At 43.6% G+C, this 125,611-nt stretch overlaps 1 protein-coding gene and 1 non-coding gene across 2 annotated transcripts; both read right to left on the reverse strand.

Annotated features, from left to right (window-relative positions):
• Nucleotides 1–33,105: 33,105 nt before the first annotated feature.
• Nucleotides 33,106–109,292, reverse strand: TMEM182 (transmembrane protein 182). The gene is made up of 5 exons (XM_008153409.3): nucleotides 109,026–109,292; nucleotides 108,709–108,808; nucleotides 107,046–107,144; nucleotides 64,700–64,837; nucleotides 33,106–35,350 (listed from the first exon to the last, which is right to left on the reverse strand). The coding sequence occupies exons 1-5, from the start codon at nucleotides 109,155–109,157 to the stop codon at nucleotides 35,130–35,132; spliced, it is 690 nt and encodes a 229-aa protein (XP_008151631.1). The 5' UTR covers nucleotides 109,158–109,292; the 3' UTR covers nucleotides 33,106–35,129.
• On the reverse strand, nucleotides 106,276–106,402 carry LOC114227046 (small nucleolar RNA SNORA25). The gene has a single exon (XR_003613132.2). It is a non-coding gene; the product is annotated as a small nucleolar RNA SNORA25 (small nucleolar RNA).
• Nucleotides 109,293–125,611: the final 16,319 nt, after the last annotated feature.

A 125,611-nucleotide genomic window follows, 5' to 3' on the forward strand; every position in this document is an offset into this window, starting at 1 on the left:
CCTACCCTACTCTCAGGATACATCATGTACAAAACTGAATAAAAATGGTGACAGGAAAACTCTTGTCATTTTCTGATCTCAAGGAGAAAGCTTGCACATTTCACCCTAAATATTGTGTTGCTGTAGGCTTTTTAAAGATCTTTTTCAAGTTAAGAAAGTTTTATTCTTTTGCCAGTTTGCTGAATTTTTCTAAAATTATGAATGCACATCAAATTTTATTTTTAAACTAGATGCACGAAATTCATGCAAGAGTAGGCCTTCCTTCCCCCTGCTGCCAGCACTGGCTTCCCTCTGGCACCCGGTACCAGGGCTTCCCTCTGGCCCTGTCTTTGTCCTGAAGGACATCCAGAATGACGATTGGTCTAATTAGCATATTAGACCATAAATAAGACATCCAGAATGACGTTTGGTCTAATTAGCATATTAGACCATCTATGCAAATGGTCATGTGATTTTTCTCCTTTATCCTGTTCATCTGATACATTACATTGATGAATTTTCAGATGTTAAGTCAACTTCACAGTCCTGGAATATACCTAACTTGTCATAATGAATTATCTTTTTTATAATTTGCAGGGTTAGATTTGATTTAGAAGTTTTATATCTATGTTCATGAATATGAAGGACCTGAATTTTCATTTCTCATAGTGTCCTTACCAAGTTTTGATAACTAGGTTACACTGGCATCTTAAAATTAGTTCTGAAATATTCTCTTTTCTCCCTATTATATGTAAAAACTTATAAAATATTGGTAATATTTATTCTTTAGATGTTTAGTAAAACCCATTCTTAGGCCATTTGGATCTAGAGTTTTATTTGTGGAAAGGTCTGCAATTATTTTTCACTTTTTTTAAAAGTAAAAGGATTATTACGTTTTTATAGTTCTGCTTTAGTCATTTTGGTAATTTGTATTTTCCTACAAATGTAATCATTTCATAAAATTTTTCAAATTTGGCTTTTTAGATTCTGCTATGATATTTTAAGAACCATAAGGTTTTTACTGATATTTTGAGAACTGTAAGATTTTAACAGTGCATTTCTGTTATTATTACTGTCTCCCCAGTTTGTTCTAAATCTGTTTCAAAGTTATAAACCCTTTTAAATTAATTATTAATACTATTTCAATTCATTATCCTATTTTTGTTTTTGCTTATTATTTTCAGATTTTTCTTTCTTCAATTTGAGCTTAATTTGTTATTCTCTTTTAAATCTTTGATTTGAACATTTAGTCATTTATTTTATCTCCTTCTCTAACATAGGTGTGTGTTGCTATAAATTTTTTATGCATGGCTTTCCTTGTATTCCATGAGTTTGATATATATGGTAATTTTGTTACTCATTACCTAACATTAATTGTGATTCCTTTGCTTTGATACATAGATTATTCAGACTGTTTTGTTTCATTTTGTTTTGTTTTTACTTCCAAACTTATGAGGGAGGACTTTGGGGTGTTTTGTTGTTGTCATTATTACTTTCTAGGTTATTTGAATTATGGACAATGCATTAAATTCCTGAGACTTGCAGTGAAAAACTCTATTACCTCCCTCCTATGATCCTCTTTGCAGTAGAGTTGACACTCTTGTAACACTGATTCAGTTGTAAGCCATAAACCTGAGTTGTCCAAACAGATGTAAGTGGAAGTGACAAGAGATAGTTCTGAGCTCTCCCTTTCATCTGTCAAAAGACAGGGCCCCAGGCAGAGGCAGCTCTGCCAGCCTGAGTCACAGGAAGCCCTGGAGAAGAGTCAGAGGCCTTCTCAATGGTATCCCGGGTTGTTTGTGACTACGGTATCATCTAGATTGGTAAGCAGAGGCGAGGATAGCCCTCTATGACCTCTCACTAATGGAATCCATGCCTCTGTAATGCCTTACCTTGAGAATTTAAGGACTTGTTTCCACAGAAATGAGATGTAACAAATGCAATAGAAGGTCACTTCGGAGATTAGGTTACAAAAAGACCTTGGCTTCTCTTGTGGACCCTTCTCCCACCCCTGGTTCTCTCTGTCTCTGTGTCTCCCTTTCTATCATTAGCAGTTGTGGTTATCATGACAACACCCAGGCAGTCTACGCAGAGATCCACACGGCAAGACACCGAGGCCTGCGAGCAGCTGCAGGTATGAGCTTGGAAGCCGATCTGAGCCAGGCACAGAAGTGAGTTAGGAAGTGGATTCTTTAGCTTTAGTTGAGACGAGATGATTGCAGCTCCAGAAGATAGCTTGATTGCAGCCTCCTGAGATTCCCTGAGCCAGAAACATCACGCTTACCCACTCCTAGAGGCCTGACCCTCAGAAAATATAAAATAATAAATGTTACTAAGCTTTGGGGTGATAGGCTATGTAGCAATAGGTAAATAACACATATTTTGGTACCTGGAAATGGGGTGCTTCCATAAAAAATACTTTAAATGTGGGAGTAGTGTTTGAACCAGACAGTTGGCAAAAGCTGGAAGGATTTCTAGGAACATGTTAAAAAGCATAAATTTCCTTGAGCAGACTGTTAGTAGCACTCTAGATTTTGAGGACACTCTGAGTGAGGACTTACAAGGAAATGACAAGCATATTTTTGGAAACTGGAGGAAGGGGTTTCCTGGTTACATAGTGATGGAAAGGTTTGCAACATTATCACCTGCAGTAATGTGAAAGTACCATGTATGTCAAATGAACTGAGGAGATTTCCAAGCAAGTTGTTGATATCAAATTCTTTGTGTTGCTTATAGTGAAATGCAAAAGGAGAGATAAATTGTGAGAAGGACTGTTAATCACAAAGAATCCAGGAATTTCTGGGTTTGAAAACCCTTACACCCTCAAGATGACATATGATGCAACAATTAAGAAATGGCTTCCAAACAATGGTCAAACCCAGGGCACTGTCAACAAATGATGGTCTAAAGATGAAGCTGTAGGTGGGATCATAAAACCTTTCTTAAGACCTCAGGAAGATCAGGTTGGTGTCCACAGTACTGTTTATTCCACAAAAAAGCCCTTTAAAAAGAGTAAGCGTGCACCTCACAGATCCTCTCAACTGAACAGGACCTCTAAGAAAGCTTACGCAGCGATGGGCAACCTTTTGAGCTCGGTGTGTCAAACTTCGCCAAAAAACTGAGCATAACTCGGGTAGTGTGTCACTTTGAGGAAAAAACATTATTTCACAAATGTTTCATCCTCAGGAGCAGCAAATGTTTCATCCTCGGCATGCGGCCGCCTCAGTGGCCGCGTGTCATCAGAAATGGCTACACGTGTCAGTGCTGACACGCATGTCATAGGTTCGCCATCACTGGCTTAAGGTTTCATTTCAAAGGGATATGGAGGTGTGACTTTTGTTTAATATGGTGAACCACAGTGAAATTCTAAAGTGGTCCACAAAGTTTTTTGAGAGAATTATGTTAGGATTTGGCTGAAAGAGTCAGAGACAGGACAAAATGAAAAGAGGCATTTGGAACCCTCCCCCCTCTACTGGCAGGAAGCTAAGAAAACCACTCAGATGCAAACAAAGTGCTACAGTTCAAAAAAGAAAGATAATTTGAGGATGGGATAAAGATTCATGGATGATTTTTCCCATATCTTGAGACCTAATCGAAGAACTTCCAATATTTTCCAAACTAAATTTCAAATTTGCTATGGACCAGTGACTTCTTTATGGCCATAATTTTCTCTATTTTTAAACAAGAATGTCTATAGCAATTACCCTATGTCTGTCTCACCATTGTACATTGGGTATGTTGGAGAAGAGATAACTTTTCTCGGTTTCACAGATTCATAGATAGAGAGGAGCTCTACTTGAGAAGTTATACTTCATTCATATCTGGACCTGATCCAAATAATGACATTCTGAATTTTGAGCCAATGTATTAATGGAAGGGGACTTTTGTGGGTCTTGAGAAGATGTAGATGTATTGTTGTTATTGTTGTTTTTTAGGTTAGAGGGTCAAGAATCACTTGGGGCCAGAGGGAAGGTTGCATTAGGCAACCTATATGATGGGTACAGAACCTATATATGCTCTCTATCCTGGCCTCCACATAGTTAGAAAAAATATAATTTCAAAACTTTAGATGCAAAGATTACAATACACAATATTCCATTCTGGTAGGACATATACTACTTGTCCTAAAGTTTTCAACTTTAAAAATAATTTAATAGCTCTACCTTATATATTATTGTAGTTTTGCTGAGCCTATGACTTATTTCTGTTTTATATGGCATTCATAATAAAAGGAGAGACAAAGTCATAAGTGTAGAATCTGGTCAAAAATAATCTATACTTATGCTATTCAAAGAGTGGTCTGAAGATAGCCTGGTCTGCTAGTTGTTCTAGTTCATGAGGACAAGAAGTTGAAAGCAAGTATTAGAAAACCTATACAGCAATTTGGCACTTCCATGACATCCAAGAGGTGGCCAGTGGCCTCCTATGCTTGAATAGGGTTTCGACTTATCTGGGAGTTGCTGAGTTCACGTGTGACACAGTGCATGCTAGCCTGGCACAGTCTAGTGTAAGACAGGAGTCCATGAACCACTGGCGATTTTTAAAATGTGTCTTCCACAGCAAATAACTCAAAAAGCACTAATCATTTACTAGTGTCAGTCTATGTGCTACTCCATATACTAGCTTTACTCTCTGATTGAGTCACCCTAGCAATGGCTGCACCATGGACTGGTCACTCCTGCTGTGAACCTATACAGCTAGGATCCTATGCATGCTGCCAGTTGCCACACCTGCCCTCTGGCAAGTTAATATCCACGGAGCCTGGTTTGTCCAGTGGCTACTTGACAGAAACGTGACACACCCCAGAAGTTGGGAAGCCATCCCTTGGGGTAGCACTAATAAATTGTACATGAGAGATGAGAGAGAACCAATAGATGCATTCTTCTGCCTCTCTCTCCTCAGGCGGTAGCTGAGCTTGTTAGGACGTGAGGACCAGCTCGGAAGCTCAATAGTACACACCCACATCTCTGGTTTGCCCTCCTTCCCTGCTTCCCGTTTCTTTTTTCTGTCCCACCAGCTTCCTGGAGCTGCACGCCCCAGTAATCTATTAGCATCTAGCACTGGCCCAGGCTATGTTTCTGGAGAACTTGGGTCAAGACAAATATTATGCAACACTAACCCACGAAATGCTTTAGACCAGTGGGTCTCAAAGTGTGGGCCCCAGAGCAGCAGCATTTGTGACATTGTTAGAAATGCAAATATTTGGGTCCCACTAATAAGAACTAATAAGTTAGAAACTCGGGATGGAACCCAGCAATCTGATTAACATGCCTTACATGTGCGTTTCCTGCATGCAAGTTTGAGAACCACTGCTGTAAACCAGAAATTAGACCTGGAAACAGCTTTTCTATTTTAAAGTGTAACAGGATGCTGAAAGCTTAGCTCAAGGATGGATTATTTCTTAGGCGATATTCATAACGTTAACTTAACAATATTATAATGTTATATGATCTAGTAGCTAAAATATAACATTTGTATCATAGTACCAGATCAACTGAAAACAATAATTCTGTATATTAGATTTGTGATGACTTCTATTTTTCAAACACCTGCTTTCTTTTATTTTCTTTCTGTGTTACTTAGACCCACACAGAAATAAGTCGGCCCTCCAAACCAATGCTGCAGCTTACTCAGATCCTCCTCCTGTGGAGTCGTTTATTTTGCCTCTCACTGCACCCCTCCTTCCTGCTCTACCCTCTGAGAGCTGTTTAAAGGGATCACAGCACATTGGAACTAACGTTTAGAGGTTTGCAGCACTCCTAGTTGCCCACAGAGCCTGTGGGCTGTTGACAACATCAAGGTTTGCAGCCGCTGCTCTGCTCAGTACCCCGGGTGCAGGTGGAGTCACCTGGGGAGCTTGAAAGGCATATTCATGCAGGGCCCCCACCTAGAGAAACTGATTTATTTGGTCCAGGGTTGGGACCTAGGCATTGTATATTTCCAAAGCCCCGAGGGGTTATTCTAATGTTTAGCTAGGGTTGAGAAACACTTTGAGGACAACTCTAGCTCACAATATGCTTGCTTTTTGCTCCTTGACCCCAAGAGCCCCAGGCAAACACACTGACTATTTCACATGTTTCCGCCTCTCAAAGGTAATTTAAAAGGACAGTCACCGCTACCAAGACCTCACAACAATCTTGGGGTTCTAGTAAAGTGACATTCTGAACGTTGAAGCCAAAGGACAGATCAGAGTCCATTAAACCTTACTCTCAAACTGCACTTCCAACGGATACAGGACTCTGGCGTTGGTTAAAATGCTTAGCAACCTTCTGATGAACGGCTGTTGCCTCTTGTATTCCCTGCTCCATGATGGAGTCAGAGCAAACGTGTCTCCTGTGAGCTTAGCCCAAGAGCTGCTGCTGGTGCTCTCCAAGGTCCATGGCAGCTGGGAGGGGCCTCACAGGAACCCGGCTCCACGCAGCTGCTGGGGCATCTGGGGGCGGAGGCCAGCTCCCAGGGAGGCTGGGAGGCACAGGGACACCCGTGCCACCACCCCAGCCTTCAGCTTTCCCGTGTGGATCGGTTTGTGTGAAATTTTTGTTTGATCCTCACCTTCTGTTCCCGTAGTGAAAACCCATTATCTCTAACAGCTGTGTGTCAGGAAAAGACATAGATTCTGTGTAACAGCAGAGGAATGCTATACTTTTTTTCCAGGTAGCCCTAGGCACTGCCATTTTATCTCACCCTCCTCATTTATGATGTGAAGCTGGAAGCTTCCTGCAGAACGAAGAGCGGTACTTTAGGGTAGGGAACTTTTGAAAGAAGGAATTAAATCTCTGCAACACAGAAGGAAGATATAATGATATATAACTTTTTGAAAAACAGTCTGGGCAAAAGAATAGTAGAAATTTAATAATAAAATATTATTTGCATCTTATCATTTCTAGATGAATTCACAAAGTGAAGAAAAACCTGGAAGGTGATGTATACTGCTTGTGTGAGTCTTGAAATTGATTTCAGAAGCATCAGCGCTCACTACAAAAGAACTTGACCATTTAATCAGGGCGGCTCAAATCCAGGTATACTTAGGATCAACTGGAAATTGCAGTGTAGAAATGAGAATCATCCAGCAGCAGTCTAAACAGGGGGTGGGAGCGTCTATGGAAAACCATACCACAGCTTTTCTCAGCTAACCATAACATTTCTTAACTTTGGTTTTTCACTGGACACAAACGAATCATCTCTAAGGATTTTACCTGTTTAGCTGAGGAATGCATTTTTACTGAAAGTCTCTAACTATGAGCTTTTAAATCTGCACTTATATGTATTCCTCAACTTCTCTTTAAGGCCTGCTTAAGTACAGATGAATTTGGCATTTAACTTATATCAAAAAGCCTCATTAAGATTCTGAATGTATATAAACATCTTATCTTGTTAATACTTTGGCTCCCTGGCTCTGCGGTTGGCAGAGTTCTCGAGGCACTAGCTCATTAGCTCCTCACATCTTCCTGTTTTCTTCTCATCACTGGGGTATCAGCAAATAAAGAAGTTCAAACTCAATATGTGACAGAACCGTATGATTAATTTTTTTACTCTAAGAAATGTTCTAAGTGATTTTATACAAATCATATTGGCTTAACATCCAATAATTTATTAGAAGAGAACAAGAGCTTTATAGCCATGATTATGGGTTTTGGATGTTGAACAGGGTGTTTTTCTTCCTCCGCCGTCTCTTCTTTACAGTGACCTGGGTCTGGATTTAAATGTGCTTGTCAGTAATTTCCCTAAAAGCAGTTTAAATGCTCTAGCTACTCCACTCAACATTGTTAGGGAAATGCATTGCTCCGGTGAGCTGACCTCCTCAGCAGGAGGCTCGGATGCACAATGGCTGCGTGGCCGGGATGCGGACAGAAACCAGAGTCGCAGGAAGAGTCAGAGACTCCTCAGAATTACGCTTACTTGCCTTGGCTGAAGGTTTGGTTTTAAATTATAAGAAAACAAATTCTCCAGGTAAAATTGTTCTTACCCAATGGCATCTAACAAATAAATGGCAGGTTTCCGCTTTAGAGCTTGAGTGCACACATAGTGAATCACTTCTCCTCAGTTACTAATTTTACAACAGTTCACACTGCTCTGCAACTCTACTGCCAGCCTCTCCCTCAGGGTGACCTTTCAAACCTACAATGTTTATGTTGATTTTAGAGAGGAAGGGGGAGGGATAGAGAAACATTGATCAGATGCTTCCTGCATGCCCTTACTGGGGATTGAGCCTGAAACCCGGGCATGTGCCCTGACCAGGAATTGAACCAGTGACCTCTTGGTTCATGGGTTGATGCTCAACTACGGAGCCACACGAGCGTGGCTGGTCATTCCAATTTAAAAATGTCCTGAAATTCACCCAACTCTAACCCTGAAGACCTAGTGTACCTGAGGTTGCCTCTTGTGTGTTCACATTAATTGACAGCACAACTATTTGACAGGTACACCAATTAGATTAACTCGCTGCATCTTCATCATATCAATTATGAACAGTTGTTCACATTCCAGAGGTGAATAAACTGAGGGCAAGTAATTTGGTGCCAGAGCCGTAACACAGAATGAACTTCCAGGTCACCACTGTCATCCCTTGGGCTGTGCCTGTCACCCTTTTGGCCTCTAATGGGGAAGCAATTTTGGAAAGTTCCAGCTGACCCATCTAGGAGTTACCTAATGAGAACTTCTTTGTTCCCTGAAACTGTCTTTGAAGGCTCTACAGCAGCGGTCACCTAAGACCATCGGAAAACACAGATATTTACTTTACGGTTCATAACAGTAGCAAAATTACAGTTATGAAGTAGCAACGAAAATAATGTTATGGTTGGGGGTCACCACAACCTGAGGAACTGTATTAAAGGGTCACGGCGTTAGGAAGGTTGAGAACCACTGCTCTGGACATTGAGAGGACTCCAGAAAGAGGGACTGTGCAAGGTGAGCGACCAGCTGGCCTGATGCGGCTCATTCTGCCTGTGCAGGCGTGGCTGTGGCTGGCGGCACAGGGAAACGCTGAGAACTCCGTTACCATGTGGAGACTCACTAAAGAGGAAGCTATTGGGCCTAACACTGCCACAGGTGGTCTTTCCTGAGAGTTAGTTATTAAAATAAAAACCACTGGGGTGTTCTTGCTGGTGATCAGAACTTAATCAAGTCGCAGATCCATCAGCAGCCACATACCAATGGCACTGGAGGGTTCGGTCATCCAGATCCAGGCGATGAATCTTTGGGGCAAATAATCCTTTTCTCCCAGCCATGCGCTTGCTTTCTTTCTCCCTCCCTCCCTTCCTCCCTCCTTCCTTCCTTCCTCCCTCCCTTCCTCTCTCCCTCCCTCCCTCCCTTCCTCCCTCCTTCTCCCTCCCTCCCTTCCTCCCTCCCTCCCTTCCTCCCTCCCTTCCTTCCTTCCTTCCTTCCTTCCTTCCTTCCTTTCTCTCTCTCTTTGTTTCTTCCTTCCTTTCTCTCTCTCTTTCTTCCTTTCCCCTTTTTTAAAACTTTCTTTCCTCTTGTAGAACAGGACAACATGTCAATAAATGATTGTAAACGATGGAGTAGAAGGCTGTCATCTAATTTACTGGAAAACTGGTTCCTAAAATATACCATTCCAGGGACAGATTTCACTATTGTGAGCACTTATACAGGTGCTCTTATCTATAGTAATTTTGTTGTTCTTATAAGAACAGTTGCTATAAACATAAAACCCGTGCAACTTTGGAAAAGTTACTTAACTCGCCTGTGCCTCGGCTCCTGCCACTGCAGGTGGGATGATAGGAGCGCCTGCCTGCCTGGTTGTTGCGAGGGAAAGTGAGAAGCTCCTGGAACACGAACAGCACTGATGTGTGTGCTCTGTGCACTAACACCGGTAACCACTGCACACAGCGCACCGCGGCCCGAGCGCCCGCCGGCGGCTGGCAGGGCAGGCACAGCAGCGGGAGGCAGCCCGGCCTTCGGGGGCACAGTCTCTGACTGCCACGTCCCCCTCCCCCCCCCCCCCTCGCTCCTCTGCTCACAGAGCATCAGCCTCCGCTGTGGCCGGGGCTGCAGTTTCCCCCCAGGAGGAGCCGCTGTCCTCCATCTGCGCGGGGCACCTGCAGGGCCGTCTCTGGGTTCTCGGGAAGAGAAGCAAGGACCCTCGGAGCAACAGCCTAAGGGGGACAAGGTTTTCAGTGCCTGGACCTGAGTTAGTGCCAGAGGAATGGGGAGCCCTGTGCGCAGCATCCTCTGAGCCCCCCACCCCGTCCCCCTGCAAGACCACAGGACGGCCTGAAGTGTCCGCAGAAGGCAAGGCGGCTGCGCCGAAGGCAGCGCACGGAAGCCTGGCTCCAAGGCCAGACTGGCCCCAGCTGGAGGGACCATCCACCTCCCAGTCAGGATGGCCTGGATGCAATTAGCCCTGGGCCGGCTCTGGAATTTGTATGCAAATGTTTCCATAATGCAACCTTAGCCATTTTCCATAGCCATCATTCTGTGTGTGTGTGTGTGTGTTTTTTTAAGGAAAAAAAAAAAAGAAGAAGAAAACACCTCATGCAAGGATAGAAATATCTGAGACGAGGTGGCCTCTGCTGACCACCAGGTCACCATAGAGGTTCCTGGTCACAAACCACTACTCATTAATCATCCTGACAGCAGCAATTACAAAGCAGACATTCTAGAAAGGAAACTTTGCATTTCCCTCTACATGTGAACCGATGAGGGAATGGATAATTGGAAGCATTTTTGGAAAAACAAATACTATACTCCTGAATTCCCTTTAATTATAACTATAAGCAGGTATGTACTTCCTCCATTCATTCAATCAATATTTATGAGACATGGTGCAGTGGGGGTAAGTTCGGGAATAGGCGTAGAAAGAAAGATTTAAGCAGTAAGCATTTAACAGTAAAACATTACTAAAACGAATTCAGGAAGTGTTCTCTGCTTGCAAGCGGGTTGTAACTTTGGGAAGATGTACTAAGTTCAAGTGAGAAAATCAGTGGCACTAGGGACCGGGTGTGACGGCCGTTCGGTGAGTGCTCGGAGCAGCTCGGAGGAGGAGTGGCATTGACACGGAAGCCCTCTCAGGACGGGGCAGGCCATCCGGGCTCTGAGATGCTGGGGTAACAACGAGGAGAGGAAACCCCATATAGAAAAGGTTGGCATTTGTTAGGAGAATCACCTGGTTTTAAAGAAGAAATTTCTCATGGAATTGTGAGAAATAACATGAATTGGGTATTTAAACTATATCTTAAACAGACTAAATCTCCAATATTTTATCAGATATCTGTCATTTGCTGACAAAAGAGATTGACTGGGTGACGAATAAGAAGAGAAGAAAGACTATCTTATGATGGGGTAGCCCTGAGCAGCGAAGGCTTGGGATGGGCAAAGCTGGCTCTGTCTGGGACTCTCAGCAACAAGAGTTCTTAAGGGGAGGGTTATCACTCATGGGACTCTGTTTCCATGACTCCAAATCGTAATGTCCACTTCGTATTTCAGATTATTTGGAAATAGCATCTGTCTGCATACATTGGATCAGACGCCTGCCCTCAACTATGGCCAAGGGACAGTGCCGGTGGCCCTTCCGTTCACCAGGACCGTCTCTAAGGAAGGGGCATGCTTGGGATCCAGGCAGCCACGAGAGGTGTCTATTGTAAGTAAGTGTCAGCTGGCAGGCGCTTTGCTGTGTGGTGGCCTCACCTGGCTATGAGGTTAAGTCTGTTCTCTCTGAAGTGGAGATGAGGAAGACTGCCGCAGGGAAGGGCAAACTTAACATGTGGCTTTAAGAGGAGCATTCGATCAGGGAAGTGCACTTCGCATTTAAAGGCAGAACTGACTTGAGGTCAGAAATCTATGTGATGATTCCTAACAGAATCCCGAGTGTATGCTAAAGCCATGTCATTCTGCATTCTCACCCCCACTATTGATGATGGGACCTGCGTGGGCCCTGGAATTGGTGTGTAGGGAAAGCCCCACGCATACGCGGCCGCCGAGGCAGGACACCAGACTCATAATCCTGCCAACAGGCGACGGGACAGCAGGGGCCGACAAAGGGACTGGTGCACATTGGAGGGTGACAGGGACCTATTTGGATTAGATGATGACAAAGGAGAATTTGAGATGACCCCAACAATTCAAGGCTCAGGGAGAGGGGACAGCACCACCTAATGGAATAAAGAAAGCAAAAAGTGGCCCTGAGCTACAGTGATCTGGTTTTGCTTTTGAGTCCTCGCAGGAGCAGAGATGGTCCGTGGGCTTTGGAGCTGCATCAGGTAAGCGGGTTGTCGTCCCAGAGGTTATAATTTACACATGGCCAATAATGTATGAATAGACTCTATTCAGGGTGAAATTAAAGTATTGAGATGATAATGAAGTCTAACTGGAGTTTCAGTGACTCATCTAGATTCGGATTTCACTAACCACTCAAGGTGCTTTCATGACGATGCCTTTATTTAACAGTCACAGTTACCTTGTCATGGGACTGAGCTGCAAAGCTCTAGATTATGTAAATTACCTAAAGTAACATACACGTGGGGGTGGAGACGTGAGGCTCTCCAGCCAGCTTTGTGGATTCCATGACATCCTTACCTCCTCAGTTAAAAAACGAACAAAAGTGCCTATCCAAACAGTCAGAAAATAGGACAAAAAATGGATATTGCTATTGACACTGTGAAATGTAGACATCCAGCTTCTTAATGTCTGTGTGGATAATAGTTCTGCTTCTTAAACCTTGAAAATCCAAGTGAACTAGAGTTCAAAGGCAACAGTCACAGCACTGGAGTCAGCGGAGTGTTTTGTTCAATTCCTCCAAGTCACTGCTGCGTAGCCTGTGCACACTCTCAGCTCAATATTTTATTTGGGGCTCACTCACTAAACACAGCTTTTTCTTCTTTCCGTTTTCATAATTCCACAGTGACCCCTGCTGGGAAGGAAGGACGGCTCAGCCCGGGTCCCGCAGGACAGCGCCGCCTGGCGGCGGAGAGCGCGAGGCGCGGGCCCGCGCTGGCTGCGGGCTCCGTGCGGCTGCGGGAGTGGAGGGAATCCGGGGAGCGGAGGGAATCCGGGGAGCGGAGCTCTCCCGGGACCTTCAGGGCGCAGACTCGGGCTCCCCTCCATCCAGGTCCCAACGCAGCACGGCCTCCCTGGCGAGGCGACACCTGCCCGTTCTCGTCGCTCTGTGTTCTAGCGCCCTTTCCGCCGCGGCCTGTAGCCTCTGGCTCACACACACACACACACACACACACACGTACACACACACACACACACACACACACACACACTCACACACACATGTACACACACACACACACGCACACACACACATGTACACACACACACACACGTACACACACACACACGTACACACACACGTACACACGTACACACACACACACACACACACACACACACACACGCCCACGCCCACGCCGAGGGCTTCCCGCGGGCGCTGCGTGCTCAGCCCCAAGGCGCGCCTGAGAGCCGGCCGCGCAGACCCAGAGGCCCGCCCCGCGGAGGTGCCCGCGGGTCTGCAGACGCGGCGGCTGCAGCTCCCGAGGCAGGGGCAGGGCGGTGACGTCCGGGACGAACGTGTGGCTGTGGGAGGTGGTGGCGCCGCCGAAGTAACGGAGCGGAGGCCGGGCCCGGTGCGGAGCGAGCGGCGGGGCTGGAACCGGTGCGCAAACTGAAGGGCCCCGCCTGACCTCGGAGCGCCGCTGGACCCCGCTCCCGGGGAGCTTTGCTGGCTGTGGAGACCTGGGTTACACTGTCTGCCCAGTGCGCGCTGCTTTTTAATCCCCTTCCTTCGCTTTTGCGGGTCACCCTCAGCTGTTTCAGCCTCTCCCCGCTGTCTGTGCCCAACATCATTCTTGACCCAGAAACATCCCTTTATTTATTTGGTTTCTGCCCCACTGCAGGTGGCCGGGCCTTGGGACCAGGACGGGAACACGTTGTTAAATCCGGGGGAGCGAGATGAGATCACAGACTAATTTCTCCCCGGACAGTGCGCCGTGTGCACTGAGGCCCCACCAGCAGGAAATGCCGCGTCTTTACCTGGTGACGTCACACTTAGGCACACCTTCCCCCAAAGTCGTCCACGGACACAACTCTATCGCAGGCCACCCCTGCACCCCCAACGCCCCAGCCCGCCCGCCCCCACCACCCTTTGGGTGTTCCACAAACAGTGCCTTTGGGGGAGCCCCGGTTTCCGGGAACACGTGTCTTCAGAGGGATGAGCCCTCTAGTGGCCGCCGTGGCCGTTACAGCCTCCAGTTTCCAGTTTCCTCTTTCCTCCGCAGCGCGCGGAGCTGGTCTTCTCCTAGGAATTGACGGAAACCCATCCTTGTCACTTCCTCTGCCCAGAACAGCGCTGCTCCTCCTCTCCGCCCCCGGGACGCTTCCCCCTGCGGTTACAATGTGCGCCCTGCACACCCCCCGCCGCGGAGCCCCCGCCCGCACTCCCCGGCCGGCCTTCCTGCGCCGGGCTGACCCCGCCCGGCTGGGCGGCTCCCGCGGAGGGTCCCGCTCTCCGGACAGAAATGCAGTGCAAACGCGGTCCTCCCCGCAGCGGACTGGGTCGGGTCGGCAGGGACCGTGGCCGGTGTGTCCAGAACTGTAGCTGAGCACAGGGACTGCGTCTGGGTTTCCGGGGTTTGTGTTTCCAAAGCCCCACGGCCTGCCATGCCCATCACATCTGACACCCACATTCCGGCCCAAGGGCTCCCCACAAACTGAAAGGCAGCGTCTGACCGTCTGGGAAGTTAGACCTTCGCTGCCAACCCCGCGTGGCCGCGGCAGGTGCTCCCGGGGCCACTGCACGTGCTCCGTCCACGGAGGACCCACGGCCGCTGGAACACTCCGTGTTCTCTCCGGACCTGGTCAGGAGGAGAGGCCTGTGGCGGAGCCCCGTTTACACCTAAAACAGCGAAGTTTCCAGGCCGGAGGCAGCGTGCTGGGGACGGAAGTGCCTGGGCGGGGACCTGAGACCCACCGAGCACCTGCCCTGCCCAGCACGGCCCCTCCCGCTCCGTGACGCCACGTGGGGGCCACGAATAACGCCTGCCTGCTGCTTCCTGGGGCGAAATGCAGGATGTTTGTTACCTTGGAGAAGAGTGGGTCCTTAACCATCCTTGACTTCTCTTCTCTCTCTCTCTCTCTCTCTCTCTCTCCCCGCCCCCCCTCATTTTTCACACCCACAAGGCGTCTTAAATTCATCCTCCCGCCACCCCCCCTCTGCCAAGGCTTGGGTGAGGTCTCACGGTCCCAGCCTGAACAGCTGTGAGACCCTTATGGGCTCAAATTCCGTACAGCGGTTTCCGTAGGTCATTCTCCACAAGATCTCACTCTTTGGAATGTAATGAACAACATAAACTGATGAACAAAAATAGATCCAGAGACATAGATGCATCAAACCTCAGAGGCAAGGCAGGGGAGAGGGGAGGGTGTAAGAGATCAACCGAAGGACTTGTATGCATGCATATGAGCATAACCAGTGGACACACACAGTAGGAGGGTGGGGTGGGAGTGGGCAGGGAGAGGGGACACCTGCATGTCCCATACACCTCGTCCCCCACCCCTTGACACATAGCCGCCCCTATTATCAACATCTTACACCAGAATGGTACATATGTAATACTTTCAACAATAAAGAATTTAAAAAAACAAAACAAAAAACTTGGAAGCAACCAAGATGTCTTCAGTAGGTGAATAGATTTTAAAAAGGCAAAAACAGACAATGGAATATTATTATTCAGTGCTAAAGAGAAATGAACTAGCAATCCATGAAAAGATATGGGAGAAATTTAAATGCATATTACTCAATGAAAGAAGCCATCCTGGAAAGCTAAATACTGTGTGACTACAAGTACGTATATGACATTCTGAAAAAATTAAAACTATGGAGACAGTAAACAGATCCCTAGCTGCCAGGGGTTAAGCAGGAGGGAGGGATGAACAGGGGAGCACAGAAGAGTTTTAGGCAGTGAAACTACTTTGTATAGTTCAATAATGGTGGATTATACGTGTCATTATACGTTTATCCCGACCCACAGATTGTACAACACCGAGAGTGACCCTGGCCCTGGCTGATGTGCTCCCTTGGTTGGGTGTCTTCCCATGCACCAAAAGGTCACTGATTCAGTTCCCATTCAGGGCACATGCCCAGGTTGCCTGCTCAATCCCCAGTAGAAGGCATCCTGATCAATGTTTTTTTTTTTTTTCTCTCTCACTCCCTTCTTCTCTCTCTAAAATTAATAAAAACATTTTCTTAAAAAAAAAAAAAAGAATGAACCCTAATGTAGACTATGGATGCTGGGTGATGATTTATCAGTTGTAGCAAATGTACCGCTCTGCTGTAAGATGTTGATAATAGGGAAGGCTATGTGTCAGGGGGTGGGGACGAGGTATATGGGAAAGGAATTTTCCTTAATAATATTGCTGAGAACCTAAAAAATAAAGCTGCTCTAAAAAAATAAAGTCTATTAAAAACGTTAGCTGCGGTTATTTGTTATCTAAAATCCCTCTAGCTTTAGATTCTGGTGTTACATGTAGCCAATATGTATTTGTTGAGTGAAGCTAATGTTTCTGGAGCAGTTGTGTTATCTTGGCCTCCGGTAGCGAATGTGCAGAGAAGTCATCATTCTACTACTGCATTTAGCACCTCCATAGCACTTTCCCTGACTTTGCTTTTCCCTAAGCTGTTACATTTATTGAGACTTCTCCACCCCACCCCCCACAATTGCTTTGTGTGCAGCTGATTACTATTATTAACCTTAATTTCCAAAGGAGGAGACAAGCATGATGGGTCCTCATCTAGGAGGTGTTGTTTGGGCATAAATAACACCTCAGGTCAAACAGGTGAGGCACAATTTGCATCTTGACATTAAATTAGAAATAGACGCAGGAGAATGTTATTCCTGAAATAACAACCACCAAGTGGAAAAACCAGAGCGATTCACAAATGTTCCTGGATTTCATAGTAACGCAGGAATGAATTCAGAGTCCGAGCCACGTGCTTATGGAATGGACTGCTTTCCACCAGCAAGGCCCTGCGTCTCTGGGGAGTGGAGTGTCCGGGCAGTTCCTTGGCTCAGGATCAGAGGACCTGGACCCTCCAGTCGATGCTGCACTGCCACAGCCATATAACCTTGACACGTCCTTGAACCTTTCTAAAATTCTGTTCATCAGTTGTTTGTTTGTTTTGTTTTGTTTTGTTTTCAATTTGTGGGGTGGAAATAACACTTTCTGATTTTTCCACCTCCAGGGCTAAGGAGAGAAAAACATAAATGTAGCAGATGCAGATGAAAAGACAACTCCTATGGCTGCAACTAGATCAGTGCTTCTTTCTTCAGGCTACACATATGCAAAACTCACCAATGGAAAAACCTTCAGCCTTCCAGTAAGGGCCAAGGCCAAGTGGGGTCAGAGGTAGACTCACTGAAGGCTACAAAAGCTACAGAATTACCAGAGACTTATTAGACCTCTATATGATGGTCACAATCATAGAGCACAAAAATTGAAAAGGCAAGCCCAATCAATGAGTCCAAGGATTGAATACTTACTCAAAGCACATTCCTGCTGTTTAAATCATATTTCTACTAAACTAATTGTTAGCGTGAGGTTAGCTGTGATAGTTTGGTAACTCAGGCCCCATTCGCAGGTGGAATAAGTTGTATGTCACTGACTCAGCGGAGCCCACATTGATTAAGGTCGCCATCACCATTCGTGGGATGGCTCAGGTTCTGAGCCTCATGCTCTGATGCACTGAGAGGGGCGCACCATTCTTTCCCCAAACCCACAGGTCCAATCTGTCCAAACATCAGACAAAAACAAAATGAGGGCCACTTGACAGGTACTTGATCGGTGCTCTTAGTGTCAGCATCGTGAGGGGCCAGGAAAGAGGCAGGGAGCTCACGGGTGGGAGGAGGCCAGGGGGACATTGCAGTGTGGGCTCTTGCATCAGGTCGGGGAGCAGCGAAAGACTGTGTGACTCAGAGGCAGGCCTGTGCTTTTACCCAGTGGCCTTGCACCACCGTTAATTTCTTACAAGTCATGCTGTGGTCTCACGGGAGGTTAACTTTAGAGAAAGCAGGTGAGGGGATGTGCAGGAGTTTCCTATTTTATCTTTGCAACTGTTCTGTAAGTTTAGATTTCTTTCGAAATGAAACTTTAAAAAACAAAAGCATGGTGCTTGATTTCCCATTCCCTGTGCACAGCAACCCAGGGTGATGCTGGAGGCGGATTCGATGTGGCGGGGGAGGGAATAATAGCTGTGCTCCTTAAATGGAGGCAAAGGGTCAGATTTAACATGGCTGTTACTCCTACAAAACCTATATCCATATTGGTTTATACCAGAAATTAAACAATAACTGAGAATTGGTTTGAGGAGCCCCTGCCAGCAACTCTTTTATCCCTAATCCTCCCTCCTCCCTCCACCACTTGGGAAAGGCGGGCGCCTCCGTGAAATCATTGCTTGTTCCAATTTTTGTGTCAACCACTGCAAAGGCTCTCTCTCTCTCTCTCTCTCTCTTCTCTCTCTCTCTCTCTCTCTCTCACACACACACACACACACACACACACACACACACACACACACACATTGTTCTCATGAAGTATGCCATTAGGGGCTCAGAATAATAAACCGCTGTCATAATTAGGCTCTGGGATGGATCTCAAAGACGCGCAGACATGGGAGATGAGAAAGGCCCAGCAGGTCACGCCAGCCGTCTCCCTGCCAGCGCAATTGGGCAGATCTGCTCTCAGGCTATAAACACTTAAACTATTCAAAAAATGGCATTGTATAATTTACGGTAAAAAGTTTACCTTATTACTGGGCGATTCTTGAGGGCGGGAGGCGGGAAGTAAATCATGAGCAGCTTCCTAAAAACAAGTCCTCTCCTGTTTAGAATATCTTTTCCGAGGTGCAAATAGGTTATTTCCCATTCGGTGTGACAGCGAGCTTATTGTTATGCAAGAGTTGCCTCTCTGCATCTGATCTTTTAAAGTTTAGCACTGACCCCAGCTGTCCCTCACATGATACTATAAATGTGGTTTGCAATAGTTTCAACTTCTTTGGGCTTAGATTTGAGTGTTGGTCTTGAACACAGTTGTAGGGTATGATTCTGTCTTTGACTCAGACATCCAACCCCAAGTTTACATTCCCCAAGAGTGAGGCTAGAACAAACCCTGTAAGGCCTTCAGAGAACGATACTCAAGCCAAGGCACCTTGTCAAGCTGGGTGAGGCCCTTTCCATCAGAATTGTGAAATGTTGGTGATGTGCCAATGGACATATAAATGCAGTAAAAATGGCAGCTACAACTATAACAATAACAAAAGCCACAAGTGTTTTCACTGCAAAGAACTTGGAGGAAGTGTAAGGAGAATCATTGAAACGGAAGGGCTATCTCAGAGCCCAGAAATACATCCTTGGACTATGTTTTGATGATGTACAAAATGAAAACGTGGGCCAATGCAGGAAGTAGTCAGACCAAGTCCAGTGACATGCATGACGGCTGTGTCCTTCAAGGTCAGCTGTTCACCTGTCACTCTGCCATGCTGGGCATGGAGAGGCAGCACGGGAAAACAAAATGTCCATATTCTCCATTTCTCTTGATTTTTTTCTCCCTGGCATGCACATTTTACTTCTACGCAATACATAAAAAACGCAGGTCTGTGTACTATGGGGGAAAAGAGCATTGTAGCAAAATTGTGCCCAGCCTTTCTTTACAAGGACTCTATTACTTGAGCACATTGTGTCAGCAATAAGTCATGGCAGAAACTCACATTAAGGAGCATATCTTAGAACAAAAGTTCTGCCTTTGAAATTTTTCATCACACTTCTTTGAACATGACTGCGTGGAAAATGTATGCAGACAGGACTCTGTTTATAAATGGCCTGTGTTCCAAAATTTTGTCAGTTGGTTAAAACTGAAATGTACTTCCCCAGAGCTCCAGTGTTGTAAACAATGGCTTACTTTCCAGCATAGCTCACAACAGCCCAGCATGAGAGCTGGCATCTGCCTGGACCAGCTCCATACACAGAAGGCTAAGACCTGATGCTGAGAGCCACCAGTTCACATCCCGCCAGGCTAAAGGCCAGCGATCCAGATTCGAAGTCCTGAGTCTGTAGGGTGAGGATGGTCATTTGTATGAAATGGTTGTCAAATTTTGATTATTCATTAAGTCTGAGGATTATGATGTTGAAAATAAGAGGTAAAGGTTCAGATGTACGAAATTAACAACAGTAACAAGACATCTATGTCATTGTAACAACAAATGGGAGGGGATTAGAAATCAAGTATTCTGGGAGAGACTTAAACCCTTAGTCAGAACTGGGTGAATAGTAAATTCTCAATTGCTCCAGCTTTTTGGATTCCCCCAATGGTGTACAAGCAATGTGAACATACTTCGTTACTCTTCAGTTACCCTGCAGAGAATACGGACATTGGTCTGTTGGCCTGGAAGGAACTGTTCTGGTTTGGCTTTGGGGTGCCAAGCGTGTGGACAGCCTCAGTCCAGGTTACACGGGGAGGAGAGTGTTCCAACACAAGGCAAGGATGCTGGTTCCGGAGCTGGAGGCCAGGAGCCTCCAACGGCCACAGCAAAGCCTCTGGGTCTCATGACGCCACTGGCATTGACGGGACTCCCTTAGGCTCTCCCTGCGGGTGGCTTTCTGGCCCGCCGTAGAAATCTGCATGCGCCTTCTGACTGTTGGCTTCTGTCTCTCCTTTTCCCTAGCACCTTTGATATGTCCACAATGTAAATATTGGGAGGGCAACCATTGGGGAGAAGAGAGAATCAGGAATGAAGGAGGGAAAAGAACCTGACGGCCCAATTTTCCCCCTGGGCTCTAGAGGCCAGCGTCGTGAGTAGGTGGATAGACTGGATTGGCCGTCTGTGGGCCAGGTGCCGGGGCATGAACTAGGCACCTGCTTCCTGGAAAGTGCAGCAGGATCCAGCTCTGGGATGTTATTAGTACATTTCTTATAACGTACTTTTTGATAAAGTGTTTGAAATACTAAATAAATTCTTAATCCAGTCCTCTCAGCGTAAATTAACAACTCTGCCGGTGAGAACCATTAGCAACCCCTAAACTTCTCTGCTGCAGGTGAAGGACTCACTGGCCAATTGGTGTACATTAAAAGAGAAAGACAGAATCCAGTATATTTGCTAACTTATGCTCTGTTGCAACTCTTTAAAGGAATGACTTTTCTTTTTCTAAATGACCAGAATATTTGTTTAATATAAATTTTACAGGCTGCTTCAGTTTCTTTTACATCCTTAATTAAAGTAATCTTGCTCTGAGCCAAAACTTCACAGCAGCTTGACCCATTCACATCATTCAGTCATTCATTTAGCCAATGTTTATTGAGTCGCTACTGTGGGGACTCAGTCAAAGAGGGGTTATCAGCAGCATGCCCCTTACCTTGGCCATCACTCCTGAAACTTTGGCTGACAGGTCATCTCGTACCAGAACCAGTGGGGATATCAAAATCAAGACCAGTTTTCCTGTTAGCTTTTTTTTTTTCTTTTCAAAGATAACATGTGAAAACCTGGGAAGTGAACTGGCTACCTTGTTTTCCCAGCTCTCTAAATGATTCTTTTAATACTACAGATAAAAAATTAAGTAATATCGTTCCTAAGAGTATGACATATGTCAGCCATGAGGGAAAGTTGTGTCCTCACCACCACTTTCCTGTACCGACTAGCAATGCTCGTAGTTGACTCTATAGGGAACTCCATTACACATGACCTGAGACACATTTAACATCTCAGTCACTTGTAAGGTAGGAATTTGATTTCTCTTCTCTGGTTAACAGCTGCACAGAGTCACATTCCAAAACATTTTACTTCTCTGATCCTAAAACCAAAAGCCATGTTATCCAGTGTGTGAATTAGCCAGATCTCTTTGGCAGTTGCTTGCTTGTTTTCCATGAATATTCTGTGAAATATAAATATTGTGTGATAATGAAGGTGAGGCTTAAATCTGCTATCCTGATGCTCAACACTCAACAGCACTTCCCAACCTTGTCTGTGGCTTCTTAGGCGGAGGAAATGGTTTCTTTCAAGAAACAACCTTCTAAGATCAATGACACACAAAGTACTTCATTCGAAAAGAGGAGAGAAAAGCAAAGAAAAAGATCAGACTGGAGGGCCTTGAAACTAGAATTTCTGTTGTTGTTGTTGTTAATCCTCACCTGAGGATATTTTCCCATTGATTTTCAGAATGAGTGGAAGGGAGAGGGAGAGACACAGAGAGAGAGAAACAGACACATCGATTGGTTGCCTCCTGCACACATCCCGACCCGGGCCAGGGATTAAGCCCGCAACCAAGGCACATGCCCTTGGCCAGAATCGAACCCAAGACCCTTCAGTCAGTGGGCCAATGCTCCATCCACTGGGCCAAACCAGCCAGGCCGAAATTTATAAAAATTTCTGTAATTTTACTTTCATCTTAGTTATTTCCCAAGATCAGAAACGGGTAACAAAACAAATAATGCAGAACCCAGATTGAGGTTTCGAGTGCAGTATCTGGTATGTCTTTCAATTTTTCTTAAACAGGAAGCTGAGTGTTCCCATCCTCCCAGTGAATGGCCTTCTGACAGTCACTGGGACTTTCCTAGGGAGAAAGAAAACTAATGCCATCAGATATAAGCAAGACATCTCCTTCTGAGATACTTACCTCGGTAAGCAAGTCAGGGAGCACTTCACTTCATGGCAAGATGGAGCCTTCATAGGCAGTGCACCCTGACACGCTGAGTCTGCTGTCACTTTCTATCCTACTAACATTTTCCTCAGACCTATCTTTCAGCTGTGTTCACTCCCTGGAGTCTTCATATGCTTATTTATAAGTGATACTAGCGTTCCCGTTGCAGGAAAAATCCTGCAATAGGATTTCCTGCTGCACTCTACCCCGCCTCCATTCCTCCCTTGTCGCCCACCCGCCTTCTCCACCAGCCCGCCTGCTTTTCCCTTCGCCCCTGGCCCTGACTTCGCTCCTCCCTTCTCCTCCCCCCCGCACTTGCTTGCTTCTTCGAAGCTTTACTCCCTTCTGCAGCTCTTGGCTTCTTTCCACCACGTCTTGATATGCAAAGTAGCTGCCATCTTTGTTGGGGTAATTTGCATACTCATCCTGATTGGTTGGTGGGCATGGCTTGGCTGGTGGGCGTGGTTTAGGTGTAGCAAAGGTGCGGTCAATTTGCATATTTGTCAATTATTAGATTAGATATTTGACCTATGCAAGGTGATTTGCCAAACTTTCTATAACCCCAAGACCCAATATTGGAGCTAGGACATGGAAAATATACAATAGAATTTTTGTTTGTTTTTGTCAAATTTAATGTAATGAGAGCTTTCTACATTCTGAGTATTTTCCAATATATGACCTTCTTTAAAGCAAGGCAGGTCCCACTATCTCTCCATGCACACATTGGCATGCTCCATGAATCTGTTCTAGTCATGGTCCTTCCTCGCATCATTAACTGCTCTGGACAGAATCGTTTTCGAAACCCACAACTAGCTCTCATCTTTCCCAGTTTTACACATGTTTTCTCTGGACCTCACAATCTCTTCTACCCAGATCCATGACTCTTTTCTGTCCTTCAAGGACAATCTTCTTCTAGAAATTACACAACAAGCTTTCTCCACTTTCTTGCCTCTCATTAACTCCTCCAGTCAATCAAAGCTGACTTCTGTTCTCACCAACATGCCAAGACTTCTGTTGTCATTATCACAAATGACCTCCAAGCTTCCATAGCAAAGCTCTTCTTCCCTTCCCTGCCTTCGTCATCATCTCAGCAGAGTTGGTAAAGATCAAACTCAGAGGAAAGAGGCAGGAAGCTCACAGGTGGGAGGAGGCAGGGGGACATTGCGGTGTGGGCTCTTGCATCAGGTTGGGGAGCAGAGAAAGACTGTATGATTATCCTTAATTTCCAAAGGAGGGGACAGGCACAATGGGTCCTCATCTAGGAGGCGTTATTTGGGCGTAAATAACACCTCAGGTCAAACAGGTGAGGCACAATTCTCAAAACATTCTCATCTCTTCATATCACACTTCCCATCACTCCTTCTCTATTTTTGGTCTCTCTTCAGGCCAGATCTCTCAATTCGGGTGTTTCAGGGCAGAGAAAGTTACTCTCTAGCCATCCTTCATAGGAAGCTAGATGTTAATAAAGGAAGGGAGCCAAGGAACTCAGACATTAAGAAGCCTAAGAAACTTGAAGCTGAATCCAACATTGGGCCTGTTTCACTAGGAAGCTACAGCTTCACACATTCCCCAGGGAACTGGGGGGAGGGATCCTATATAATAAAAGCCTAATATGCTAAGTGTATGGTTGTCCAGTCGACTACTCAACCAATCAAAGTGTAATATGCTAATTATATGCTAAGGCCGCTCAACCACTTGCTATGATGTGCACTGACCACCAGAGGGCAGATGCTCCGACCAGTAGGTTAGCTTGTTGCTGGGGTCCAGCTGATCAGGACTGAGCGAGACTGGCCGGACACACCCTGGAGCCTTCCTGCAGTTCCTCCCCAGCTGGCCAACCTCCCACCAACAGCCAACCTCCCGCATCCCTCCCCAGCCCGATAATGCACCAGTGGGGTCCCTCGGCCTGGCTTGTGCCTTCTCACAATCTACACCCCTCACACCCCCCACCCTCCAACCCCCACCCCTTACATCCTCCACCCCCAGTGAACAAATTTCGTGCAGCGGGCCTCTAGTCCTATCTAATAAAATAGTAATATGCAAATTAACCATCACTCCATTGCACCCACAAGCCACGCCCACCAGACGATCAGGAGCGAGTATGCAAATTAACCCAACCAAGATGGCTGCAGCCACAGAGAGAACAGGAGTGAGGCTTGGGTTTCCCCGGCGATGGATGAAGCCAAGCTTTCCGCACACCCTGGCTGGCCCAGGCCTCCACTCCAGGCTACAAAATTTCAATTATAGAAGATAAATAAATCCCAACAGAAATGGCTGCTGCCACGGAGCGAGCAGAAGGCTTGGCTCCGCTCCAGGCTACAAAGTTTCAATTGTAGAAGATAAATAAACCCCAGATACCAGGGCTTTCGCTTAGGTTGCCAGGGGGCATGGCCGGCCTGCAAACCACCACAGGCTCCTCATTCAGGCCACCCACACACCAAGGGAGCCCTCACCCTGATCCGGGACACCTTCAGGGCAAACCAGCTGGCCCCCACTCATGCACCAGGCCTCTATCCTATCTAATGAAAGAGTAATATGCAGATTGACCATCACTCCAACACAGAAGATGGCTGCCCCCATGTGGTCAAAGATCCTGCCCCCATGTGGACACAAGATGGCCACCACAAGATGGCCAGCAGGGGAGGTCAGTTGGGAGGGACCAGGCCTGCAAGGGAGGGCAGTTGGGGGCAATCAAGCCTGCAGGGGAGGGCAGTTAGGGGTGACCAGGCCAGCAGAGGAGGGAAGTTGGGGGTGACCGGGCCTGCAGGGAAGGGCAGTTGCGGGGGGACCAGGCCTGCAGGGGAGGGCAGTTAGGGGTGACCAGGCCTGCAGGGGAGGGCAGTTAGGAGCAAACGGGCTGGCAGGGGAACAGTTAGGCATCAATCAGGCTGGCAGGGGAGTGGTTAGGGGGTGATCAGGCTGGCAGGCAGAAGCGGTTAGGGGCAATTAGGAAGGCAGGCAGGCGAGCAGTTGGGAGCCAGCAGTCTTGGATTGTGAGAGGAATGTCCAACTGCCCATTTAGGCCCAATCCCGGGATTGGGCTTAAACGGACAGTCAGACATGGGATTGGGCCTAAAAAGGCAGTTGGACATCCCTCGAGGGGTTCCAGATTGGAGAGGGTGCAGGCTGGGCTGAGGGACATCCCCCTCCCGTGCACAAATTTTGTGCACCGGGCCTCTAGTAGGACAATAAAAGGGAAAGTCCTCTGCTTGCGCATGCCCAGTAGAAGCAAAGAGGGCCACGGGAGGTGCTTCTTTTGGAAGCCTGCACAGGAGGAACTAGATGACACCCAGGAGGGGCAGAGCCAAGCCTGGGAACGGGTCAGATTGGATAAGGGACACAAAACCTAGGAAATGGATTGTTTGGGGGAATGCCCATCAGAGCCTGTGAAGGATTGGGAAGTTGATTGGTTGGTTAGAGAAAGTGCCGGACCTTCCTTTCCCAGCCTGGGGTGGCAGAACCAGGCCAGGCTGGGAGCCCTGGCGCCCTCCCCTGGCTCCCCGCAGTCCCTCCTCAGCAGGCCGCTGGCACGGAAGGAGCTGGCCAGGGGACAGGGGCTGTGTGGGACCGAGCCCATGACAGGTCGCTGGACGCTGGCCTCTCTGATGAAGACGGTGGGCACCGGGGTAAGGTGTTCGCCCAGCATCTGCAGTAAACCTCACCAGGAACCTCAGCCCGCTCCAGGATTCCCAAAATGCTTTCTCATGGCTCCATGAAAGCATTCCACTCCCTGCAAGCCCGATCTTCCTTCCCATGGCTGTAGATTTGGGGAGTCCGAAATGCGCCTCATCTCAGATTGCTCCTGGACATAGCCATTGTCTCCAGTGGTTGGACTTGGACATTTGATAGGCATTGCAGACCTGTCAGCACGTGAACCAGGCTCCTCCTCCCCAGCCTGTCCCTCCCCTGTCAGTCCTGTCTCCTTCGTCTGTCCTTTTGCTCAAGCCAGAAAGTCTGGGAGTGAGTTTTGATTTGTCTTTGTCTTCATCCCATATCCAATCCACCAGCAAGTTCCTTCAACTTTTTCCTTTAAAAAATACTATAATGGCACAAGGGCTCCAAATAATTGGCCTTTCTTACTTCTCCAGCTTCATCAGAAACCGCACCCCCCTCCCCCAATGTGCGGCCACACCAGCCTCCCTGCTGCTTCTGGGACATGTCCTCCCTTTCTCCGCTCAGGCCTTCTTGCCCACAGCCTCTCCTGAAGAGCTCTGACTGCCATTTCCACCCAGAGGGCCCCTGCATATCTGTTATGTGTCAGAATACTCAGAATTCTTTCCTGCAACTCAGAATTTTCTCCTTACTAAGGACTTACCTGACTATCCATCAATCATAGTTTTATCTGCCATTATGTCTCATTTATTTTACCTTAGCATATTTGTCCCCATTTATAAATTCAGTTCTCTTTTGTTTAGTTTTTTATTGTCCATATTCCTTCCTTGACCCTTAGCTTAAAGAATGAAAATACCATATCAGTCTTGTTTAGTAAAATATACCCAATATACACTGAGTGGCCAGATTATTATGACCACCCCCTCAGTACTTCGTTGGGCCACCTTTTGCCTTCAATACTGCGGCGATTCTTCTTGGCATTGACTCCCCGAGATGTTGAAAGGTGATGCGAGGAATCTGACACCATGCCTGATGAATAGCACTGTCCATTTCTATGAGATTTGATGGTTGTGGAGCCATCTGCCTGATGGCTCTTTTTACTTCGTCCCACAAATGCTCAATTGGATTGAGATCTGGTGATTGTGGGGGCCACCTAAGCAAGGTAAAGCCTCCCTCATGTTCTTGAAACCACTCCTGCACAATACGAGCACCGTAGCATGGCGCATTGTCTTGTTGGAAGAAGCCATCTCCATGGGGATACGCCATCCACATGATAGGATGAACTTGATCAGCAACTATACTTAGGTATGGTGTGCTATTCAGACATTGTTCCACATGAATTAAAGGGCCCAAATCATGCCAGGAAAACACGCCCCAAACCATAACACTGCCCCCTCCAGCTTGAAGGGTTGTACTCATGCATGTGGGGTGCATGCTTTCATGCTGCTTCCGCCAAATTCTCACTCTGCCATCTGCATGATGCAACTGGAAACGTGGTTCATCAAACCACATGACTTTTTTCCAGTGCTCGACTGTCCGATCCTTGTGTTCCTGTGCGGATTAGAAACGTTGTATCTTGGTAACTGCAGACAGCAAAGGTGTTCAAATAGGCCTTTGGCTTCCATATCCCATCCGATGCAGTGTACAGCTAATTTGCCTACAAACGTCAGGTGGTCATAATAATCTGGCCACTCAGTATATATGAATTCATGCACGGTGTGTGTGTGTGTCCCTCAGCCCAGCCTGCACCCTCTCCAATCTGGGACCCCTCTCACAATCCAGGACTGCTGGCTCCTAACCACTCGCCTGCCTGCCTACCTGATTTCCCCTAACCGCTTCTGCCTACCAGCCTGATCACCTCCTAACCACTCCCCTGCCAGCCTGATCTATGCCTAACTGCTCCCCTGCTGGCCCGATTGGCCCTAACTGCCCTCCCCTGTCAGCCTGATCACCCCTAACTGCCCTCCTATGCTGGCCTGGTCACCCCTAACTGTCCTCCCCTACAGGCCTGGTCGCCCCAAACTTCCCTCCCCTGCTGGCCCAGTCACCCCTAACTGCCCTCCCTTGCCAGCCTGGTTGCCCATAACTGCCCTCCCCTACCAGCCCAGTTCTCCCCAACTGCCCTCCCCTGCAGGCCTGGTCCCTCCCCACTGCCTTCCTCTGCAGGCCTGGTCACCCCCAACTGCCCTCCCCTGAAGGCCTGGCTGCTCCCAACTGCCCTCCCCTGCAGGCCTTGTCCCCTCCAACTGCTCTCCCCTGCAGGCCTGGGTGCCCCTAACTGCCCTCCCCTGCAAGCCTGGTCCCCTTCAACTGCCCTCCCCTATAGGCCTGGTCTCCCACAACTGCCCTCCCATGCAGACCTAGATTCCCCCCCAACAGTCCTCCCCTGCAGGCCTGGTCGCCCCTAACTGCCCTCCCCTGCCAGCCTGGTCAGTCCTAACTGCTCTCCTTTGCTGGCCTGGTCACCCCTAACTGCCCTCCCCTGCAAGCCTGGTCCCCCCCCACAACTGTCCTCCCCTGCAGGCCTGGTCACTTTTAACTGCTCTCCCCTGCTGGCCTGGTCACCCCTAACTGCCCTTCTCTGCAGGCATGATTGCCCCCAACTACCTCCTTATAGGCCTGGTCCCCTCCAACTGCCCTCCCCTGCAGGCCTTGTCCCCTCCAACTGCCCTCCCCTGCAGGCCTGGGTCCCCCCCAACTGCAATCCCTTGCAGGCCTGGTCCCTTCCAACTGCCCTCCCTTGCAAGCCTGGTCCCCCCCAACTGCCCTCCCCTATAGGCCTGCCCCCCGCAACTGCCCTCCCATAAAGGCCTAGGTTCCCCCCAACTGCCCTCCCCTGCCGGCCCGGTCACCCCTAACTGCCCTCCCCTGCTGGCCCGGTCACTCCTAACTGCCCACCCCTGCAGGCCTGGTCCCTCCCAACTGCCCTCCCCTGCTGGCCTGATCGCCCACAACTGCCCTCTCTTGCCAGCTATCTTGTGGTGGCCATCTTGTGTGCACATGGGGGCAGCCATCTTTGACCACATGGGGGCAGCCATGTTGTGTGCTGGAGTGATGGTCAATTTGCATATTATCTCTTTATTATATAGAATATATATGGCTAATATGAAAAGTGTCCCCTCAGCAGTTCGACTGGGAGACCAGGAATTCAATCGCTCACTATGACGTGCGCTGACCACCAGGGGGCAGCACGGAATGAAGGAAGGCCCCAGCTGGCAGCCAGCAACCAGGGAAGGAAGGCCCTGGCCAGCAGCCTGAAGGCTCTGATCAGCCTTGATTGTTGGCCAGGCCTAGAGACCCTATCTGTGCACAAATTTCATGCACCGGGCCTCTAGTATATCAATATTTCTTATAGTATCTTTGTATACAGTACACCAAAATATGAGGCAGTAAGCATTATTCTTTACATATCACTCTTTTAAAAGCTATGTTGTTTGAATACCTATTTTTTTAGATAGTTTTCAATGTCAATGCTATGTGCAAGCATCGGTGAATTTTTAAACAGTAGCAGGTTTTTTTAGGATGAATGGAGAAAGAAATGCTGAAAAAAAGAAAAAGAATTGCCATATAAAGGGAGAGCCATCTACATTTTCAGTGAATATGTCACAATAACCCTGGATTTCCAGAAGAATGACAATATTAACTTCATGCTGTGTGTACTTATGCCAGCGAGTCCTCCCCACCCTGAGTGATGTACATAACACTCAGGGGCAGTGCCAGACACAATTACTCTAGCCATGCTTATTTCATAAGCCAGTGTAGACTATCTCTGCCATTTGTGTGAACCAGAAAGATCATCATTATTTACAGAATTCAAAATCATTCTAATTTATTTATAGACTAGGGGCCCAGTGCACAAATTCATGCACCTTGAAGGGAACTGTGGGCCACAAGGCTGTGGTGGGCACAGGGGCGGGTCTCGGCCCATCCTCCATGCCCACACCCAGCCCCTCCCGCCACGGCCCCGGTCCCCTGTCTGCTGGCAGCCCCGCTCCAGCCGCCGCCACTCCCACCCGCTGACAGCGCAGAGCGATTGGGGCCAGCACCAGCAGCAGGTGCAAGTGGCAGCTGCTGCCCCAATCACCCCTCAGGAACAAGGGGAGGTGGAGAAGCCCTCAGGGGCAATCAGGGTCAGCAGCCGCCACTCACACCCACTGACAGTGCCAAGTGATCGGGACCACGCCAGGCGCCAGCAGCGGGTGTGATCAGGGCTGGCACTAGCAGCAGGTGCGAGCACCGGGCAGGACCGCAGCGGGACTGTGGCGTGTGGGAGCAAAGGCTCACCCTGATAACAGCAATCAGCACCCCACGTTGGTTTGGCACCCCTGCTCACCAGCTCCACCATCTCGCCATGGCCGACACCCGCCATGTTCCGTGCTCTGCCACCTGCTGCCAACGCCAGCCATGTTCCGCACGCACCCCCTGGTGGTCAGCACATGTCATAACGACCAGTTGTTTAGTTATTCAGTTGTTCCACCATTCAGTCTATTTGCATATTAGACTTTTATTATATAGGATATCTTTAGATAAATTACATGTATACATATGTATATACAAAATAGAATTATTAGATATATCATGTGATTTTTACATATAACAAAGTTCACCTGTCCAATTGCCCCTTCAATTTTTCACAGTCTTAGCTATACATTGGTGAGAAAATGGCCCTTCAAAGGCCAGAGTGGGACTCTTGGTAGTCCTTCTCCATGGTCATTTAAGACTTGTTCTCTATGGCTCCCAGCTGACAGACCGGTCCAGGCTGGTCTTAACGTTCCTGAAGACAGTTGCTAGCACTGGCCTTGGTTTGTTAGTTCAGAAACTCTAAGCTCTAACTGAACATTTTTCTCTTTCCTCTTTCCCTGTTATCCAAGTTAAATATCCCTTTGCTTAGTTTATGCTTCTTATAATATGTGTGATGTTAAACATTTCCCCACCCTCCTTGGTTTTTAACATATCTAATATATTGTCTTCCTAAGTTTTTGTTGGAATTTTTCTACCTACACTTGATCACTACTGAACAAATGTCTCAATATATTTAATTCCTTCAATCAACCAAAATTCAGTTTCTATTATCTCTTTTGTATGAGCCCCCAAATGGCTGATGGAGTCCCACCAAAGTCAAACTGGGGACCCATCTCCTTACCCATTAATATATTTCTTTCCATAGAATCCAAATAGTACTGGTCTTCCCCCACCATGCTACCCACCTGCATATGTATGTACAGCTTCCTTTTACCATCACCCACATCTGCCCAACCCTCTGAGTCTGAGTCTCTTTGTAAACATAGTGAGGTCACTGTCATGAACATATAAGTTGAGGTATGTGTTGAACTAAGTAAACCATCCTAGGTGAGTCAAACAGTAAAAGTGGCACTCAGGGAACATAGCTGTCTCACTGTCACCCAAGGGAAGTGGATTTTTTAAAATTTGCTTACCTAAAAAAAATAAAATTTGTTTATCTCAGATATATTCATTTCCATCATTTGCTTTATCTCTTTCTACCCAGATTTATAATTGTAACACACACCAACATTCACATTCACACACACGTGTTGATGATAGATGATAGACAGACAGATAGAGATAAATGATAGATAATTACCAAATATTGACACCTCCTCCACCATATACCCTCATAATATATTGCACAGATTAGTCATAAAAGTGACTAAATGACCAGTAAGAGTGCACTTACGGTGTGAGAGCCATGGTTAGCTTCCTACATTATGGTATTCTCATCCTACCCTCAACTCCACGAACAGCATCATTCAGATGGTTCTTTGTGTGGTTTTCCCCCAGTTCCTGCTGCCTGACCAAACTAACCCACCAACCAATCTAACTCATGACCAAACTAACCCACCAACCAAACTAACCCACTAAGCAAACTAACCCCACCAACCAAACTAACCCACTGACCAAACTAACCCACCAAACAAACTAACTCACCAAACAAACTAACCCACTGACCAAACTAACCCACCAAACAAACTAACTCACCAAACAAACTAACCCACCGACCAAACTAACCCACCAAACAAACTAACTCACCAAACAAACTAACCCACCAAACAAACTAACCCACAACCAAACTAACCCACTGAACACCATATGAGGAGATCACAGCTCTCACCAAGTCCAAGGGCATGACTCCCTCCCTCTTACTTTACTTCTAGAATGGCCACAAAATATATCTTATTTGTCAAATTGAAAATTTATGAAATAAAATCAAACACTCTTAAGATTTTAGCACTTTGGAATCTTCAAAATTAATCAATACATCCAATAGGAACTATACTATCCCAAATCAGACATAAGACCATTACAAGAATCCTATATAATAAAAGGCTAGTATGCAAATCGACCGAACGGTGGAATGACTGGTCACTATGACGTCCACTGACCACCAAGGGGCAGACGCTCAACGCAGGAGCTGCCCCCCTGGTGGTCAGTGTACCAGAAGCTGGGCTCACAGCTGGTGAGCAGAGCAGCAATGGCAGGAGCCTCTCCTGCCTCCATGGAAGCACTAAGGATCCCCCAAGGGCTCCTGGACTGTGAGGGCGCAGGCTGGGCTGAGGGACACCCCCTTCCAGTGCACAAGTTTTGTGCACCGAGCCTCTAGTATACCATATATTTCTGTTATTTTTAAGTATATTTTCTATGACAGCAAATACTGCTCACCTCCTTCCTTCCGCGACTGCTGGTGGTAGATCAGGAAATGCATTGGAGCTAATGAGATTGATGCATTTCAACCACAGATACTTCCAAAATGCGGTGTGTGTAAAAATGTCATGCACATCAGATATTCAGCCCAATGCCTTATGATTAATATATGGTAGCCGCATAAGTACATTAGAAAGTGAGGGTAACCATCTGAAATTTATAAATATTCAATCCTTTAATGAAAGCAGCTTGTGTGTGAAATCTAAATGACATGTAATACAACAGAAAAGGGCTCTATTCCACAGTTCTACAGAAAGAAATTGTACTTACAGATGATATGAACTAATAAATACATCTAGCATCATCTGGAGAACTTACTGGCATGCCATAATTTCATATCACAACCAATCTGCATAGAACCCATAATTATTTTTCTAATCATCAAGCCAAAAGCAAAGAACTAAGTGAAGCAATATCAAAGTAAAACAAAAGGCAAATGAAACTACACAAAATTGTTTATGATATAATTGAAATGGCTTGAGAAACCAGTTAAAATCCTGAAGTTTTGTTGTATTTTTGTTTCTTTGGTGTGTTTTTTTACTACATGCAAGTCCTAACTGTCCCCAAACACTACAGTGCCACTCATTTCCTATAGATATCTCAGACGTTGCTATTCCTCCGGAAACCCCTCCCACGGAGACAAGGTTAGTGGAAAACACAAGACGTGTGGCGAAGGCTGGGCAGTGTCCTCGTCATGGGCAGCTGATGAAGGTGCCGCACCCCCATCCCACAGCATCTCTGTGCGGTCGGGCAGTCTGCTGAGCCCTGCCTTGCCTCCACAGCAGCTGGAGTAAAACGCTGCCCCTGGGACAAAGTCACTGCCATGCTCCCAGCCATGCCTTCACTAGCACACCCTCCCATGGGAGGTTTCCAAAATGCGAGATCTAGGCTTCTCAGATGGGCTTGATTTCATTCACAATCTGTACCAAACAAACATCTTTGATATGCAAAATGTATATGCTCGTCAATAATACAGAATCATCCCCTCCCACTCCACCCATACCCCAGGTGCCACCCCTTGCAATAAAGCAAAAGTTTTCTTCGAAGAGGTTAAAGGAAATAGAAAATTTGTAAGTGTTAAAATAGTTGTTGTAAAGATGAAAAATTTGAGGGACAATAATTAAGGAATCAAATGATCAGAAGAACTACAACCCATACAATCTTGGAAAAGTTAAAGCTTCATAGTCTTTAATAAAGTGAATCTATTATCATCCTCATATAGAAGTATTTTGTGCATATTAAAAGCACATTTCATCAATAAATTTTCATAAGCTGAGCATATTAGCAATATAATTTTAAATGGGAGTTTTTAAATATCAAAAAGAATTATGTAGTAAGCTAAGGTTCTTGGTTTTTGTGTATTTTCAACCCTATTAAATATACAATTAACCCACTTTAAGTTCTAAAAATCCAATCTGCATTATATGTATTTTGGTGTACAGATTTGCTACAACTTTTAAATATAGCTCAAGGTTATGTAAGCATGCACAGTTAAATTCTAAAGTCGTGTAACCAATCAACTGTTGATAAGAATGTGGGGAAAGTGGACATTCTCGGTTTTGCGTGGCCAATTTTAACTGATATGTTTGTGCGGCTCCTACTACAAGAATAACTGCTATCTAAATAATGAATAATTTAAATAATGAATAATTTGCTCAAAGGAGTCAGTGAACATAGACACGGATATGTACATGTGTAGAGAAGAAATGGAGTAAATTCTCTGATACTTGTTTTTCATTAATTTTGTTTGTTTTTTTGTTTTTTGTTTTTCATTCTTAATCACTTTCCAAAGATGTTTTTTAAGTAGCAACAGAAGTGAATGCCAAGAAGGAGGCTTCAAATCAAATTTTGGTTGCCCCAGCACATGGTATTATGCTGCTATTCTGCCTTTAATGTCTGCAACCCGTGGGAACTCTAGCAAGAGCAATGAAGGAGGCCTTGTTACCTGCTTCCTGAAGAACCAGGTTCTGGGTGGCACTTAAAAGATGAAAACATGTTGGTGTCTGAAGAGATTCCAGAACCCTCTTATTAGAGAAAATCACAAGTGAAATGGCTAATTGAAATAGCAACTAAGAAGTCACATCAACTAATTCTCTGCTAGGATCACTGGAGCAAATTAAAATAAAATATGCTGTTTTCAAACTTCTTAAGAAAACACCGGTGGCAACAGTGTGGTTAGTGGTGTAGCTGAATATGCCGCCCAACAACTAGGAATAGTAACCCAGAGAGCAAAGAAAAGAACACCCCGGCTGGGGCCAGGAAAAACGACCAGCCGTACAGGACAGAAGGTGTGAAATCCAAGCAGTCTTCCGTTTTCGTGTTGGTGTAGCTTTCCATGTCAGCCACTGCCTGGACCCAGATGACGTACAGGATCACCACCAGGGAAAACAGGATGCCTGGAGGACAGAAGAAAGGACCATTAGCCTTTCCGAGGATGTTTTCCCAAGAACACTCACCAAGCGTTTGCCTAAGGATGTCTCTAAAAATATAATTCTAGCCAAATCACCTTCTTTGTGTCAGATCCTTTGTTATGTACTTTATATGCAGCTCTGTTGTGTTTAATTTTCAAGGCACTGAAGATGAGAGCTATAGAGTAAGAGCCACGACAAGGCAACAGATGACATGGAGTTGCTGAGAACTTCCGTGTGCCAGGCACTGTATTAGGAGCTTGTGAGCATAAGAGTCAAAGATCCCTGCCTGGTGGAATTGATTCTAACATTTACCCATCTTCACTGATGCCTGGTTTTGGATAAGCACTGTAATACATTATTTGTTTAATTATGTACAATAAACTGATAAAATAGGTGCTATTAACCCAGTTTTCAGTATGTGCAAACATAGTTAGTAATTTTATGCTCAGGTCTTTCTGACTAATATTGTTATATTACTATAACACAGATAACTAGTGCTACATTTACATATGGCTATGAAAATAAAAGTCAATGCTAATTACCAGACAAGAAAGAGATAAAAACATTAATGTAAAAGAATATACATGATTCTTTAAAATTAAAATATACAGTATATGTTGAAGATTGGTTATAGCATAAAGATATACTGCCTTTTAATTTATAAGTTCCTTATAAATTCTGGAAATTAATCAGATGTTCTCCCATTCAGTGGGTTGTCTTTTCATTTTGTTGATGGTTTCCTTTGCTGTGCAAAAACTTTTTAGTTCGATGTAGTCCCATTTGTTTATGTTTTCTTTTGTTTCCATTGCCTGAGGCGATACATGAGAAAAAATATTGCTATGATAAATGTCCAAGATTTTACTACCTATGTTGTTGTTTTTTAAATATGCTCTTATTGATTTCAGAGAGAGGGAGGGAGAGGGAGAGAGAGATAGAAACACCAATGATGAGAGAGAATCATTGATTAGCTGCCTCCTGCACACCCCCTACTGGGGATTGAGCCCACAACCCAGCATGTGCCCTGACTGGGAATAGAACCATGACTTCCTTGTTCATGGGTTGACACTCAATCACTGAGCCATACCGGCTGGGTGATGTGAAGTATTTTGACACCCGCTGACTCATTCATTCTCAGAGGGGCCTTTTGGCTACCCTCATAAGGGAGGCTGTAGTTTCTCTGTCCCACCCCTGCCCCCTCAGAGGGGACAGCAGACAGGGTGAGTGGGGGAGGTCTTCCCAGGACATCTCTCTAAGGAGCAGGCTCTCTTGTTCAGCGAATTAGAGGGCAGTGCAACTGCCATCTTTCCTGGAGGCCCCCACCCCAGCCCTTTCTTTTATTTTTAATTTAATAAATCTTTATTATTCAGATTATTACAATTGTTCCTCTTTTTTCCCCCATAACTCCCCTCCACCTGGTTCCCACCCCACCCTCTGGCCTTACCCCCACCCCCACTGTCCTCATCCATAGGTGTATGATTTTTGTCCAGTCTCTTCCTGCACCCCCCTCACCCCTTTGCCCCTGAGAATTGTCAGTCCACTCCCTTTCTATGCCCCTGATTCTCTTATATTCACCAGTTTATTCTGTTCATCAGATATTTTTATTCACTTAATTTTTAGATTCACTTGTTGATAGATATGTATTTGTCGTTCATAATTTTTATCTTTACCTTTTTCTTCTTCTTCCTCTTCTTAAAGAATACCTTTCAGCATTTCATATAATGCTGGTTTGGTGGTGATGAACTCCTTTAGCTTTTTCTTATCTGTGAAGCTCTTTATCTGATCTTCACTTCTGAATGATAGCTTTGCTGGGTAGAGTAATTTTGGTTGTAGGTTCTTGCTATTCATCACTTTGAATATTTCTTGCCACTCCCATTTGGCCTGCATAGTTTCTGTTGAGAAATCTGCTGACAGTCGTACGGGTGCTCCCTTGCAGGTAACTAACTGTTTTTCTCTTGCTGCTTTTAATATTCTCTCTTTGTCTTTTGCTCTTGGCATTTTAATTATGATGTGTCTTGGTGTGGTCCTCTTTGGATTCCTTTTGTTTGGGGTTCTCTGCGATTCCTGGACTTGTAAGTCTATTTCTTTCACCAGGTGGGGGAAGTTTTCAGTCATTATTTCTTCAAATAGGTTTTCAGTATCTTGCTCTCTCTCTTCTTTTGGCACCTCCATTATTCTGATGTTGGTACGCTTGAAGTTGTCCCAGAAACTCCTTACACTATCTTCAAATTTTTGGATTCTTTTTTCTTTTTGCTTTTCCAGTTGGGTGTTTTATGTTTCTTTGTATTTCAAATCTTTGGCTTGATTCTTGCGATACTCTAGTCTGCTGCTGGATCTCTGTATAATATTTTTTATTTCAGTCAGTGTATGCTTAATTTCTAGTTGGTCCTTTTTCATATCCTCGAGGGTCTCACTAAATTTATTGGCCTTTTCTAGAAAATTCTTGAAAAACCTTATAACCATGATTTTGAACTCTATATCCAGTCGTTTGTTTTCCTCCATTTCTTTCGTTTGTGATCTGTTTCTTTGTCTCTGCATTTTGGCTGCTTCCCTGAGTTGATAGAGTGGCTTTGTGTGCTAGGTGTCCTATAGGGCCCAGTGGCTTAGCCTCCCCAGTTACCTGAGGTGGACACTCTTGGTGCACCCCTTTGTGGGCTGTGTGCACAGTCTTGTTGTAGTTAAGACTTGATTGTTGTTGGTACCACTGGGAGGAATTGACCTCCAGGCCAATTGGCTGTGAGGATCAGCTGTGTCTACCCTGGGAGAACTCCTGTGCTGGAGACACCCTTATGGGAGAAGACTTGCAAAAGCCTCTGTGCTCAGCTTTAATGGGGCAGAGTCTCAAGGTGGGGCAGACAGCATTGGTTTCCCATCAGCCCTGCCCTAATAGGCCCCTATGTCTCAGTGTCCCATGGTAATCGCTGCAAGCACCTCTGAGAGAAAGCCGCCCTCGAGTTCCGCCCGCTGCCAGACAGTCCAGTTTCTCCCCGAATGTGTCCTGGTTCCCAGAATCTCACCCGGAATTGGAGTTCAGTGCAGTAGGGAGCTTTTGTCTCCCTCCCACTTGAGAAAGCCAGCCGCGCACTCAGTTGCCAGTCCTCTCAGCACGCACGTGCATTTCAGTACCTCTGCCTTCCGCAGCTCCTCTGAGTCTCAGTGTGCTTTTCCCTTTCCTTCTAGTTGTAGAATTTCCACTCAGCCAGCCTTCCTGTGGTTCTGGATTATGTCCATTTTGTCTTTTAGTTGTAGTTTTGAAATTGTTGTGCGAGGCAGCAGTTTAGGTGTTTACCTATGCCACCATCTTCTTTCTCCACTACCTATGTTTTCTTCTAGGATTTTTATGGTTTAGAGTCTAACATTAAAGTCTTTAATCCATTCCGAGTTTATTCTTTTATATGGTGTAAGGTAGTCTAATTTTGTTTTGCACATATTTGTCCAATTTTCCCAATACCATTTATTGAATAGACTATCTTTACCCCATTGCATGTTTTTGCCTCCTCAGTCAAATATCAATTGACTATAAAGTCCTGGGTTTATCTCTGATCTTTCTGTTTGGTTCCATTGATTTAATGTCTGTTTCTATGCTAATACCATACTGTTTTGATTACTATGGCCTTGTAGTATAGTTTGATATCAGGTAGGATGATTTATCCTATTTTGTTCTTCTTTATAAAGATTGCTGTGGCTATTTGGGGTCTTTTGTGTTTCCGTATAAATTATTTGAATATTTGCTCTAGTTCTTTGAAATAATGCCATTGGTAACTTGATATCAATTGTATTGAATCTATAGATTGCTTTGGGTGGTATGGACATTTTGATTATGTTAATTCTTCCTATCCGTGAGCACAGTAGATGCTTCCACTTATTTTTATCTTCTTCAATTTCTTTCTTAAGTGTCCTATAATTTTCCAAGTATAGGTATTTTACATCCTTTGTTATATTTATTTCTAGGTATTTTTTAAGCAATTGTAAATGGAATTGTTTTTTTCAGATTCCCATTTTATAATACATTATTGGTGTATAAAAATGCAACTGATTTCTAGATATTTATTTTGTATCCAGGTACTTTACTGAATTCATTTATCAATCTACTAGAAGTGAAATTGCTGAGTCATATGACAGTTCCATTTTTAATTTTTTGAGGAAACTCCATACTGCTTTCCACAGTGGCTGCACCAGACTGCATTCCCACCAACAGCACATCCCCACCAATAGTTCCCTTTTCTCCACATCCTCACCAACATTTGTTGTTTGTTGATTTATTGATGATTGCCATTCTGACAGGTATAAGGTGATATCTTCTTGTGGTTTTTATTTTCATTTATCTAATGATTAGTAATATTGAACACGTCTATTGGCTAGCTGTATGTTTTCTTTGGAAAAGTGTCTACTCTGGTCCTTTGCCCATTTTTTTATTGGATTGGGGACGCATATTGGTGTAGCCACTATGGAAAATAGTATGCAGTTACCTGAAAAAAATTAAAAATGGAGCCACCTTATGACCCTAGCAATTCCACTTCTGGGAATATGTCCAAAGAAACTCAAAACACTAATTCAAAAGAATATGTGCACCCCTATGTTCATTGAAGCACTTTACAATAACCAAGATTTGGAGGCAGCCCAAGTACCCATCAGTACATGAGTGGATAAAAAAGCTGTGGTACATTTACACTGTGGAATACTACTCAGCAGTAAAAAAAAAAAAAAAAAAAAAAAGAAATCTTACCTTTTGCTACAGCCTGGATGGACTGGAGAGTTTTATGCTAAGTGAAATAAGCCAGTCAGAGAAAGACAAGCACTAAATGATTTCACTTATATATGGAATTTAATGAACAAAATAAAGTAACCAACAAAGTGGAGACAGACTCATAGATACAGAGAACAGACTGACAGCTATTGGAGGATGGGTTTGGGGGCTGGGTGAGAAGGGTGAAGGGATTAAGCAAAGAAAAAAAGAAAAACGTATGGACACAGACAACAGTATGGTGATTGCCAGAGGGAAGAGGGGGAGTTAGAAGAGGGTAAAAGGGGATAAAGGGTGATGGAAGGAGACTTGATTTGGGGTGGTGAACACACAATACAATACCCGATGATGTATTGTATAATTGTATACCTGAAACCTATATAATTTTATTAACTAACTAGAGGCCCAGTGCATGGATTTGTGCACCGGTGGGGTCCCTCAGCCTGGCCTGCACCCTCTCACAATCTGGGATCCCTTGGGGGACGTAGTAGTACACGAAGTGGCAGGTGGCTGGGGAGGAGCCTGAGCTGGGGCTGGGTGCCGCTCTGCTCCTGCTCATCCTGGCCCCACTGTGCCTGCCACCGCCACTTGGTAGTGCTGCCATAGAGGTTGGAGAGGCTCCTGCCGCCAGCTGTGCTTGCCAGCTGAGCAGCGCTCCTGCTGTGGGAGCACACTGACACCAGGGGGCAACTCCTGCATTGAGCATCTGCCCCCTGGTGGTCAGTGCACGTCATAGCTACCAGTTGACCAGTTGAGTGGTCAACCGGTTGCTTAGTCTTTTATATATAGGGAGATATCACCCCAATAAATTCAAAAAGGAAAAAAAGAAAGAAACACTGTCTTGTAGAAATGAGGGAGGGGACTGAAAATAAAAGAGTCAGTGGAAGAGGAAACCACAGGTTTGAGATCAGGAGCCTATTAAGCAAAGAAAGGGATTAATGAAGAAGGGAAGGAGGGAGAGAGGGAGGAAGGGAGGGGAAAGAAGGGAGGCAAAAAGGAACAGAAGGAAGGAAAGGAAAGGAAGGAAGGAAAGAAGGAAAATGTTTAACCACTGATTGGAAGACAACATCACAAATTACCAACAATTTCAATGTAACTTTAATCCACCTGTTCAAAAATGCTGTTGTAATTATGAGTAGAGAAAATACTATAGTGTTGCACAGTTGATCTTAAGAAATGTGACAGAAAAGCTTCATGAACGCTAGAATTGGAGACTACCACTAAGCACATACCCTTCCTCGTGACTGTGGCTGTAGTAACAGAAGGAGGGAGAGGACCTCATTGGGCTGCCAATTCAGGAGCATGATCTAAGCTGAGACACTAGTGAGTGAGTGACAGGTCCCACACACAAACCACACATCCTGAGGAATTCAAATTTGTCGTGAAGCAAAAGATACTTGAGGTGACTTGCTATTTGTCCAAAAGGTCAAACATGTCGGAACTATTTACTCTTTGATTTAACAAACTGACCCATCGGGTATAAAATCACAGTATCCTAAATGCCAGTGTGTCCAAAAGGGAACCAGACCTCTGGCCAGGAGCAGAGGCTGAGGCATATTGGCAGGAGAGGATCACTTTTAAGAGCCTAGCCATCAATCACCCTTCTTGCGTTAAGTGTGCTCCTACAGTATTCAGGAGTTCCTCTCTCTCTTGGGCCATCAATCTCATAACCGACCTTAACAAGTAAACAGAAAAGAAGGGCCTGTGAATATGTCAAGGTGTGTCAGTATCAGGGCTTAACCTTTCTCATAATGGTGATGGGAGCTACAGAGCAGTGAGGACTCAGCATGGGATGCTTCGCTGATACGAAGCACCCTTCACACCGTGGTCTGTGATATAAATGAAACGCTGGAGCACAGAATAGAGCAATCTAACCACTAAACAACATCACATCACGAAAACAGGAGTCGGAGCCTGTGAGCAAGCTCCGGCAAAGCCACCTCAGATCATGGCAACAATATGGCCATGCCATGTGTCGTCTGGCAACTCTGTGTTTCAATGCATTTTTTCAGCAAATATGGAGACAGTGTTCTCTGCTAATGTAAAGGTTGACTCAGTGATTTATATTTTCTTTGCAAACCGTTGTTATTAGTTGCTGACAAGGTTTTCATCTTCATTGCATGAGGTGAATCTCCTGTGCTTGCAGATATTTTTATAAAAAATAAAATTGCCTCTGTGAAAAACTAGTAGCCTGATATACATTGTTTCAAAAGTTGCAAAATCCGCTTCTTAATTTAGAGTGTTTAAAAAATGTATTGCTGGAAATCATGTAGATGGTTCTTAATAAGGAAGAATTACTGATATTTAAATACTGCTATTATTGCAAGAGCAATTACACCCTGGAGGAAATGAATAATAGGTGTTTCTATCACTATAACATTTAACTTGTTCACTAACTGAAGGCTTAATCCATTTAGTTCATTTAAGATCAGTTTTTATTATGGCTTATGCCTGGGGAAAAACAGTGTTTCTATGCCCACTGAAGTGTCAGAGTATTACACCTGGTGTGTATGTGCACATGCACACAAAAACAGAGAGAAGTAAAATGAACTAACAAACATGGGGAAGTATTTACTCCAAGGCCAGTGGCTTAGCTGATAGAGCAGCAAGAACTTATGACAGGGTTCTGCACGAGAAATGTGGCCAAGAGAGCAGTCAGGGGACTGTTAGTACAGGTAAACCAATCAAATGAATAAATACATTGAGGTCATTGGAGCCAGGTTTTTTACTGCCTGAAAAGGGAGTTACAAATTTAAAATGGGGAAAGCTAGAATGAACTCTGTGGTGTTTGTTTGGGATTGAATATATCTGTGAATTTATGGAGATAGGTAGAGAGATGAATATAGAAGTAAAAGTGTGTGTGTATATTAAAACATACTTGTGTGTACATACCTACATACATTTCCCTACTGTCCCCTGAGAGGGTCTGAGATCAACAACACCCCAGTAGCACAGTGCACACTAAGTGTCCAGATCTTGGCTTCTAAATACCAGGAACCAGGATATGAATTCAAGTTGGAACAGAAAGTACAAGGTGAAACTGGAATATCTTGCTTTACCAAAAATAAAGATGTGCTCAAAGAATGATGGGGATGTTTCAGGAGCCAGATTGATGGGGCTTCCCATAGCCAATTCTGAGACAATTTGTTATCAAACAAATAATGATAGTGGCACATCATATATCCTATCTAATAATAGACAAATATGCAAATTGACCATACCTCTGACACACCCACAAGCCACGCCCACCATCCAATCAGAGCAAGTATGCAAATTAACCCAAACCAAGATGGCTACAGCCACAGAGAGCAAGGTTTCCTAGGTAACAGAGGAAGCCAAGCTTTCTGCCAGCCGTTGCAGGCCTAAGCCTCCACTCAAGCTACAAAGTTTCAATTATAGAAGGTAAACAAATTCAAACCAATGGCGGCAGAATGGAGCTTGAGAGAGCAGGCCAGGGTTGCCGCCGGCAACAGGGGAAGCAAAGCTTTCCACACACCCTGGCCGGGCCCACCCACTTAAGGCAACAAAGTTTCAATTATAATCCCAACAGAAATGGCTGCGGGCCTCGGAGGGAGCCCCAGGCTTGGCTCTGTTCTAGGCTACAAAGTTTCAATTGTAGAAGGAAAATAAATTCCAGATACCAGGGCCTCCGCTTGCATTGCCAGGGAGCGTGGCCCACCTGCAAACCACCACAGGTCTCTCACTCAGGCCACCCCATGCCCCAAGGGAACCCCACCCTGATCAGGGACACCCTTCAGGGCAAACCAGCTGGCCCCCATCCCTGTACCAGGCCTCTATCCTATCTAATAAAAGAGAACTATGCAGATTGATCATCACTGCAACACACAATATAGCTGCCCCCATGTGGTCAAAGATCCTGCCCCCATGTGGACACAAGATGGCCACCACAAGATGGCTAGCAAGAGAGGGCAGTTGGGAGGCACCCAGCCTGCAAGGAAGGACAGTTGAGAAGGACCAGGCCTTCGAGGGAGGGCAGTTGGAGGTGATCAATCCTCCAGGAGAGGGCAGTTGGGGTAACCAGGCCGGCAGAGGAGGGAAGTTGGGGGCAAACAGGCTGGCAGCAGAGTGGTTAGGGGGTGATCAGGCTGGCAGGCAGAAGTGGTTAGGGGCAATCAGGAAGGCAGGCAGGCAATCAGTTGGGAGCCAGCAGTCCTGGATTGTGAGAGGGATGTCCAACTGTCCCTGGGATCGGGCCTAAACGGGCAGTCGGACATCCCTTGAGGGGTCCCAGATTGGAGAGGGTACAGGCTGGGCTGAGGGACAACCCCCCTCCGTGAACGAATTTCGTGCACCGGGCCTCTAGTCATTGTATAAAATAAGATCCATGAACCCACAGTGATATAAGTAAAAGAGTGAGTAAATGAGTGGGGAGAGGGGAAAGCTTTTCCTTATGAAATTGAAGGAAGACTTAAATTTGAAATCCCCACTTGGCGGTTATTTAAGTAATAATTCAGGCAAGAAACAATGCTAAAACTAGTGGGTGAAATTTAGATGAGTAATAAATATTTACACAGGCTCTGAGTTTCTTCTCACAAAACACTTAATAATTGTAAAGAGAAAAATAGTAGCCTTATGCTAAAGAAATCTAGCAAATACCACCTTCATCAAGTGATCAAAATTAACATCACCAGTGACGTCACAAATTGATGTCATCACTTCATGAGATGCAATGGAAAGAACAGAGCAGGCCTGCTATGATACTACCCCCCTCCCCTGCCATTTGTCTCTGGATCTGTTCTTGTTCATCAAATTATGTTGAACATTCTATCCCACATATGAGTGAGATCATGTGATATTTATCATTCTCCAACTGGGTTATTTCGCTTAGCATAATGCTCTCCAGTCCATTCATGTTGTTGCAAATGGTAAAAGTTCCTCTTTTTTATAGCAGCGTAATATTCCATTGTGTAGAAGTACCACAGTTTTTTTAATCCACTCATGTGCTGATGGGCACTTAGGTTGTTTCCAAATCTTAGCTATTGTAAATTGTGCTGCCATGAACATATGGGTGCATATATCCTTTCTGATTGGTGTTTCTGGTTTCTTCGGATATATTCCTAGAAGTGGGATCACTGGGTCAAATGGGAGTTCCATTTTCAACTTTTTGAGGAAGTTCCATACTGTCTTCCACAGTGGCAGCACCAGTCTGCATTCCCACCAGCAGTGCACGAGGGTTCCTTTTTCTCCGAATCCTCTCCAGCACTTGTCACTTGTTGATTTGTTGATGATAGCCATTCTGACAGTGTGAGATGGTATCTCATTGTTTTTTTGATTTGCATCTCCTGGATGATTAGTGACTTTGAGCATGTTTTCATATGTCTCTCGTCCTTCTGTATGTCCTCTTTCGAAAAGTTTCTATTTAGGTCCTTTGCCCATTTTTTGATTGGGTTTTTATCTTCCTTTTGTTAAGTTGTATGAGTTCCCTGTAAATGTTGGAGATTAAACCCTTATCGTTGATATCATTGGCAAATATGTTCTCCCCTGCAGTGGGCTTTCTGGTTGTTTTGTTGATGGTTTCTTTTGCTGTGCAGAAGCTTTTTATTTTGATGTAGTCCCCTTTGTTTATTTTCTCCTTAGTTTTCACTGCCCTAGATGCTGTGTCGGTAAAGATATTGCTATGACATATGTCTGCTATTTTGCTGCCTATGGAGTCTTGTAGGATTTTTATGGTTTCCTGTCTTACATTTAAGTTCTTTAGGCTTTTTGAGTTTGTTTTGGTGTATGGTATGAGTTGGTGATCTAGTTTCATTTTTTTTGCATGTATCTGTTCAATTTTCCCAGAAATATTTATTGAAGAGACTGTCTTGACTCCATTGTATGCTCTTGCCTCCTTTGTCAAATACTAATTGCGCATAATGGCTTGGGTCAATTTCTGGGTTCTCTGTTCTGTTCCATTGGTCTATATGTCTGTTCTTGTGCCAGTAGCAGGCAGTTTTGAGAACCATGGTTTGTAATACAGCTTGATATCTGGCATTGTGATCCCTCCAACTTTGTTCTTCTTTCTCAAGATTGTTGTGGCTTTTTTTATTATTATTATTCCAGATGAATTTTTGGAGAGTTTGTTCTAGATCTTTGAAGTATGCCATTGGTATTTTAATGGAGATTGCATTGAATCTATAGATTGCTTTGGGTAGTATGGATATTTTAATGATGTTGATCCTACCAATTCATGAACATGGTATGTTCTTCCATTTGTTTATGTCTTCCTCTATCTATTTTTTCAATGTCCTGTAGTTTTCTGAATACAGGTCTTTTACCTCCTTAGTTAAGTTTATTCTTAAGTATCTTAATTTTTTTGGTGCAATGGTAAATGGGATTTTTTTTTCGTTTCTCATTCTGTTAGTTCATTATTGGTGTATAAAAAGGCCATAGATTTCTGGGTGTTAATTTTGTATCCTGCTACATTGCTGAATTCATTTATTAGGTCTAATGGTTTTTTGATGGAGTCTTTGGGGTTTTCTATGTATAGTATCATGTCATCTGAGAATAAGGACAGTTTTACTTTTTCTTTTCCAATTTGGATGACCTTTATTTCTTCTTCTTGTCTGATCTCTATGACTAGCACTTCCAGTACTATATCAAACAGGAGTGGTGATAGTGGGCATCCCTGTCTTGTTTCTGTTCTTAGGAGAAATGAGTTTAGTTTTTGCCCATTAAGTATGATGTTGGCTGTAGGTTGTTATATAAGGCTTCTATTATGTTGAGGTATGATTCCTCTATTCCCACTTTGCTGAGACTTTTTATCAAGAAAGGGTGTTGGATTTTTGTCAAATTCTTGTTCTGCATTGATTGATATGATTATGTGATTTTTGTCTCTCAGTTTGTTTATGTGATGTATCACATTTATTGATTTGCTGATATTGTACCATCCTTGCATCCCTGAAATAAATCCCACTTGGTCATGGTGTATGATCTTTCTAATATAATGCTGAATCTGATTTGCTAGAATTTTGTTGAGGATTTTAGCATCTATGTTCATCAAGGATATTTGCCTGTAGTTCTCTTTTTTTGTGGTGTCTTTATCTGGTTTGGGGATTAGGATAATGCTGGCTTCATAGAAAGAGCTTGTAAGGGCGCCATCCTCTTGTATTTTTTGGAATAGTCTGAGGAGGATAGGTTTTAGTTCTTCTTTGAATGCTTGGTAGAACTCCCCTGTAAAGCCATCGGACCAGGGCTTTTGTTTGCTGGAAGATTTTTTTTTTATTAAGGTATTATATATATACATATCTTACCAATGCCCCCCCACCCCACTCCCATACATGCCCTAACCCCCCAGAGTTTTGTGTCCATTGGTTATGCTTATATGCATGCATACAAGTCCTTCGGTTGATCTCTTATCTCCCCCACCTCTCCCTAACCTTCCCGCTGTAATTTGACAGTCTGTTTGATGCTTTACTGTTCCTGTATCTATCTTTTTGTTCAACAGTTTATAATATTCTTTATTATCCATAAATGAGTGAGATCATGTGGTATTTTTCTTTCATTGACTGGCTTATGTCACTTAGCATAATGTTCTCCAATTCCATCCAGGTTGCTGCAAATGGTAAAAATTCCTTCTTTTTTATGGTAGCACAGTATTCCATTGTGTAGATGTACCATAGTTTTCTGATCCAGTCATCTGCTGACGGGCACCTAGGCTGTTTCCAAATCTTAGCTATTGTAAATTGTGCTGCTATGAACATAGGGGTGCATATATCCTTTCTTATTGGTGTTTCCAGTTTCTTAGGATATATTCCTAGGAGTGGGATTACTGGGTAAAATGGGAGTTCCATTTTCAGTTTTTTGAGGAAACTCCATAGTGTTCTCCACAGTGGCTGCACCAGTCTACATTCCCAACAGCAGTGCACGAGTGTTCCATTTTCTCCGCATCCTCGCCAACACTTGTCATTTGTTGATTTGTTGATGGTAGATGGTAGCCATTCTGGCCAGTGTGAGATGGTACTGCATTGTCGTTTTGATTTGCATCTATCAGATAATTAGTGACTTTGAGCATGTTTTCATGTGTCTCTTGGGCTTCCTTCTCTCTTCTTTTGAAAATATTCTATTTAGGTCCATTGCCCATTTTTTTATTGGATCATTTATCTTCCTTTTATTAAGTTGTAAAAGCTGCCTGTAGATGTTGGAGAATAAACCTTTATCAGTGATAACATTTGCAAATATGTTCTCCCATACAGTGGGATTTCTTGTTGTTTTGTTGATAGTTTATTTTGCTGTAAAAAAAGCTTTTTATTTTGATGTAGTCCCATTTGTTTATTTTCTCTTTAGCTTCCATTGCCCTAGGAGCAGTATCAGTGAAGAAGTTCTTTTGGCATATGTCTGAGATTTTGCTGCCTGTGGATTCCTCTAGTATTTTTATGGTTTCCCATCTTATGTTTAAGTCCTGTATCCATTTTGAGTTTATTTTTGTGTATGGTGTAAGTTGGTGATCTAGTTTCATTTTTTTGCATGTATCTGTCCAATTTTCCCAACACCATTTATTGAAGAGACTGTCTTGCCTCCATTGTATGTTCATGTCTTCTTTGTCAAATAGTAATTAAGCATAGTGGTTTGGGTTGATATCTAGGTTCTCTATTCTATTCCATTGATCAATATGTCTGTTCTTGTGCCAGTACCATGCTGTTTTGAGAACAGTGGCTTTGTAATACAGCTTGAAATCTGGTATTGAGATCCCTCATACTTTATTCTTCTTTCTCAGGATTGCTGTGGCTATTCAGGGTCTTTTTTTATTCCAGATGAATTTTTGGAGAGTTCTTTCTAGGTCTGTGAAATATGCCATTGGTATTTTAATGGGGGGTGCATTGGATCTATAGATTGCTTTGGGTAGTATGGACATTTTAATGATGTTGATTCTACCAATCTATGAACATGGTATGTTCTTCCATCTGTTTATGTCTTCCTCTATCTCTTTTTTCAGTGTCCTGTAGTTTTCTGCGTATAGGTCTTTTACCTCCTTGGTTAAGTTTATTCCTAGGTATCTTAATTTTTTTGGTGTGATGGTAAATGGGATTGCTTTTTTTAGTCTCTCTTTCTGTAAGTTCACTATTGATATATAGAAAGGCCATAGATTTCTTGGCGTTAATTTTGTATCCTGCTACATTGCCGAATTCATTTATTAAGTCTATTAGTTTTTTGATGGAGTCTTTCAGGGTTTTTATGTACAATATCATGTCATCTGCAAATAAAGACAGCTTTACTTCTTCTTTTCCAATTTGGATACCTTTTATTTCTTCTTCTTGTCTAATTGCAATTGCTAATACTTGCAGTACTATGTCAAACAGGAGTGGTGAGAGTGGGCATCCCTGTCTTGTTCCTGTTCTTAGGGGAAATGGTTTTAGTTTTTTTCCATTGAGTATGATGTTTGCTGTGGGTTTATCATATGTAGCTTTTATTATGTTGAGGTATGATTCTTGTATTCCCACCTTGTTGAGAGTTTTTATCAAGAAAGGGTGTTGGATTTTGTCAAATGCTTTTTCTGCATCAATTGATATGACTATGTGATTTTTATCTCTCAATTTGTTTATGTGATGTATCACGTTTATTGATTTGCAGATATTGAACCATCCTTGCATTCCTGGGATAAATCCTACTTGGTCATGGTGTATGACCTTTCTGATGTACTGCTGGAGCCGATTTGCTAGAATTTTGTTGAGGATTTTGGCATCTATGTTCATTAGGAATATTGGCCTGTAATTCTCTTTCATTGTGTTGTCTTTATCAGGTTTTGGTATTAGGGTGATGCTGGCTTCATAGAAGGAGCTTGGAAGTGTTCCTTCCTCTTGAATTTTTTTGAATAGTCTGAGAAGGATAGGTTTTAGTTCTTCCTTGAATGTTTGGTAAAACTCTCCTGTGAAGCCATCTGGCCCCAGGGCTTTTGTTTGCCAGAAACTTTTTGATGACTGCTTCAATTTCTTCCATAGTTACTTGTCTATTGAGCTGTTTAGATTCTTCCTGATTGAGTTTTGGAAGGTTATATTTTTCTAGGAATATGTCCATTTCCTCTAGGTTGTCCAGTTTGTTGGAATAGAGTTGTTCGTAGTATTTTGTAACAATCCTTTGTATCTCAGCGGGGTCTGTTGTTATTTCACCTCTTTCATTTCTGATTTTGTTTATTTAGGTCCTCTCTCTTTGCTTCTTGGTGAGCCTGGCTAGAGGTTCATCAATCTTGTTTATCCTTTCAAAGAACCAGCTCTTGGTTTTGTTGATCTTTTGTATTGTTTCTTTGGTCTCTATGTCGTTTATCTCCGCTCTGATCTTTAGTATTTCCTTCCTTCTGCTTACACTGGGCTTATCTTGTTGCTCTCTTTCTAACTCTTTGAGTTGTAGGGTTAGGTAATTTATTATCATTGTTTCTTGTTTTTTGCAGTAGGCTTGCAGAGCTATGAACTTTCCTCTCAGGACTGCTTTCGCTGTGTCCTATAGATTTTGGATTATTGTGTTTTCATTGTCATTTGTTGCCATGGTGTTTTTTTATTTCTTCCTTGATCTCTCTGGTTACCCAGTCATTAATAGCATGCTGTTTAGTCTCCATGTGTTTGACTTCTTTGGATTGTTTTTATTGTGGTTGATTTCCAGTTTTATGCCACTGTGATCTGAGAAAATGTTTGATATGATTTCTATCTTCTTGAATTTGGAGAGACTTTGCCTGTGTCCCAATATGTGGTCTATCTTTGAAAATGACCCATGTGCACTAGAGAAGAATGTATATTCTGTGGCTTTGGGGTGAAATGTTCTGAAGATGTCAAGTAATTCCATCTGCTCTAGGTAGTCATTTAGGATTGCTGTTTCTTTGCTGATTTTTTGTTTAGAGGATTTGTCCAATGGTGATAGTGGGGTATTAAAGTCTCCTACAATTATTGTATTGGTGTTAATCTCTCCCTTGATATCCTCAAGGAGTTTTTTTTTTTTTAATGTATTTGGGTGCACCTGTATTGGGTGTGTATATGTTTACCAGAGTTATTTCTTCTTGTTGGATTGCGCCCTTTAGTATTATGAAGTGGCCTTCCTTATCTCTTGTTATGTCCTTCACTTTTAGATCTAATTTGTCAGATATAATAAGTATTGCTACCCCAGTTTTTTTTTTTTCATTTCCATTCGCCTGAAATACCGTTTTCCATCCTTTCACCATCAGTCTGTGTGAGTCCTTTGTTCTGAGGTGGGTCTCCTGTAGACAGCAGATATATAGGTCATGTTTTCTTATCCACTCAGCTATCCTATGTCTTTTGATTGGGACATTTAATCCATTTATAAATTATTGATAGGTAGTTGTTTGTTGCCATTTTTATTCTTTATGCCTGTGTTCCTTCTTCCCTTCCTATTTCTTCTTTTTACAGCAGTCCCTTTAGCACTACTTACATTGCTGGTTTGGTGGCAATACACTCCCTTAGTCCTTTTTTGTCTGTGAAGCTCCTGATTTCACCCTCAATTTTGATTAATAGCCTTTCTGGGTACAGTATTCTTGGATTCAGACCCTTGCTTTGCATGACTTTGTATATTTCATTCCATTCCCTTCTGGCCTAATGTGTTTCTGTTGAGAAATCAGTCGACAGTCTGATAGGAGATCCCTTGTAGGTAACTTTCTCTCTCTCTCTGGTAGCCTTTAAGATTCTTACTTTGTCGTTGGTGTTTGCCAATTCAATTATAATGTGTCTTAGTATCGGTCTTTTTGGATTCATCTTGTTTGGAACTCTGTGTGCTTGTTGGACTTGTGTTTTTTCTTCTTCCCAATATCAGGGAAGTTTTCTGTCATTATTTATTCAAACAGGTTTTTTAGTCCTTGCTCAGTTTCCTCTTCTTCTGGAACCCCTATTATGCAGATTTTGTTTCATTTCATGTTGTCCCAAAGTTCCCTTAGGCTCTCCTCTTGTTTTTTAAGTGTTTTTTTTTTTGTTTGTTTGTTTGTTTTCCCAGTTGCTGCTCTGCTTGGGTATTTTTTCCTACCTTGTCTTCTAGCTCACTGATGTGGTCCTCTGCTTATTCTCGTCTACTGTTAATGCTTTATATTGTATTCTTTATTGCAGCAATGTCATTTTTCATTTCTTCTTGGTTCTTCATTTCCTCTTGGTTCTTACACATATTGTTGAATTTGTCTTCCATCCTTTTCAGCGTCCTTATGACCATTGCTCTTAATTCTTTCTCTTACAAATTGCTTGCCTCCATTTTATTTACTTACTTTTCTGGTGATTCCTCATTTTCTTTTGTGTGGGAGCTGTTTCTTTGTCTCCCCATGGTGTCTGGTTATATAGCTCTCTCTTTCCTGTGTTGACTTAAAGGTACAAAATACAACACGACAAGACTCAATGTACAGGTCACCAAACACAAATGTATTCACAGTACCAATAACACCAGAGAATAGAGAATTAGGGGAGAGAAAAGAGTGCAAAAAAATGATACTGAGAAAAGGAAAAATGTTAGAGAGAAAAGAAAGAGAAGAAAAAAGAAGGGGGAAAATATATGTGTATGGGGAGAAAGCTCCAAAAAACCAACAGCTAATCCAAAAAACGCAAACAACAAACAACAATTAATCCAAAAAATGAAACAACAAACACCCAAACAACAAACATCCAGCTGAATTTGAGGAGGCAGAGCTCTCTCCAAGAGATCTCTGACCTTTCCGTCCACGGATTGCCTCACCAGCTGTGTTTAATTCTCCAATTCGGAGTGGGTGTTATTCGATTCAGCTGTTCCTTCTATCTGCTCTGTGAGAAGGCACAGGTCCCATCTGCATATTCAACACCGCTTTGTATCCCCCTAGACCAGTGGTCGGCAAATCGCGGCTTGAGAGCTACATGCGGCTCTTTGGCCCCTTGAGTGTGGCTCTTCCACAAAATACCATGGCCTGGGTGAGTCTATTTTGTAGAAGTGGCATTAGAAGAAGTTTAAGTTTAAAAAATGTGGCTCTCAAAAGAAATTTCAATCATTGTGCTGTTGATATTTGGCTCTGTTGACTAATGAGTTTGCCAACCACTGCCCTAGACAAACTTTTTAGGCACCTGCAGCTGTGGAGGCTGGAGTCTCAGTGTTCATGGGTTTGTAGCTGAGGCAGCTGGTCCCTGGGCATTGTGGTTTTAGGGTCCCGGGAGGTACCCCTGGTTGAAGGTAAGGCTGGGCTTCTGATCACAGCCTCTCTCCCCTTCAAGATGGTGTGGTCTGTACAGCAGAACCAGCTGCTCTGGAAAATATTTCAGCAGCAGTAGAGGCTGCCCGGCCAGGGGAGTTTGGTCTGCCAGTCCCCAACAGTCCTGTGGAATATAGCTGTCCCTCACTCACAAATGCAGACACTCCCCACACGTCCACGCACTCTCCTTTCACTCTTTCACTCACACACTATCTTGCAGCCTGCCATCCCATTGGCCACCATCTTGGCTCTCCAGCTGGGGCAATCTTAATATTGTGGGAAAATATTAATTATTATCCCAACGAAGATTCATAAAATAGCTTACTGGTGGCATAATCAAGATGTGGCCCCCAATCCCACGATGATCTGTGATCATTAAAGAACCACAGACATAGCTAAGTCACACCCAGAACATGGTGGCGCTTTCTCATTGGCAGTGTGGCAAGAGCCTCGGAGCTGATGACTGAACATGGACTTGCAGGCAAAGCTGAAACCATTTCCCTCTGAATAGCATCAGTTCCATTTGGGAAGCATTTTTTTTATGCAAAGGTCACATAAAATTCACTCATGAATGGCCATTAGGAATGCAGTTGCTAATGATAACCAATATGGAAACAATCACAATAGAAAATAAAAGCAAAGGAATTTCTCCAATGCCATGTCAGACTGAGAAAAAAACTGTGTGTCCTCAATATTTCATAGAAACAAGAATGGGAAAAGAAAGCATACTATAAAGATCTTTCATACTACAAAGATCTTTAAAAGAACTAATTTAAAAATGCATTCCTAGAGAATGTTAGCCACAGAAATTAAAACTTTCTTCTACAAAACAAGTAGTCAAATGTCAATCCCCTATATTTTCACCCAGAAGTACATATACCTGTATTAAAAATCGGAAACTTTGGGGATACTGATAAGCAATAAACGTGATCTTTAACTGCTTAAAAGTAGCTGGATTGCCTTTGAAATGAGCTTTAACAACTTGAATCACAGGCAGTTATTGGAGAAGAATCAAGAGGATTCATTGGCCTCTTTTAGTCGCGCTTCCACATAAATTCAGTGTCAACTCATTTCAGCTTTCAATGGTGTAGGGAAGGCCAAAGAATCGCATAGTCCAGAAAATGCATTGTGAAGGAAGTTAAAGAGAATAGTTAACTAGAATCAGAAAAATTCTCTGCAGGATACACTGTAGACAAAGGGCACTGTTCAGCAAGGGCATCTACATAGAACTAGAAAGTGAGATTCACTAAATGTTAGGGATGGCAGCATCAGCTTACTCACTCTATTTTCAGTGGGTATAAATGAGGTCTGCTATAGTTCATTGTCTGCCAAAGTCAAAGGTATTAGACAGAACTCAAACTCAGACTGACAGTAGGTATAACACCTGAAGCTGAAGACATTCACAAACATGGGACAATGGGACAGACGTGTTCCCAGGCAGGGAGGCGAGCTCTGGGAAGGCAGGGAGAGCAGTGCTAACTGGAGAGATGGGACAGCCTGGCGCTTGGGTAGGGATGCCTGGGACGGCAGCACCACTAGGAAGGTAAGCCGAGTCCCATGTGCCCAGAAGAAAGATCAGAAAAGAAACTTGATAAACTATGTGTTTACTATCATTTCCTAAAGGAAACGGCAATTCTTGACGAAACATAAGGATGTCTTCTGCAGATCTGCACAGGAACATGGACTGCAGCCGGACAACACCCTCCCTCCCCCACCCCGCAAGGCCTTCTGCAGAAGGTTCACAAATAGTCTTCATATAAACATGTCTTATATTAGACTACGCGGTAGTAATACTTCCCAGCATTCTATTAAGCTTCAAAGGTTTGAAAATTCTTCTAATGGGGCAAAGGCATTCAGGTTTATTGTTCCTCATTCCTTTAAATGAGAGATAATTTACATAGAGTAAAATATAAGTTTAAGTGAATGTTTTAATGTGTTTTGATAAATATAAACATCAATGTAACCACAAGCCATGGAAAATGGGACATACTCATCCCTGTCGCTCCAGAGGTCCGCCCCCACCAAAGCGTCCGTCACTACAGAAGGAAGCGAAATCATAACAGCATGCAGTCTCTTCTCTCAGCTGCTTCCACTCAGCGTGACTGAGAACCCGTCCTCCCCATGTGGCACATGCAGTGTGGCAATGGGTGAATATGCCACAACCTGTTATTTATCCGCTGGTGAACGTTGGGGCTCTTTCTAGGTTTGGGCTATTACGAATTAAGCTACAATGAATAGTTTAATTTGTGATTTCTAACTCAAATATAGTCTTGAAATTATAAATAAATTTCCTCATACAAGTGGTTTTGAAAAAAATGGCAACAAAATCTTTTTTACAAAACATGATCTTGTATCAAACTGATAAAATGGCACTGGGTTTACTGATGCTCTGGCAGCACCTGAAACACCTGCTCAACTAAGCCGCCAACACCCAGCAGCCCCACTAAGAATACAGTTAAATTATCTGCCTCAAACACCAACTTGTCAACAGAACTTTGGACAGCCACCCAATGGTGCTCACTGAGCAGTTACACTCGCCAAGGGCCAGGAGCACAGGCACTATTTTGTGACTGGTTATTTTCAGTTCCTTAATTCTCTTTTTAAGCTTCATTATGTAATATTTGAAGCTAGAAAATATGACACATAAAGGAATGTCATGAACTCTCACGAAATGAACCGCCAACCGAGGAACCAGACCACCACTCTTGAACCAGTTTTTTCTGGAATTCCTTTGGAGAGTCGGCCCTCAGATAGTCAGGAAGCAGCTTTAGGCTTTAAATTCAAGGACGAAATTTCTAGGCCTGAAAGTGCTATGCTTTCTGAGAAGTGGCAAAGGATTTGACCCTTTGAGATGGAATCACAGTGCCCCCAAGTTAGGGATGACACTGGAGTCCATTACAATTAGTTGATTTGAGCCTTACGTTCATACAAGACTTTGGATATTGCCTATAAATGAAGTTATCTATAGAGCCATTACCTTCCTGCAGTATTTTAAAAGTATAGAACAATAATGTGTTAAATGTAAACACTTAAAAATGCCACAATACTTGCAAACCAGTTTGGACATGTATTAACCTTATCTGTACCAGGAATCTTGAAAACGGCAGCATGTGCAGCCTTTCTCACCTTCCCAGGAGCCCTGCGTGCCATGCTGCAGGAGGCACGTGCGCATTCCTGCAGGCAGAATTCTCCCGTCCATCCTGGGGCAAAGTGTATACTTTTTTCCTAAATGTTATATGATGGAGAAAGAAAACTTTGCCAATCCTACATTTTCTAAAGAGTAATACTTATCCTTATATTGTAATATACTTTTAAAGCAGTCTTGTATATATCATTTCTTTCATTAAAAATTTAGCTCTAAGGCCCTAGCAGATTTGGTTCAGTGGATAGAGCATTGGTCTGTGGACCAAAGGGTCCTGGGTTCGATTCCAGTCAAGAGGATGTACCTGGGTTGCAGGCTCCTCTCCAGCCTGGGCCCTGGTCAGGGCTTGTGCAGGAGGCAACCAATCGCTGTGTTTCTCTCACATCGATGTTTCTCTCTGTGTTTCACCCTCTCCCACTCTCTCTAAAAATCAATGGAAAAATATCCTCAGGTGAGGATTAACAAAAAAACAAAAGCAAAAAAATTAAGCTGTAGGAACATAAACTAGAACCTCTTAAAAATAATTAAAATTGTTTTTGTAGTAGTTCTTTTTTCTTTAAATTAATATGCTATTGCTTTTTCTTATAATTATGCTCAGTTTTATATATCATATTTCAGAAATCATAAAACTAATGCATAATGGCCAACCATAAGCATTCTCGGCTTATCTCCATTCTTCATTTTCTCAGAATCACTTTTCCATTAATTTTTCTTCAATTTTCTAAGATAGCCTGAATAGTTTAGTTATAATTCCATAACTGTATATTTTCATTATATCTAATTCTCAAATATTCATTGCTGCCCATACTTCATCATATTACTTTCCAAATATATTAAATGCCTCTTCCCTTTCATTTTCTGGGCTCATATTTTTATTTAATCACCAAACCTCTATAATGTCTATCAGATTTCTCAATATTCATTATTTTCTTAGATTGGCATAATAATTTTAGGCATTAAATATCCTGTACATTCAATTCTCTGTACTCTCTTGAGAAACAATTATTGATAGAGAATGATCACAAGTGTTTATTCATCTCTACAAGTACTTAGGGATTTTATCTGAAAAGCAGAGGTCATTTAATGCCAAGAAAGTGTTTAGTCTCAACAACTGAGTTTCAGAAAGTAGAAGTGGTTGGAGATCACAGGCCTGCGTTCCAGCTGCCCTGGTTCTAACTAGGTTTACTGTCTGGAAAGTTGACACTTAATTGGTTGAACAACCTTAAACAAGTTTTTTACTTATTTCTTGTTTTTTTATTGTAAAAACAGAGATAACACAAGTTCCTGCCATAGAAAGCAGCCATGAAGAATTATAGCAGGTAAAGCCCTCGCAGGCAACTGGAACCCGTGGTCAGCACTGGCCAGTTATATCCATCATTGTTATTAAGCGAATGGCTAGCAAATGGTGTCCTCTAAAATGTCTCAAAGCTGCAGAACTTCTCATTTCTGACTGGCCTATTTCAGGACTGGCCACTCAGTCTTCCAGTTCTGAGATTTCATGAGAGAAGTGAGGGGAAAGTTGTTTCAATAGCTTCTGCCAACGTCTTACTGGAATTGCCCACCAGGGGGCACCAGGCCCCTCACAGGCCCATGACGGAACACTGGGGAAATAACATCAGGTGAATCCAGACTTGTGTGTATTTGTATGAAGGACATTCTGCTTCAAGTGGCCAGTGAAGCAAACCTCCTGCCCTCCCCAACAGCCCTGTATAGGCCATTGCCCGCTCCCAGGACTCGGCACATGTCGACCTGATCATGCAGATGGATCTGTTCCTTTGCATTTCTCTTTCTACATGAGAAAGTGTAAAGAAAAAATGTCCTCAGAAAATCATAACAAAATTTCACAAAGAAACCAACATGCTTTAGCCACTCACTAATAGTTTTTTTGTTTGTTTGTTTGTTTGAGCAAAGTGACTATTTGGGGGAAGGGTATGGAATGAAAAAGAATATTAACAAAGAAATGAACTCCCTTATAGTACAGAATAAACAGATGTTAACGATACACATACTTTGGAAAAGGAAAAAGGAGAAAGTGGACACTCATTCTGCCTTTTCTCCGTGACAATCCTAATCCCAAACCAGAGGTCCTATTTCTAACCAGACAGACCCTCTCACCCGACACATGACACTGCCTTTCGGCGTGAGATTCATTATGCCCCATAATAACATGGCCTGAAAGGAAAGGCGTTCATTTGCCAGGCCTGCCGCTCCGGCTCTCCGGAGAATGGCGCAGACACAGGTTTAAAGGGGGTAGGGAGCACTTACTCAAGTTGGAAGCTCACCTTTTTCCAGCAAAGTTTCCCCAAAGCTGTTCCTGAGCTGGCGCCTCCCTCGCCAGACTCGCAGGGCAGGAGCTGGGCCCTAACAGGGCGCCTCCCAGGGCCACTGACCTGCCCCAGGGAGCCGAGGGGAAACCCGCTCCTCTCCCTCGTGGCCGCCCGCCCTGCCGAAGCCTTCATGGGGCCAAGATGCTGAGACTCCAAGACCTGCGCTTGACCGTCCTTTCCGCAGCCTTGCCCGGCCCGCCGCCCCCCTTAGCGCCCGGCCCGCCGCCCCCCTTAGCGCCCGGCCCGCCGCCCCCCTTAGCGCCAGACCTCGCCATGGGCGCCCCAGGGGAGCCCGGTCAGGACGAGCCTGCGTCCACCCGTCTGTTCGGCACATTCCAACAGAGCCTTGTGAGGAAAAGTAAACTTGCAAGGATGCACCTGATGAAGAAAAGTAATAAGGCTTTAAAATATTTCTGTGAAGCCCTAACCGGTTTGGTTCAATGGATAGAGCATTGGCCCACGAACTGAAAGGTCCCAGGTTCGATTCCGGTCAATGTTTCTAACTCTCTATCCCTCTCCCTTCCTCTCTGTAAAAATCAATAAAATACATTTTAAAATAAAATATTTCTGTGAATAAAAACCCTTCACAGCTTCTTCCTCTTTAATATGAACCAAGGGTGGCTTATTCTGCACTTGACATTTATGTAAAATGTCAGGTGAAGGACATTAAAATTCCCCATGAAAATCTGAAGGAAGGCCTGCCCACGTTATAATGGAACAGTGTCCAGAACAATAACTTTCCAGAACAAATCCCTACGTGTGGCAGCTGAGGGCACGGAGTTCTGGCCCAGCAGGCCGGTTCCCATCCCCAGAGGCCAGCTCTGGGCACGTGGGTGCGGGCCGTGTGTTGGCGGGGGGGGGGGCTGTGACCCAGCAGCACGACCCCCGCCCCGCCCCTCGGCAGGCCACGCGGTGGGAGATTTACTGCGAGAAGTGCCTCTGCTGATACATGGGCACCCACGGCGCTATCCATCACCTTTGCTTCCCACCTGCTCCTCCAAGGAGCCAGAGCGGCGAATACGACGGCCAGCCCTAGGCACTGGCGGATATCTGTTCCTGTTGGGAAGCCATGCTCAGGATTTCTCTGGAAAGCTCCTTCCCGCACACATCCTGGCCAGAACCCCTGGCCTCAGGCCTGCTGTCCTCACTCCTGCCCTGGGCTGCGGCAGGGAGCCTGTGTATGGCCATCTCACCCTCACCGAGAGAGAGAGAGAGAGAGAGAGAGAGAGAGAGAGAGAGAGAGAGAGAGAGAGAGAGAGAGAGAGGAGGCGCTGTCAGGTGGGAGGGCTGGCCCGGCCTCGGCCTCTGCAGGTCTCTCCTCGTCCCCACGTCCAGGCGCCAGGGGCCAGGTGCTGCCTTACCCGGAGGAGGACGGGAGCCTCCGAGCCGCGCTGTCTGGGCCACAGGACAGGGAACCCGGGATGCAGGGCCCTGGGCGTCTAAGAGCCTTCCTCTGGGGCGGGGCCGGGTATGCACCCATCACCGCTATCTTGCCCCACGCAGGGAAAGTGCTCTACTGAGGAGCTGCTACCAGTCCCTGGGTCTTTTGGAAGAAAAAGGAGAACAAACCGCACATTGGATTTCCTTCTGGGGCGGTCCCTGCAGATAGGAGCACGCCGCATTCCCTTCAGAGCGCACCACTTTTCACGGGCTCACCCTGTCTTCAGGGAGCATGTCCTCCGCCGGGCAGGGGGCCGCAGGAGGGTGCGTTTCTGTCCCAGGCAGGGCACTGCGCCTCCCCACCTCGCTCCCTGCCTCGCTCCCGCCACTGTGACCAGCGACCCCGGAGCAGCTGTCTGGGAGGAACAGCAGGCGGGGCAGCGGCCAGGCCTGCCTTTGCTCCACCACCTTCAAGGGTCTGATGAGGCCCACAGAGGCCGTTCCTCCCCGCAAAGCATCCTGGGCCTAGAATAGGGCTGCTGTACCCCCTGACTCACAAGATGCCTGTGCAGCCCCGCCAACAGGGATTTAGGAGGTACCGGCTCCTCCTTCAGCAGAACTTGATCCCAGTGGGTATTCGGGAAGAGGTGTTTTCAGGCGTGGATTGCAGGTGTACCCCGATATGACGCTGGTCAACAACATTTCTGGTGTCCTGGCTTACATCCATGCCAGCGTCCCAAGCTTCCAGACCATGTCGTCATCCCCGCTTAGAAGTCATTCACTTAGAAGTCTTACTGATGAACACCAGTCCCTACATAGATGTCTCTTTGCATGGCCATTAGAAATATCCAGCTCTATAGTCATGTTCTCCTCAAACGAATGCTTTGTAATGCAGTGTGTGGCCTGTCCCGTGGCGCGGTGGGGGATCTACCCATTCTCCGCTTTCTGCATCTTTCCTATCGCCTCCAGGACCACAGGGTCAGGAGACAAGATCACCCCTTTGTATGTAAGAGTTCTCCAGAAGTCCACATGGAAGCCAATGTCAGGGTGAAGGGCGATAAATCCAGATGGAAGGAGACTTGACTTGGGGTGGTGAATACACAATATATAGATGATGTATTAGGGAATTTTAAAAAACTTTAAAATGCAAAAAAAAATCACCAATTGTTTAAGCATTGTGGTGGTGGGGGGTGGGGTGAGAGGGGGTGAGACTGACGGAAATAGAGGCTTGGCTTCAAGAATGCCTTGACAATTCCATGCACACAGTCAGACGGAACTCCCTGGGAACACAGGCCTGGCCTGCCTGCCCGAGGGGGCATCTGCCCAGTGCAGGGAGTGGCAGCCCCCGCCCCCGAAGCCTTGCTCTGAGCCTGTTTTCAGAGTGAGAGGAACACCATGGACCCACCCCTCACACCAGCTGCTGGAGCATCATGTCCAGCCACACGTGGAATGCCCCCCACAACCTTCTTGCTGATGCCAAAGAGCTGTCCTGTGTGTGCACGCCCAGCAGTGCCATCTGCAAGCTGGTTCTGCCCTGTCCTGAGGCCATCTGTCCAAATAAAGAGCGTGTCCAATCCTGTTTGTGGCATTGACAAGGCAGCCACAGAAACCCGTTCCAAGCTGCACCTGTTCCTCACTGCCTGTCCGAGGACAGCGGGTGACACCAGGCAGCCTGGGAGACTCGCCTAGGCCGGGAATGACAAAGCAAGGCCTAAAACTAAAGAGATTTTGGAATACTAGGTGCATGGAATGAAACCTCTTCATTTTTAAAATATAAAATATGACCAAGGAAAGCATTATAAATTCAATTTAACTCGGTAAATGGCTCTATGCATGGTTAGGTATTTAATGCGGTACAGAAAAAATTTGGCTGAGCAACAATCTTAGTGATTATTTCATATTTCATATTCTTCATCTTTGTATAACATAGCATGTAAATTTCTATCTTCAACTTTGAAAAAAATAAGTTGACTTTCATATTATCCAGGAATGGTAATAACAGAGAATTGAAATATTTTAAAAATTCTTCTGTCAATAATTACGCAAGTTTAAGGATGATTTACTGGCCTGCAGCTGCTTTAAAAGTTTGTGTTTCATGATGGAAATTGCAACTAGAAAGTAAACTTTAGTTACTCCCAAGTCCACCATTTTCCTGTCTGAATTGCTAAGATGAACAGTAATATTGTACCTCATCCAACAGAATGCCTTCCTCTGTTCTTGGGAAACCAGCAGTCCTACATAAACAATAAGGAATTGGGCAAGGAAGGAAATTAAATTCTTAAAGGAAGTGCCCTCATAATTGTAGTTCGGTGGCTTGCAGAATGGGCTCCCAGAACACCTCTGGACTCCAGGGTCTTTGCATGAAGACCTGAGCAGGGAGGATCTCAGTCCCATACCCACATGCAACGAAAGATTCACTGAAAATGAAAATACAGTTGTCACAGGCACATGAATACATATCAAATGCCTCTGCAGGGTTCTTGGACAACTGTAATTCTTTTTAAAAAATTGTATTAAAGTCTAGTTGGTACACAATATTATATTAGTTTCAGGTGTACAACATAGTGATTCCACAGTTATATACCTTATGAAGTGATCACCCTAAAAAGTCTAGTTGGATATACTACTTTTTCACACAATTATCAAATGGCTAAATTTTTTCCAAAAGCACTAAACATAAACACACACACAATTCCCTAAGACCAGACTCAAGACCAGAACGTTTCTGTGTTTAAATCAATTATGCTGCCCTAGTTGGTTTGGCTCAGTGGATAAAGCATTAGCCTGCAGACTGAAGGGTCCTAGGTTTGATTCCTGTCAAGGGTACATGCCCAGGTTGTGGGTTCGATCCCCAGTAGGGGGCATGCAGGTGGCAGCTGATCAATGATTCTCTCTCATTATTGATGTTTCCATCTCTCTCTCCCTCTCCTTCCTCTCTGAAATCAATAAAAATATATTTTAAAAAAATAAATAAGTAAATAAATTGTGCTGCCCATGTGTTAGTACTAAACTACTTCTATTACACATTACCTTTATTGACAAAGATTCAAAAAGAAAATCAAGGAATGAGAAGAAACAAATATTTACATATTTTAGCAGGGAGCTGTTATTTCTGGGAAGACCAGGGAACATGTGTACCTTAACTAGACCTTTGAATGAAATGAGGGCAGAATGTGTTTGGGAGAGAAAAAACATGTGTTAAAGAAAATCCCAAGTCATAAGGAGCTTGGTCTTAAGGAATTATGAATTAAAGCAGGGAAACGACATGCCAGATACAAAAGACCACATATTGTGACTCCACTTATATGAAATGTCCAGAAAAGGCAAACCTATAGAGACAAAAAGTCGATTAGTGGTCCCTGGGGGTTGGGGGAGTAGAGGAGAGGATGAGGTTTCTTTGTGGGCTAATAAAAATATCCCAGAATTAGATTCTGATGATATTTGAACTACTCTGTAAATGTATCGAAACACTTTAAAGTGGTAAATTTTATAATATGTGAATTGTATCTTAATTATATCTTAGTGTAAATGGGTAAATCCGGGCCCTTGATACAGGCCCTTGAAGACCAGTGAAGAACATAGTTGAAATGAAATGAGTTAAACAGGCTCTTGATCTCAGAGAGTTTGTTTTTGAGCTCCCAGAGCAGAGGATCCATATCTGACCATTCCGTTTATCCCCTCTGCAGAACTAAGCTCAGTATTACATAAAATGCGTGCTTAAGGAAACTATTTGATAACTGTCCATTGATTAAATCATGGCCAGGTGCCTGCACTGTCTTAGCCATGATGATAAATACAGACGACAAAGCTCTCCATCCCACTCCTTCCCTTTGCTGCCACTACCTTCTCTTGTAGAAACACTCTGTCCTCTGGTCTAATGGGACAGTATAGTGTAGTCACATAAAGCTCAGACTAAGTCACACTGACATTAGTTTAATTTTCTAGAATTGCCATCTTTACAAACAACCTTGAGCTCATGTTTTCAAGTTAGTGTTCTGGCTTTTACTTCCTAATTAAATGAAAAGGGCTTAAAATTCACAAGACTTTCCTATTCAGTTATTGTTTGTTTGTACTATGATCATTTCGGTAGGAATTAGAAAGACTAGTTGGAAAGCTGACTAAAATACCTGTAGGTTTTACAATGAGGAGGATTGTTTAGATAACGCACACAAATCACTCTGGGAAAACCGAACGCGGACATTGTAGGCGATGCTTTTCTCCTATGGGCGACCGGGCATGAGAGCATCATCACGCGGCTGCCCTTGTCAGAGCACACAGAGGACTTCATCTGTGTCCTGAGGTTACAGAGACAGGAAATTAATAGGGTAAATATGCTCAAAGGCTCTCAGAGCACAGATTTCCCTCGAATGTCCTCTCTCATATAATGTGGACACAGTAAGCCCAGACTGTCATGCTGATCGGGTGTGTTAGCATATGGAAAATGCCAAGTCCCTAGAAGAGTGTCTGAGGCACAGGTAGCACTTAGAAAGATTACACATGAATATAATTGTATTCCTACTGCTGGAGGCCTGCTCCCTGAAACTATAAACGGCAAATATATAATACAGAGGACCCAGGGCGAGAAAGCATGGCCGTAGCACTTACATACCTGCAGCAATATATGAGCTCCCGCCGACCTTGTAGAGAATGTGGCTGGCGAAGGGGGCTGCACAGATGATCAGGAAACTCGCGGTCACGACAGCGACTACCCCCAGGAGCATGAGGACAGCCCAGAAACCACGGTAAACTGAAGATCCCAGGAGAAAAGGAGAAAAGAAAAACACACTTAGACTGTGAACACAAGAGATTGCGGCGCGGTGAGTTTCTTGCCACTCATTTTTCTAATTGCAGCACAGCACTGCCAGGTGGGACCCAGGCTGTGAGTCCTGGCTTCTCTTTAAGTGGAAACCTCACCAGGTGACTTTGGACTCAGTGAAGTCAGCCTTCACTCAACTCATGCTCAGGGTGTGCACCACCCACATGCTTAGACTTTGGGAGCTCAGTTTCCTGACCAGATGTTCCGCTTTAGAAGTGGAACACCTCAAGTTCTAAAAGAATTCTCTTGAGTGAGTACCCATTGGGTCACCTAAAGGTGCTTCACACCAAAATGTACAAAAGACTTGAAAGGAATTCGCATGCACAAACACTGCCAGTTACTTCCTGCTAAGATAATTTTTATAATAAAAACAAGCAAAGTCAAAAGAACACTTTTGTAAACAGATTGATTTTTAAATTAGATATATCTAAGATTTATTCTTTCTATCAATCTTTATTCTTAAAAAGGTTCAAAATGAGAAGGTATAGTGATCTTTTATTTAAAGACCAGCAAGATTGAATTAATGGATACAGCTGGTAGAAAATAGATTGTGGTTTTGGTGATATGTTCATAGTAATCAAATAAAGAGGAATCCTAATGATCAATTTTGAACAGAATAATTACCAATCTATTAAACAAATGTATCATTTCCCAAAGGCTAAAACACAAAAATAAATTCCTTTTGGTATAAACAAGGGAAAGCTCTGTGAATCATATTAAAATTATAATTTTTATGCAAACATAAAAAAGTTAAAATGAAGCAAAGAATGTTTTTCCTCAACAAGCCCACCTGGCAAAGAAAAACATATGTCAATCAACTGGAATCTTAGAGAAAAATGCATGGGAAGATGGGAATTTGAAGAGTCGTGCAGCTGAACGGGAAAAGAAAGCTGGGGTTTTTGTGTGAATAACTCAGTCTTGAAGGCAGGAATAACAAGTGGAATTTACCTCAAAACCAATGCTGTTGATTTTCATTCACTTTATGTGCCTCATCATATCACATGGCAGGTTCTGTGGCAGGTGTGAAGGGTAAAAACATTAATGAGAGGAGCCCATTCTGCCCCTCTCCTGATCACACTAAAACTGGACAATCATGGCAAAGACCTAGCTGAGGAATCCAGAAAGCAAACGATAGAAAGTGGATTAAGAAAGGAACTCGAATCTATAGCTGAGGTCAACTCAGCTGCAAAGACTCGCCCGAATTTTTCCGTTTTTTCTCCTTCTGAACTTGGCCTGAAGGTGAGCTAAGTTGGGAACTTTGTAAAAGGTGAAAACAGAAAAAAAAATCCTAGTTAAGTCATCATTCTGCTTATAGAAGCAGAATGAAGGGCCCCAGAAGCCAAAGTCTACTTATCTCCTGTGTTCTCTCAGTCCTGCCTCAAAATTAAATCTGCACTGCTTCCCCAGTGGAGTCGTGGACATTTATGATCCCAAATGATGATTCAGTCCTCCAGATAGAAGAATTGCACATCTATTGTGCAAAAAGTGGGGGGATCGTGGTGTGTGTTTTCTCTTTTCCCTCCTGCTTTGCACTGTGGTGTAACTACATGAAACTGTGCCACAGTAAAGGAGGCCAAAACTCTGAAAGAGCCCAGACTTTCTTGTCAAAAAAAACTGGGCAAGGGAGGCCTAGAAGCCAGAAGATGTGGGGAAAATCCCATAGACATAAGAGAACTAAGACGAGAATCTCTACATCTGTGTTTGAACCTACTCAGGTAATGAGCTCACACCTCAAGTTACCCATATGTAGAAAATGTCCAAAGAAGTATAACAAAACTTTAAAAACGGAATTACTAGAGCTAGCCCTGAGGGGTGCATGTCCCCCTGACCTATATAGCATAAAAATAACTGAAAATTGAATTGACATTGAAACTAGTATCATAGAAGAAATGAGCAGACCATGCAGGTCGATTGCCTATTCAAACAACAAATCAATATTTGCCAGAGAATTTTAACAGTATGCCTAGTCTGACAATGTAATCTTAAAAAAGTCCAAGATACAATCCAAAATTACTTGATATACTAACAACCACAAAAATCTGACCAATCCTCAAAGGAAGAAGCAATCAGCAGATGCCAAGCCAAAGTTTCAGATGTGTGAATTAGTGGACAGACTTTAAAATAGCTATTGGAACCACTTTCTATAAACTAAGGTGAACACTCCTGAAATGAACAAAAAGGTAGAAATTCTTAGCAGATAAATAGAGTCTATGAAAAAGAACTAAATTGAATTTTAGAATTGAAAAATACATTATCTGTAATTAAATATCCATTATACAAGCTCAATGGCTGAATGGAGATGAGAGAGGAAAGAGTAGGTGAACTTAAAGAATGAGCAATAGAAATTATCCAATCTGAACAACAGAAATAAAAGAAATTGAAAACAAAAATGACTAGATAGATCTCAGAGAATTGTGGGACCATATCACATGATCTCATATTTGTGTCATGGAGTTCCTAAAGCAGAGGCAAAAAAAAAAATGTCAGTGCAAAAAGAATATTTTAAAAAAGAATCCCTAATTAAAACTTTCCAAATTTGGTGAAAAATAAATTTACAGGTTCAAGAAATGCAACAAATTCCAAAGAGGATAAATTCAAAAACTCAGCCCAGACACATTAAAAAATTATTAAAAACCATGGACAAAGAAAAAGTCTTCAAAGCAGCCAGACTTGGGGTGTATGGACCAACAGTCCCAAGGACTGAAAGTTTCCCATGAGAAAGGGTGGCAGCCAGAAGACATCTTTAAGATGCCAGAAGAAAAGACCTATCAACCTAAAAGTCTGCTTCTAGTAAAAACGCCTTTGAGTGATGAAAGTGAAAGAAAGTCATTTCTCAAGTAGGAAAATGGGATTTATCACAGCAGACCTGCTCTCCAAAGATGTGTGAAAGGAATTTCTTTAGGCTGAAGGGTAACAGCACCAGAGTTTACTTGAAACTTCCAGAATGAAGTAAGTGATAACAGAAAAGGTAAATATCTGAATAAATATAGAAGACTATTTTCCTCATCTTAATTTATTTAAAATATATTGACTGTTGAAATGAAAAAATACACTGTCAGCATAACACAGTAAAGAAATATCGGTTTGGAATCAGAGTAATATAGTGTTTGCCATTTATACATGTATGTAACCTTGAACTAGCCAGGTCCAAAAGAACCATGAAGCCAAGGTCATATGCAAGCAGGAGGGAGGAATTATGAATCAGGCTATAGAGAAGACAGAAAAAGCAGGACACCTCTCCACAGAGAGAAGCAGAGAGACTGTAAGAAAGAGAGGAAACACCTGGAGAAGGAGACTGAGACAGAGCCAGACAGAAAGAGAGATAAATGTTCCCCAGAGCTGCTGTCCTTTCATTTGCTCTAACAAAATAGCCTGGCTTTTCATTCTGCATTTCCTGGAAAAGGCAGGAGCAATGGATTTGTGTTTAAGGGAAAGGGGGAATCTGGCTGTCTGGAGACACAGAAATAGCTTCCAAGTGAGATTCCTTATTGCGGTCACCAACAGTCTGCTTTTCTTTCCTGCCTGTGCTTCAGCTTTCAAAGTTGCTCAACTTCAAGACTATTTCAAAATGTCTTGGAACATCCTGTTTCTTAGCTAATGATATCACCTAGTTTGCATATGTGGCACACTTTGATTCCAGAATTAAAATGTTCAATTATAATGAAGAATCATCTTGTGAAATTGAGTAGAGTCCTTTCACTGGGTGAAGTAAAACTGAGGCCTTAAGAGAATCTTCAACATGAAGAGAATTATATGATACTAGAGGCCTGATGCACAAACTTCATGCAAGAGTAGGCCTTCCTTCCCCCAGCTTCCAGCACCGGCTTCCCTCCGGCACCTGGGACCCGGGCTTCCCTCGCAGCCCTGGCTTCATCTGGAAGGACATCTGGAAAGACCTACAGTCTAATTAGCATATTATGCTTTTATTATTATAGATTGGAGCCTCTCCCCTTACTAACTTTTTCTTTGATGGACATCAGTTTTCTAATATAGAAAACAACATTCTTCACCTAAGTTTATAGTAAGGATTGAGGAAATATATAAAAAGTATCATGCAGTAAGACTTCAAATATGTTTGCTGTTATTATTACATATCTGGTATTATTATATATCTGGTATTATTACATATCTGCAGTTGGCACTTAAAAAATCTATCTACTAATCTCATGGATCTGGAATGGGAACAAGCTTTCAGTACTAATATATAGAACTGTAAAATTTTGGTGGGGAGGATGTTTTTGTTTGGTTAGGATGTTTTTGTAGTTTATATTTTTAAGACTCCTAGGTCTTAAATGTGTCTCGGAGAACACTTAGTCTGTTTCCTTGTTCGTTATATGAGCCATAAAACAGAAAAGCTTTCTCTTTGAAAGTTTGGGCTGTGCCAAGTGAAAACATCTCTAAAATCCATCTGTGCTATTAAATACAAGTCAATGCTTAACTTGAGCAATACTGAATTTCTATTACTTCCTATTAGAACATGAAGCAAGATTTATAATGTAAGTGGGTTTACATGTACTCTATATCATCACAATTTGGATCAATCAAAAGAAAGTCTCATTTGAATCTGTGAAAGGCAAGAATTAATGGCTATTTCCAAAGAAATGAAGTTCTGTTGATTCTAGATAAAGTGGTTGTGACTTGACTTAACAAAGTGTTCCTTGGTCAAGTGTGTAAACACAGAGAAAAAAAGGCACCTAACAGGAAGAGCTGCTGGTAGCTAACTGGGCTCAAGTTTTAAAAAACAGAGCCTAGCAGCCATTTCTGCACAGACGCCTCTCAGGCAAGATGCATTTCATGGAAAAGCCTGTGCTGAACTGCCTTGGCTGACCAGAAGACCCTGAGCGATGAATGAACGGATTACTCTGACACAACATTTGCTGTGAAAGAGAGGGCTAAGGGACTGCCTGGCTAAAGGAACCAGACAGCCTCGATTGCCTGCCTCTTCAGGCTTTTATTGTAACAGCACTTTGAGATCAAGTTTATCTTTTAGATACAATCAGTAGGGTAAGTAATAGTGGGAGGACACATGTGTTTGCAGTGTCCTTTAAGCAAGGACACCCAAAGATTAAGCATAAGGTTCCAGTAAACACCCAGGGGTCTGCACATACACAGACTTGTTTGGAAAGGTCAAGAAATAATTAGGGGCCCCGCCTTTGGCACATCCCTTTTCTCAGAATGTCCTCCTTACAAACTTTCCAACCAAGTCTCCTGTGCTCCCCAACACTGAACTGTCTGCCTGCCCTGTGTTTCTGTCAGCTGAGCCAGCCCTTACAAAGGTTTCCTAGAATCCTATTTCAACCAATAGGATTGAGTCTTTCCCCATCCAATTAGAGTTGCACAACCCTGGCCAATCAGAGTGGTTCTATTCTGACCCACAGTGCCTTTTGGATCAATCAAACTTGAGGATTTGGAGTCCTCATTTGCATGAGGACAGACCAATCAGAGACCAAGGGCAGGGACTTCAGTCTATATAAACCGCCTCCCCTCTGGCTCTAGGAGTACACTTTCCCTTTTCACTTAAGACTGAAGATTGTGGTTCCTTGGCTAAGCTGAAACACTAAAGATGCCTCAGCAGAGCAGAGCTGTCTAGAAGGAGAGGGCCTGGCCCCAAGACTGCCTCACAGCTGTGGTGTATCAAAATTGAGCTATTCTGCACTGAATAAAGCTTCCTTCTTCACAGCACCCCTAATTGGAGGTTCCTGTTGGTGTTGAATGACCATAGATTGACAAGTGTAATGAGGAGTATGACTAGTAATTAGTCTAACAACAGATGCTATAGAAATGGTTCTCCCAGGGTCCTCAGTTTACTTTCCTGAGTAAATTTTTAACCTTACAGTATTACTTTTTACCAATTTGCTTAGTAATTTCATTCTAGTAGATCTAGAATCATCAGCTCAGAGTATGCTGAAATTTCCTAACAATATCCTAATATATAAAAACCCTGGGTCCGTCACATCCACAACGACCAGAGGCTCAACCAACCGGAAGTCAGTCCTGCAGTCAGCACTGGGTTGGCCTGGCAACCCAGCACTGACTGCTATGGCTGCAGGCCCGTGACCCAGCACTGAATGCTGAGGGGGCTGTGAATCAGGCCCAGAGAGAGGCCTGAAGAGAGAAGCAGGGTCTGATCCATAGCCTGTGTGGCAGCTGTTGATCAGCACTTGCCTCTCTCTTTCTTTCCAGGCCTGGCCAGCAGCCACGCCTCCATTTCTCTCCAGGCCTTCACCTGGGCTGCTGATCAGCCTCTGCCTTTCTGATCAGGACCCATTGATAGGCCCAGAGATGCTGACTGGCATAGAAACCGACCAATCAGAACCAAATCTGGGTCAACTGTGAGGAGCCAATGGCTGCCTAGGAGGCAGGGCTTTTGACACTGACTGGCATAGAAACCAAACAATCAGAACCAAATTGGTTGGGAGAGGAGGGCAGTTGGGGGCGAGATCAGGCCTGCAGGGGAGGGCAGTTGGGGGCAACCAGGCCGGTAGAGGAGGGCAGTTGGGGGCAAGATCAGTCCGGCAGGGGAGGGCAGTTAGGGGCAATCAGGCAGGCAGGCAGAGAGGTTAGGGATGATCAGGAAGGCAGGCAGAGGCAGTTAGGGGCACTGAGACAAGCAAGCAGGTGAGCGGTTAGGAGCCAGCAGTCCCAGATTGCGAGGGACCACTTCTGGTTTAGGCCTGATCACACAGGGCAGTCAGACATCCCTCAAGAGGTCCCTGATTGGAGAGGGTGTAGGCTGGGCTGAGGGAACCCCTCCCCTTCTGTGTACGAATTTCGTGCACCATGCCACTAGTAAATAATAAAAAACATAAAGCACATATGTACGTACATTGAAATGACAGAACTTTTTTTTTTATATATAAATAAATGGGAGATAGCGACGTAACCACGAAACAATGTACATCGAGTCCGACATAACCCGAGGACTGCCTGTATTACAATAATTTATTCTATGAAGTATTTTCTAGTTTTCACTTGAGGACTATCGGGTTGCTTTTTTTTTTTTAGTAGAAAAAGACATCAAGTCATTGAGATGGTCTAGTTTGTTAAGTAAGAGTGTATATAGAATGCAAAGCTATGTTCCTGACATCTCCATTTTTTGCTTGTTTGTTTTTTTTAATCCTCATCCAAAGATGTTTATTGACTTTTTTAAAGAGAGGAGAGTGAGAGAGAGAGTGAAATGTGAATGGGAGAAAGAAACATCGATTGGTCGCCTCCTGCACACGCTCTGACCAGGGATCTAACCCGCAACATTTTGGTGTGCAGGACAATGCTCCAATCAACTGAGCCACCCAGCCAGAGCCTGATGTCACAGTTTTTATTTATAAAAAGTACATTACATATAGAGGATTCATTGCAAATTCAAATTTCAGATTCAAATATATATCAAAGGAACTCATATCTGGGGTATATCTAACAGGTTAAATTCCAAAGAGGCATAAATAGGAAGTGTAGGGAGACATCCATTAAAAATCCTTCAGGCAGGAAACACAAAAATAATCCAAGCCCAGCTCTGGTGGTTCAGTGATTGAACGTCGATCTACGAACCAGATCATGGTTTGATTCCCTGTCAGGGCACATGCCCGGGTTGTGAGCTCAATCCCCAGTATGGGGGTGTGCAGGAAGCAGTTGATCAATGATTCTCTCTCATCAGTGATGTTTTTATCTCTCTCTCTCTCTTTCTCTCTCTCTCTCTCTCCCTTCCTCTCTGTAATCAATAAAATATAGATATTTAAAAATCATCCAAACCTTCAGGACAGGGAAGGCCTTGAACAGAGTGGACTAGTAATTGTGCACATTAATATGTGTGCATGAGGGTGTGTGCTTTTGTGCCTGTGTGCAGACCAAGATGGGAAGCTAATGCCAGAATTGGCATCTGTTCTTAGTTGCATGTAAGGGTTAGAAAAATAAAGCCCTACCGTATATCTTTTTCCAGTAAGAATGTAATAAACAAGCAGACACTAAGACCTCATTAATTGAGACAATGGCAAAAGCAGCGGGGGTTTTAACTGAGGATTGTTTGAGAATAAGTTCCATTCCCAACCACTTGCATGCAGACAATAGCTCCAACTATTGTCTCTCCTGGACGTTGGCAGGCTGCCAGCTTGCTTGAGCGCTGGGCGCACTGCTGACCGCCTGCAGCCACAGAACTTAGCAGATATACCTCCAGTCTCTCCAGGAGCCAGGAACAAAAACTGCCACGTAAGATACACACAGCCTGGCCCTCAGAAGTGAGTCCAGAGAGGGAAAGCAGCCGTTTAACCCTGGCTGGCAGGCGCCCTGGCGGAGGAACGCAGAGGAGCCTTAGCCCATGCTGCTGCGCAGAGGCCAGCCTGGGGCTGGGAGGGCGGAGCTGAGCTGACCTCTCGCAGTGCACTGGGCTAGAGACGGTGGGCATCCCATCGCAGGAGCGGTCCAGGGACTGGGGAAGAGACAGTGGCTCCCTGCAGCTGTCCCAGGGAGGTGAGGGGAAGAGAAAATGGGGGATCTAGACAGGTAGTCAAGGCCTTCTGTCCACACCGTTATCACTCAGGCCTCCAGGTATGCGGAAGGTCAGCCCTCAGAAGTGAGTGTAACAGCCTCGTCTGCGTCGGAACAGCATCCTGGAACTGCGTGGAGGATGGGCTGGCGGGACAAGCGCGTCAGCTATGACAGCAGCCCCCGGAGCTGGAGCGGCACCGCATGGAGAGAAACGGCTCTGGGGCTGCTGCTCAGGGCGCCGAGAACCCAGCAGCGTGAACCGTTTGTCTGTCAGGACATTAACAAACCTCTGATTTCACAAGATCATACTTTACACAACAAACCTTCCATATAGAGTCAAGTAAAAATGTCAACCCAAATGACCACAATTCCAAATTCAGAGTTTTTTGATAATTTATTCTGTGTGTGTATAGAATGTAAATTATTTGCAGTTTAAAGATGCACTGATGTTACTCATTTTGCAAAGCCCGTGTCCTGCCTCAGACAGCTCACCAGCTGGTTGATGAAGCTAATAATGTGTGCTCACTACTCAGGCACAAAGGTGCGAAGCCCCCCCCCCCACACACACACACACCCTACCCCCGTCCCCCCACTGACCCGGCTGCGGGGGCCCACACCAGCCTGCCCTGCCCTGCCCATAGCTGGCCTTGGCAGCGCTGCCAGGTCTAAAAGTACGGCAATGCCCACCCAAAGCAGGGGAAGACTGTGGGCGTGGGCATGCCCGTGTCCCAGCTGCGTGACTGGGGACCTGCCAAGCCACATGCCCTGCACAGTCCACCGGTTTCCCTGGAGGAAAGAGCGAGGAGGTGCAGGATGGAGGCTAGTCACCTCCCAGCGGTGAACACCGGCAGCGAGGGAGTAAGGGAGCGAGGAGGTGCGGGGCAGGCTCTGGCCTTCACCTTCCCTGCTGGTTGTGAACTTGGGTGGACCCTGGAGCAGAGAGAGGCGTTTCTTCACAGGGTGAAAGCTTCCCAGGTGTGGGAGGAAAGCCAGAGTCAGGTCTCCTTTGCCCTCCTGATGGTGTTGGAGCTCACAACCCGGCATGTGCCCTGACAGGGAATCAAACCATGCATGATCTTCTGGTTCATAGGTCCACGCTCAACCACTGAGCCACAAGAGCTGGGCTTTAGATATACCTCAGATATGAGTTCCTTTGATATATACTAGGTGTACCAGATAATAATGCGAATTTTTTTCAATAGATGGAGTTACACATATGTTGATATATATGCAATTTGATATGTATCCTATTTTGTTGTATTAACAGCAAGTTTTAAAACTTCATATATCACATTTGCTGAAGGTGTTAACATCATAGATATTTTTAGGTTTAAAAATGTCGAATTTCGTGCCAAAAAAAAAAGCATTTGCGGGAAGTTTTAATTCATTATTTTGAATAAAATGTTATCATATACTTTGGGAAGCTTATGGTGAACATGCTCCATATCAAGATACTTGTGAACGCTGGTTTAAACAGTTTACAATTGATGATTTCGATGTGAAAGACCAAGAACGTCCAGGTCAACCAAAAAAGTTTGAAGTCCAACAATTACAAGCATTATTGGATGAAGATGCGTGTCAAACTCAAAAAACAACTTGCAGAAAGATTAAACGTTGCTCAGCAGACAATTTCCTACCATTTACAAGCAATGGGGAAGATTTTAAAGGAAGGAAAATGGGTGCCACATCAACTGAACAAAAGACAAATTGGAAAACAGAAGAGTCATCATGAAGCATCAGTGAAATGTTGCTTCAATGGCACAAAAGAAAGTCTTTTTTGCATCAAATTGTGATTGGCAATGAAAAGTGGATTTATTTTGAGAAGCCAGATGCACAGAATCATGGGTTGATCCAGGTTAAGCATCGACATCGACTGCAAGGTCAAAACGCTTCAGAAAGAAGACAATGCTCTGCGTTTGGTGGGATCAGGAAGGTGTGGTGTATTGTGAGCTTCTAAAAACAGGTGAAACCGTTAATACTGATCGCTACTGACAACAAACAATCAATTTGAACCACGCTTTCATAGTAAAATGACCAGAATGGGCCAGAAGACACAGCAAAGTAATTTTGCTTCATGATAACGCACCATCACACACTTCAAAACCAGTTAAGACACGTTAAAAGATCTTGCCTGGGAAGTATTAACCCACGCACCGTATTCACCAGGCCTTGCTCCTTCAGATTACCACTTGCTCTGATCGATGGCACACGCACTTTCTGAGCAGCACTTCAAAATGTACGAAAAAGTGGAAAATTGGGTCTCTGAATTGTTTGCCTCAAAACAAGCAAAGTTCTATTGGGACGGTCTCCACAAATTACCTGAAAGATGGGGGAAATGTGTAGCTAGCGATGGACATTACTTTGAATAAAGCACTTCTGATGTTTCTCTTGAAATTATCGTGTTTTCTTTGATTACAAAATCCGCATTATTAACCGGTACACCTAGTATTTGAATCTCCAGGGGCTGCTGTCAGAGCTGCCTAACTTGGCCCTGCGCGGCACTTGTCCCGCCATCCATCCTCCACGCAGTTCGAGGAGGGAGGCCCGCCAGGTGCTGTGGGCGCCTGGGCAGTAGTAGGGGTGCAAGAGCCCGGGCTGCTGCCCAGGAGTGGGGGATGGGAATGCGCTGGACAGCAGCAGCGCATCCTCAAGGTCGCAGTCTTGAGGCGGGAGGTCTCCGAGTGAGGCGCAGCGGGTCAGAATATGCCCTCCCAGCACATGCCACTCTGGCATAAGAATTCCTTTAATCTGCTCTAGAAATAACTGGAGCAACTGAGAATCAACACGTGCAGAAGAAAACCTTCCAGGAGTTTTCCTTCGCTAACCACAAGCAGGAACTTCGGAGAAATGAGAACTGCCATGCATTCCCTCTTCCTGGGGGACTTGGCATGAGGAAGACAGACAGCACCAAGAAGGGTCTGCACATAGCCCTTATGCAATAGCCCTTACATGATAGCCTTTATATATAGCCCGTGCATGATAGCCCTTATATATAGCCCTTACATGGTAGCCCTTATACAATAGCCCTTACATGATAGCCTTTATATATAGCCCTTACATGGTAGCCCTTATACAATAGCCCTTACATGATAGTCCTTATAAATAGCCCTTATATGCTAGCCTTATACAATAGCCCTTACATGATAGCCCTTATACAATAGCCCTTACATGATAGCCCTTATATATAGCCCTTACATGGTAGCCCTTATACAATAGCCCTTACATGGTAGCCCTTATACAATAGCCCTTACATGATAGTCCTTATAAATAGCCCTTATATGTTAGCCTTATACAATAGCCCTTACATGATAGCCCTTATATATAGCCCTTACATGGTAGCCCTTATATATAGCCCTTACATGGTAGCCCTTATACAATAGCCCTTACATGATAGCCCTTATACAATAGCCCTTACATGATAGCCCTTACATGATAGTCCTTATAAATAGCCCTTATATGCTAGCCTTATACAATAGCCCTTACATGATAGCCCTCATACAATAGCCCTTACATGATAGCCCTTATACAATAGCCCTTACATGATAGTCCTTATAAATAGCCCTTATACAATAACCCTTACATGATAGCCTTTATACAATAGCCCTTATATGCTAGCCCAGTGGTCAGCAAACTCATTCGTCAACAGAGCCAAATATCAACAGTACAACGATTGAAAATTCTTTTGAGAGTCAGATTATTTAAACTTAAACTTGTTCTAACACCATTTCTTCAAAATAGACTCGCCCAGGCCGTGGTATTTTGTGGAAGAGCTACACTCAAGGGGCAAAAGATCCGCATGTGACTCGCGAGCCGTAGTTTGCCGACCACAGTGCTAGCCCTTATATATAGCCCTTATATGCTAGCCCTTATACAATAGCCCTTACATGATAGCTCTCATACAATAGCCCTTATATGATAGCCCTCATACAATAGCCCTTACATGATAGCCCTCATATAATAGCCCTTATATGATAGCCCTCATACAATAGCCCTTACATGATAGCCCTCATACAATAGCCCTTACATGATAGCCCTCATATAATAGCCCTTACATGATAGCCCTCATACAATAGCCCTTACATGATAGCCCTCATGCAATAGCCCTTATATGTAGACCTTACATGATAGCCCTCATACAATAGCCCTTACATGATAGCCCTCATGCAATAGCCCTTATATGTAGACCTTACATGATAGCCCTCATACAATAGCCCTTACATGATAGCCCTCATGCAATAGCCCTTATATATAGACCTTACATGATAGCCCTCGTACAATAGCCCTTACATGATAGCCCTTGTACAATAGCCCTTACATGATAGCCCTCATACAATAGCCCTTACATGATAGCCCTCGTACAATAGCCCTTACATGATAGCCCTCATACAATAGCCCTTACATGATAGCCCTCATGCAATAGCCCTTATATATAGACCTTACATGATAGCCCTCGTACAATAGCCCTTATATGATAGCCCTCGTACAATAGCCCTTACATGATAGCCCTTATATGATAGCCCTTACATGATAGTCCTTATAAATAGCCCTTATATGCTAGCCTTATGCAATAGCCCTTACATGACAGCCCTTATACAATAGCCCTTACATGACAGCCCTTATACAATAGCCCTTACATGATAGCCCTCATACAATAGCCCTTACATGATAGCCCTCATACAATAGCCCTTACATGATAGCCCTCATACAATAGCCCTTACATGATAGCCCTCATACAATAGCCCTTACATGATAGCCCTCATACAATAGCCCTTACATGATAGCCCTCATACAATAGCCCTTACATGATAGCCCTCATACAATAGCCCTTACATGATAGCCCTCATACAATAGCCCTTACATGATAGCCCTCATACAATAGCCCTTACATGATAGCCCTCATGCAATAGCCCTTATATGTAGACCTTACATGATAGCCCTCATACAATAGCCCTTATATGATAGCCCTCATGCAATAGCCCTTACATGATAGCCCTCATGCAATAGCCCTTATATATAGACCTTACATGATAGCCCTCATACAATAGCCCTTACATGATAGCCCTCATGCAATAGCCCTTATATATAGACCTTACATGATAGCCCTCATACAATAGCCCTTACATGATAGCCCTCATGCAATAGCCCTTATATATAGACCTTACATGATAGCCCTCATACAATAGCCCTTACATGATAGCCCTCATACAATAGCCCTTACATGATAGCCCTCGTACAATAGCCCTTACATGATAGCCCTCATACAATAGCCCTTACATGATAGCCCTTATACAATAACCCTTACATGATATCCTTTATACAATAGCCCTTTTATGCTAGCCTTATGCAATAGCCCTTATATGTTAGCCCTTATACAATAGCCCTTACATGATAGCCCTCATACAATAGCCCTTACATGATAGCCCTTGTACAATAGCCCTTACATGATAGCCCTCATACAATAGCCCTTATATGATAGCCCTTATACAATAGCCTTATACAATATTCCTTATACAAGAGCCCTTCTCATGCATTCACTTCCCCACATATGCCCTAGTCACCTTCTCACGGTTTACCGCCCCAGACCAAACTCCTTTCCCTTTGTCTTGTCACATATCCACATTTATTATTTTTTTGTTAAAAAGGTCTAAACAAATCTCAGCCTACGTGTGTTTTCCCTATATATTTGTAACAACTGCAGGGCCCCAGTCACTGAATCTGAGAGGGCAGAGGGAAAAGCCCTCCCTTCCTTACAGAGCTGTTGTGTACAGAGCCACTCAGATCCTGGCACAAGGCAAGGTGAGTACCCAGGGCTTACCCTCCAGCTCCCAGGTCCTCCCAAGGCCTGCTGCCTGGACTGGGGGCCCCCACCCCTGCCTCAGCGTCAGAGCCACTTGGTCGGCTTTAACACCATTCCCAAACCAGGGTTCCAAACCAGACATTGAGTGAGACTCTCTGAGGGTGGGCGCCAGCAACCGTGTTGTTGAAGCCTCCAGGAGAGCGGGCTGTGCGGCCAGCTGAGAAGCACTGCAGCCCAGCCTCCCCGGAGCTCCTGGTTTCATTGAGAAGTGCTGTACCTATGCTGTGGCCCAGCCTTTACAGGGCGTCTCCCTCCGTCATCACAGCAATCCCTGCTGTGTATGTTACAAATGAGGCTCCGAGAAGTTAGATGAAATTCAAACATTAAGTAGCCAGGAAATGGCAAGGCAAAACTTGAACTCGGGGCTCTCTGCGCTCAGCCTCAGACACCCGGAGTGTCTGTGTTTGCTGTGCTTTCAAATAAATTGTCACTGCTCCATCTAAGTGTTCTAGGCTCACTCCTCCCGGCTGCTCCTACCTCATCCTGCAGAAATGCTGACGGACCCTGACAATTGCTGCGGGGAAAAGCTGTCACCGTGCTTCTGGCCGTGTGCGATGTTCTTTCCCCGGCTGCAATAAACAGCCTCTCACTTGTCCTTCCAATCACGCCTCCCTGAAGGGACATAGTGCAGCTACCCGGTCATCTCCACCAAAAGGCAGGAGAGTGTGGAATCAGTAGGAATATTGACTCAAGAGCTAGAACACCTCTCACCAGGTGTGTGACCTTGTGGAAGTTATCCCTGCCTCACTTTGACATTCCATAAAATGTGATAATAATACCTACCGTAGAGTGCTGCTACGAGGCTCAAAAGAGTTAACACAGGTCAGCACTGAGCAGAATATCTGGTCTCTGACTCAGTGTTCCTGATACACACCAGCCACTGGACTAGCACTCTGTACTGTCTTTCCTTCCTTTCATCTCCACCTCACTTCTTGACTATGAATTCCTTAAGGCAAACACTCAGTCTTATTCATCTGTCTAACCCCAAGGGAAGCTTTATGCTCAATAAAATGTGAATGAGCGAATAATCAGTAATGAATCCTCAAGGTATACAGCCAAAGTTGGTGGAATAGTTAATAGCCATGGAACAGAAGGAAGCTAATGCATTCAAAACAGAAATGCACCACGATCTTGACCTCATGCAACTATTTAACAGTTGGAGAACCTTTATCACTTAAATCCCTACTAGGGAAAACCAGGTGCTTAGAAGAACTGAGGAGTCAGTGGTGAGATGCTATCACCAAGGTACCCAGTCAGAGTGCTGAGGCCTGTCCATGCTCCTGAACACCAGCCCAGGGGAGCAAGCGGAGACGATCAAGAATTTCTGTTAAGTGTTCCTGCCCAGCTCTGAAAATGCTAGAAGGCAGACACATTTCCCCATTCACCGATTCCCTCTAAAAAAAATCTTACCTGTCCCTGAGAAGACCTGTTATCTTTTATATCAACCAATGGAGAGGACATTTTATCCAATGCTTCTTTGACATTAGATTTGAACCTGCTCACCCACAGCTTTTTTAGACACAATTGAAAATAAACATTGCAAAGTCTTGCTCACTAGGTTGTAAGTATTCTGTGTGAGTCTTCATTTTTATGCCAGGATTTGTGTTTCTAAGTTTCTAACACCCTAGAAATCATATTTCTTTCGAGAATTTTATACTGTTTTATAGCAACCTGCATCCAGGTTGCATTCCTTCTCGTAGGGACAGGACCAAAAGTAGGTTCTACCACTTCTGCATCAGAAGAGTTAGTTTAGAAATTCCATGGCCTAGAATAATTTGGGATTTCCCCCTCTGCTTATCATAAAACACCCAACAAAAGAATGATTGACAACTAAATTGGATTCCACTCTTTCATCCACCTATATTCAAATTTGTGATTGATTGAAAAACAATCTACCTTATGTCAGGCAGTGTGCTAGGTATGCACGTATTGTTGATATGACACAGAAAAGTCAATGTGTGCCATCAACAGTCTAATAGGAGAGGAATAAATATACAATCAGATGACTATAACTATGCCAAGTGCAAGGAGAAAACTGCATATTACCCAAGAACAGAGAAAGGGTACTTGACCCAATCTTGGCATACTACTAATGGCTTTTTGGAGGAGGTGATTCTTAAAAGGGAGAACAGAAGTGTAGGAAATGGAGGCAGAGAGGAGAAAGCACAGGAGGGCAGCGGCATGTGCGGGCAGCGGGCAGCGGGACAGTGTTAGTGTTAGAGGAAGTGGCCAGAGGGGGCAGATCATGGTGGTCCTGTAGGTCGTTTCCATTGGAACAATTCACCCACGCTGTATGAAACTTTCCTAAAAATCAAGAATCACAATAACTGAAATTAATATTGGCTTTTTATCCACAAGGAGCTTCAATCTATCAATATTCAAACCATTGGCAATATGTTTGCAGTCCGGGTTATTTTTTTATATTTTTTGGGGGGGATTGGGTATTTCAGTGAGAAAGAAATACAAATAGAAAGCAGAAAAACACATATTCCATTTTTTCTTATAGAAGTTTATATTTCCTAACATATTTTTAAAGAGGTAAAATACTATGAGATAAAGCCACCAAAAAAATCTGACAGTTCTTCACAGTAACTGCCCTGCCTTGTGGGGACAATGAAATGGGCAAAGAAACCTTATCAAAGAATTGGAATGAAAAAGAAAGGAACCAAACACATTTCTAGAAAGAAAATAAAGGTATTACAATGAGAGTAACCATCAGCTGCTGGAGCAAGAGGGCTGTACCAGCAAGTAATGGCCTGTCCCTGGCGACGACTACCTTGAAGAATGCTCGGCCAGCTCCTATGTAATGTGGGTGTGAACCCCGCATGCAAGGAGTGCTAGCTCAGCCCATGGAAGATGAGTGTCTCATGGGGAAGACAAGATCGCTGGGACACAGCTGGCATCTCTGGCAGGGCAAGCATGCCTTGTTTATTCCAGAACAAACGTTCCCACTTTGCTTATTCACAACAGATTGAGAGTCATGATTTCCCACTTTGCACGAAATGTGATCCTTGGTGTTCAAAGACAGTATTCACCAAGCACAGTACCTAAAGCCTCTGTGTGTGGGGCAACTGGTGGGATGGGGGCCTTGGCCTGGAGCCACCTGTGTCCCCTACCACCCATCCCCAGTTCCCCATTCACCATTGGGTGGTCAGAGCCTGCCAGCCGGGGAAAGGGACTGAGAGGTGGTCAGTGCACCTCATAGTGACTGGTCGAGCGGTCGTTCTGCCCTTAGGGTCAATTTGCATATTACACTTTTATTAAATAGGATTTGCAGTGACAGGACACTCCTTTGAGGACTTCCCTCTTTAGCTACTCAACATAAGGTGTTAGAGCAAATACCAGCCCCATTGCATGATAATAGCTGTTGCTCTGGAAACAAGTTAACATTTGGACTTCCATAAAATGTTTCGCTCCCCTTAACAACACTGAACCAATGCTTTGTTGATGTGAATAATAGCCTTGGCTACTCCAAGACTGGAAGCAATGAATTTGCATACTAGGAAAAACACTATTAAAATCTATCATATTTTTAAAATAACTATATTTAAAAGTCACTTTAATTTTAGTTCTATATCCCCAAACTAGTTTGTAAAGAGTAATAAATAGTAAAAGAAAAACTGATATTGACTCATCATACCAAAACTAAATAGTAAAATAATAGGACTTACCAATTCTTCTCTAGTTAACAAGTAGATTTTGTTTTAAAGTATATATTGCTTTTTAGGTACATGAAACAATTTCCCCTATAGTGTTATCAAGAAGGTGATTATGGAAATGCACACAGCTCACTGCAAAGCACGATCTTTGTGTTGAGAAACCTAGACAATCTCAGATTCATCAGCTTTCAACTGGTGGCAATAAACTCTAGCTCACAGTGCTGTCACCAAGATCCAAGGGGCAATATGTGTACAGCAGGTGGGCCTGCACAGTGACTGCTCACAATAGGAGTGGGCATATGCTCCCATCAATCCACTTAACTTGTCATAAAAATGAAGTAAGCCACTTTGCTGTGACATTACTGATTTTGTAAGATAAAAAATAAAATGTCTCTTTTTATTTTTTAATAAAAAGATTTTAGTTTCCAATAGATTAATAGGTTTTGTTCCAAAAGTTTACATTCCATATTCACAGGGTGTTTTCAACTTAACATGTCCAAAAACTACCTCTTTAAAGTCAGCCTGCCCCATCTCTAATTATAGCCACTTCATCCCGCCAGTTGGTAAGGATAAAAAAGGGTCATCACTGACTGTTCTTTCCTTCACACCCTACACCCAACCCATTAGCAAATCTGGCCAGCTGCTCTTCAGAATAGAACCAAATACTGTGAACTGCTGCTTCCGGGAAGATGAAGCAGACATACTTTTCCCTATTGCTTCTTTTATTCACAACTAAAATCCCTGGAGATTGTCTATGAAATAAACAGAAGAAGATTCAAATGATGAAGAGAAGGGGCAGACCAATTAGGGACCTTGGAACCCAGGGAATAACACAGTGGTGAGCTCCCTGGGGTTTCTTTTGGCCTCATTTACTAGTATCTCAGACTGAAGTTAGAGGCGTCAGACACGGACAAAACCTGGTTTATTTAAACCAACTACCAGGAAAAGGGCAGCATATCAAGACAGAAAACATTTATATAATAACTGCTCACTGCAGTCAAACACCACAGAAGAAAACTTCAACAAAGTCTAGTTCCACCCTCAGCAGACCATAAGGAATATGCCAGCACCCCTGCAGGAGTGGTTTCAGAGAAGGAAGGGAGGTGGGACTTTCATCACTACCAGGTATCAGTGAAATGAAAAGCAGCAACCAGCAACCAAGAAATGCCAACAATCACAGACATCCCCCCCCCAAAAAAAAGCCCCAACAAAACTATTTAACCAAAAGATTAAGGGGTCACCTAACAAGGCAGGAAACTTTTAGAAAATAACTACTCTATACCAGTCGAACATCACAGAATAAAGCAGTGGCCCTCAATTGCACTCAGATCAGCAAAGACCAAGAGGAGAGGCTAGACTTGAAAGCTTGATAGGCTATAACAAGGTGCCCCCTACACCACCACCAGACATGCACACAAGGATGTGGCAGAAAAGGCTGGATAAGGAATCAGGACTTTCATCTCTGCAGGGGTAATGAAGCCACCATCACAGAAACAGTAGAAACCACGTGGGGAGCTGGACTCCACACCTACAAAATGGGAATGAGGCATCCCTGCCCTATTGGGGGTTTCCGAGCAAGCCTCATAGAGAGTCAAAATGTTCACCACCACCCAGTAGTAATGGGGCCACCCCTGGATACCCACCATTTCAGTGGAAGTCATGGTAGAAGCTATAATGATCCAAGCCTCAGCCTACTGGCCAGGATGGTACCAATGGAACCATAGTAGGAAGCCAAAATTCTCATCATTTGGCTCAGCTGTTAGAACATCAAACCACAGCCTGAAGGGTTGTGGGTTTGATTCCCAGTCAAGGGCACATACCTCAGTTGCAGGTTCAATCCCTGGCCTTGGTCAGGGCATGTGCTGGAGGCAACCCATCAATATGTTTCTCTCACATTAATGTGTCTCAATCTTTTCCTCCCTCCCTCCCTTCCACTCTCTCTAAAAATAAATGGAAAAATAGCCTCAGGCAATGGTTTAAAAAAAGAAGAAGAAAGGTTTCTCCTCAAGTCAACACAGACCAAGTGGGGAACCTGGAATTCCACTTCCACCTGATTTTTAATGTCTACTCTTCCTAGGGTCAGTATCAAAAGAGCCAACCAAAACAGAAGTTCCAGAGTCTTATAGCATAATACCCCCCAAGTTCCAAGTTTTAATTGAAAAATAAAAAACTATTCATACAAAGAACGAGAAAAATGTCAACTTCAATGAAAAAGATTATGCAACAAATGTCAACAAATAGAGAAGTGTTAGTATTATTTAACAAAGATTGTAAATAATCCATGACAAAATGTCTCAAAGAGAAAGATGAACATACTTTAACTAAATTGAAGAAAAAGTCTTGGTACATAAATAGAAAATATAAAGAAGACCCAAAAGGAAATTTTAGAAATGAAAAAATATGATAACCAAAAATAAAAACTCTGTTGGTGTTCTGAATAGTGGGATGGAGTGAAGAAAGGAGATATACTAAAAAACATGAGATAAATCAAAATTAAATGAAATTCCAAAATAACAAACAAACAAGTGACTTATTATAAGACAGGAGAAAGAACACAGAAAATTAAAAGCAGAATAAAGAGAAAACAAAAATTAAAATGGCAGGGATAAGTCCTAACATATCAACTATGAAATCAAATGTAGATGGTAATGATACATTAACTTAAATTTTTTTTTTGCTTTAATGTATATGTACCTAACAAGAGAGTATCAAACTACATGAGGCTAAAGCTGATAGAACTGCAAGTGATAGCATTATAATTAGCTAATCCTAATATATAAAAACCCTGGGTTGTAAGGACCAATAACGACCAAGGCTTGACCAACTGGAAGTCAGTCCTGCAGTCAATGCTGGGTGGCCTTGAAGGCCTGGTGCCCCAGCACTGATTGCTGAGGGGGCTGCAAATCAGAGCCAGAGAAAGGCCTGAAGAGAGAAGCAGGGACTGATCTGTTGCCTGTATGGCAGCTTTTGATCAGCACTTGCTTCTCTGTTTCTCTCCCAGTCTGGCCAGCAGCCTGGCCTCCATTTCTCTCCAGGCCTCCACCAGGGCTGCTGATCAGCCCCGCCTTTCTAATCAGGCCCCGTTTATAGGCCCAGAGACACTGACTGGCATAGGAACTGATCAATCAGAACCAAATGTGGATGCTGTGGGGAGCCAATGGCTGCCAATGAGGTGGAGCTTTTGATGCTGACTGGCATTGAAACTGACCAATCAGAACCAAATTGGCCAGCAGAGGAGGTCAGTTGGAGGCAAGATCAGGCATGCAGGGCAGGGCAATTGGGGGCAACCAGGCTGGCAGTGGAGGGCAGTTGGGGGCAACCAGGCTGGCAGTGGAGGGCAGTTGGGGGCAACCAGGCTGGCAGGGGAGGGCAGTTAGGGGCAATCAGGCAGGCAGGCAGAGGCAGTTAGGAGTGATTAGGTAGGCAGGCAGGTGAGCAGTTAGGAGCCAACGGTCCCAGATTGTGAGAGGGATGTCCAACTGCCATTTTAGGCCCGTGGTATCAGGCCTAAACTGGCAGTTGGACATCCCCCAATGGGTCCCAATAGGAGAGGGTGCAGGCTGGACTGAGGGAACCCCTCCTCCATGCACGAATTCCATGCACTGGGCCTCTAGTCTATAATAATAAAAGAGTAATGTGCTAATTAGACCAGATGTCCTTCCAGGCAACCTTCTGGACGAAGCCAGGGCTGCGAGGGAAGCCCAGGTCCTGCAGGCAGTCAGAGGGAAGCCAGTGCTGGCAGCCAGGGGAAGGAACTACTCTTGCACGAATTTCATGCATCGGGCCTCTAGTTATAAATAATAGAAAAGGAGTAAAGGGAAAAGCCAGTCATTTGGGCAGCTTCACCAGGAAGCTACAACTTTGCACTCCCCAGGAAACCACTGGCCTATTCATTGCAAAACACTGGGGAAAGAATCCAATGAAGGGAAGAGAGATGCATGCCCAGTCAAGTTGGGGTGACATAGGGAAGGTACTTGCCTATCAGTCACACCTGGGAACAAAGATCATTAGCCAGAATGGGCATGGCCATTGTAAATGCATGAACATTTGGGACTGCATAAGCTCCTAAACAAAGAAAGTTGCTCTCTTGTAGCTCTTGTTGCTTTTGTTACTCTTGTGCTCTTGGCTCATTCTTGCCTTCCTCGCATTTGCCTGTGTTCCCTCCATAGCCATGTGGCCCTGTGGACCCCATATGCAATGGACTCAAGTACTACAGAGGGGAACACAGACTATGCTGGCCTGACGTGGGATTGTACTCTACTCCAACGTGGAAAGGAAACTGGTCACTGGCTCTGATTTTAGCTCTACTGAAGCCACACCTACACTTCTTCTATGACTGGACAAAGGGAAATGGGAATTTGAAAATTCAGGTGTTTGATTAGACAGAAGTAAAGCTTTTATAATAGTGCATCCTCTGTGCAAGTTTCAAAAAATTCTTTTTCTTGGGATATCACAAAAAATCCAGACCCACTAGCAACTGGAGTAGAGGAGGAACTCTTTCCTCCATTAACAAAGGAGAGAAACTGAATTTGCTACTGATGGAAGTGGGAAGTCCTCCTCCCCACCTGTTGTTCATGGGAGTGGAATTTTTGTGATATCCCAAGAAGAAGAATTTTCTGAGACTCGCACAGTAGGATGAAATATTGTAGAAAGCTTTATTTTCATGGAACTAAACCACTGCGTTTCCAAGGTCCCTCTCCCTCAGTCCCGCATAGAAGAAATATAGCTGGGGCTTCAGTGGAGCTAAAATCAGAGTCAGTGGCCAGAGTTTTCATTCTGCATTGGAGCAGTGTCCAATCAAGCATCAGGCCACCTTAGTTTGCGTTCTCCGCTGCCGCCCACCAGCCCATTCCATGTGGTGTCTGCAGGGACATGGGGCCATAGAGGGAACGTGGGAGAAAGCAAGGAAGCAGGAAAAGAGTGCCCCATGAGCCTAGAGCCGAGAGCAACAAGAGAGAGAATTCCTTCGTTTGGGGGATTACGTGTCACCCAATTTTTATGGACTTGCAGTGCCCCCACCCATTTTGGCCAGCCAACTCTGTCCCCTGGTTTGACTGGCAGGCAAGTACCTCCCCTTTGTCACCCCAACTTCACTGGGAATGCATCTACCTCCTCTTCCCTGCAGATCCCTTCCCCCAGTGATCTGCAGGGAATGGGCCTGTGTTCCCTGGGGAGAAATTGCAGCTTCCTGGTGGAAGCTGCCCAAATGACACACCTATGTCTGGTCTCCCCACTTACTCCTTACCTATTATATTTACTAGCTAATTAATGGTATCACATTCACTATCATAGCTAGAGACTTTAACACCTCTTTATCAGAAATGGAGAGATCCAGAAGGCATAAAATCAGTAAGAAAATAGCTGGGCTCAGTAACACCATCAATGAATTATATATAACTGACATTTATGCACTACTTCACTCAACAAAAGCCAAATACACATTTTTATCAAGCTCGCATGAAACATTCACTAATGTAGACCACCTTCTGGGCCATAAAGCACACCTTAAGGACAAATTGTCTATATATATAAAAGGCTAAGTGACCATCACATCCAAAACAACCGAATGGACAACCGAACAGGCTGTGTGGGGCGACCAGGCTGGCAGGGGGGTTAGTGAGGGGCGACCAAACAACCTAGCAGCAGGCTGCGTGGGGCTACCAGGCCCGCAGGGGGGCAGTTGGGGGCAACCAGACCGGCAGTGGGGGCCAGTGAGGGGCAACCAGGCCAGCAGAGGGGGGCAGTGAGGGGCGACCAGGTTGGCGGGGGGGGGGGAAAGTTGGGGGTGACCACGCCAGCAGGGGGTGCAGTAAGGGGCTATCAGGCTGGCGGGGGGGCACTAAGGGGCTACCAGGCTGGAGGGGGGGGCAGTTGGGGGCCATTACGCCTGCAGGGGGGCAGTTGGGAATGACCAGGCCAGCAGGGGGGGCAGTTAGGTGCGATCAGGCAGGCAGGTGAGCAGTTAGGAGCCAGTGGTCCCGGATTGTGAGAGGGATGTCCGACTGCCAGTTTAGGCCCAATCCCGAGGGGTCCTAGATTGGAGAGGGTGCAGGCTGGGCTGAGGGGACCCCACCCCGACCCTCATGCACGAATTTCGTGCACCAGGCCTCTAGTGTTGTAATAAAAGCACGGGGTCCTAGACAAGGAAAGAGTCTTGCAGCTCCTTTAGCTGAAGATCCTCTGACCCCCAATGCCTTTCAAAATTATCTTTCATCTCCGGACTCCTTAATCATCTATGCGCAGCCCCTTTCTCCAGAATGCTGAGCCCTTTGTAAGGCTGGGACAAGTACCCCAGCACACAGTGGCTGCTCCAGTCTGCATTCCCACCAGCAGTGTAATAGGGCTCCCTTTTTTCCACATCCTCGCCAGCACTTGTCATTTGTTGATTTGTTGATGATAGCCATTCTGATAGGTGTGATTTGATACCTCATTCATTTTGATTTGCATCTCTCAGATGATCAGTGACTTTGAGCATTTTTTCATATGTCTCTTGGCCTTCTGTATGTCCATTTTGGAGAAGTGTCTATTAGGTCCTTTGCCCATTTTTCAATTGGATTTTTTATCTTCCTTTTGTTAAGTTGTATGAGTTCCCTATATATTTTGGAGATTAACCCCCTATCAGATGTATCATTGGCAAATATGTTCTCCCATGCAGTGGGTTCTCTTGTCATTTTGCCGATGGTTTCTTTTGCTGTGCAGAAGCCCTTTATTTTGATGTGTAATCCCATTTGTTTATTTTCTCCTTAGTTTTCTCTGCCCTAGGAGATGTATCTGTAAACATATTGCTATGAGAGATGTCTGAGATTTTGCTGCCTATGGTTTCTTCTAAGATTTTTGTTGTTTCACAACTTACATTTAAATATTTTATCAATTTTGCATTTATACTTCCAGCAAACAAAAACCCTGGTCCATACAGCTTCACAGAGGGATTTCATGAAACATTTAAAGAAGAATACCTATCCTCCTCAAGCTATTCCAAAAAATTCAAGAGGAAGGAATACTTCCAAGCTTTTTTAATGAGGCCAGCATTAACCTAATTCCAAAACCCAATAAAGACACTACAAAGAAAGAGAATTGCAGGCCAATATCTCTGATAAACATAGATGCTAAAATCCTCAACAAAATATTAGCAAATCTGATACAGCAGTACATTATAAAGATTATACTCCATGAAAAGTGAGATTTATTCTGGGGATGCAAGGCTGATACAATATTGTGATACAGCACATTAACAGATTGCAAGATAAAAATTACATGATCATATCAATTGATGTAGAAAAAGTATTTGACAAATTCCAACACCCTTTTATGATAAAAACTCTCATCAAAGTGGGAATAGAGGAATCATACATAATAAAAGCCTTATCTGACAAACCTAGTGCCAACATCATACTCAATAGGCAAAAACTAAAACCATTTCCCCTAATAACAGGAACAAGACAGGGAAACCCACTTTCATCACTCTTGTTAAACATAGTACTGGAAGTCCTAGCCATAGTGATCAGACAAGAAGAAATAAAAGGCATCCAAATTGGAAAGGAGGAAGTAAAACTGTCATTATTCACAGATGACATGATATTGTACATAGAAAACCCTAAAGACTCCATCAAAAAAAACTATTAGATTTAATAAATGAATTTGGCACCCTAGCAGGATACAAAATTAACACCCAGAAATCTATGGCTTTTTTATACATCAATAATAAACTCTCAGAAAGAGAAACTAAAAAAACAATCCCATTTACCATTGCAACAACAACAACAAAATTAAGATGCTTAGTAATAAACTTAATCAAGGAAGTAAAGGACCTGTACTCAGAAAACTACAGGACATTGAAAAAAGAGATAGAGAAAGATATAAACAAGTGGAAGAATATACTGTGTTCATGGATTGGTAGAATCAACATCATTAAAATGTCCACACTACCCAAAGCAATCTATAGCTTCAATGCAATCCCCATTAAAATACCAACATCAGATTTCACAGATCTAGAACAAACACTATAAAAATATAAAAGGAACAACAACAACAACAACAAAACAATGAATAGCTGCAGTGATCTTGAGAAAAAAAAATCAAAGTTGGAGGAATCATAATACCAGATTTCAAGTTACACTACAAAGCCACTGTACCCAAAACAGCCTGGTACAGCACAAAAGCAGACATAAAGACCAATGGAACAGAACAGAGACCCCAGAAATCGACCCAAGCCTTTACGCTCAATTAATATTTGACAAAGGAGGCAAAAGCATACAATGGAGTAGAGGCAATCTCTTCAATAAATGATGTTGGGAAAATTGGACAGGTTCATGCAAAAAAAAAAAACCAAAAATGAAACTAGACTACCAACTTACACCATACACAAGAATAACACCTAAAACTGCTTTTAAAAAATTACCTTAAAATTAAAAAAAGAGCTTAGCAGATTTAATTTAAAATTCATCCAATATATGCTATCTATATGACACCTCAAAGCAAAAACTGATAGAACAAAAAGAGAAATAGATAAACCCACAATTACTTTGGAACCTTCAATAGATGTAGAAAATATACCACCTCTAACAATTATTAGGACAGGAGGCAGGAAACCAGCGGGATCCAGGAGCACTCAGCAGCGCCGTAAGCAATAGGAGATAGGCACGCACTGACACTCCTAGTGCATTCCATCCACACCGGCTCCACGGAACATACTGCACAGCAGAACACATCCCGGACCACGAAACAAACACCATTAAATTTAAAATAGCAAATCATATAGAGTATGGTCTGTGCTCACAATGGAATCAAACTAAAAGGTAGTAACAGAAAGATTAAAGAAAAATTCCTAAACTCTTGGAAACTAAACAACACACTTCTAAATAATCTATGAGTCATTAGAAGAAATCTCAAGAAAATTTTAAAAACACATTAAATTAAAATAAAAATGAAACATATCAAACGTGTGGGAAACTGCTAAAGCAGCGCTGAGAGTGAAATCTACACCAGTAAATGCTTAGAATAGAAAAGAGAAAAAATCAATAATCTAATCTTTTATCTCAAGAAACTATAAAAAGAATACAAAGCTAAAGCAAGCAGAAAAAAGTAAATATTAAATATAAATGCAGAAATTTATGAAATTCAGAAAAGAAAACATGAAAAAACAAGTGGGATCATTGAAAAGCTCCATAAAATGAACAAGCTTCTAACAATATTGACACAGAAAATGTAAGAAACAAATGACCAATATCAGGAATGAAACGAGGGATATCATCACAGATAGTACATATAAAAAAAGGATAATAAGAGAATATTGTGAACAATTCTATATATAAATTTGACAACTTAGATAAAATGGATCAATTCTAGAAAACTATCACAATTCACTTAATATTAAATACATAGTTTTAAAAGCCCTGTAACTATTGAGGACATTGAAGTTATAATTTTAAAGTCCCTGAAAGTTAAATCTCCTGGCCCAGATGGTTTCACTGGTGAATTCCAACAGACATTTACATTTAAAGAAGAATTAGCACCTTCCTAAAAATAGAAGAAGAGAGGAAACTTCCTGTCAGAGCAATACCAGAGCACAGATACTCTGAGTACATATATTCTTCTGAATTCTGCTTGACGACGCCAACTGTCAGGACAGATTCCTTCTCAAACCCTGCCCATTGCCAGGGACTGGGCTTTCTTGGACGCCGGGTGGTAGATGGAGAAGCCATGAGAAGTGGGGGTGTATAAGAATGAGTCCTATTGTAGGAGCCAGTGGCCATATAGCCATCAGACAAAACAGTCCTTCCCAGCAAAGTCCCATACAGGTAGCTGCACTCCAGCTAATAAACAAATACATCTTTCCCGTTAAGCAGTAGCAGTCTCTGTACCCACAGCCATTATCTGAGCAGCTGCACGCTGCCTCGGGACCTACTGCCTCACATAGCAGCAGCACCTGAGCTCTCCCTTAGAGCTATAGCCTCAGTAGCTTCTCCAGCCTCTCTTGCCTCTCCCTGAATCTTCCCCACACACTAGCTTCACATGGTAGCTGGTCAGTAGTATTATACCACTTTCACAAAAGAGGCCAGTTGCCAACAGTGGCATCAATCATTTGGGTTATAGAAGGGCACAGTGCACAGTGAGATCGTTGTCCTTGCACCGTGTATTGCATCTTAGCCTTGAACATTCTGATTAAGATTTCCATGTTCAGAGTGGTCTTGGCCGTCCGGTGTACCACCAACAAGGCCTTTCACACTCCAATGCTTTGACTATCTGGCGACTCTGGCATGGTTTCCACACTTCCCAATTCACTTTATAAAACTAGTATCACTCTGATACCAGACCCAAAGATAGTACAAAAAAGAAAAAATACAGACCAATATCCCTCATAAATACAGATACAAAAATCCTTAACAAAAATAAACAAATAGAATTCAGCAATGTATAAAAAGAATTATACATTGTGACCATGTGAGATTTATTCCAGGGATAAGTCATGGCTTTAATATTTGAAAATCAATAAATGTCATAGACAATATTAATATGCTAAAGAAAAATAATCTTGTGATCATATATCAATTGATGCAGAAAAACATTTAACAAAAATCAACATACATTCATAACAAAATCTCACAGGAAACTAGAGGGAAACCTCTTCAATTTAATTTAAAATCTGTAAAAATCCTATAACAAACAACCTACTTAATGAAAAAGGACTGAGTGATTTTTGAAGACCAGAAACAAGGCAAGGATGTTTGTTCTCACAGCTGCTACTCAAAAAGGCACTGGAAGTTACACCTAGTGCAATAAATAAGAAAATAAAATAAAAGGCATGTAAAAAAAAAAAAAGCAAGGAAGAAATAAAACTATCCCTATATGCCAATGGCATGACTATCTATGCAGAAAATCCCAAGTAATCTACAAAAATAAAAAACAAAATAAACACAAACTTCCTAGAACTACCAAGTGAATTCAGCAAGGTCTCAGAATACAAGATAAAAATCAATTATATTTCTAGCTCCAATAAACACATGCAAACCACAATTAAAAATACAATACTAGCCCTAGACAATTTGGCTCAGTGGATAGAGTATCGGCCTGTGGACTGGAGGGTCCCAGGTTCGATTCCAGTCAAGGGCAAGTACCTTGGTTACAGGTTCTTTGGCCCTGGTTGGGGTGCAGGCAGGAGGCAATCATTTGATGTGTCTCTCTCACATCAATATTTTTCTCTGTCTCTCCCTCTCTTTTCCACTCTCTCTAAAAATCAATGGTAAAATATTATCAGGTGAGGATTAACTAAAAAAAGAAAAAGAGATAAAAATAAAGACTTTATAACAAAACAAAACAATAAAACAACAAAACAATACCAGTTATAATTGGTCAAAAAATGAGATACCTGGAGGTAAATCTAACAAAGCACATTACCTTGTATGTTTAAAACTACAAAATGCTGATGAAAGAAAATAACTAAGATCTAAATAAACTGAAAGTTATATTACATTCATGGATTGGAAGACTCGACATAATAAAAATATTAATTCTATAAATTGACATACAAATAATTCTATAATCCAAGAAAAAAATTAAGATATAAACAAGACTACTCTAAAATTTATATGGAAAAGAAAAGGATCTAGAATAGTTAGAATAACTTTTAAAAAGAGGAATCTTGTGGGAGAAATTGTTCAACCCAATTTCAGGACATATAGCTAAAATAATCCAGATGGTGTGGGCTTGGCAGTGGGACAGACACATGGGTCAAAGGGACAGAATACATAATCCAGAAATAGTCCCACACAAGTATGACCAACAATATTTTGACATAGGTGCACAGCAATTCAATGGAGAAAAGATTGTTTCTTCAACAAATAAGGCTAGAGCAATGGGATGTACATTTGAAAAATAATATGTTATACCTTATACAAAAAGCAACTCAAAATGATTCATAGATTTAAATCTAAAATATCAAGCTATAAGACTTTTGGAAGAAAACAGGAGAAAATCTGCAGGCCCTGAGGCTTGGTCCTGCAGATAAGACACCAAAGGTATGATTCATAAAATTCCATAAATTGGACTTGAACAAAATTCACAACTTTTATTATGTGGAAGACCTTGGGGTGATGAAAATACAAGTTGCAGAGTGGGAGAAAATATTTGGAAACCATATATGTAGTAATGACTCAGCTAGAATGTATAAAGAACTCTCCAACTTACAGCAGCAAAATTTACTTAGAAAATGTGTGGATAATTATTGAAACTGGGTGATGACAATACATGCGTTTACTATACTCTTTTCTGCATTCCTATAAATGTTGAAAATGTCTATAACAGAACAGTTTCAAACAAAGTAGGACATAATGGAATCTAGGACTGATATTGTAAGGTATATAGGAGTTTTTGTTTTGTTGTCTTGTGTTACAGGTATTGTCCATTTCATAATTTCCTTACTAGTTGTTAAATAATTTTTAAAAATTCCGGAAAAGGACAAATGTCCCCATTCTAATATCCTTACCTTAGTCGCCTAAAGTAAAGCAAACCTCCTGGGCTCCCTGATTCCACCCTTGCCTCTCTGTAGCCTGCCAAGATTCGTGTAGAATATACTGCAGGTGTCCGCTCACAGCCTCCCTCTCAATCCCTCTCCAGGTAAAAGCCGTCCCTACACTGGCCCACCTCTCCTGGCACCTCCGTCTCTCTAACCATCTTCTCTGCTCCTTCCTCGCTCACTCTTCTGCTACACACACTTCTCCTCTGCTCTTTGCACACATCAGGTGTCCCGGCCTCCAGGCCGTGGCCTCTGGTGTCCCTCTCTGGAGCACTCCTCTCCTGGACGCCAAACGGCTCGCCTCCACGTCTCTACTCAAATGTCCCTTTCTCACAGGCGTGTGTCCCTCTGACCACATTAAAGACCTCTATCACCCCACTTGTGCCACCCCAGGTCCTAGTCCCAGCCTCTGTGCAAGTTTCCTGTTTGGCCAGAGCACTAGTCATTTTCCCACGTACTAACTACTTTCATGTTGCTCTGTCTCTCTCCGCTCACTAACTGTCAGCTCCACAGGACAGAGCTGTCCTTCCCTTTAGCTCCCTGCTGGTCCCCAAAACCTAGAAAAGTGTCTGGCACATAGTATGTGTTCAATAAATATTTGTCGAATAAATTTTAATCAATATCACCAGATAAACAGTGGTAAATCTTGGCCCGTACAGATGGTAATGTTAACTATCTTGTACTAGGGTGGTGGTGATCATGATCATGATAATGAACATTATTTTTGAAGTCCTTCCTTTCTGCCAAATACTTGATGTCACACACACACACACACACACACACACACACACACACACTTCACAGAGCAGGAAGCATTCACTAAGGAAAAGCCATGATGCATCCGCGTGCCCTGAGAATGGCTTACTTTCAGTGCTCTGACTTGGTGCACTGTCATAAAAATAGCTGACATTTATGGGATACCAACTACACGGCCACCGCTCTGCTAAGCCTTTGCATTATTATCTCTTTTCATTTTAACAACTGGGCGAGATTGAGACTATACTCATCTTCCTTCTACAAACGAGTGCAGTGAACTTCCGGAGATCAGGAAGCCAGGCCAGGCCGTGGCTCCAGGTCACCAGCACAGACACCGGGCTGGACGGGCTTACAGCCCCGCGGAGCCTCTCAGGGCCCCGGCCTGTGCTCAGCACTCACACAGCGCCCGTCTAGTCCCCAAAGGAGAAACCGGGGGGCTGTGATGGCTCAGCCCAGCTATTTTCAACCCTTTTCATCTCATGGCACATAAACTAATGACTAAAACTCTGCAGCACACCAAAAAAATGTGCTTTTTGCCGATCTGACCCCCCAAAAAAGGTGTAATTTTTACTCATTCACACAGGACAGCTATTGATGCGTTGGCTGTTGTCATGTTTCTAAATTTGACAATCTAAAGGAAAAGAGGCAGTGCCCGACCACACAGTCAGGACTTGCATGTTTTAAAAATCTTTGTGGCACCCAGGTTGAAAATCGCTGGCTTAGCTAGATGGCAGCACCCATTTAACCCAGGGCCAGCCAACCACAAATGGGCATCGTCTTCTCCACGAGGCCTCCTTAGTCACCCTACTTAAAACGGGCACCCTCCCCACATACACTCCATTTTTTCCTATTTCTCTGAAAATATTTGACTGACATTTTATTTTCTGTCTCCCCACTATAATGAAAATTCAATGAGGGCAAGATTTTAGGGCTGATTCTGAAGCACCCAATAACAGTATACAGCATCGAGTAGGTATTCAATATTTTTTTCCATTTCATTTAATACTCTCTTCTAAAAAAGATCCAAAGCTTGGAGCAGAGGCAATAATGTTTAAAGAAAAGAGAGGCTTAGGCCTCTCCTTCATGGTTTGGATATTCTGCATGAAAAAAGGCAAAAGGAAACTAACCCAGTATTTAGGTGTTTGGGGCCCAGAACTAGAGCTGAGCACAGAGTGGAGGCAGTATAGGTATAATTCTGAGGAAGAGCTTGGGCCCTGGGTCAGAAGTGCTAGGAGTAAAAGTCTAGAATGCCCAAGTGGTTCTCATCAGAGGTAATTTTGTGCCCACTTGCCCCAGGACATTTGGCAATGTTTGGAGACATTTTGATTGCCATGATTAAGGGGTGCTACTGTCATCTAGTGAGTAGAGAGGCCAGGGATGCTGCTAAGCATCCTACGGGGCACAGGACAGTCCCACACACATAATGATATGGCCCCAAATATCAACACTGCTGAGGCTGAGAGACCCTGGTCTGGAGCACCAAGAGGTGCCCTGTCACTAGAGGAGATGTTTCCTGCTGAGCATGGCCATCGCCTTCACAGATAGATAGAGGCTGGGCCTGTCTTCCCGGAAGGAGGGCAGTCCACACCGTCATAAGTAAGCACACAGTCTTGTTTACAGAAAGCGAGGGCCTCCTTTATTGGGAGGACGTTACATAAACTGCCAACCAATCCTTAGATGTCCATGAATAAATTGTAGAAAACACAAAATAACTTCCTCTGAATACCTGATGTTTAATTACAGCTTTGATGTTGGGACTGAAAAGCCAGCTGTGCCCTCATGAACTGCAGCCCTGGGAAGCGGGGCGAGCGCCTGTGAGTGCTCCAGCTTAGAGGCGAGGAGCCTGCGCTGGGACCAGTGAAAAGCCAGCCAGAGTCAGGGACTGCTGTGTCCGTGGCCATGGCCACATGATCCACATGTCTGAACGAGCAGGAGGAAATTAAGTGGGTGGTATGGCATTTCTAAATATCTAGGTACTTGACATTTCTGACCCCCCAGAAAAAGACTGAAATGTATTTTCCATTATAGATTGCAAGGTATTTCTTTTTCTATACAACTAAGGCTGAGTGGAGTAAAGCACTTAAAACTATTTGGTAAATTTAAGACAGTTTCCAGATTCCCTATACCTGAATATTAAAAAAATGATAACACCCAGCTACACCAGTGTAATGATCTGGAAGCAAAAGGCCATCCCAACAAAATTAGATATGTCGCCTCAATTATTACATACTAGAGGCCCGGTACATGAAATTCATGCATGGGATGGGGGGGGGTCCTTCAGCCTGGCCTGCATATTCTCCAATTTGGGACCCCTGGGGGATGTCCGACTGTTGGTTTACATCCCTCTCGCAATCCGGGACTACTGGATCCTAACCACTCTGCCTGCCTGCCTGATCACCCCTAACCCCTCTGCCTGCCTGCCTGATCATCCCTAACCCTTCTGCCTGCCTGCCTGATCACCCCTAACCACCTCTGTCTGCTGGCCTGATCACCCCTAAACACCCTCCCCTGCCAGCCTGATCACCCCTAACTGCCCTCCCCTGCCAGCCTGATCACCCCTAACGACCCTCCCCTGCCAGCCTGATCCCACCGAACCACCCTCTCCTGCAGGCCTGATTGCCCCTAACTGCTCCCCTGCCAGCCTGATCACCCCTAACCACCTCTACCTTGGCCCCCGACACCATAGCTTTGTCTGAAAGGAGGACCGGACGACCGGAAGATGTCCGGTCAACCTGGTCTAATTAGCATATTACCCTTTTATTAGTATAGATTTATATTAACTTTAGACTCAAATTTTAATTCATTTCTGTGCTGTTTAAAACCGTGGAGTTTTATATTTCATTTTTATATTTGATCTTATTATGCCTTGCATAGTAGAGAAGGATGTTGTATGTGTACATATGGGATGACTTTATAAGGACTTTGTACTCTGTACTGCTGTGCTCTTTTGGTAGCTATTCCAAGTCCAAATGTTGACTAATTGCAAAGGTCTCACATTTCTCACTGCCCAGTCCCTGAGTGCCCCGGTGTGAGGTTTCACATTCCCAGCATTCTGTGGCTCCACCCCTTTAAGATCACTGCTTTCTGACCTCTGCTCTTGGGAGAAGAGAAGGAAGAGGACACCTGGGGCAGGGCTTGGCTCTCGGGAGGGTCCTCAGGTGGCAGAGTGTGCAGGAAATTGAAATGGCTTTCCAGGGAGGAAGGGGCTTACCAAGAAAGACAGCAGGGCCCTCCAGTACAACCCAAGGCACTGGCAGTGAGCAGGAGTGGGACACAGGATGGAGGGTCTAGAAGTCTCAGGCCACAGCAGGGCATGTGGGTTTTCATGTCCATGAGTGGAAGGACATGCCTGGAAAGAGCTGCCTTGTGGGCCTCCATGGCTGAGCCTTTGGTGGGAGAAGCCATCAGGGGCCACCGAACTTTTGCCTGATCATTCTGTTCTGATCTCCATTCACATGCATTTGGCACTGAAGACAGCATCTCCTTCCCAAGACTGTCCCCTCCAGCAGCCCCTCTGACAGCGCACCAGCCTGCTTCTCAAGCTTCATTCTCTTCCTCTTCGGGGGCCGCCTTCTTTCTCTACTTCTCCCACTAAGAACCTTTGATATTTTGCTGCCTTCTTTCCTATTATTTTTCTTAAAGATTATATCTGATGTCAAAAACCACTCCTGAAATTCCTCACTAGTATCTGCTGTGCTAATTAATGTCTCTCAGGAAATTTGCACATCAAGCTACTTGCTAAATTATTTCAAGCTGGTGTTCTACCATCAACCCAAATTGAATATATCTAAATCCAAAAATATCCTCATCTTCCACTCAAAGCATCCTCGGCCTCTTGTCTCATGCTCTGTCCTCCTTACAAATCGCTTAGTTGAAGTCACCCACAGTTCTGTGTAATCATTGGTATTCCCAATGATTACAACTATATACAATATGCATATAAAAAGGACTGGAAAGAAATACACTAAAATAATATTTATTGCTTAGAAAGTGAGCATATTACCTTTTAGTGTATATTTTTTAAAGTGAATTACACCTTCTTCAAAAGGAAATTTCTTTACCATCCAAGATTCCTCCAACTTTCTATTGTTTAGCTATTAAGTTTTGTACATTAACAGTTTACATATCATTTATGTGCATTATTTTATGTTCGCCTTTTCTGCCCTGCCCTCCTTGGAGCCCTGATAGAGTCCCTGAGGAGGATGCGCTCACTCACTCCCAGACCTATGCCCTTTCCTGCTTAACAGACCATGGGACAGTGCTCTGATGAAGAAAGCATTGAGGGGATAAGGACACATATGTAACACCTTAATCAGTAAAGAAAAAAAGAACACAAAGGGATTGGAAAAAAGAAGAAGAAGAAAGCATTGGCAGAAATCTACTGGAGGGTTCTAGGGACACTGGTGCTCTTCCGGAGGTGGAAGAACATGAGGATGAGTGCCCACCTGCAGAGGATGGTGGGAGGAAAGGCTGAAAGGGCTGGGTCCCTGACAGTATCATTATGGCAGCTGCTCTGAACTTGTTGTGGGAGGAAAATAGTCCTTATATTGTAGTTTTTGTCTGTTTTCTGTCACTTACAGGTTACTGTGTTGCAGACAAATATCTTGCCTAGCTGCCTTCCTGATTCTAGTCTCACATCATTCACTTCACCCTACATTTATTGCATAAGGGTGAAGGAAAGAAGACTAGGGAGAATCCTATCTAATAAAAGAGTAATATGCAAGTTGACCATCACTCCAACACACAAGATGGCTGCCCCCATGTGGTCAAAGATGGCTGTCCCATGTGGTCAAAAATGGCTGCCCCCATGTGTACACAAGATGGCCGTCACAAGATGGCCTGCAGGGAAGGGCAGTTGTGGGCGATCAGAACAGCAGGGGAGGGCAGTAGGAAGGGGTCAGGTCTGCAAGGGAGGACAGTTGGGGGAATCCAGGCCTGCAGGGGAGGGCAGTTGGGGGGTACCAGGCCTGCAAGGGAGGACAGTTGGGGGAATCCAGGCCTGCAGGGGAGGGCAGTTGGGAGGGACCTGGCCTGCAGGGGAGGGCAGTTGTGGGCGATCAGGCCAGCAGGGGAGGGCACTTAGGGGTGACCACGCCAGCAGAGGAGGGCAGTTGGGGGATACCAGGCCAGCAGGGGAGGGCAGTTGGGGGGCACCAGGCCTGCAGGGGAGGGCAGTTGGGGGGAACCGGTCCTGCAGGGGAGGGAAGTTGGGGGGGACCAGGCCTACAGGGGAGGGCAGTTAGGGGTTACCAGGACTGCAGGGGAGGGCAGTTGGGGGCGACCAGGCCGGCCAGGGAGGGCAGTTAGGGGCAATTGGGCTGGCAGGGGAGCAGTTAGGCGTCGATCAGGCTGGCAGGGGAGAGGTTAGGGGGTGATCAGGCTGGCAGGCAGAAGCGGTTAGGGGCAATCAGGCAGGCAGGCAGGCAGGTGAGCGGTTGGGAGCCAGCAGTCTTGGATTGTGAGAGGGATGTCCGACTGCCCGCTTAGGTGGGATCAGACCTAAACGGGCAGTTGGACATCCCTCGAGGGGTCCCAGATTGGAAAGGGTGCAGGATAGGTTGAGGAACACACACACAACCCCGTGCACGAATTTCATGCACCGGGCCTCTAGTAGTAAATAAATAAACACTGACAATAGAACCAAAGGGCAAACTGACCTATGAAAACAACTTGGGAGACATTAAAATAAAAACCATATGAATAAAAAATTTGAAGAATCACCAAGGTCCATTTAGTAAAGTTTTTAAAAATCCCTGCATAGCTCCATCGTTACTTAGGGTATTACTACTACTTCCACAGTACAGTATAGTAATGAAGACTCCCAAGAAATAGCCATTCTACAAAAATATTCAGCCTTCACTGGATAGAATGGTGAACCAAACATAAAAGACTTTGCTACAGGAGCTTAGAGTTAAATTGGGAAGAAAATAAATGAACAAAATAATTATACAATAAATAATTAAAATTTGTGCTATGAATGGGAAAAGGTTTATAAAGGAGAACTGGTCTAGTACAAGTGTAAGTGGGGTAGAGGCTGCTGGCAAGGAAGGCTTCCTTAGAAAACTAAGAACAAACCTGCGTTGTTAGAGAAATGGAGGGAGGAGGGTGCAACGAGAGCAATGGCACTTGGGGAGAAGGGCTGGCGCGCGGAGGCCTTGGGGCAGGAGGATGAATACTGCCCCTGAGGAACTCAAGGTTACGGTGGCCAGCCTGTGTGTGTGTTCCAACGCAGCCTGCGTGTGTGTTCCAACTCAGCGAGAAAAGATGAAACTAGGTTCAATATATTCTGCTCAAAAGAAAAGCCAAGTATGAAATTCGTTTTTAAAATGTTCCCCTTCAAAAAATAAAATCAAAATAGTTAACTGCTGAAAATACTATCGGTAATTTTTGCAATGTCATTTTTTTTCAAATGTTTAAGCATTTACTAAGCACCAGGCACTGTATTAATTTCTGGGAATATAAATGTGAGATTACAGTCTGTGCCTTAGGGATTGCAATAGGTAAGGAGGAGACTGAGGTTAACAAGAAATTACAGTTAAGCCCTAGCCGGTTTGGCTCAGTGGATAGAGTGTCGACCTACGAACTGAAGGGTCCCAGGTTCGATTCCGGTCAGGGGCACATGCCCGGTTGTGGGCTCGATCCCCAGTTGGGGGACTTGCAGGAGGCAACCGATCCATGATTTTCTCTCTCTCCCTCTTCCTTCCTCTCCGAAATCAATAAAAATATATGTTTTTTTAAAAAGAAATTACAGTTAAGTGTAAGGAGGACTGATGTGGAGGTGTGGTCAAAGGCTGGGGCAGGGCAGGGTGGGAGGGGGGCATCCAAAAGAAATGATTAGTTCATTCAGGGGTTGAGTTATCTAAAAAATGCATCTATGTTCATCACATCATTATCAAATGAAACTAAATAATTGAACTGTGACTGAGTTTAAGCATGAGACAAATCAGAAAATCTAAATTCGGAAGATATCAAAGGCAATGGAATTGTCTAATGGTCTTCAAAGTACACAATCCTACCTCAAATACAATACTTAGAATTAGATCACTCCCTATAGGCTTGGACAGCCATTCAAATAATAGATTTGAGCATAACTGAATTTTAGTTAATATATTTGATATTAAAAAATAAAGGAAACACTGAATTAGACTTGATTATACACAGGTCAGGATCAGAGAGAAAGGTAGGGAAAATCAACATGAGTTTAATTTATTCTTTCATTGAGATGAAACTAAAAGACTTATACTTAAAATTTTAATCATTAAAATTAGCCATTTTATTCACTACAGCTTATAAGATTATCAGTATACAAAATCCAGACACTTGAACCTTTGATCAGCTCTGGCAATGAGCAGCTGTCAAGACAGTCACATGGTTTCTCTGAATCAGTCTTAGTCTCCGTATTAGGAAAGAGAATAAATTCATCAGTAGCTCCAATGATTCTAAAGCAGTCCTTTCAGAAATATCATACAGCATTATATTATGTTCACTGATTTCAGTTTGGCTAACTGTAACTGTGAAAACTCAGGAGAATACAAGGCCATTTTACCAATAATTTGCCAGACAGACTTTACAAATGATAAACTGGTCATGTATAATGCCTGATGCTATAAAGCACACGAAGGTCCAGTGAAGACTCGGTGACTAGGAAACACATACTTGCAGGTGGGGAGAAACCTCATGAAATCCGTGCCCTTATCTTGGATAAAGAAAATAATTTAAAAACCATCCAAATATAATGTCAGATATTGTATGATATAATGAAGATACATGATATGTGATTATACTGTCTCAGTTGTAGGACATACCTCTTCCCATCTCAGTTGTTTGTTACTTAAAGTATTGGATAAAATTGCTTAAAGTGAATGAGCCAAAGAGGAGTTTGATAATTTTTTTTAAAAAATTGGAATATGGTTTTGTTATTAGATCCAAAAATGACAGAGTAATTATATGCAGTGCTACATAATAGTTCTAATTGCAATTGCAGTGTAATTACTTTGACATGCATTTACTATCCATCTCCATCATAATTATTATGCATGGATTATGTTACCTGTTTTTCAAGTTCTCCACTATCTTCTGGAGGTGCAGACTTTTCAATTATGTGGATTCACTTTAAAACATAATGCCTACAATACTACCTCATCTCAGGAGCTCAACATATAAATATCAACAATAACAATACTAATATTTATGCAAATAGATAATGTTCTGGAAAGCCAACCCTATACTATTTCTTAGTTTATTTAATAAAAGTAAGAATGTCAGGAAAGGAATGTCTTTTTTGTAACTTAAAATGGTTTACACTACTCCTTTCTACGCCATCTCTTAGCAGCGAGAAGGTCCACATAACACAGGATGCAGGAGGTTCCAACAAATGTGAATGAGATTCCTCATGCAGTTTTTGTTTGTTTTTTAGAGAGACAGGAAGAAGTGGGAGACAGAGAAAAGAAGGCAACGTGAGAGTGAAACATCGTTCAGCTGCCTCCTGCATGACCCCTACCCGGGATCGGGCCAGAACCTGGGCATGTGCCCTGTCCAGGAATTGAACCGGCAATCTTTTGGTGCATGGGACAAGGCCCAACCCTGGCCAGGCACCTCATGCAGTTTTTAATGGGAAAGAGTATCCACGCCACACACATTTGCTAGGCCAGCAGTCACAATCCTTTCAACCATATTGTGGCCAGCAACCCTGGTGGACAAGCACAGCTGTAGGTCAGTTCACCTCTTTTCCTATGTAGACCCCACTCTACTCCATAAAATATCCTGTTAATATTGCGATAACACCAAATGCTACAACCTTTGACACACTTTAAAAAAATTATAATATATGGAAATACATAATTTAATAGAAAGATGAAAAATAGATGAATAATGGAAGTTCTGTGATGGTTAATTTTATGTGTCAACTTGGTTAGACTATGATGCCCAGTTGTTCAGTCAAACACTCATTTAGATGTTGTTGTAAAAGTGCTAGCTAGATGTGATTACCATTTATAATCAGTAGACTACAAGTAAAGCAGATTATCCTCCATAATGAGGGTGGGCCTCATCCAATCAGTTGAAGGCTTTAAGAACAAGGACTGTGGTTTTCTGAAGAAGAAGGAATTCTCTTCAATACTGAAGCAGAAATTTTACCAGTTTCTAGCCTTCAGACTCAAGACAGCAATACCAACTCATCTGACTCTCCAAGCCTACAGCTTGCCCTACAGATTTCAGATTTGCCACCATCTACAATTGCATAAGCCAATTGTATAAGCCAATTCCTTCAATTCCTTTCCTCAATATCACTTTCTTATATTGATTCTCTGGAGAATCTTTTCTTTCCTTTTTTTTTTTTAAATCCTCACCCAAGGACATTTTCCATTGATTTTTAGAGAGAGTGGAAGAGAGAGGGAGAGACAGAGAGAAATATTGATGTGAGAGAAACACATCAATTGTTTGCCTCCTGCATGAGCCCTGACCAGGGCCCAAGCCAGGGAGGAGCCTGCAACCGAGGTGCCTGCCCTTGACCAGAATCAAACTTGGTACCCTTCAGTCTGCAGGCTGGTGCTCTATCCACTGAGCCAAACCAGCTAGGACTCTCTGGAGAATCTTGACTAATTTACGTTTATTCAGAATATTAAATATACTAGAGGCCTGTGCACGAAATTCGTGCACTCGGGGGGTTGGGAGGTGAGGTCCCTCAGCCCAGCCTGAGCCCTCTCGCAGTCTGGGAGCCCTTGAGGGATGTCCGACTGATGGCTTAGGCCTGGGTCCCCCTCAACTGCCCTCCCCTGCTGGCCTTGTACCCCCCAACGCAGAGGCAGGAGAGGCTCTCCCTGTGGGAGCACACTGATCACCAGGGGGCAGCTGCTGCATTGAGCATCTACCCCCTGGTGGTCAGTGCAAGTCATAGCAACCAGTCGTTCTGCCATTCGGTCGATTTACATATTAGCCTTTTATTATATAGGATTATGTATTCTCTTTGAAAAACAAATATTTTTGGTTCTGTTTATGACATTATCAAGTTCTGTATCAACTCTTAGTTTTTTGTTTTTGGTTTGTTTTTTAACTTGGGAGACATTTATTTATTTTCCAACAACATGAATCATGGATATGAGCAATTAAATATTTTATCTCCTCAGGAAAATACAGCATTATTGAGTGACAGTTACAACATATGGAGAACTTCAATCTTTGGTCACGGTGTTGAGAGCTCATGGTTTTGGTTCCACAAGCTCCCTCTGAAATGACCTACCAACCCTTCGTTTTTTAAGATTAGGATGAACACTCTTTATTTAAGACTTCATGAAACCAGCTGAGAATAAAGTTGACATATTGAGCTTATGTACTTTCTATAAAACTAGATTTATATACTACATATTATGTACTTTCCATAGAAACTATGTTCATCTACTTTCAATAGAACAAATAGTATGAAAACACACACACAAAAAGCTAGATGATCATAACTCCCAGTGAATGGCACCTGGCTATTCCTCAGTGGGTTGTCACACGTAACCAAGTGCATTCACCTTGCAGGAATACAGCAAAAAAATCAGATTCTTGTGTGTAGCAATTGCAAAAAAAAAAAAAATGCTCTACAATCAGAGTGTACGCTACAGTTTTTTCTGTTGTAGAGCTAGTAGTTCGGTCAAACCCTTACAAAACAGTTCTTCCTAACAAACAGTACTATTTCCACATCAGAAAACATACTTTTAGAAAGTTATCTTTGTAAGTGGCAAGTAAATTATAGTAGCTTATAAATAGTGTTAAAATGATACCCTATTCTTCTGTATGTAAAGGTGTTAAATTATTTGTAACAGCCCACAAAAATGCTGAGGGGGCATCCTCCAGGCGGCATGTCTTCAGCGAGACACTGCGGACAGAGGTACTTACTGACCGCAGAGTCATAGGCGGTGGCGTTGTGCTCGCCTCTCATGAAAGGGTATGGCGACAGGTAAGCATGTGTGCAGGTCTTGGATGCCGGCTGGTTGCCTAGGAAGGAGAGCAGAACAGTGGTATGTTATTGAGCACCTGAGTGAGCACCGTTCCTAATAGGAGAGAAGCAGGGAGACTGGGGTTATATCAGCTAAATAAAACGGTAGGGAGATCAACAAATTCAGAGAACTGCTGAGTGAAGGGGGAGACTTCCTAAAAATCTCATATAAAGAAGCACAAGGAACCTGGAACCTGGACGCATCTCAAACATCTGACTCATGCCATCATTCAATGCAGACAAGGCCTTTCTTACATCACCTTAAAACCAAAGGCACTGCCGCTCACTTATTTTCAGGCCCATATTTTCAGTTCCTAACATAATGCCTAGCACATAGTTAGTTATTAAAAAATAATTGTTATGCAAGTCTAATAAGCTTAGATTTAACCTTGATCAGTTCCAATCAATATAAAATTTATTCTATGACTTGTTTCTAGGGAAAAGATGGAAATAATAGATCACAAGACTTAATAATTAAAATACATGTCTAGCATTTGAAGAACCCATAAGAAAGAACTTTTATGTTTGAAAACTTGAAGATTTCATTGTGTACATTTTAAGGGGCGGTGAAATATTCTTCCTTTCACTAAGTCCTTGGCAAAATCTTCTTCTTCTTGCAGTCTTATTCACTCCATTTTACCACAGTCTAAAAACTTTTGGACACATCACATGCTTATTTTCCTCCCTGAGATGACTATAAGATAGTCTGTCAAATCTTTCTCTCAAAATGCCATTTACACTTGCTGTTCCTTTTACATATGGCTACTTGCCATCAGCTTGCTTAAGTCTTCCACATATTTTTATTATCTATTCCATCATCTTGACTGTTGTGTAAATATCATACTTGGGTTTATCACAGTAATATTTCATAAGGACACTAATAGTTTCAACCCACAATAAGCTTTAGGGTAATAAACAGTTCTTTTCTTTGTTGGATGCAATAAGGTAAAGGCTAATTATTTTCATTAAATTTATTTTTGAAGATTAATACAATATAAGGAATAAAGTTGAAAGAATGCATCACATTTTTAAGAAGCTGCTTAAGGTAAAAAAAAACACACAACCTTAACGTTTCTATGAGAGAATTTGAACATCAAAAACAAGGCATTTCTTGCTATTGCCCACAAACCTGGTTGAAGCCCAAATTGAGCAAACTTTCATCTGCTAGAGGTGGCAATTAAGTTTCATTATTTAGAAAGAGGTTTTTTAACTTTTAAAATAATACATTTCTATTCCTGTATATTTTTAAAAAGAAAGACTTTTATTTGCAATATAACAAAGGACACTCAAAAATACTATAAATAATACCTCTTTGTTAGTTATTGTTGGTGTATTTTAAATATGAACAAGGAAACGGCAGATAAAAATCTAAACTCCTACTTATATGTTGGAATAAAATAATGATTGCTACAGCCATTTCTACTCACTGAACCTTTTGAAGATACCTATTGAAATTCTACAACTAAGAATCCAATCCTATTTTGTGAATGACATGTACTAAGTAAGAAGCTGCTCGTTTTTATTTTAAAGGCCAAGGAGAAGGTAAGACAAAAGCGCACTTACCGTACCAGAACGTCCAGAGATCGGGCTGGCTTTCCTCCGCAATCCCACTGAACCAGCATCTCCAGAAGAACCCCTCGTGGTGGAAAGTCACGTTCTCTATCTGCACAGAACACAAACGGGGCACAAGGAGCACAATCTGAATTCTCATGTCCAGGGGACTTTGTAAGCAATGAATTTCATTCCAATAATGATGGTCAGTAGCTTTCTACACGTCTCTTCTATGAAGAAATAGACACTCCCCTACTTTTCTCCGATTTCAAGAGAAAGCAAAAGGCTATCCTCACCAAATACACGAATAGTTGGAAAAAGAAACGCACATTCTGTTCACCTGAACACTTCCCCACTTCCGTCACAAGAAGCCAATAGTCCGATCCAAACGCCACCAAAAAGAGTAAAACCCCTAAAGCACCAAAGAGAGCCCCAAAGAAGATGGCGATATTTAGTCTCATTTTCAACTCACTGGTTTCCTTTTAAATAAAACAAGAAATTTTAAAATGGCAAACACCTAGCTTCTCAACAAAAAAAGAATAAAGATTTCTGAGAAGGCAGAATCGTCTTGAGAAGCCTCTCCTAGCTCATGTTTTGGCGGCTTCTCACTCACAACCAGCCGGTAGATTGTATTCCCTTTGCTCACCCCTGGAGGGACTCCAGCCCAGCAGCTGAGAATGGCCAGCTATTTTAGGAAACTGATTGAGGAGCTTTCTCTCTCCCATGGGAATCAAAAAATAGCTGACCTTCCCCTGACTGTAGAGAGGGGTATCGTGAGCTGGAATGATCATTATTGCTGTTGGGTGATCCATGGAAGTGGAAGGAAGAGGGAATGGTACAGCCTGGACAGTATTGGCCCAGTCTTAAGTGTCTGACAAGCTCCTCTTAGTCTAGAGTGGCCATTACAACCCCAAAGACACCTAAGACTTTTTTGAAGATATATAAATCACAGCTATAAAGAAATACAAAGACTTCTCTTGAATACAACTGAAGTTGTAATTAATTTCTTAATTCATTTTGGATGTTTTGGGGATAGAAAATAATTTGTGGGTCAAATGGTCTAACATAAAACTGAATACGGTTCAGGTTTATAACCTAGAGATTTAGATGTGTACTTAAAAGATCCAAGAATATGGTAACATAAACTGTTTAAAGTATTAAAATGCACTTGTAGATAGAGAGTGGGCAGACAGCCCTGGGGGGAGGGGTGTTGGGGGAAGATGGAGGGATTGCACAAAAAAGAAAGAGAAAGAACTCATGGACACAGACAACAGTGTGGTGATTGGAGAAAGGAGTGGCGGGGGAGGGGTAGAGGTGGGAGAGGGGGATAAATGCTGATGGGAAATAAAATAAGATGTACTTCTATGCAGCACACAGTATTGACATAAAAATAGCATTTTCTACAGCAGCTCCCAGATCTCATACAAGTCATTCCAAATAATCATCCCCAAAGTGGACTGATGAAAAAGAATTCTCAAAAATATATTGTTTTCTGGATTAAGATAAAAGGATCTGGCCCTCTCTTTCTTTTGCCTTCTTTATTGCAAGTATTCAATTTCCTCAAAAGATGAGTCATACTTGATACCCATACAAGCCACCTAATAGCAATGAACTACACTTTCTTCATGCCTTGTCTCTATGGTTTGTGTTTTCTTTTCATGTCTGAATATGCTAGAGAATATTTTTAGGTATTTGTATAACAGTTTTAAACTTGTACTGTCCCTATGGCGAGTGGTTTTATATTCTCAATGGTAACGAGGCACGCATCTTCTAAGAGGCATCTGAATTATCCTGGCTTCCTTCACCACTTCTTCTGTTTGGCATCTTCAGGTATATATTTGGTAAGAGGACACAAAGATGACTCCTCAGTAAGGATGTAGGGCCTTGGCCAGCTCTAGCTATATGCAACTGGAGATGCTCAGAGGTCAGGAATGGAATTCGAAGTCACGGAACCAGTGACTGTGAAGGTTAAATGGAATTTGAGAGTTCATCTCAGCGGATCCCTCATCTCATACCCAAATCTCCTTTAAAAGACTCCCCAAGTCATCAAGCCATGCCATTTCCGGCATGTCGGATTTAGGACATCAGTAATGTCCACACAGCTCTGCCTTAATTTCTGCCAAAAGCTGTTTCCCTAAAGTTAATTGACCCTATTCTGTCCTCTGATTGCACATGACAGGACTTCCTGATATTCTGAGGAGGTAATCATCTCGTGCCTCCTACAAGTGCAACCCCCTTGCCTCCCCTAAATATAGGTCTTTTTCTTCTAAAGTAAACATCCTATTCCTTTAAGCATCCCTTAGATCGACACAACTCCAAATTTCCTTGCTGCTCTGCTTCTTTGCTACAAATTTGAAGATCGAAGTGAACAGAGTGAAATACTCTGAGTATAGTCTATGGCCTTCATACCACCACTTTCCTCATTTGGATGCTGTGTAATAGCCTCCCAAAGGTGTCCAAACTCTGATCCTAAACATGGTCACAAAATCTGTAAACACGATTCCTTATATGTAATATCCTGGGCGATACAGGTAGGCCCTGACTAAATGCATGAATCCTTAAAAGAAGATTTCTGCCTGGCCGGTGTGGCTCAGTGGTTGAGCATCAGCCCATGAACCAGGAGGTCACAGTTCCACTCCCCGTCATGGCACATGCCCAGGTTGTGGGCTGGATCCCCAGCAGGGGGCGTGCAGGAGGCAGCAGGTCAATGATTCTCTCTCATCAGTGATGTTTCTATCCCTCTCTTCCTCTCCCTTCCTCTCTCTGAAATCATTTTTTTTTTTAAAGAAGACAATCTTTCCAGACAGAATGGTCGGAGAAAGAAATGTAATCAGAAAGGGTCAGAGAGTTGCTGTTTTGAAGAGGGAGGAAGGAGGACACAGCCAAGGAATGTGGGGCTTCTAGAAGCTGGAAGAGGAGAGAAGACAGCTTTCCCCTGAGAGCCTCAGGAAGGAATGCCAACATCTCAATTTGGGGGATTTCTGACATTTGGACATACAGGGTCATAAATTTGTGTTGTTGTAAGCCACTATCTTTGTGTCAATTTGATATAGCAGCAATACGAAATGAATATAGATGCTATTTTATAATTAATGCAATATCAGATCAAATTAAGATGTTAGCGGGGGGGGGGAATAAATTTGCAAAAAGTGCTTATTGAGAACTTGGGAGGGCCCAGGACTTCATCAAATTTTAAGGTTACAATACACAGTCCTTGACCTTGAGGAATTCCTGAGCTAGGTGACAGAAATGGTTCCTTAGAGTTAAGTACATAGAGGTTGTAATGATGGCCTTCTGGCCCCAGACACATTCTCCTGCTCACCTCACACCGTCTCCCAGGATTAGTGTGACGTGTTTGTGGTTGTTCAGTGTGGTTGTAGGTAACATCTTTGCTGTTGGGGGAGAAAGGACAATCTTTTTAGGAAGATTTTTATTTATTTTATTTCTATCACAATGGTTTGCCATAAAAATGTATGAGATTTCATATTAATACATACATTTTTATGATAAACCATTGAGATAGAAATAAATAAAAATCTTCCTAAAAAGATTCTCCTTTCTCCCCCAACAGCCAAGATGTTATCTACAACCACACTGCACAACCACAAACACGTCACATTAATCCTGGAAGACGGTGTGAGGTGAGCAGGAGAGTGTGTCTGTGGCCAGAAGGGGTTTCCTAGGTAACAGAGGAAGCAAAGCTTTCCGCCTGCCCTTGCCAGGCCTAAGCCTCCACTCAAGCTACAAAGTTTCAATTATAGAAGGTAAACAAATTCAAACAGAAATGGCGGCAGAATGGAGCTTGAGAGAGCAGGCCAGGGTTGCTCCCGGCAACAGGGGAAGCAAAGCTTTCCGCACACCCTGGCCAGGCCCACCCGCTTAAGGCTACAAAGTTTCAGTTATAACCCCAACAGAAATGGCTGCTGGCTGGAGGGAGCCCCAGGCTTGGCTCTGCTCCAGGCTACAAAGTTTCAATTGTAGAAGGAAAATAAATTCCAGATACCAGGGCCTCCGCTTGGGTTGCCAAGGGCATGGCCGGCCTGCAAACCACCACAGGCCCCTCGCTCAGGCCGCCCCACGCCTCAAGGGAACCCCACCCTGATCAGGGACATGCTTCAGGGCAAACCAGCTGGCCCCCATCCCTGTACCAGGCCTCTATCCTATCTAATAAAAGAGTAATATGCAGATTGATCATCACTGCAACACACAATATAGCTGCCCCCATGTGGTCAAAGATCCTGCCCCCATGTGAACACAAGATGGCCACCACAAGATGGCCAGCAGGAGAGGGCAGTTGGGAGGCACCCGGCCTGCAAGGGAGGGCAGTTGAGAAGGACCAGGCCTGCAAGGGAGGGCAGTTGAGAGGGACCAGGCCTGCAAGGGAGGGCAGTTAGGGGTGACCAGGCCGGCCGAGGAGGGAAGTTGGGAGCAAACAGGCTGGCAGGGGAGTGGTTAGGGGGTGATCAGGCTGGCAGGCAGAAGCGGTTAGGAGCAATCAGGAAGGCAGGCAGGCAAGCAGTTGGGAGCCAGCAGTCCTGGATTGTGAGAGGGATGTCCGACTGCCTGTTTAGGCCCGATCCCAGTGGGATCGGGCCTAAAGGGGCAGTCGGACATCCCTCTAGGGGTCCCAGATTATAGATGGTACAGGCTGGGCTGAGGGACAACCCCCCTCCGTGCACGAATTTCGTGCACCGGGCCTCTAGTATATTCCGGATAGACTCATCAATGACTAAGATTTTCTCACCATATGCTAAAATGTATAAGCATCATTATTAAAAATGTATATTAAGCCAGTTATTAATGTGACCTAATTATTTCCAACCATTCAATCATGTGCACCTATTTGAGAAAAATATAATGCAATACTTTTACATTATAAAACTGAAATCTTTTAGCTCAATCATCCCCAGTGCTTCTTATAGTACTTAACACATAACAGGGACTAAAATAAAATAAAAATCGATGTGTATTAGGACTCTTGGCTAAGATGCAAATGCATGACCTCCTGAGCTACCCAACCAGAGACGGCGCCCATCTGGCCTGGCCTGCTCTTTGTGAAATTTTGAGAGATGGAAGTTATCAGGGTGTGCCTTACTCTGCAGATGCCCACAAACCATCTTTTTAAAAATCTATTTAGGCTCTTATGGAAAAATGAAATAAAACCTACAATCCAAGGATCAAAAAGTATCTTCTTCAGAAAATGAGATCCTTTGCCAATCATTTAAAACTCCTCTAACGTTCCATGGTTCTCAAATATTTCTACCAGCCATTCAGTGTCTTTCCCTTGTGCTCTCTCAGCAGCCTAGAAAGCTGCCTGCGCAGCAGGAAAATTGTTAAACAGCTGTGTTCTCATGATCTCTACAAATCTGGGCACAGGTTCCCTTTTCACTTTCTTCCTCCTTCTAGTGAAAGGCCAGGAGATGAGGAGACAGCCACACCTGGGCACCAATCTCAACGCACAAGAGTCCTATAATGAAACAACTCCACTGCTACTGCGCATACCTATCCCTTGTGTGAATATTGAACCCACTTTCATGTTGATATGACGGTCACACTGACTCTGCAAGGCCACAAGCATAAGCGTGGTGTCTCAGGGCCCCACCTGTGGGAGAGCTGGACTACCAAAAATGTAAACCAAGATGAATAATAATAACTAATGCTCATGAGCACCCACCATGTGGCAGACACCATAGTAAGCACATTAAATACTTTGAATACAACTACGTCTTCAATAGGCAGAATATGAAAGGACCAGTTTTTTTGTGGGTGTTCACTCTGTTGGTCAGAAATTTTAACATATAAAAGTCTTGGTTGTAGGAGTTAAAGATTTCCTTGGTCACATGGAGAAGTCCAGAGGTTTTATTCTTTTTATGGCCAACTAATATTCCATTGCATATATGTATCATTGTGTTCTTTATCTGATCATCTATCAATGTACACTTAGGCTGCTTCCATGTCTTGGCTATTGTAAATAATGCCACAATGAACATAGGGGTGCATATGTCTTTTTTAATTAATGTTTTGGATTTCTTCAGATAAATATCCAGAAGTGGGATTGCTGTGTCATATGGTAGTTTTAATTTTTTAAGAAACCTCCACACTGTGTCCCATAGTGACTTCACCAATTTGCAATCCCACCAACTGTGCACGAGGGTTTCCTTCTCTCCACATTCTCGCCAACACTTCTGTTTGTTGATTTATTGATGATAGCCATTATGAAATTTTACCATTTGCAACAAGAATGGACCTAAAAGTTATTATGCTACGTGAAAGATGTCAGACAGAGAAAGACACTCTATCATTTCATATGTGAAATCTAAAAACAAAACAAATAAACAAAACAGAAACAAACCCATAAATGTACAGAATAATCTGATGGTGCCGGGTGGGTGCCAGACTTAGCAGGGGAATCACATAGTAAGTTATTGAAAAGGGTTTAAAATTAAAAAAAAAAAAAAGGCCAGAGGTAAGCAGAGAGATCTGCGTGTCTGCGTGGACCTTCACTGACAAAGGTAATTCTCAATGCTTTATGGGTTATGTTCTATGTTTGTGTCCTCAATGTCAGTCATGGCTCCGCCCCAGCTTTCAACCTTGAGTTCCCTGTATCCCCGAAGCTAAATGAAGGGGCAAGGAGCTGAGTGGGGGACCTCCAGGACATGGTGAACCGGGGCCACGAACAGGAACTGCAGGCACCAGCTCCCTTGCCACACCCTGCCCCCACCCCCTCCACCCATGGACAGTCTTTCAGAACGAGGATTTCAAGGGAGTAAGAAGAGTGAGCGTTTTCTTTCTAGATGAGTGATCTTGGGCAAAGTGCTCAACTCTGTAAGTCTGCTTTTATAGGGAAAATGGGAACAATGCTTCGGAGGGTGATTGGGGCTATCAGGTAAGAGGAAAAGTGCCAAATAGGCTGATGCATCATACATTAGGCTTCTTTCTCTACTGCCGTTAGCTGAAGATCATTCTTGATGAAAAGGTTTTAAAAGGAAGAAAATAAAAGTCCCTATGTTAGCATTCCAGATCTGACTCAGGTTTAGTTTATCTCACAGACTAACTTCTCACCAAGTGCCACGTTCACGTAATCATCCTCCCTCTCCAAACCTGTGCCTAACTCTGCTTCCCTGTGACTAGAAGCCGTTCTCTCCCACCTCTGACGAACTCCTCATTAACCCTTTCAACAAATATTTACCAAGTCTCTACTGTGTGCTGCACGTTCCAGTGTTGAGTTTCAACAAGACTGTGTTATACAACCTATAACACTTTTCCATTTTGTTTAATTCAGTAACATAGGCAGTTTCTGAAACCCTGCTTCATGGGGAAAAAATAAGTCAAGAAATGTTTGGTTCATTACCCAATTAATTTAATAATGACTGAACAAATGAATCTTCCCATAAAAAATGTGTCCCACAGTGCCCCTGTGAAGACCAGTAGGAATTTCTGAATGCCATAGAGAAGTGTTGCCATAGAACACTGCTGTCACTTTTAACCTTAGAGACACTGCCAATTCATCAAAGTTTATCACTCGCCCATTCTGAGACAGAGTGCTGTGTCCCAGAGCAGAGACAGGGCCTGAGATGTGCTCTAACCTTAACCAGCTGTATCCTCAGGGCACCGTGAGAGCTTCTCTCCACTTTGGTACCTAGAAAGTTGGAGGCCAATGGATAAAAGGCAATGGCCCCTCCTCAACCCCGACTTCCCTAGTTTCCTTCCCAGGTGCCCCTGATTTTCTCTCATACACACCTTTTTAACCTGTTATTTAGTATGCATTTATGTAAGCTCCTACAAATAATTTTGAGAACAACATGAAAATTAAACAATGAAGCAAAACAGACATTTTGTGAAATCAGCTATTAGGAAGTGCGTGTCCAGCTGAAAATGCTGGTCTTATTTTGTGTGTTTTTTTTTTTTATCAGAAAGATCCATGAATTATTTAGTCATCCCCCCTTTCCCCTCATCCTGCTTGTTTCTCCTCTCACACCCTTATCTGAGATCCTCCTGACTTCCTGCAAACTTCCCTTTTGGAGTCACTTGTCACTTAGAGAAATTGTGGCAAAAATGTTTTTACTTAACTGTTAAAGTAAAACAAAGTTTAAAAATGAGCCTTTTAAAATCTGTATATGAAGATCATTAGCATTCCAGGATACCGGAGTAAATTCCCCCCGTGTTCTTGTTACATGTTAGGTGAAACTTGACAACCAAAGGCTGAATGACTGTAAGTAAAGAAAGGCTTTGCTTGTTTTCATCTAATGTCCTTTTATTTAGTTAACTGTGTGTGTATGTGCTTCCCCCCCTAATGTCATAATTTCCTATCCTGATATTGCAATAGTCTTAATTATCTCAAAATATCTAATGAAACTATTTAAACATTCTCAAAACAAAATTAATTCCAGTTCACTTTAGCTTTAAAAAAATACAAGAGCCCCCAACAATGCTGAACAAATTTGTAAACAAATGTAGAAATCAAACTCCCAATGCTCTTACAGAATAGGAATCATTTTCCAGAAAACTAGAATGGTTTTTTGGAGATTTTAGGATAGATTCTTTTTCATCATGAAGTAATGTATTATAGATACACAATACTTATATCTGCCACTTCAACATCTAAAATTTCTGAAAACCAAAAGCTTTAGGCAAAGCAGCCCTGACTGGCATAGCATGTGGATAAACTATAGTGTGAGCTTTCATTTGTTTGATTGCTGAAGTATGAGTGTGTTTGACTACAGGGCTCCCCAAGTTTAACCAAGAGTGTTAGGCAATGCACAGTATGTGCATATAGGTACTTTTCTGAAATCCCCAAAATTCTGAGTTCCAAACACATCTGTCCTAAAGGCTACACATAAGGGAGTGTGGTTCTATAGTCCTACATACAAGATGGTTTCCCCATGATCATCATCAAAACAGATTTTTACTCCCAGTGAACCATCACCATGTGTCTCTACCACTCTAATGAACTTGTTAATCTCTGTTTGGTATTACAGTTCTTGGTTCTTGTGTATTATCCTCTGGGCTACCTCCCTCAGCAACATGACAATAGGACCACAATGTACAACGTTACAAGATTATTCACAAGCCTTCTCATCTTACACATAGTACAGGAACAACAAACAAACTGTATAGCAGCAGTAACTCTCAGTGATTCTGTTTTTGTTTATGGCTACACAACACCTAGCACAATGCTTTAGGTAGGTGCTCAGTAAAAATTAGCGGGTCAAATACTCTTACTGCCTTGAATTGAATTGGGTTGAACACTGCCATCTGCTGGCCACAGGTAAAATTTGCATTCCATGAACTACTATGATCAGTTGTTGGGATTTTGATATAATGCAACACTGTAGTGGAGGATTTGTTATTTTCACAGAATATGATGCTTTACAGCAGGGGTCCTCAAACTTTTTAAACAGGGGGCCAGTTCACTGTCCCTCAGACCGTTGGAGGGCCGGACTATAGTTTAAAAAAAACTATGAACAAATTCCTATGCACACTGCACATATCTTATTTTGAAGTAAAAAAACAAAACGGCAAAAACACCCGCATGTGGCCCATGGGCCGTAGTTTGAGGACGCGTGCTTTACAGCTTTAATTAAGATGGTGCCATCAAAGTATCCAGGCCCTGAGGAATAACTCACACTGAACACACTGTTACAAGATTCAGAGACTCACTCACCGCATTAATTAGGTAGTTTACAGTCTATTCAATTGACAGCTACGCACACAAGTAACTCACACAGAAGCAGTTACATTACAAAAAGTTCCTTCACTTTGAAAAAGGTTTGCTTCCCAACTCTGGGTTCAGTTCCATAAGGAACACTTATTAGTGCACTGAAGTGCATTGACTCCTGAAAGGGCAAAAAGTTGGAACATATTCTTCAAAAACTGCCCTAATTTGCAATCAATCTACAATAAAACATTTCAAAAACAAAACTGGAGACCAAAGTGGAAATTCTTTGATTCATAAAACCAGAAATGGAAAAAAGTGTAACTTGTAGTAATGTATTTATTATGTAAATAGACATTTTAAACAATTGTAATTTTGATTAATTTACTCATTCCTTTGTTTTGTTGTAATTCTTTCTGAGGGGATATATATCATTCCATCTGCCAGAAGCCACACAAATGGAAAGGTTTCCTTCTCCTGCCCCTTGGTGGTGAAAGCGTTTTTCATTAATTTGAGTGCAAGAACTTAAGCCTTAATTTAAAGAAAGACATTTTTATCTCACCTTGGCACTGGGGTATGCTACCTTCTCCTTAAATACCTTTGCCACTAGGTCCTTTTTGTTGATAAAGATGAAGATGGACTTTTAATTTCCATTCCCAACTACTTTCCCAAGGAGAGAGGCTCAGGGGAGCCCAGGGTCCATGAGTCAGGTCAGGTCCTGTGCCCCAAAGGAAAGACAATTAATCAAGAGAAAGAGATTGGGGGAGATGAGGAGACACATTCATATGACCTCACTGCCCCAGGTCTCCTTGAGGGGAAAATAGCTGGTGTTTGTGTGAAAATGCAAACAGAAGCAGTAGGTGGAGAGGGAGAGGCCCTTGTCTTCAGGATTGGGAAGGTGTCACCACAGTTCCTGCATTGATGGCTCCACAGCCTTCTCTTCTTGTTCTGCTCAGCCAGGTCCTTTACTAGTAATGTAGTTGCACATGTGGTATGGGGTAAGTGCTTAAAAATTCGGACATCTGAGGATACTCTAATAACACACAGCTAAATACCAAATACGACAGCAGCAACAAAATAATAACGCCTAGCACTTAGAGTACTCACTTTGTCCAAGGCAGTATTCTAAGTGCTTTGGATTTATTAACTCATTTAACCTCCATGATAACCCACTGCAATAAGTGCTACACTTTCCCCCATTTTATCAATGAGGAAACAGAGGCAATTCTGAATCTCTCTGTGGCAAGGTTTCTTATTATGGACTGTTTTGCATACCACAAAATTCATATCTTGAATCCCTAACCCCCAATGTGACTATATTTGGAAATAGGGACCATTTGAAGGGGATTCAGGTTAAGTGAAGACTTGAGGCTGGGCCCTCATGTGTCACCCCAGAACATGGAACTAAGGCCAGGGGTTAGATGCTCTAGGCAGATTTCAGTTCCACTTCAGTTGTCAAAGAATTATTTGTGAAAGATGTGATAGCCACGTCCTGCATGGCTTGGGTTCAGGACCTGGAGAAGGGCCGAACACAAATGAAGAGACTAGACAAGAAATACGAATTTGGAAATTACAGGGGGCCAGGCGGAGAGTCTTTCCCAAGAGGAAAGGCTTCACTGGGGCCCAGGCCCTGGCAGCTTTTTATTCAGTTTTAGACACACACCTTGCCCGAAGTCAGGCAGGCAATTCTGGTAGCAGACAGACTATCTTAAAGGTCAGTAAATATTAGTAAAGATTTACTTTGAGACTATTAGGTCAGGAAATTGCGTGAGCCCCCATTGTCTCGAGTAAACAATCAGAGCCCTCGCCAAAGCTCAAGGTCCATCAGCCTTCTGGGTTCCTTGTTTACACTTTCCTGATAGTGTAGACAATGGGTAGCTTCCAGCAATTATTACAATGTGAAAAAATAAGGTTTCCATTTTTATCTTGGAAGTGTAGAAAGCTGCAAAGAGCATTCTGCCCAAATTTTGTACAAACAAAATGCTAGACAAACTTCAAATTAATGACTTTTCTTGAACCCATGAGAGAATTGAGTTCTCAGGTAAAAACCAACCTACTTGAATTGCTGGGGAAAACAAGGGCCTGTAGGGAGAAAGAGGACCCAAGTGTTTGCTAACCCATAGTGGAAAATGCTGAATGGCCTATAAGCTCCTACAGGTATTCAGCTAAAAATTTCTAATGACTTCTTATAGGCCAACTGTGTCTGTTGTGAAGACCCATTAAAGGCTTCCCATTAGAGGGTTTTGCATCAGCTTGCTTTTCTTCAACAAAACCTACCAAGGGGCTTACTGAGAAGACAGGAGAACCTTGATAATCACCTTCCATCTCGTTACTGACTGGGGGAGCAGAAAAGTAGCCACTGCCAAATTCTGTCTACCTATCTCCCCTATGGAACAAAAGCCATAATCTGTATAGTGAAGAACAACAAAATTGTGGAAACCCTTTGAAGCTGAGTAAGACAAGAGGTTAGGAAAGAGAGGATTGGGGAGAGAGGGAGAGAAATGATGGGGAAAGGAAAGAAGGAAGGAACTTTCCCCTGAGAGAGAAGCAGGGATATGGTTCAGAGCATCCAGAATTTTAAAGTAGTAAAACTACTCTGTATGATACCATATGGTGGACAGATGTCATTATCATTTGTCCAAACTCACAGAAGGTACAACACCAAGAGTGACCACTAATATAGACTGCAGATGGGGTGATAATGATGTGTGAATGTAGGTTCATCGATTATAACAAATAGGCCACTATGTTGGGGATGTTGAAAATAGAGCACATGTAGAGTCAGGGGGGATATGAAAACTCTCTGTACTTTATGCTCAATTTTTCTGTGAACCTCAAGCTCTAAAAAAAATAAAGAATATTAAACAAGAAAATAAACAAAAAACGCTTTCTACCTAAGAGAGGAACTGGAATATCTGATGTCACTACAACTGAAAAAGGGTTGGGAGCACTTGTGAAGGCCACACCCCAAGACTCGGGTTCACAGTGCCTGTGTAAGATGGTTCCTGTCTAAGACTGTGCTTGGCTGAGACATAGATCAAAGAATGCTCTCCTCCCCTGCCAACCATCACCCTGCTCACAAGTGTCAGGTAGAAATAACAATGATTATACCTAGAACTGCATGAGGAAGACTGTCTCTGATTCACAGTGCAAAAAGGTGACCCAAAGCCAAGAGGGAGCAGATACAATGAAAAAATGACCTGATAGACCAGCCCACACCTTAAAAACAAGGTGAAAAGGGCAGTGTTTCTTAACCTCATTACTACAGACATTATGTAAAGGATGATTCTCTGTTGCGGAGGATAGGGTGCTGTCCTATGAATTGTACGCTGTTTAGTGTATCTCTAATCTCTACTCACCAGATGCTAGCAGCACACCTCTAGTTGTGACAATCAAAGATGTCTTAGGCCAGCATGGAGGGACCTTGGGTGTATTACGCTAAGCGAAATAAGCCAGTCAGAGAAAGATAAGTATCACATGATCTCACTCATATGTAGAATCTAAAGAGCAATATAAACTATTGTACATAATGGATCCAAAGACATAGAAGCATGGAACAGACTGTCAGATCTCAAATGGAAGGCAGGAGTATATGGATTGGTGGGAAGAGATCAACCAAAGAATTTGTATGTATACATGCATAACCCATGGACACAGACAATAAGGTGGTGGAGGCCTGGGGCAAGGGGCAGAGGAAGGCTATCAGGGATCAAGAGGAGAAAAAAGGGGACATATATAATACTTTCAACAATAAAGATGTTTTTAAAATGTCTTAGGAAAGAGGGGGGTCCAAGATGACAGCTAAACTTGCCCCTCCCACACACACACCAAATATACATCCACATATAGAACAATTCCTCCTTAGACACACGGAGGGATGATTAAACAGCTCTTGCACAATAAACAAAAGAGAGACTGCATAGAGAAGGTTGAGTAACCATGGGAGCTCTCTGGGATTTGTGAGCACTCTTCAGACTGAGACATATGGAGGTACCAGTGAGCACCACTGTTTACATTCCCCCTCTACCTACATAATGCAAGCCAGCCATCTCCAGGTGCTCTGGCCGATGTGCAAGGCCACTGCAGTGCATTCCCAGCTGCCTGCTCAGAGCCAGCTCTGACCTGAACAGCAAGGCACCTTTGTGCATATGCACACTAGGCTGCATGGCCCAGAGCCCACTTCGGCCCCAGTCAGCTGGACTAATAGGGCACCACCACACACTCATGTGCACGAGGCTGCCCTCTCCCAAGCCTGCTGGTACCCCAGGTGCCACACATACACCCCAGCTCCAACCAGCCTGCCAAAACTACTGAGCACAAACAGTCTACACAGAGGTCATTTCTACACAAAGCCATTTTTTCAAGACTGGGTGAGAAGGCTACTTATCAATTCAAAGAAACAAACACAGAGAGTAAAACAAAATGAGAAGACTGAGGCATATTTTTCAAATAAAGGAACACTAAAAAAAAAAAAAAAAAAAAACAGGAAAAAGCGTTCATGAAATGAAAATAAGTATTTTGTTTTATAAAGAACTAGAGGACCGGTGCATGAATTTCGTGCATGGGGCGGGGGGGGGGGGGCATGGGGGGAGGAGGAAATCCCTCAGCCTGGCCTGCACCCTCTCCAATCTGAGACCCCTCGGGGGATGTCCGACTGCCTCTCACAATCCAGGACCGCTGGCTCCTAACCACGCCCCTGCCTGCCTGCCTGCCTGCCTGATCACCCCTAACCCCTCTGCCTGCCTGCCTGATTGCCCCTAACCACTTCTGCCTGCCTGATGGCTCCTAACCACCTCTGCCTGCCTGCCTGCCTGCCTGCCTGATCACCCCTAACTGCTCCCTTGCTGACCTGATCGCCCCTAACCACCTTTGCCTTGCCCCAAACCCGGGACCCAGGATTCCCTCCTCCGGCCAGCCGCAGGCACCCATAACCCAGGCTTCCCTCCCTCCGGCTGGCCGCAGGCACCCAGGAACCGGGCCAGCTTTGCCCGGGCTGGCCACAGCTGCAGGGGACCATGGGTGAGTGGCTTCGCTCAGGCTGAAGCTGCAGGTGTTGGCACCCAGGACCATGGGGTAGGCGGCTTGTCTCTCTCCCAGGCCACAGGTGCAGACGCAGCTGCTGACGCCTGGAACCATGTCGGGGGTGGCTTGTCCCTCTCCCGGGCCACAGCCTGGCTGGTCCCCATTCCTCTCTCACGAGCTCATTTGTGCCAGGCTGGTCCCCATTCCTCTTTCCCCAGTGTTGAGTGTCTGAGCCGTTATGGTGTGGCGACCATTCACATATTAGCTCTTTATTATATAGAATTCAAACTAACAGTCATAAGGATGCTCACCCAACTTGACAATAGAATAGAGGACTTCAGTGAAAACTTCAGCAAAGAATTAGAAAATGAAATAAAGAACCAATTAGCACTCTACCTAATACATAGAAACAAACACAAGGAAGCAGACAAAATGTGGAGACAAAGAAATATGTCACAAATGAAAGAACAGAAGAAATCTCCAGAAAAAGAACTAAATGAAATGCTAGCAAGCAAACCACTAAATATAGAGTTCAACAATGGTTATAAAGATGCTCAAGGAACTTAATGAGGGCTTCAAAGAACTTAGTGAGAATGCCAATGAACTTAGTGAGAATTTCGAGGAAATTAATAAGAACATCAAAGACATGAAAAAGGACCAGTCAGAAATAAAGGACGCACTAACCAAAATGAAGAATAGTTTACAGGGAATCAACAGTAGAGTAGAGGATGCTGAGAATCAAATCAGCAGTTTGGAATATGAGGAAGCAAAAAAAAAAACACAAACAAACAAACAAACAACAATAACAAAAAACCCAACCAGAAGAGCAAAAAGAATCCAAAAATATGAAGATAATGTAAGGAGCCTCTGAGACAACTTCAATCATAGTACCAACATTCACATAATGGTGGTGCCAGAAGGAGAAGAAAGGGAGCAAAAAAATTGAAAACCTATATGAAGAAATAATGACAGAAAACTTCCTCTACCTGGTGAAAGAAACAGACATACAAGTCCAGGAAGTGCAGAAAGTCCCAAACAAGATGAACCTAAAGAGGCCCACACCAATACACATCATAATTAAAATACCAAAGGTTAAAGACAAAGGGAGAATTTTAAAAGCAGCATGAGAAAAGCAGTTACCTACAAGGGAGCACCCGTATGACTGTCAGCTGATTTCTGAATAGAAACTTTGCAGCCAGTAGGGAGTAGCAAGAAATATTCAAAGTGATGAAAAGCAAGGACCTGTGACCAAGATTACTCTACCCAGCAAAGATGCCATTTAGAATTGAAGGTCAGATAAAGAGCTTTCCAGACAAGAAAAACTAAAGGAGTTTATCACCATCAAACCAGTATTACATGAAATGTTGAAGGGTCAGAAGAAGGAGAAGGAGAAGGAGAAGGAGAAGGAGAAGGAGAAGGAGGAGGAGGAGGAGGAGGAGGAGGAGGAGGAGGAGAAGAAGGAGGAGGAGGAGGAAAGGAGGAGGAGGAAAGAGAAGGAGAAGGAGGAGAAGAAGGAGGAGGAGGAGAAGAAGGAGGAGGAGGAGAAGAAGAGGAAGAATGAGGAGGAGGAGTAGTCAGGGGAGGAGGAGGAGGAGAAGAAATATGAACAATAAAATTGCAATAAATACATATCTATCAACAATTGAATCTTAAAATCAAAATAAACAAACAAGGAATCTAATAAAATACACTGATGAACACAGTGGATCCAGAGACATGGAAGCATGGAACAGAGTGCAGAATCTCGGAGGGAAGGCAGGGGAGGGTGGGTGGGTGGGAGGTAATCAACCAAAGACCTTGTATGCAAATATGCATAACCCATGGACACAGACGACAGGGTGCTGAAGGCCTGGGGTTGGGGGCCAGGGGCAGGCTGGAAGAGGTCAATGGAGGAAAAAAGGACATATGTACATATGTAATACTTTCAACAATAAAGATTTATATTAAAAAATGAAAAGAAAACCAAAATAAACTGATGAATAAAATAGAACTAGAGGCATGGAAACATGGAACTGACTAACCTCAGAGAGAAGGGAGGAGAGGGGGTGGGAAGAGATCAACCAAAGAATTTATATGCATATATGCATTACCCACGGACACAGACAATAGGATGGTGAAGGCCTGTAGCAGGGCGGGATCTGGGTTGAGGAGGGCAATAGGGGATGGAAGAGGGAGGGGGTGCAGAAAAGCCGGGGATCTCTTTAATACTCTCACAAATAAAGATAAATAAATAAATAA

This window comes from Eptesicus fuscus, chromosome 16 (assembly GCF_027574615.1).
Source record: "Eptesicus fuscus isolate TK198812 chromosome 16, DD_ASM_mEF_20220401, whole genome shotgun sequence".
Lineage (NCBI taxonomy): Eukaryota > Metazoa > Chordata > Mammalia > Chiroptera > Vespertilionidae > Eptesicus > Eptesicus fuscus.

Coding starts and splice junctions, on each gene's coding strand:
- TMEM182 (XM_008153409.3), bottom strand. CDS start 109,157: ATGAGACTAAATATCGCCATCTTCTTTGGGGCTCTCTTTGGTGCTTTA. Junction 107,145..108,708: donor TCTCTGGACGTTCTGGTACG/GTAAGTGCGCTT, acceptor TCTCCTTCCTAG/GCAACCAGCCGGCATCCAAG. Junction 35,351..64,699: donor GAGCTCATATATTGCTGCAG/GTATGTAAGTGC, acceptor TCTGTCCTCCAG/GCATCCTGTTTTCCCTGGTG.